The 111882-nt window shown below is 39.7% G+C and overlaps 4 protein-coding genes, 11 non-coding genes and 1 pseudogene across 23 annotated transcripts; 12 read left to right on the top strand and 4 right to left on the bottom strand.

Annotated features, from left to right (window-relative positions):
- Positions 1–10475: 10475 nt before the first annotated feature.
- SERPINC1 (serpin family C member 1) lies at positions 10476–38551 on the top strand. Of its 2 annotated transcripts, none has more exons than XM_065936082.1 (7): positions 10476–10772; positions 12724–13093; positions 13664–13879; positions 14813–14950; positions 17016–17406; positions 18336–18400; positions 37933–38551. In XM_065936082.1, the coding sequence occupies exons 1-7, from the start codon at positions 10732–10734 to the stop codon at positions 38101–38103; spliced, it is 1392 nt and encodes a 463-aa protein (XP_065792154.1). In that variant the 5' UTR covers positions 10476–10731; the 3' UTR covers positions 38104–38551. The 2 variants fall into 2 exon arrangements, with proteins under 2 accessions (XP_065792154.1, XP_065792153.1); XM_065936081.1 differs by lacking the exon at positions 37933–38551 and adding an exon at positions 21042–21555 and having other exon boundaries at positions 10479–10772.
- A 47-nt stretch (positions 38552–38598) lies between these two features.
- ZBTB37 (zinc finger and BTB domain containing 37) lies at positions 38599–49892 on the bottom strand. Of its 2 annotated transcripts, none has more exons than XM_065936080.1 (4): positions 49874–49892; positions 47149–48105; positions 45309–45408; positions 38599–39088 (listed from the first exon to the last, which is right to left on the bottom strand). In XM_065936080.1, the coding sequence occupies exons 2-4, from the start codon at positions 48069–48071 to the stop codon at positions 38600–38602; spliced, it is 1512 nt and encodes a 503-aa protein (XP_065792152.1). In that variant the 5' UTR covers positions 48072–48105; positions 49874–49892; the 3' UTR covers position 38599. The 2 variants fall into 2 exon arrangements, with proteins under 2 accessions (XP_065792152.1, XP_065792151.1); XM_065936079.1 differs by lacking the exon at positions 49874–49892 and adding an exon at positions 49145–49677.
- Positions 49893–50542: 650 nt separating this feature from the next.
- On the top strand, positions 50543–50622 carry LOC136170120 (small nucleolar RNA SNORD74). The gene has a single exon (XR_010663564.1). It is a non-coding gene; the product is annotated as a small nucleolar RNA SNORD74 (small nucleolar RNA).
- A 352-nt stretch (positions 50623–50974) lies between these two features.
- LOC136170158 (small nucleolar RNA SNORD75) lies at positions 50975–51037 on the top strand. Its single transcript, XR_010663599.1, has one exon. It is a non-coding gene; the product is annotated as a small nucleolar RNA SNORD75 (small nucleolar RNA).
- A 159-nt stretch (positions 51038–51196) lies between these two features.
- On the top strand, positions 51197–51278 carry LOC136170094 (small nucleolar RNA SNORD24). Its single transcript, XR_010663540.1, has one exon. It is a non-coding gene; the product is annotated as a small nucleolar RNA SNORD24 (small nucleolar RNA).
- Positions 51279–51561: 283 nt separating this feature from the next.
- On the top strand, positions 51562–51630 carry LOC136170155 (small nucleolar RNA SNORD77). Its single transcript, XR_010663596.1, has one exon. It is a non-coding gene; the product is annotated as a small nucleolar RNA SNORD77 (small nucleolar RNA).
- A 268-nt stretch (positions 51631–51898) lies between these two features.
- Positions 51899–51959, top strand: LOC136170121 (small nucleolar RNA SNORD44). Its single transcript, XR_010663565.1, has one exon. It is a non-coding gene; the product is annotated as a small nucleolar RNA SNORD44 (small nucleolar RNA).
- A 248-nt stretch (positions 51960–52207) lies between these two features.
- On the top strand, positions 52208–52272 carry LOC136170157 (small nucleolar RNA SNORD78). Its single transcript, XR_010663598.1, has one exon. It is a non-coding gene; the product is annotated as a small nucleolar RNA SNORD78 (small nucleolar RNA).
- A 240-nt stretch (positions 52273–52512) lies between these two features.
- Positions 52513–52593, top strand: LOC136170112 (small nucleolar RNA SNORD79). Its single transcript, XR_010663557.1, has one exon. It is a non-coding gene; the product is annotated as a small nucleolar RNA SNORD79 (small nucleolar RNA).
- Positions 52594–52754: 161 nt separating this feature from the next.
- On the top strand, positions 52755–52835 carry LOC136170122 (small nucleolar RNA snR60/Z15/Z230/Z193/J17). The gene has a single exon (XR_010663566.1). It is a non-coding gene; the product is annotated as a small nucleolar RNA snR60/Z15/Z230/Z193/J17 (small nucleolar RNA).
- Positions 52836–53505: 670 nt separating this feature from the next.
- On the top strand, positions 53506–53582 carry LOC136170116 (small nucleolar RNA SNORD47). The gene has a single exon (XR_010663560.1). It is a non-coding gene; the product is annotated as a small nucleolar RNA SNORD47 (small nucleolar RNA).
- A 132-nt stretch (positions 53583–53714) lies between these two features.
- On the top strand, positions 53715–53791 carry LOC136170109 (small nucleolar RNA SNORD81). The gene has a single exon (XR_010663554.1). It is a non-coding gene; the product is annotated as a small nucleolar RNA SNORD81 (small nucleolar RNA).
- Positions 53792–54623: 832 nt separating this feature from the next.
- DARS2 (aspartyl-tRNA synthetase 2, mitochondrial) lies at positions 54624–82081 on the bottom strand. Of its 7 annotated transcripts, XM_065936072.1 has the most exons (18): positions 81994–82076; positions 81387–81547; positions 80648–80747; positions 79327–79393; positions 77545–77646; positions 77063–77158; positions 75368–75491; positions 74553–74599; positions 73408–73514; positions 72543–72612; positions 71417–71596; positions 70327–70434; positions 67391–67453; positions 64529–64681; positions 60749–60967; positions 60434–60544; positions 58465–58540; positions 54624–57574 (listed from the first exon to the last, which is right to left on the bottom strand). In XM_065936072.1, the coding sequence occupies exons 2-18, from the start codon at positions 81505–81507 to the stop codon at positions 57360–57362; spliced, it is 1959 nt and encodes a 652-aa protein (XP_065792144.1). In that variant the 5' UTR covers positions 81508–81547; positions 81994–82076; the 3' UTR covers positions 54624–57359. The 7 variants fall into 7 exon arrangements, with proteins under 7 accessions (XP_065792144.1, XP_065792143.1, XP_065792147.1 ...); XM_065936071.1 differs by having other exon boundaries at positions 81387–82081; XM_065936075.1 differs by lacking the exon at positions 81387–81547 and having other exon boundaries at positions 80363–80747; positions 81994–82078.
- A 313-nt stretch (positions 82082–82394) lies between these two features.
- CENPL (centromere protein L) lies at positions 82395–106855 on the top strand. The gene is made up of 5 exons (XM_065936070.1): positions 82395–82853; positions 96205–96381; positions 100768–101019; positions 104420–104962; positions 106217–106855. The coding sequence occupies exons 2-5, from the start codon at positions 96208–96210 to the stop codon at positions 106286–106288; spliced, it is 1041 nt and encodes a 346-aa protein (XP_065792142.1). The 5' UTR covers positions 82395–82853; positions 96205–96207; the 3' UTR covers positions 106289–106855.
- LOC136168705 (small ribosomal subunit protein uS10-like) lies at positions 97993–98865 on the bottom strand (annotated as a pseudogene).
- Positions 106856–110440: 3585 nt separating the features above from the next.
- On the bottom strand, positions 110441–110547 carry LOC136170029 (U6 spliceosomal RNA). Its single transcript, XR_010663489.1, has one exon. It is a non-coding gene; the product is annotated as a U6 spliceosomal RNA (small nuclear RNA).
- Positions 110548–111882: the final 1335 nt, after the last annotated feature.

The raw sequence follows: 111882 nt of genomic DNA, 5'->3' as shown, positions 1-111882 counted from the left end.
TTTGTCTTTCTTACTCACTTTTCCTAATTGTCCTGCAATCCCCACCAATTAATCAGTCCTGACATTTAGAGAATTTTTAGAGACTACTGTAAAATATACCCTCTTCAAGAACTCAGTGGCTTAAAGAAAAAAGCGGGGGAGGGGACTCCTTTAGATTAAAAGGAACTTAAGAGATACAAAAGTCACATGCACTGTGTGGACTTTGGATCCTAATTTCAACAAACCAAACATTCGAGGATTTATATATATATATATAGTTAGGGGAATTTGTCTTACACATTGAATATTAGAAAAAACAAAGGAATAACATTTTGTTCAGGGTGACAATAGCACATTGTTATAGAATAAAATGTCCATATTTTTAGAAGACACATAACTGACAGTGGGTAGAGTTTCCTTTAAAATAACTAAATATTTTTAAAAGAAAAATACTGATATTACCAGTGAACAAACGTCACGCCTTCTACTATCAGTTAACATTAGGTTTCCATTGGTACCATTTCGGACCTCAAGAGAAGTGGCCACAGTCAAAAAAAAAAAAAAAAAAAAAAAAAACAGCTCAGGCGGTATGAGGGATGTTAACTATTGCCTAAAATAAAATTGAGAATGGGAATTCCAAAACCAGACCTACTGTCTTAACCACTTACCCAGGCCCACCCTGCTTACAAGCAACAGGTTACTTTCTGATCCTTTACAGTGAGACTCATTGATGAATAAGAGTTTGTGTCTTTGTGTGTATTAGCATTTCAGTCCCAGTAACCAGCTAGTCTTCATGATCAATTTGTAAACTCCTCTGCTTTCCAACATGGTAGCTCAGTTAGTTAATGGCTTGCCACCCTTTCTGGGACCAGCTAGCACATGAGAAGTAAACTTGCAACTACTCACTGAATAGTTACTACAGTATTTACTAAAGTAATTTACTGAGTACACCCCATATGGCACAATACTATAGAGAACAAAGAATATTCTCTGCCCTCAAGGAGCTCAAACTCCAGCTATAGAACTGGACGTGTACATTTGTGGATAGGTAACAATCATCTACAGAACACCACAGACAGAATTACCAAAGGATCATTGTTGTGTTAGTGGGCTCAGTCATGCCCAGCTCTTTGCGACTCCATGGACTACAGCCCAGCAGGCTCCACTGTCCATGGGATTCTCCAGGCAAGAATACTGGAGTGGCTTGCCATTTCCTTCTGCACCCAAAAGATTATTCATCCACAATTATCTTCAGAAGAAAAGAGCAAGGAGCTGTGAGAATATACGCACGGAAGATTTAACCTTGCCTGGCTGAACAGCAAAAGCTTTCCTGAGACAGTGGCCTTGAAGGTAAGAAATGGCTTGGGGCAGGGTAGGGTTTTCTGGGGGGTGGGGGAGATAAGGAGACTCCTATTCAGAGAAAAAAAGATGTGTGAATTCCACAAAGAAAGACTGTTACGGAAACTGAAAGAAGGTCATTGAAGTGAGAGAGTAAGGTGGCTTCAGATGCAGAGCCAGGTCACAAAGCTGGGCTTTATTCTGAAAGTAAAAGTTGTCCAAGGAAGGGTCGTAAGTTGAGAAACTAAAGCGATCAGATTTGTACCTCTTTGGTCATGTTTATTGAATAGGCTCTGTGTCAGCCTGCTTCTCAGTCCTAAGGTGAATGCAGTTCACCTGGGGCTCTGGTTAAACTGCAGCTCCTGTTTCAACAGGTCTGGAGTTGGTCTGAGACTGTCTAACAGGCTCCCAGGTGATGCTGGTGCTGTCTGTCCAAAAACCAACCCCAAAGACCACACTTTGGAGTAGTGGGGTTAGGCAATTTTAGAAGCAGAGGGATCCAGTTTATGCCTATTTTAGTGAAATGAATAACATGTGAGGCATAATGAGCACAACTCGGAGACCACTTAAAGACAAAAGTAAGGCTGGAGAAGCATGGTAACTCAGCAGTTTTTACATTTCAGGAGCTGGTCCCGAAAGGCACAGAAGTGTTTGTATGGTGAACAGAGCAGAAGTTCTTAAGCCTGGGAGCACACAGTATATGGCCTGGAACAGAACTTAAAGGAGTTGGGGATATAGAAAAGTTAGGTTGAGGGCAGGTTGGGAAGCTTTATGTACCCCTTCTGAGTTGTTGTGATTTTTTTTCCCTTAGCAATTAAACACTAGTAAAGATTTTCAACCTGAGAGTGATGTGATGATTGTGATTTGAAGTGGAACAGGGCCTAAGGCATGGCTTCCGTGGTGGCTCAGTGGTGAAGAATCTTACCTGCAATGCAGGAGACTCAGATTTGATCCCTGAATCAGGAAGATCCCGAGTGGAATGACAGTTCACTCCAGTATTCTTGCCTGGGAAATCCCATGGACAGAAGAGCCTGGTGGGCTACAGGCCATGGGGTCACAGAGTAGGACACAGCTAAGTGACTAAACAACAACAAAGGGCAGAGAGCTCAGTTACAAATCTGTTGCAATAGACTTAGAAGAAATGATGAAGGCTTGCAGCAGGACAAAGAAAATGAAAAGGAGGGGAGGAATTTCTGAAACAGTATTTAGGCCATACTTGAGAACAGCACAAGTATGATTGGCATTTCTAAACACCCAATGGGTGCCACCAAAGTCAGCCGCTTCCCGTAATTCCCTTGACCAAGTGCATAGCCTGATCCAATATTTATTATCAGGTTAAAGGGGAAAAAAATTACGGTATCAAAGCCCTTAAAAAATTCAATTTTAAGGAAAAGGTACAGTGACCTTAGTTTGTCATCCTCTTGTTATCCTCTCAAGTCCAAAAATGTTCAGGCTATTAGGATCTAAAGCATTCCTTCTAATTTTCCTCAGTCCCTATGCTTACCATTATTATCTAACTGGACATTTTGTTAACCTGACAACAAGCTAGACAACTGGATGAACTCCTGGCCTTAGGCCATGATGCAGGCTGCCTCTCCGGAATGGACTGGCCCATTTCTCTCTGAGCAGCTGGAGGGTTTTGTATCCAGCACCATTCCCTGGTAAGCTGAACCTGTGAAGCCACATGAGATGTGGTTCCTAGAACTTGTTTCTGTTCAAAGTTAGAAGCCTGCGCCCGTACAGTATCTGTTGATTTTTAGCACTGGCTGTTTGGGAAGGACCTGAAACCAACCATGTCTTGATGGGATAAAAGCTGCCAAGCTTAAAAAAAAAAAAAAAAAACTGCCAAGCTTCATTTATTACTACCCCCTCATTTCCTCCTCCACCCTCTAGACGACTTAAATTTGCTAAAGCAGCCCTTGGCAGAAGTAGGTAAAAGACACCAGTCACACAATTGACCTGTACTTGTCAAAACATACACTCTTGACTTCAGCTTTACTGCGAGTTTCTGCCTGTTGCTGCTTGGTCTGTCCAACCCACCCTGTCTCTCTCCAGGGGACTTTCTCCCACTACCTCTAACCTCTGCCTCTGCTGTCTTCTCAATTTCTCTTTTACCACCTACAAGTTCCTGAACTAAGCAATGAACTTTGACCCCATGCAAAGCTCTCTTGCTCAGCCTTGCAAGAGGTGTTTCTATTCATACAAGGTGTCAATGATAAGTAATCTTTTTTACTTAATAATTTTAACCTTCCATTTGGGAGAAATTTAAAGTACTTCCTTCTTAATAAGTCAGCCAAACTACTCTGAACCTGGGTTTCTTCAAACACAAATATTTATTGAGTACCTGGTACATTCGAGACCCAGTGGCATGTGCACTGGACATGTTCAATAAGTATTTGTTTTTATTTGATTTCCATGAAACTGAAACTGAACTTTCTCACATTTGCGAGAATTTGGACAAATACCAGTGAGATGCTTTGAGATTAGCTGCCAAATGATAATGCAGGATTTAGTTTGATAAACTTTCTTTCACCTTAACTACTAGATGGCTACTACACCCTAATTACTAGATCGTCGTAGCCATCTAGGAAACTAGAAACCCAAGAGAGTTGGAGACAACTCTGTTTTTGTGTGTGTGTGTGTTTGTGTGCTAGATGTTTTGCCGAATTTCTGTGGAAGAGTTAAACTTTGAGTTACTCAGTAACCACAGCAGGAGCTCGGTTCTACTGTTTATTCTCTGCCAAGGTCTCCAAAGAAAAGAACAGAAAGAAAAGTCCAGGATATGAGGTAATGGCGAGGACCAGCTCGATTTCCTGCTCACAGGAGTTACTACTGAGACCAGAGGCAGGGCTAGGGAAAGAGGAGTTTTATATTTTATTACCGGCCTTGAAGGAAGCATTAAAGAGAGGACGATTGAATGCTACATTCTTTCCTCTCCACAGCTCCTCAAACCCACCCCTAACACAGCACGGAGCATAGCAAGGGCCTCTGAGCTCCTTCCAACCTTGTTTTTGCTCAGCATAGAAGTAGTGCTGATTTTTATCTAATAAAAGTTCCGAAAGTCTACCTCCACTTCCAGAAGCGGATAGACGTTTCCATGAAGACTTTGATTTTAAGGTACACAATTATCAAAACACCTCACAGGGCTTTCCTGGTGGCTCAGTGGTAAATAATTGGCCTGCCAATGCAGGAGACAAGGGATCGATCTCTGATACGGGAAGATCTCACATGCCACAAAGCAACTAAGCCCATGTGCCACAACTACTGAGCCTGTGCTCTAGAGCCCACGTGCCGCACCTACTGAAGCCAGTATACCTCAAAGCCCCGGCTTCACCGCAAGAAAAGCCACCACAATGAGAAACCCACACATTGCAACTAGAGAGTAGCCCCTGCTCATCACAAGTAGAGGAAGCCTGCAGGCAGCAATGAAGACCCAGCACAGCCAAAAATAAATAAATACAGTTATTCAAAAAAACACTTTACAGAATACTAATGACTCTCTGTGTGTGTGTGTGTGTGTGTGTGTGTGTGTGTAGACAGAGACAGAGACCCAAATGAGTGTGTGTGTGTGTGTGTGTGTGTGTGTGTGTGTGTGTGTGTGTGTGTAGACAGAGACAGAGACCCAAATGAGTTCACCCAACATACCAGCTGCTTTTTCCTTTCCTCATCAAACCAGTCTAAGATGTACCAAGAGGAAAGGGAGTTGGGGTCATCAAAATCTTCACAATGAAAGCCAAGGGGAGTTGTGTGCAAGAGAATTAAAGATTGGGCTGGTAGTAAAAGACTCCAAAGGACTGCCTGGGAAAATCACGTTTGGAATGTGCCTCAAAGACAAACGTGGTCTGATAAAATTTGGGTAGACAAGGGAAATGGTGGTAGCCCCTAAGTTTGCTTCTGGGCCCTGGATTTTGAGGGACTCCTGGACAAACTTGATAGAGACTACTCAGGAGGGGCTTCCCTTGTGGTTCAGACGGTAAAGAATCTGCCTGCAATACAGGTTCCATCCCTGTATTGTATGGTTCATCCCAGGGGTCAGAAAGCTCCCCTGAAAAAGGGAATGGCATCCCACTCCAGTATTCTTGCCTGGGAAATTCCATGGACAGAGGAGCCTGAAGGGCTACAGTCCATAGGGTTGCAGAGTCAGACACGACTGAGTGACTACATAGTAACTTAAACTCTGCCTCAAGAAAAACAACTGGACACTAAGTTTTAACCTGGGAAAACAGACATTTTCTTTTTGTGTGTGTGTGAAATTTTTATTTGATTCTAGGTAACTTTGGTTTGTTTGGTTTTTTTTTTTTTGACAGGGACCTTTTAAATAAAATTAATTTAGATATTTATTGGCTTTGCTGGGTCTTCATTGCTGCTCAGGCTTTTCTCTAGTTGTGGAGAGCGGGAGCTACTCTCTGGTTGTGGTGCAGAAGCTTCTCATTGCTGGGGCTTCTCTTGTTGTGGAGCATGGGCCCTAGGCAGTGGGACTTCAGTAGTTGTGGTTCTCACGCTCTAGGGCACCGGCTCAGTAGTTGTGGCACACGCGCTCTGTTGCTCCAAGGCATGTGGGATCCTGCAGGATCAGGGATCGACCCTGTGTCTCCTACAATGGCAGGTGGATTCCTATCCACTGCCGCCAGGGAAGTCCCTGGACATTTTCGTGATAGCCATCCTGTAGGAGCCCAAGACCTGTGAGACAGGCAGACGAGGGTTTGAATCTCTGCTTTGCCAGCTTTGTGATTTGGGGGAAGTCTTTAACCCTTGTAAATAGCAGTTGCTTTGTCTGTGCATAATATATTCCTGGTAGAGCTGACAAGAGAATTGTAGAAGCAAATGCTTATAAAACTCTCAGCATAGACCCTGGTGTGTAGTAAATGGCACCTATTATTATTATCTCGAAGATTTAAAGATTTTGACCTAAGCTACTGTGAAGCAATGGTTAAAATTCTAGACAATGAAATATGATACAGGCATTAGAAATTATCTTCCCAGGCAGAGCACACCTAAACACCTCTGTTCCACCTGCAGACACTGACTTGGCTACTCTCATTCTTTCCTCCTGGCACCAGCCAGGGGCCCAAGCTGCTTCCAGTTTCTCTTTGGTGCTGCCACCACTTTCATGTCATGCCCTTATACTCCTGTCTCCCCAGGCCTCTGTGGAATACAACACCGACGCCCTTGTTGCTCACAAAGTCCATGCCGTCTTGACTAAATGATACGCTGACATGTTCAAAAATAGAAAATTAAGAAGGTTCATATTGACAAATCTCACTCCCACCCTTGTCTCTCGACACCTACCCCATCACCCCCAACTTGTGATATGAAAGGTAGCACACTCCAAGCCCTGCCCTGCAGTGCTTGCTTCTTTCTGCTTAGTGGTCCTAGAAACCCTCCCACATCCGCACATAAAACAGAGCCTCATTCCTTTTGGCAGTGGCCTAGTTTTCCATTGTGGGGATGTATGTCGGTTTAACTAGTCTACTATAGGTGGAAATTGTTTCTAACCTTGTGCTATTGCAAATCAAGTTATAACTGGCAACCTTACTTATACCCATGCAGATATATCTGTAGAATACACTTCCTGAAGTGGAATTTCCAGCTCAAAGGGTAAACTCATTTGTAATGTTCGTATTGCCAAATTTTCTTTCAAAGGGTTATAGTAGTCTGCATTCCCACCAGCAATGAGTGAAAGGGCATTTTCCTCACACCCTAGCAAGAGAGCGTGTTGTCTCACTTTAGTTGATATCTGAATTCTAATGGTTTCAGTGATAATTCTTTTTAGGGAATCAGATGGGAACTAGGAAAAATGCATTAAAAGTCTTACAGAAGAACCACTGAGGAATGCTAAAATTAGCACGTGACAGTTTGATGAAAAATAATGTATGATGTTCTCAAGGTATCTTCTTAGAGGATACTTACTTAATAAAAAGGGAAATGTTATAATTTTACAGTCCTGATCTTATTTAACTAAGTGATCAAAACTAACATCAATTATCCCAATTAATTGGATAAATTGATACCTCGTGCCTCCTGATATGATGCACTGAGAATGACGCGATATTATTTCTTTAGTATTCCTACCAAAAATAAAAGTGTAACTTGAATCAAATCCTGAAGAAACCTCAGATATACTCAAATTGAAAGACATTCTTCAAAAATAACTGGCCTGTACTCTTTTAAAAATTCCATAGTCATGAAAGACAAAGAAAAGAGAGCATCTGTTCCAAACTAGAGGAGACCAAAGAAACATGACAATTAATTGCAGTGTGTGACCCTGGACCTGGAAGTGGTGGTGGTGGGGCGGAGACTTTCAGGACCTGAAAATTAATGTTTCCCAAAGTGTGATCCTGGGAGTTCCCCCATGCAAAGCTTTCAGTGTATACATGAAGTTAAAATTATTTTATGTATGTATTATTTAAATAATTATGTTTAAATGTAATTTAGCAAGACTAAAAAGAGATCTTAAGACCCAAAATTTTGAGAACCACTTGCTATAAAGAATATAGAATATTAGTGGGACATTTGGCAAATTTAGAATAAGATTTATGGATTTGAAAATGGTACTATATTACTGTCAATCTTGTGTCTTTTATACTGTGACATTATAAAGAGATGTTCTTGTTTTTAGGAACCTCACTCTGCATAAGGGTAAAAAGGCATTTATATCTGCAAGTTATTTTAAAACAATACAGAAAATATAATATAGAGATGGGGAGTCAGAGAGAGTGAGGAAGAGAGGGGTATGAGAAACAACAGAAAGCAAATGTAAGATGAGAACAGTGTGAAAATTTGGGAAATCTGGGTAAAGGATGTACAAGAATATTTTGTATTACTTTTGCAACTTTTTTGTTACTTTAGAATTATTTTAAAATAAAAAGACTTTGTATCTTAGTCTTGAAAATTTCTTACACTATATTATCACCTCCTGATCTTCCCCTCTCCTGCCCAGCTTTAGTCAGATGACCAGTAGCATTGATGGGCATGTTTATCATCATGTCTGGGGTCTACTGTGAAGCAAGGAGCTCCTGGAGAGCAAAGTCATCTTCATAGCCCCAGGCCCAGCACCAACCATACCTGGTACCTATAGGCATTTATTAAACACATGTTAATTAAGTGAGCATATGACTCAATGAATGAATGAACATATTAAACCCAGTTGCTGATGTATAGTTCTTCACTATCTGCATCCTCATCTCTTTTCCCACAGATGTTCTCTAGACCTCTTTCATCCCTTGTGCTCCATCTCTTTGTCTGCCTTCCTCCAAGGCACAAGTCTGACAACTTCTACAAGCTGGAACAATAGGTCTGAACCACATATTCTACCTCAGGATGTGTGGTATCTCCTGTTTCTTCTTTGTGGAAAGCTCTTCCTGAAAGTACTATGTGGTTCCTCGCCTCCCCCCCCGCCCCCCCACCTTCATTCTGGTTCCTTAATGTCAGTTCATTAGGGAGGGCTTTCCTACCACCCATTCTATAACAATAATGTCCCTATCTCTTCATCACTTTCTACTCCCTTGCCCTGTTGTACTTTCCTCTGTAACCCTTATTAACACCTAACATGGGCTTCCCTGGTAGCTCAGATGGTAAAGAATCTGCCAGCAATGTGGGAGACCTGGGTTTGATCCCTGGGTTGGGAAGATCCCCTGGAGGAGGGCATGGCAACCCAATCCATATTCTTTCCTGGAGAATTCCCATGGACAGAGGAGCCACAGTCAATGGGGTTGCAAAGAGTCAGACATGACTGAGCAACTAAGCACATACAACATGTTACAGGTTTTATATTACTTTTATTTTATTTTATTTAGCTGGGCAGGGTCTTTGTTGCAGCATGCTAAATCTTTAGTTGCGGCATGTGGGATCTAGTTCCCTGACCAGGGATTGAACCCAGGCCCCCTGCATTGGAAGCACGGAGTCTTAGCCGCTGGAAGGGAAGTCCCAGGTTTATTTTTTATATGTTGGTTCTTTATGTGATCACCGCATGTCTTCCTGACTGGAGCTCCAAGCCTCGACAACAGTGCCTGCTGTCTAGGTAGTGCTCCTATGTTTGCTGAACACAAGTGGTTGAATAGGAGACTTTCCAATTGCCTTTAATCTGGAGTGACAAGAGGCTCTGACCATTCTGGGACTTTTTAGGACTGTTCCTTGTAACCATTTACACCATACACAGAGGCCTTCATACTGTCCAGGGTCTAAATCAGCCAAGAACTTAGACACAGGGATTTCCCCAGTCTTCTAGGGAATAGACTCTGCCTTCCAATGCAGGGGGTGCAAGTTCAATCCTGGGTCCTGAACTAAGATCACATGCCACAGGGTGTGACCAAAAAAGTTAAAAAATAAATTAGACCCAACTTCAGTCTAGGTAGAGGTTTCTCCTGTCTAATGAATAGAGAACTCTTTAGAATGCCTATGAAAGTAAAATTAACAATATACATAAATATAATTCATTCTGTTTGCTTTTTAGAAGTATTTCAGCAGTTGCAAGCTTGTTTTTCACTTGTCCCACACTGTCTCCTAATCCCCCAAAAGAATTTTTCCAAGTATTCCTCACCCAGCTCCTCCACTTTAAGAAATGTCTGTGTTGGCACCCTGAGGCCCCTGCTATTGTGTCCCTCTCAACCACTTCAAGACTGACTGGGGAATGAGGCCATTTTACACAAAGGTGTAACCTGTCTGGGTCAGACACATGGTCTCTCAGAGGCCTGAAGGTAGCGCCTGTTTCAAAATATTTCTCTTCTCTCCCCTCTGATTAGATAACATCAGCTCTCTTTTATTCTGGTCTCCTTAAAAAGCTATGAGAAAGAGGGCATTCCACTGAGAGGTAGAAAGCTAGAATTTTCTGGACATTCAACTTGGCTATATACTGGGCTTCCCTGGTGGCTCAGATAGTAAAGAATCTGCCTCCAGTGCTGGAGACCTGGGTTCAATCCCCGGGTCAGGAAGATCCCCTGGAGAAAGGAATGGCAACCAGTATTCTTGGGACTTCCCTGGTGGCTCATACAGTAATACGATTTTATTTATATAGAATATGTACTATTTTCTACTTCCTGGTTTGGTTAACCAGGGGAAAAAAATTCCCACAGACAGAGTTCTCATCTGTCACGTATTTTCTGATGAAGTTTTGTGAACATGTCCTCCTTTTCCTTTTCTATAAAGATGAAGAGAGTAAGAAATGTGGACCTCTTTCTCTGGACCTGACTGAACTTTAAAACTTCTCTACTAATTAACCAACACTGGGCTCCACACTTTGCTTAACCCTGGGAGCTGGTCATCAGCCTTTGACCTCAGGCCTCCCCTCCTCACCAGTTCCATCCCCCACCCTAGCCTCTGGAACCCCAGTCAGATGTAGAGGAAAGAACCAGTCCAGAGGGATTGCCTCAGACCACACTATCGCCACTCGCTCAGACCTGTGGAAGGTTAGCGGCCATGATTTCCAATGGGATAGGAACCGTCACCACTGGAAAAAGGTAAGAGGAGTGGGCTTTCCCTCTGCATGCTCTCACTGGGTTTCCTGACCTCTGAGGGACTCTCCAGGATGACCTCAACACCTTCAAGAAGACCTGGCCCTCTCTCCCTGGTAGTTATAATCAGACTCGTTTGGAAGACAACGTCCTGAGTACCCTCCCTCCGGCTCAGTTCTTAGGATAAGGCCTTTCCCTAAGCCACACCTTGGATTCCCAGCCCAAGAAACAAGGGGAATGTCTTCCCTCAGAAGAGACGCTGCTCCGCCACAGTCCTCACAGCAGCCCAGGAGACACTCCAAGGGGAAGCGCTGGGCCTGCCATATATCTGGAAAGAGGGAGAATGTAATGCATGAGGACCTCCTAACTCGCTTTTTGCTCCTCCTTCCACCCATTCCGCCCTGCCCCCCGCTTTTCCGTCACAACCCCTACTCCCTCCCAAGGTCCCAGTGACCTTTGACAAAGGACCACGTCCCTTAACATCATACACATTCCTTCCTTGATCTGGTTTGTTTTTTTTTTTTACAGGAAGCTAAAAGTGAGGCTCTAGCTTGATCACCTTGGTTTTTCTTTGTGCTTAACAGAGCTCCCAGGGCCCCCTCAGCCTCCACTTGTATTTCTGAAGGTAGCTGAGGGACAATGTGGGAAACAGAGACAAGCCAGCTGGGGAGATGAATGGCAAGTCTCTCTCTGCTTCCTCACCCTGTCTTCCGCAGCTCCCTCAGCACCTCCGCTCTCCCACGCAGTGCCTCTGTTCTTAAAAAGACTTCAGGGTTGACTTCAGATCATGCAAGAAACCAAGTACCGCTCAGCTGCCCCCAGCTTCCAGCCAGCCCCACACTTGCCCAGAAGATCACTCTGGCGAGTCGTTTCTACACTACCCGCATGTCTTGTCTTTTTCTGCTGGGGGAAGATTGTGAAGAGTCAGTACCCATGTACAGACTCCCTTCTGTAGGCCTAGGGCCCCAAGTCAACCAGAGGAAGCGTCTGGCCCCTCATGTCTTATCTATAAAACCACTATAATAGAGTTTATCACTTTGTTTACTTAATTGGGTGTCCCAATTTTTCTAATTTGTCATTTTCATGATATCTTTTTTTTTAATATCTTTTTTTTTTTAAGTGAGACTAGTATTATTTACTTTAGTGAACACACTTTGGAAGTTACTAAAATTTCCGGGCATCAGAACAGAAAACAGAATGCGTAGAATCCAGGGTCTGACTATTGAGAAGGGAGAGAGGGAGAAATCCTGGATGGCTCCCAGGTCTCTAGATTGGATGACAGGGTATCTGAAGGTCCCATTTGCTGAGCTGGGGGACATAGAAGGAGAAGCAGGTGTATGGGTGAGAGACACAAGTTCAGTTTACTTGTATTTCACTAAGGGATCAATAGGACATCTAGGTGGAATTGTCCAGCAAACAACTGGTCTAGAACTCAGTGGAAAGATTAGGACTGGAGCTAGAGATTTCAGAGTTTTCAGCACATAGATTGTAGTTTTGCCCAGGCATTCCTTCTTAGCCATCTGGTGTTGCTGTCAATCAAAGTCTTCCCAGTCCTTTAACCTCCAGGTTAAAATCCCTTCCCTAAATAGCGTCTGTTAATGACTCCTCCAATTGACCTAAGTTTTCACTGGGCACTAAAATTCCCCACCTTTTTTCATCTGTGCATGGTCCAGTTCACCAGTTCGAAGCTTCGCATTCTTTATTTCTTCCAGCATGAGGCCTTGAGCACGCAAGACTTCTAATAACATCGTTACTCCAACAGTTGGCTCTAATTTCAACAGGACTATGTCCAGGGTAAGGAGTCCAGGATTGAACTTGTCCTGGGCCCTTGTACTTTTCAAAGGTGTTGGCCCCACAGCGTGGGCTGGTAGTCTATGATCTACTAGGGTAATCTGTGGTGGACAGTGGGGAGGGGATTTCTCAGCCTAGCTTAACTCAGCTTTCTGTCCCCCTATAGGAGCATATGTCTTCTCCCTTTGCTGCTTATTGGCTTCTGGGGCTATGTGACCTGTCATCGGAAACCTGTGGAGGACATCTGCACAGCCAAGCCTCGGGACATTCCTGTGAATCCCATGTGTATTTACCGTTCCCCAGAGAAGAAGGCAACTGAGGGCGAGGGCTCAGGGCAGAAGATCCCCGGGGCCACCAACCGGCGGGTCTGGGAACTGTCCAAGGCCAATTCCCACTTTGCCACTGTCTTCTATCAGCATCTGGCAGACTCCAAGAATAACAATGACAACATTTTCCTGTCACCCCTGAGTATCTCCACAGCTTTTGCTATGACCAAGCTGGGTGCCTGTGACAACACACTCAAGCAGTTGATGGAGGTACAACTCAAAGCCCTTCTGAGTATTCCCGGCTCTTTGTGTTTCTTTTTCTCTCTCTTCTTCCTACCTTTTTTTTTTTTAAAGAACATATTATTTATTTATTTATTTATGGCTGTGCTGGGTCTTTGTTGCTGCATGGGTTTTTCTCTAGTTGCCCAGAGAGGGTGATACTCTTCCATTGTCATGCTCGGGTTTCTCGTTGTGGTGACTTCTCTTGTTGCAGAGCGTGGGCTCTAGCACTCGCAGGCTTCAGTGTTTGCAGCGCACAGGCTTCGTTGTTGTGGTGCATGGGCTTAGCTAACCCATGGGATTTGGAGTCTTCCTAGACCAGGGATCAAACACATGTCCTCTGCATTAGTGGACAGATTCTTAACCACTAGACCAGCAGGGAAGCCCCTCTTTCTTCTTTTTCCCATTTATTCCTTTAGAAAGTGTGAGTTGCATGTTTATGCTGTGCCAGGCACTGTGCTTGATGACTATTGGTCAGGGGCTGACTGGCATGATGCTCACTGACCATGTGAGCCAAGCTGCCCCACCAGACCCACCACTGTTTTCTTTTGGCTTCTACAGGTTTTTAAGTTTGATACCATCTCTGAGAAGACCTCTGATCAGATCCACTTTTTCTTTGCCAAACTGAACTGCCGACTCTATCGAAAAGCCAATAAATCCTCTGAGTTGGTATCAGCCAACCGTCTTTTTGGAGACAAATCCATCACATTCAATGAGACCTACCAGGACATCAGTGAGGTGGTATATGGGGCCAAGCTCCAGCCCCTGGACTTCAAGGTGAGCCCCAGATGTCATCCCAGACCTCAGAGTTCTTCCTCTCCACTCAGAAGTTAAAGAGACAAGGAAGCAGGATCCTAATGAACACTGCTATGCTAGTTGAAGGCAGGAAGAGGTGTTTTAAGTCAGAGCCCCTGAGATATGTATTCTTATTGGAAACCTGAGAAATCAGTGCTATCTATGGATTGCAGCAGTTTCTCTGAAAAAGTTATAAAAATCCTGCAACAGTGGTATTCAGAACATAGTCACTAGTTCACACAACAGAGCAAGCGTAGGCCTACTTCTACAGCATGACAGGGAATGACCTAGGAAACTTTGGGTTTTTGAAGTAAATTCTTAATGTCTCATATTATTACTATCTTGAAAGTTTGTTAAATGTTGAAAGCTTTATAACTATTTTCAAATCTTTTCAGTAAACAGACTTACTTAAAAAGTTAAAAAAAAAAAAGTCCTGCAACAAAGAAGTCTACTGATTTTATTTTTATTTTTACTGATTTTATTCAAAAGGTATTTCTCAAACTTTCTGGATCACATGGGCATCTCTCCTGTGCCCCTTGCACCTCCTGCATCAATCCTTAGCTTCCCAGAGGGCACATCTCATGAATACTCATAAGAGTTCAGATTTCCAAAGTCAAAGAAGATAATATTTTGTTTTCTTTTTCCAGACAGTTTTTCTCTTCTTCTGTTTCTTTATTTCTTCCTCTTTTTCTTTCCTTTCTTTCTCTTTCTTCTGTTAATATTTATTAACTCTATGGAAGATCCACAACAGTATGCTGGATATGTGTGGTTTCTCCAATCTGGGTTAGAGTGATTGGTTTAACAAAATGGTGGGAAAGAGTGGAGGGATGATGGACAAAATAAAATTCTGCATGGGGAGATGGAGAAGCCGATTGAATAGCACAGTTGGGTAGGTTTGTTTCCTGTTCTCCTCAGGGAAATGCAGAGCAGTCCAGATTGACTATCAACCAATGGATATCCAATAAGACTGAAGGGCGTATCACTGATGTCATCCCCCCGCAAGGCATCAATGAGTTCACTGTCCTGGTGCTAGTCAACACCATTTACTTCAAGGTACTCAAAAATGGCACTGGAGGGAGGCTCAAGAGGGAGGGAACATATGTATATCTATGGCTGATGCATGTTGATGTATGGCAGAAGCTAACACAATATTGTAAAGCAATTATCCTCCAATTAAAAATAAATATATTTTTAAAAAATAAATGCGAAAAAATAAAATGACCCTGGAGAGACCTCAGGGATGACATATTTTCCTCCAACTCATTCTCCTTCATATCATTGGGCATGTGTAGGTAGATCATTTTGAGAAATAGTACATGCATGGTCTGGGGATAAATACAAATTTGCTGAGTCTAGAGTCATGTCTAGGGCTGTGGTTGCTGGACTGAGGTCCAAAGGGGGCCTGGTAATGTCTGGGCCCGAGGCAGAGTATACACATTCATAGACCAGCATGTTCAGCAGCAAGGTGTGCATGATAATAAATTCTCATAAGTATATGATGATTTCTTCTGTCCAATTAGCTTCATTTTGAAATCTGAAACAAAATGACAACGTCTGTAGACAATCCTCAACGATGAGGTTTTCTCTGTCACCTAGAGCAGCTTCTGCAGCATCTCAAAATTCCTCTTGCCTGAAGCTTCTGAACCTCCTGGTACCAGAATAACCGTAAATTTTACAGAGGCCTTGTGATATCATGCAGATGGCTTTGTCTTTCTCAGAGAGTCAAGTTCTGAAGATTGTTCCAACTGGATTACATTTAGGAAAAAGGATGAGGGGAGAGAGTACTGGGAATAGACAGACCACTGATAACTCAGGAGGCCCACCAGCTTAACGCAGGTTAAATTGTGCCCTCCCGGGTCATGCTCTAGATGTGTTCTCCCCAACTGGGCCTGGAGGGTTAGCCCATCACTGCTGTTGCCAATTGCTTAGTTGCTTGGGGGTTCCCTCATGCCAAAAATGCAGTAGGTTGCATTTCTACAATGTGTACTGACTGCCCTTTGCAGTTTATGGAACACTTTGCCTCCTGATTCTCATGACATCTCAAATGAGAACTTGAGCTGCTCAGACAGATTACTTAGTTTAAATTCTGACTCTTCCATTTCTGCTGCAAACTTGAACGAGTTACTGAAGACCCTTCTGTGTCCCAGTTTCTGCATCTATAAAGTGGTAACAAGGTTACATCTGCCTCACAGGGTTACTGAGGGGATTAAGTCAATGCATACAAAATGCCTGGAGCGGTGACTGGCACACAATAAGCATCCTACAAATATTAGGGATAACCTGCTGCTAATTTTACAAGCGGAGAACCACCACTCAGAGTTAAGTGACTTGTCCCTAAATCAAAGAGTCAGAAGACTACCGAGGAATGCTAACTACAACTTGGAAATGTCAAAGCAGTATCTTGTATCCCTTCCTTCTTTGAACAGGAAGTTGGCCAGGCCTCACTCTCTGCCTGGCAGGACTCCCAGATGACCCCCTGGGGTTACTACCTTTGTCTGGCTTTATTCATCAGGGACAGAGCCCAGCATTTTGGAGGATGGTCTTTGAGAAAGAGGCCGGTGGGAGGCAGAAGGCATAAGGCAATTAGATTTAAACTCCAGGAGAGACTTGCCAAGAGGCCAGTAGGTTATTCTTGTTTTTATTTTTTTCTTGTTATAAAAGCAAATAGTCATTGCTGAAAATCTAGGAAATACAGAAAATTCACTGAAAAAAAAACCCACACATGATTCTGTCACTCTGACACAGTCAGTGTTAAAAGTCTTTTTATGCACATCCCTTGAGGTCTTTGTTCTTAAAAATTGCACTTCCCATAATCTTCCCTGGTGGCTCAGATGGTAAAGTGTCTGCAATGCGGGAGACCCGGGTTCAGTCCCTGAATTGGGAAGATCCCCTGGAGAAGGAAATGGCAATCCACTCTAGTACTTTTGCCTGAAAAATTCCATGGCTGGAGGAGTCTGGTAGGCTACAGACCATGGGGTTACAAAGAGTCGCATACAACTGAGCGACTTTACTTTTTTAATGTAATAAAATATTGTGACTGTTTTTCATGTCAGCATTCTCCTACAGATGTTTCTGGTCTTCTTGCTTTGTGATTCTCCCCCCTGGTGTCTTCCTCCAGGGCCTGTGGAAGTCAAAGTTCAGCCCCGAGAACACAAAGGAGGAACTGTTCTACAAGGCCGATGGTGAGTCATGTTCAGTACCCATGATGTACCAGGAAGGCAAGTTCCACTATCGGAGAGTGGCAGAAGGCACCCAGGTGCTCGAGTTGCCCTTCAAGGGTGATGACATCACCATGGTCCTCATCCTGCCCAAGCCGGAGAAGACCCTGGCCAAGGTGGAACAGGAACTCACCCCAGACATGCTGCAGGAGTGGCTGGATGAGCTGGCAGAGACACTGCTGGTGGTCCACATGCCCCGCTTCCGCATCGAGGACAGCTTCAGCGTGAAGGAGCGGCTGGAAGACATGGGCCTTGAAGACCTGTTCAGTCCTGAGAAGTCCAGGCTCCCAGGTGAGGGCAGGAAGGGCTTTCCTCCTCTCCTGCCCTCAGAGTTGTCTGACCAAAGGTGGAAGAGACGGGGAAGGAGTAGACAAGAGGGAGTCAGGACACCTGGATTCTAATCCCAGTCCTACTGCCAACTTAGGGGAATCCCTTCCCTCTCAGGGGATCAGTTCTCTCCTGTGTACGAGAGGAAGCTGGCTCTTGGGTCTCCATGGGCCCAGCTGGCACTGGAACCTTTGGAGTCTGTAACTGATAGAAGAGGTGGGACGAGGTAGAGAGGAACTTGAAAACCACCAGAGAGTCCAGAGCAAAGAGACAGACGGGATTAAGAGCCAAGGACATCCGACTCCCACCAAAGAGGTGTCGCTGACATTTAATAGCCCTTCCTGAATTCTAAAGGGCTTCTGTGTTTTCTAAGGTCACATGGACAGACGCAGTTAAGCCTTCCCAGTTTTGATACTCTAATGATAGTGTTAAGTTGGTTTGGTTTTTCCAACACACCATTCTTGAAAACTATGCACTAAAACATCTCATTTTTAAAAAGAAGTTTACAAGATTAGTTAAGTGGATTCACCTGTAATGGGCTGTCTTTAAACTAGGTCTCAGAACCACACCCTTTTTTCAAGGTGTTGTCACCCTGAAGGAAAGACATTGCTACTAGATGGAGTGAGCGTTTCTTTAAGAACAGAGTCCTCAGCCTCAACCCCCAACCCCCCATGAGCTAAAGCACCAGATTAACTTCACAGGAACCAGGTTGAATAAACCCAAAGTATTTTATTATTTTTAACATGTATGTATTTTGAAGGTATCATTAGGAGAGGGTCCAGGATTTCTATTTTTCTAAAAGTCCCAAAAGACCTCTTAATCCAAACTGAATTCCTCTCTGTGGATTGAAGCCAAGTTTCCCTCATTTCACAGATCCTTCTCTGATCTTCTAGGTATTGTTGCAGAAGGTCGGAACGACCTCTATGTCTCAGATGCATTCCACAAGGCATTTCTTGAGGTAAGTATACCTCTCTCCGCTCTCTCTTCTTATGCTTGCTTTTTTGTTACCATGCTGCTTTATTATTCAATATATCAGTATCTCCTATGATGAGTAACTCTGGAGTCATTCCTTCATTGACTCTTCCGGTGTAGACAGCAGATGTTTGAACAGTAGGTGACAACTGTGATAAAAGGCATATTTCCAGTGTCCCAGGTCTATAGTGCTCTCCTCTACAACATAACTCTGACTTGACGTCCTCATGGTCTAATTGTTCCACCCTCCATCCGCTACCTCTCCCGGGAACACAGACACTAAGGTGAAGGTGATACCAGAAAAGCAGCCAGCAAAGGCATTCAAAGGAGAACCAGGAGAGGATGAGCTCATGAAAACCCAGGAAGGAGTTTTAAGAAAATGGAAAGCATCTAGTAAGTAGACTGAAAAGTGACTGTAGGTGACTTTTGCCTAAGGCATTTGGACAATGTAGTGGGGGCACATCCTAATGGTAATGACTGAAGAGCAAATGGAAAGTAAGAAAGGAGAGCTGGTGAATGTAGACCATCATTGTAGCGTCCTACAATGTGTTCCAGAAAACTAGAACTCTAGACTACACTGCAGATAATAAAAAGTTAGGTGTCAAATAAATGTATATCCTCTTCTAGGGAAATTAACAGAGAATCAATGCACATTGGAGTGTTGATGTCTGAGCAGTTCCACAGTGAGGAAAATGGTTCAATATTGCTTAACCCAGTGCTGCCCCAACTAAGAGGCCCATGGAAACGTTTACTGGAGTAAGAGCTGTGTAAAGCCTCTAGAACTTCTGGCTCTTAAAACAAATACTAAACTATGGACCAATACCGTTAGTTGCCTAGAGAGCTTGACTCAGGGTCTGAGCATCTGTATATTTACAAAGCTCCTCATTCTGATGTGCATGCAGGTTTGGGAACCACTTATGTAGACTATTCTGGGGGGGACCCAGGCTGTGAGGGAAATGAGATAGGACAATGTTAGAGGTCATAAAATTTAGGAATCTCAAAGAGAAGATTGTGGTCAAAGAGAAAGATTTCAGAGCATGGTGCTAGTAAATATAGTCGTAGAGTCCAAGCTCAGTGGGGAATATGTCATTAGGAGGAAAGTGGAAGGATCAAGGGACAGGAAAAAGCCAGGGTAATTGTAATGGGAGTGAGGAAATGTGATAGTTGGAAAAAAACAGAAGGTTATAGTCTGAGAGGATAATGTAATTATAATTTCAAAGGTCGAGATGTTCTGAGAGAGGGCAAGTTCAAAGTGCAGCCATGGGCTGGTTTGCTGAAGTGAAGGCAATGCTCATTGGGTTCAGTGAGACGAAAGAAATGGAAGTTTAGAGTGGGTCTCCTACCAAGATATTTTAATTGTCTAGGTCATACGATAGCAGGAGTTAGGTTAGACAGGCAATGGGCTAGGCAATAAAATCCTCAGTGTGGGACTATATTCTGTAGAGCAATAGAGACCTGTAGGACCAAAGCAAGAGTAGAAAGATATATATCTTAAAAGATACTGAGGTCAGAACAGGGGATTTTATATGAATACTGGATTAATGATTTTGGAAGTGAAAACAACACTGAAGCCATATTGATTATAGAAGAAATAACATTTAGATGGCAAGAGAAGATGAGTCCTCAGGATTTTAACTATGACTGAGGGTCTTCTTCCACAGACCTCAAATGGAAGTGGTCAACTCAGACCTCCACGAGGGCCTTGAGTTACGATCAAGAAGCAGCAAAAGTTCTGTTTCATTTTGTCTACCTGAGCCCACTAAACAACGATGCGAGGTTCCTCCATGGCTCTTGGGAACCCTATACACAAGGACCCTAATTGATTGTCAGTCTCCTGAGAAGCCACTGAAAACCGGAATCTGATTTGAGTAAAAGGGCCCTGGTCTTACAAAAGCTCGTCTGCTCTTAGTGCTGAAATGATCGTGAATTAGATAGCATGTGTAGAAAGGAGAAGGAAAAATCATCAACCAGGTTCTCTCAAAGCTCAAGGATCTGAAATGCTTTCCTTAGAAGCGGGGACAGAGTTTTAGTGACATTCTAGGTGTCCAAGCAAAATTTCTTAAGGAATCTGCCATCTCCCGCCAGATCTGTGGCAGTTCTACTTATCAGTAAGTTCCAACACCATCCTTTCAATCTATTGCTCTGGGAAATATTCATCTCATTCAGCTAGAGAATCCTCCTCTTTTCACAGGCCCTAGCTCCTGAATGGCTGTTTACAGTAGTTCTATCTAGGATCTTGATGGTCCAAAGTGGAACTACCTCAACTATGGTGCTCTAATTTTGAGTCAAGTCTTTTAGTACAGAGTTCAGTATCATGTACAATGTTGCCAGCCAGAAATGTGACATCCTTGTGTACATCCAAATTTCTGGTTCAGAGAGTATCTGAATGGACCCTGGCACTTACTTTCAGCACAAGGCTTGGATGAATACAAGTCTTACATCAGTATTCAGTGGATGAAAGAAAGACTAAAAGTAAGGTTCTAGAGGGGATCTGATCTAACTCGTATCCTTTCAACTAGAAAATAAATGGCATTTTTGAGGAATTGCTGTGTCCATGGATGGTGTACCTGCTTGTAATGAGCTGCAGAGTAGCTAACGTGGCAGTTTGCTTCCCATTTGACCTGCAGGTAAATGAGGAAGGCAGTGAAGCCGCAGCAAGTACCGTCATTAGCATCACTGGTCGTTCGCTGAACTCGAACAGGGTGACCTTCAAGGCCAACAGGCCCTTCCTGGTTCTCATCAGGGAAGTTGCTCTGAACACTATTATATTCATGGGCAGAGTAGCCAACCCTTGTGTTAATTAAAATGTTATCCTTTGTACTTCTTCCTATTTTGGTGTGTGAATACAAGTAAAAATAAATAAAACTATTCCCTTATCTGACAATTATGAATGGACTTTGCCATGTGAAATGAAGGCAAGGAAAGGAGAAATGGATCGAGATGCTGCTGGGCGCTTGGTGTAATGGCGCTTTCAACTCTTCTCTACGGGTGAACACATCTAGGTCAGGAAAGTGAAGGAGGGAGGTATGTTACTACTTCATCTTGAAAGGCAGTAGGCATGTTGAGAGGGCAGGGGGAGCTTGAAATCTAGATAATCCCTTTATACTAAAAAAAAATTCCCAAAGTTTAAAGAGACTTAATCTCTGTAATACAGAAGAGACAGAGATGCAAATCTGAATATTAAATCATTTAATTCTCAAACCACTCACATGCATAATGTTCTTTTACACAGTGTTAAAATAAAGAGGAAAATGTATTTTTATACAAACAGAATTTCAAGTATACATTAATAGACTTTTCAAATTACTAACCAAGTTGCTAAGATTTCATTCACATTGTTCTTAAAGCTGTTCAACGAGAAAGCTTTTGCTAAACTGCTTTAAATATGTTTATATAAACCCATATATCTTCACTCTTTCTCTGAATCTCCCTCCCCCAACCCCAGTCTCTGCCCACCCTCCTGCCCTCCCCCCTCCCCCGACACAACAGGGCTCCTGGGGCTCTAGGAGACATGCAACCCCACCAAGAACTATTGGCTTGTCATCAGGGGAAGGACAGAATCTACAGGAGGAGAGACTTGAGAACACCTGTCAAATTAAGGGAGAGAACGAATCTAATATTTAGAAATGACACAAATCAGGATCGTATTTTATAGCCTGTGTGACTCACTTGGCCTTTTCATTAAAAAAAAAAAAAAAGTCTTAGCCTCCCACAAAATCACCCTCAAGTTTCTGATAATTTGGTAGCTGAGAAAATAATATTGGGGATATCCCCCAGTGAAACATCTCAAATTAGGGTAGGCATTTTGAACTTTTCCATTTGGTTGTTTCTTTTGCCCTTTGGCTGGGGGTGGGGGCAGTTTAAAAATGGTTGACTTGTGTGTTTACATTAAGGAATTTGGTTAATTTCACAGGGTCTGCAGAGGGTTCTCCCTCCTCAACTCTCCTCCTGAAGTAATCTGGCTTCGGGGCCAGGAACAGCCACTCTCCTTAGGAATTAAAGTGCATTTTTTTTCAGTAAAAGTGGGGGTAGGGTGAGGTGTGGTTTACACTTAAGTGATAATGATTAAAAGAGGGTGGGGTGAAAATCCTACTCCTATATATAGGTATCTATAGTTAAGGGCATAATAAAAACAGATATTCTCTAAGGAAATAAGATGTACAAACCCAGTCCAGCACCCTCAGGGGCGTCAGAGTGCTAGCCTTGGCTCACTGACTGTTCTGAGACATCTTTATGGAGTAATCATTGCAGACAAAAGACACAAACCTCAAGTGTTAGTTTTTTCAAAGGGAAAAAAAAACAGGTTCTTCTAGTTAAAAACTCTTATCTCATTCCCTTTCAGGGATAATAACATTTTAGAAACTGATTGTCGGTTTTAATATGAATCCTTGATTAACAAGTTGTGAAAAAAAATGTTAGATAACTTTGTTGCTTAGAAATATTATGCTATCCTTAGAAACTGAGGATGAGGAGGCATAGTTGGTCCTTGCTATGAATAAATATCATCTGAGGGGAAGCTAAAATGTTCCTGTCATCTCTTTGATAGCTACCACCAAAATCTTACTTTTCCTTTAAATGCTTTACTATTTCTTGGGGTGGGGGGCAAACCCAAGAATTTCCCAAGAGAAGTATATGCTACATTATTAGCTGTATGAAGAAGTGATGAGAAGGGGGAAATCGTCCTGGATTCTGGCCTCTGAGTCCAGTGTGATCTGCTTTTCACAGTGACCAGTGGGAAGGCACAGTGCCAGGGACGGGAAGATGGGAGACAGCTGTCACCCATCGTGTGAGCACCATTGAGAACAGCTGGACAGACGTCTTTGAGACTACGTCCATCTGAAGGAGACCACATTTCGGCTACATTGACTTTTCTATCTTTGAACCCTCTGTCTTCTCTTCTCAGACACAGAGCGTGAGTGGGTCCCACCTGAAATGATGAGAAGCCAGGAAATCTAAGTGGCTTGCTGGAGCCTATCAGTTCCTCAACCAGGGAGTGCGCCCCAGCCCTCAGCAGGGAAAGCTTGAAGCCCTAACCATTGGGTGGCCAGGGAATTCCCTAAGTGCTCCTTCAATGTACTTCTCCCTTTATTCACTTGTGCTGAGAAGCCAAAAATTGAGAGTTCTGATGTTAAGATTTCTTAAAGGAGAAGCCAGTGGTTCCTGACTCATGTGGCAGATCTATTTAAGTTCTGCCATTATATTGCAAAACAATGCAATAGGCTACGACAGTGAACACAGACCATAAAGGATGAGAAGTTAACATACTGAGCCTTTTTTTTTTGCCTATTGTTTGGGTATGTTTTTCTTTTGAGTAAGGGAATGGGGCAGGGTGGAGAAACTGCAGTCAGACCAGTTTCTGTTTAGCTCTTTCAGAAAGGATTTCTTAAGAGGTTTAAGAGGAATCAGCAAGCCAATCAGTAGGATAGAAGAATTTGGCTGAATTCAGTCCTGACAGAGAATTCCTGATAGGGAATTTGTTTCATTAGTTGTGTAAAATATAGTACAAGTTTATATATATATATATATACTTTACCATTACTTCCCCCTTCTCCTCTACTCTCCTTCCCCTAAATCTTAAAATCCAGTGCGATGTGATCTGCATAAAGTTCAACAACATTTCACAGTACTCTACAAGGTTTCTCAGTATGAGAACCCTAATGGGCTACTCTCTGGATGCAGACAAGTCTCAAAGGCTACTGCTTTTCTATTCCACCCAACGTAAGGAAGCCTTCTCAGATCTTCTAAGGCATAGGAGGCATTTCTGACACTGCAGCATATACATGCTAAGCAAATAAGTCAGGCCTAAATGTTATTTTAATGAAATGTCAGAGTCTGATGCTAATTCAGTCCTCTGCACTTAGAATCTTTCCTTCCACCCACTTGTTTCTTCTCAAACACACAACCTATTTGAGATTTAAATCACTGATTATTTGCAGGCAGCATAGGAATGAAAGTTTCCACAGTGCCAGCAGTCTCTCAGATGAGACCGTCATGTTTGAACTTGCTCTTAAACACAAATTTCCTTCATGAATTAGAAATCACTTGGCAATTTATTAGTTTGAATGGCGGCTCTCACTTTTTAAAGGATAATCAAATAGTCCTGCTCTCCCCATTACCACACTGAGGTTGCCAGCGGTAGGTATTTTACACCTGGGTGGGTGAATGAATCAACGATATGAAAACTTGTTTGGGAATTACTGGGTTAAGTCTTTGACATCCTGGAACAAAGCTGCTAAAAGGATTCATTTCACATTTCATATAAAACTCAGAAATATTTACGCCTTAGCTAGTGCATTTAATTCACAAAAGAGCATGGAAAAGCAAAAGTCACTGTACATTGAAATCCCACTTAGAAGACAGGCTAAGGGACAAATAATCAACTACATGACCATCACACCAGGAAGGACCCTTCTATATCTTCATTAACTTTAACAAGGCTACCTGATTATTTTACAAATAAAAATCACCCTAGGTGGCTTAGGCCTGGCTCTTTTAATAAGTTCAAGTGCTCTATTTTAGCTAGCAGAGTTCTAAAAATCTCCACTTAAATCACATGTGAAAGGGAAAGCGGATTCTAGGGAGCAGACTCAGATAATGTCTTTTGCTGACTTGTTCAGGCTTTGGTACAGAGAGGAAAGTGGGTGCATGGCAACAGCTCTCTACTGAATGACTCTGAGGACAAATGGATGGTCCAGTTTACCACCTGAGCCTTGGCCCACGCTAAGTTTTAAACTCCAAGCCATGCCTGTGATACTGATAAAGGTACCTATGACAAAAGACAACCGGGTGAAGGTTCTGCTGCCACAGACCATTCCAGACTACCTAGAAAATGATTCTCAACCTTGGCTGCCCATTAAAATCACCTGAGGAGCTTTTAAAGCCACCCCCCACTCCCCCCACCGCCCCACCCTGACACCAGACGGACTTTTGTAAAAGCCCCAGGTGATTCTAATGTGCAGCCAAAGTTGAGAACTACTTGTCGAGGTCAACTAGCTCTGTAGTATTTTAACAGAAAGCATTCAAGTCACTGTTCACCCAAGCCAGATAGAAGATAAGACTCTATGCTTCCTCCCAGATTCATAGATTGATTCAACATGCCTCCAAGAAATGACCTAGGCATCTCTCACTTTTTTTGTTTTGCATTTCAATAAATCACTTTGGCTGTAAAACAGACTGCATGGCTGACAGTATATTATTGACTTAGGTAAGACTGCACCTTAAGTATGTGTTTGTAGCAAAACAGCTGGGGACAGCTCTAGGCCAAGACTGGGCACAAATAAAAGATAAGCCAGAAGGAAGAATTTTCCTAAGCAGGAGTTAATTCCTGAGTCTAGGTTTTTAGTAGCATGGCTTATAGGCTGACAATTATTCTATAGTTAGAAAAAAGATAGCTGTGGTGAATAGATTCACATGATTTTAGTATCTCATCTCCTTACAGAATTCATACTGTTACACAGATGAAGGTTACTATTAGACGACTAATACATCAGTCGTCACCAATGAGTACTGCTTATTGAATTTGGAATTTCACACCGTCAGTACTGTCACTTGCCCTATCCAGTCAACAGGAAAGTAAACACTTAATCAGTTAGTACCTAAAACATGGATGTGAAACTCTCAAAAGTCTGCAAATGGATCACTCTCTCGTTTTCACACTCCTAACCAGCGCGAGTCCCTGTTTGGACATCACAACCAGCCTTTGGACATCTAACCAGGGCCTTTGGATGAAAAGGTGGAAAGCATTCCGGGATATTTCTGAAAGGCCCAAAAGTCCTTTCTCAACTGTAACAAATGTTCAAAAGCTAGGTAACCTGATTTGGCTCAGTGGACTAGTGTGCCCCCAGGAGCAAATCAGCTGAATGCTCCAACTGCATTTAAAGATTAGGTGGTCTGCCTAGTGGCATTTACTACCGAAACTGAATTTCCTGACACCCACAATAGGCCATCCTAACTATTATAACATTCTTGGCATTATAAAGAGAAGAATTTCAGAGTGTCTAAAAGCAAAATAGGTCATCCAACCATCCAGGTCATGCAAAACTGCATGTCAAGATACTGGCAGAAGGCTCAACATCAGGAAAATATGGTTGATATTCCAGTCCCCAAAATGGGCTGCAAATGGCAATTAAAAAATAAAAAAAAGCTCAGGATTCAAACAAAATTTTCACATCATTAAAAGGAATTGAGTGCATCTTTAAAAAACAGCAGAAAAACTCCACTTCCAAGGGCTACTCTTGCCAAACAGAGGCCAGTGGATAAAAGCACTAAACCCAAGTGTTCTGACACTGATTTGGGCAACAAAACCAAACATTTACAAGTGAAGATGACATTGAGAAGTGAGATACTGTGGCCTCTCTATTTCGGGTCTGGCTTTCCTGTGCTTGCTACAGAAAGCTACACTGTCTGCAGCCAAGTGCTCAGAGGTAGAGGAGCTAAAGCGAGTACAAAAGAGAATGAGGTGGACAGTGGCTGAGGAATCCAGCCTCCTGCGTAAAGAGCTACAGGGCAAACTTGGAATATTCTGTCTTTAATGGGAGGTAGAATTTTCTACACTAACTTATCTGCCTTCATCAGACATCTTTTTCTCACACACATGCATAAAATCACAAACATATAGCGGGCAATTTATAATGATATTGCAACTTGCAGTGACTGCACACCTATTCCAACAGATATTTTCAACCTAAATTTTATATTAACCCCCAGCTTTTCTCTGGTAGATTCAAGCCAAATTTGTTCTTTTGAGAGCCCTCCTTTTGCCAGGCTTCTAAACATACATTTCACTTTAACGCCTACATCTTTTGTCGCTAAAGAACAGCTGCGCTAAGTGGGTGCAAAGTGTTATAACATCTTTATAAATACAAAGTGCGAGAAATAATTTTCTTAGCCAAAATACAAACAAAGCAACTAAAAGCTCTCATAGCCTACTATGCCAAGAAATTGATTTTTATAATCAATGATACAGCTAACAAAATGCTTCTAAAGCTACCAAGGTTATAGTGGATGAGTAAATATATTTATAAACATACATTTATGAAAAAAAGATATTAAGAAAATAGCCAAACTTCCCACAAAAGTTATTTGCATGAACTATCTTTAGTATACCACTCTGTGTTCAATGCACATGCATATACAATTGAATTATATTAGTGTTATTTTTATTGGCCCACTTTTCCAAAAAGAAAAAAGGCTCCCTTTTCAAGTTACATGATTTAAAATAATTTTTGTAAAAATAGCAAATACCATATAAATTTTACATATCTTTGCTATCTGACTGATAGCCATTCTCGAAGTGGATTTCAGCCACACTCTTAGTGACCCCTGCTTTATCATCTTGGCTTCCAGAGGAAACACATTTTAAGCTTTGTTCCCTGTGTTGTAATTCTGTTTTTGCAACGGCTCTTTAAGAACCACTAGAGTTAGGATTCTGTTAATTTACAGGAAACTCAGTAGATCATCTTCAAATATGTCAAAAACATCTGCTTTAAGATGTGCTAAATGCAGAAATCTAAACCATAGGAATTTCTCAGGTAATTGTTATTAGCTTTAATGGTTTAGACTTACGATGCTGAAAAGAAAAAATAAGTATTTTGTCAATCTACAGGTTCCCTTTCTTCTTTGTCCTCTTTTTCAACTTGAGACCATAGTACAGTTGACCCTTGATCAACATAGGTTTGAACTGCATGAGTCCACTTATACCCAGGTTTTTTTCAATAGTAAATGCTACATTACTACACCTCCAGCAGTTGGTTGAATCCCTAGATACAGAGGAACCTCAGAAACAGAGGCCCAATTATTAAGATACAGGCAGATTTTCCACTTGCAGAGGGCTGCACCCTAACTCCCACATTGTTCAAGAGTCAACTGTATTTAGTTCTTGTGCAACCACCAGATGATTTCAAATTTAAGAGTCAGAGAATCTAGAGGAGGGCCCAAAGGGCTATAAGACACCGAACGAGAGGCATCTTCATAGATTATCAAAGATTTTTCAAGTAACCAGTATTTTTGCTATGAGCTTCTTTGCTGCAAACATTTTTGCACCATGACTATTTGGCCATTAAGACAATTTTGCCACAAAAGATAAAATAACTGGATAACAGTTTTTGCTTTGATAGTTTGGTCTTGACAGGCGTGTCTCCCAGTTAGTGACATTACTGATGGTTTTACTGAACTGACGGATAATGATGACTGGCCCCATGAGTTGGTTTCTTATTTTGAAACAAACTACACTGGAGGATAAACAGGCCAAAAGTCTCAAAGGTGCAGAGCTGAACCCACATTTCCTATACAACTATGGAAAGTATGAACAGGCATATGACAAGATGCCAAGAACAAACAATAGTGCAGAGGCTTTCACGATGTGATACAAAGCATGGTTACGAATATGCATCCTGGTTATTTGGAAACTGACACCTCTCTCAATGAAGGAAGAAGTTTAAGAAAAAAGAAAATGCACAATGCTGATGAGGAGATGATCAAAATACTCAATACTAAGAATGAAAGACCTGGAAGACAACTGCTTAGGTACAACACACAAAATATGAAAATCAGTTATTTGTGCAGAATTGCCATGAACTACACACATTTTAGATGTATTCAAATATTTTGTAATTTGCTTTCAAGTTTTTTAAAAAAAACTGTCATTCATTTATCATGTTTCATTATGTCCTCTTTAATATCCCTCTTTTATTTTTTACTATTTTATCTTTTATGGGAAAATTGCCTTGCAGTGAATTAGTAATTAAGGTGAAAATGCCTGCAGCAGAGATGTCTATGGCGAAGATGCTTAGAGCAAAAGTACCTAGAATCAATTTTTCATTCCCTGGGAATATATTTTCAAAGGTTTTCTCTGTTATAATGGGCAGACTTTGAGGTACAGCAGAGTGGAAAATGTTAAGGCTCACTGATTTTTATTCATCAAAATTTGCCCCAATCATTGTATGATAAAAATCTAATTAATACGGATGCCTAAATGACTCAAACATTCCATACCTGGTTATTCAACCACAAATGCCAAAGTCCTTTTTTCCTGTCCCAGGATCTTCTAGAGTCCTAAATTAATTTAAAGTTTTCAGCCCTGAGTACCCCTTTTATTTCCTGTATTTGTAATTCCTGAGGCCTGACCGGAGAACAGAGATCCCTTCAACTATATGATCTAATTAGGATAGACCAACAAGAAGCCCTCACAACTAACTCTCCAAGAAACCACTGCAGATAGAATGGATAGATAACACCAAACCTTTCTTCTCTTAGAAAGATGATTTGGGGATGATCATTTTTCCAACAGAATTTATTCTTTGCCCTTATTTCTTCTGAAAGCAATAAAAGTCCTTTTATAAGCCAGCAGGAGGTAAAGCATCCTAAACTTGACAAATCTAACCCCAAATCATAACACTTAAATGATCTGTCATTTCAGTCAACAGAAGCCAGTAGCAACTGATAATTTTAGAGGATTAACAACTATAAAATGGAGCAACAGAGTTTCCAAAATGGAAGGTAATATAAATGGAATGAACCTCTTCTCCAGCACAAATTTGTGCCGGAGGTGGCAGTAAAGATAGGTAGGGGGCTTCCCCTGTGGCTCAGTGGTAAAAAATCTGCCTGCCAGTGCAGGAGACACAGGAGATGAGGGTTCGATCCCTGGGTCCGGAAGATCCCCTGGAGGAGGAAATGGCAACCCACTCGTTATTCTGGCCTGGAGAATCCCTATGGACAGAGGAGCCTGGTGGGCTACAGTCCAAAGGGTTGTTGCGAAGAGTTGGACATAACTGAGAGACTGAGCACAGAACAAAGATGTAGTATATGTAGGCAAAATTTTCAATTATGTCAAAAATATAATCCATCTAGCCACTTAACAGAAACTCCTGTTGAAACAGATTTAGCAGCCATTTGAATTTTCCACACCACAGGAGTTTTTGCCTATTTGAAAATGAACTACAGCTGACATCTCTAATAAACCAAGGTCTGTAACAGCAAGGTTTTTACTCCCTCTGTAGATTACTTCTGGTTTAGAATTGACAGTTACTGTTGCTTCACAGGAAAAAAAAAAAAAAAAAAAGAAAGGCAAATGCAACAATTTGGAACGTGCACAAAAGAAAACATGGAAATTTTGCTGTAAGTGAAACTTGGGGGTGGGAAGCTAATGAAATCTGTTCCAGGTATTTGTTTCATTCTCCTTCTAACTTCTTCTAACCCATGGCTTGTAGAAGAAATGGTTTCTTATGGCACAAACAACTGACCTAAATGAACACACAAGTTAAAAGACAAATCCAAAACACCTACTGCTGCCTGTAACAGATTAAAGATGGTCTCAAATCCTTGACACATCTTCCATCAAATGGTAAGGTATCTCCTCTCCCTTCAAATCTGGGCTGACCAGTGACTTCTCTGACCAATGGTGTGTGGTGATGACTCTTATGAAAGCTCTGGGCCTGGCCTTGAAGAGGACTTGGGAGGCCTGAGCTGCCATCTCCTAAATTTGACTACTCTGATGGAGAGATCAGATGGAGGGTCCCAAGGCTCCAGAGACGGGGAGGAGGCCTGCTGGGCCTAGTTTTCCAGTCCTCTCTACCAAGGTGTCAGGACGGTGAGCTCACCTTGGACACCCTGACCAGTCCAACCACCTGCTGAATACCATCAGATGACCTGAATCATCACCACAGGGAACATGAAACTGCCTAGACAAGCCTTTCCCGAATTTCTGATTCACAACATTATGAAATATATAAAGCAGTTGCTGTTTTAGGTCACTGAGATTTTAGAGAGTTCATTACATAGCAACAGGTAACTGGAATGCTATCTTTCAATTTCTGCCTTGGTAGTAGTAACTCAAGCAGTTGTTCACAATTAGAACCACCCAAAGGGGGACTCCTCTAAATTGGTGGGCAGTATTTCCAGAAAACGTTCACCATTCAACATCTGCTCGAAAACATCTGCATTATCTCTTGGAGAAACCTTCCAATCACTTATTCCTGAATTAAAAGTTCCCTAAAAGCAGTGCTGTTATTGGCTATGGTATATTCTAGTTCACTACAACTCTGTTAAGTAAACAGAGTTAACCTGATGTACTGGAGATAGTCTGGGCTTTGGAATCAGATTGGTAAATACTGGCTCTGCAATTTATCGATCATGTAATCTTAGGCTCAACAGTTTCCTCATCTATAAAATATGGTATAATTATACCTGTTAAAGGCCAACACAGTCCATTAAGAGTGTCAAGTCTAGTGAAAGACTGTCTAGATCAACCTCTCTGGGTCTCAGTTTCTTTTTTTTTTTTGGTTTCTTTTTAAAGTGAGGATAGTAACAGCATCTACTCTAATGTGTTTATCATAAGGAGTAGCAGAGTTAATTAATGTGAGGCACATAAAACTGTGCTTAACACATAGTTAACATTCAAAGTCAGTAATTTTTAGCTACTTCTGTTACTACCTCAGAGAATTATTTTGAGAATTAACTGCAGTTATGTCTCTAAAGCACTTAGTGTGGTTAATTCCGTCCCCTTCTTTTTGACCCTCAGGGCTTTTAAACACGGATACCAGCCTCTAACCAAGTGGGTTTAATACTCTCAAGTACAGGAAGCCACATCTAAACTATGTATAAAATCAGTTTTGCTATACAAATTCCAAGCACACTGTCTGGTACCAAAAATTAGTTAATGGAACGAAAATGTACTTAATAGAACAGATTCTCCTCTTGCTACCTGCCATATAAGTGATTTCACAAGATAGGAAACATTTCCCCATGAGATACATACTTTGACTTCCAGCACTATGGATTAATTCAGATTCTAAGATTCACAGTATATAAAATTGTGCTGTTGGTCATATGAGATGCTGAACAAATATCTTAAGTGGGTGGTGAATTCTAGTTTCCTTAACAGGACTTACTGAGTCAACATAAAAAAGCAAGCATTAGAAAAGTGGTTTCCCCCCCTTAACTGCTTAACTAAGCTTTGCGTTTAAAGCTTCCACTATTTGAGCTAATGGACCTTTCTTAATTACTTTACGATGAGAGGTATTTATTATACAGATCACGGGGAAGATGTAAGATAAGAAATGTATTTATATGTGAACCCTCCGTGAACATAATGCATGCTTCTGGCAATGCTTGCCTTCTAAGTCACTGCTGTTTTTCACAATTGAGGGAAAAGACAGTCCGCCTACACAAAACCAGACAGTCTGTACAGATATCTTGCAGGTTTTGATTTCACTGTTCCTATCAACAATTACATCTTTTGGAATGTAATTAAGTCAGGTTTGAAAGTATGAAACTATCCAACTCTGGTTTGTCCTGAGCAAGAAAAGTTACTTAATGCAAAATAAAAAGACTGGTCCTAGGAAAAGCACCACTTAATAAGAAGAGTGAAAAACAGAAAGACACGAGAAAGCAAAGGAGGCGAAACCACATTAAGACTAATAGTTATCAAAGAAATCATAATGCTTGGCAAACTCCATTACTTTCAACAGATTCTTATTTAAATGACATCTTTTACCAAGACCTCAAATAGAGGTATATGCAAATGATTCACTGGACTACCTAAATACAATTTCTTTCCCAAGTCCTATACCCTAGATTAACTGGAATCCCAAATTAACCAGGAAAACAGCACTCTAAAATCTCAAGAACTCATTATTAATACAAGTGCTCCAAGACAAAGCAGATCTGACCTATGCAAATATTCTGGAACCTTCTAGATGAAGGTTATCTATTATTCGGAGGGTATAACATATAAAACCTAATTTCCAACTTAGAAAAAGGCAACCTTAAGAATAAAATGTATAGTGAAGAGGTGCTGTATATGCATGCGGTCAGGTCACTCATCCAAACTTTACATGTGTTGGTAGAAATCACAACAAAGTAAGACTCAAACTCACTGCACTGTATGACCGTGGCCTAGAACTCTTTGCCCAGATAAGTTTAACTCAGAGGTCCATGCACTGTTTACAGATGGGGAGCCTTTATACTTTCCTCTTCCAAGGAATTATGTTTATTATCATTCTAACATTTTCCATTTACTTTTCCACATCTGGCATAAATAAACTAATTGAACAGTAAGAATGAACATTCACAAAGCAAATATATAATGTCCCAATATATACTGAGAATTACAAACAATAACAGAAATTGGGAGATAGTTCTAAAAAGAACTTTAAGTCTTCACATGTTTTAAGTTATAAAATATTCTTTTCTTTTTTTTTAAAAAGGAAGATTTTGGCTTTTTACTACTCCATATAGAACAGAGTGAGTTTACTTGAGTAAATTAAAATGAAGATTTATAATAAAGAAATGGGTAGTTTCTAATCTAGAAAAACAGTACTTTGGATAGGAATCAAACCCCTTATTCTTAAGAGAAATTAATTTTAATACTAGTGGGAATAAATCCATTCTTGCCATCATCATGTTAACTTAGAGAAATGGCAAAATTTATTTATAAAAACATTAGTTCTCTTCCCCAGTATTTTCTCTAAACATGGTATTCATTTAACCGTATGTTATCATTTATGGGAATTATTATTTTTTTATGGGAATTATTTTTAAAAATTACTTTCTTAAATCTGTAATTACCATCCTCAACTTAATCTACCTTAAGTAAGTAAGTAAAGTCGCTCAGTCATGTCCAACTCTTTGCGACCCCATGAACTGCAGCCTACCAGGCTCCTCTGTCCATGGGATTTTCCAAGCAAGAATACTGGAGTGGGTTGCCATCTACCTTAAAGGCAAGGACAAATCATAAGGCCTGCTCTAAATGCTCTAATGCAATGGGATTCAAGAAGGAGCATAAATGAGACAAGGATCTAGAAAAAGATGGCAACCTCTTTCAAGAAACTGATGCATACATGGCAGTACAAACTTAAAACCTCAATCAACCTGTTATAAAGGCAAAATGACAAGAGTGACAAATTGAGGGGGATGGTGTAATTCTTTCGAATCTATTAATAATTCTGGACTTGGCAACCTTTTCTGTCAAGAGCCAGACAGCAGGCCATGCTGTCTCTGTCAACTTTGCAATGACTGTACAAAGTAGTCATAATACCTAAATGAATAGGTGTGGCTCTCTTCCACTACCATTTTCTTTATACATAAAGGTGACCTCAGGATTTGGCTTGGGGACTGTGGTTTGCTGAATCTTGATCTAATTTCTAAATCCTAGAGATATACTTTGCCCCCTTAGGGCATCCTCTCAAATGGAGGGATTTACCTGACTTAATTGCTACTTGTTCTTTTTCTAAATCTCAGCAATCAAAATACTGAATGAATGAATACACAGATAAGGACAACATCTGAGGAAGAGAAAAAACAAAACAAAAAAATCCACATGCCTGTTACAGCTGAAAAAATAAAAACTTCCAAGATTCCAACTCCTCCCTGATTAAATGCCTTTCCACTATGACTAAGACTTTTTATCTTTGTTCAAATTTAATTTCCTTTCTATTGCTCATTGCTTTCATTTCTTTAAATTAGATATTCTAGTCAAACAAAATGTTGTTTTTACCAGTTAAAATAAAATTAGTGTTAAGAAACAGTTAAACCTTTTAAAAGTTATTTCCTGACCAAAGACTATTCAGCTATTAAGGATGAAGTTCACTATTTCACTCTTCTATCAAACCAGTTCCAATCAAGGTCAGATTTCAACTATGAAGTTAGTAGGAAAATGGTTTATTTCTATTGTCATGCCATCTTTGGAAAACCCTGTTTCAATGATATAGAGGGAACTGGAAACACTAAAAAAATACCAAAAACTTCCCTTAACTGCTATCTCCCTTGTTTTCCAATCTTTATCCTTCAGGAACTAATTTATTCTTACGTATTCAAGACTAGCTTTGACCCTCTGGTATAACAAATAACTAGGGGGTAGTTTGCAACTCACAGAAACTCAACTCTTCAGAGGTAAACACGGTTCTGAGTAAAGAGAGAACAAGTCACTAGAAAGAGCCTTCTGCCTGAAGAGCAGTATTACTTTTCATGCCAATGCCGTATTTTAAACTGGTATCAGAATTCTGAGAGAGGAAATAAAAGGTACCTTTTAGAGTGAAAGTAGATAATGTCATCTCTTGTCTTCTGCTGAGAATAGTAGGTAGCTCCTTTGCTATTAAGGGCCACTCAACAAATGAAAACAGTCCCAGTGTTTGCTATTTCACGGCATTAGAGTATTTAATGATGATTTAGATCTCACTGCTAATGCTGTTCCCTTCACAAGGTGACATGTGCAAGTTAAAATTTGGTAATGAGTTTTCAGCATTAGCTAAAGTCCATTCAGTATATCCTTAAGAGAGGTATCCTCTGTGCACATACCTATAGAGTTATTCATTAATGTAGATAGAATGCTACTAACTCCTACGTCCCTACAAGGATGTTAGCTAAGAACTAGGACAATGTCACAGTGAACCTGGATAAGAATCTTGGATAGTTATTTAGAATAATAATATCTCTTCTAACTAAAATGGAGAAATTGTTTTCAGAAACTTAAATCTGTTTAAAAGTTAGGCTGGTTTGAGTTTTCATGAATTTCAGGGCTCTGCACTAGGCCAATTAAGAGGAGAGAACCAGCAGACATGATTGTGCTGAAGTGGTCCTAGATGACCGAGAAACACTCTACTCACAGTATAGATACAGCAAAAACCTGTTAGCAGTGAATAAAAAAGGAGGGGATAACCCATCACACCCTCACAGTATTTCCACATCTATCAAACAGTCCCTAGTTCACTTAAAATGTCTGTTACTCACCCTGGATGGAGTACTGACAAATGCTGCAGAAGTTCCTCTTCACAGAAATGACTGCACCTCACTTTTACAATTTGGTAATAGTTTTAAAAGCTCTTATTTTCTCATATAACATCTAAAAAACTAACAAAGCAATACAGAACTTTCCAGCATACTTCTTCTCAAAAGTAGGATGGACTTACATTTTTTTGGTAGGCTTAAACAGTCCTTCTAAAGCAGCATATTCTGTACCTCTCACCTCCCTGCCTATTTAGTAATGGCAGAATCTGTCCACCGAAAACCTTGACTGCCAGCTGAAATGCTTCTTTAAAGATTTCAGTCTAATTTCAGCTCCACTTTTTCCATGCCACAGAGCACAGTTGCTCCCTAAGACGGCCTAAGGTGGCAGTTTTCACCCTATCATGCTGTTGCCCAACTAATGAGAATGCCACAGTCTGTTTTCTAAAGACAAAATATGGCTTCAACATGACTTTTAAGGGTAGGCGCTAATCGAATAGTAGTAGCATCATTACATTCCTGTTAAAAGATGCATTCTGTTTTTCCAGAAGAGAAAAAGAACCATTCACTAGTGATATGGTACAGCTGTATGTATATGTACAGGTCTCAGATTGCTTAAGAGTTACCCTCTGCATTCTAATTTCTGATCATCAAAGCAAGGCCATTCTTTCCTACCCACTTTTCCACATAACCAAAGCATTCTCAGGAAGGGGGCGCACCACTAATGTTCTCATGAATGGCTCACCACCAGTGCAGGCATGATCAAACCCTCTCCCAAATCTCTTTTACAATCATCTATGCCCCTGTACCAAAACAATTTCTTAAACCACTACGTATTTAAATACTCTCTAAGAAATCAATGATCAATTACAAGAAGCCAGAGAGTTTTCTCCTTTCTATTTGCACTGTAACTTGTAAGCATCTACTTGCCTGCATCCCTTAATGATCCTCCTTCATTCTCTGCATGCAAGACAGGGCATCTGAAGCTCTAAGTTTGGTAAATTCTTTCTGACTCTCGGTGGGTGCTGGATTAAGAATCTCAGAAATACTCAGAATTACCAAAAAGGTCCCTTGAAGTTTCAAAAATCTTAGGAATGATTAAGTAACCAAACCTGATTAAAATCGATCCCCTTGATCAATTTATTGCAACATGATTGTGCATGATGTTTTCTGATAAATGCCCTGTAGTGTATTATTAAAAAGCAAAGCTCTTGGAGTCACCAGCAATTTGCTAACGGTTGGTTTATGAATTACTAGGTCTGCAGACGCAAGACATGGATTAGTGAGGTTCTTCTATTGGACTGAAAATATAAACTATCACATATGCAGGAGGAAATGGAACCGTGGTTGCAGTAAGAACCATAGTATTGAATTTCTACAACCACAATATTGCAGAAAAAATGTTTAAAACGTCATATAAAAGTTATCAAATATGGAGACCTGTGAATTTAAAAATAGAATCCAGGCTCATTTCACTGTAAAGTGACATTTTTGATGTATAATATTGCTGTTATGTGAAACTAGGAGCCAAAGAGACTAGATGAAACTTTGGTAGTCAGCCTTACACGTTTATCCATCTGGACTAGAGCCATTTCTTAACACCCGAAGATATGCAAGCATTATGGCTTACAAACACTGATCGGGAAGTTGCAGTACAGCTGGCTCTGTGTTATTTGATATTCAGTAACTGCCAAACAAAAACACTTCCTTCCCTTGCTCCCTTCTTCCTTGACACAACACTCAAGCCCCCAAAGGCAGGAATACCTATTGTAAACACATCGCTGCTCATTTCACTTGCAGGTGCCTAAAGTGCTTCAGATGATGCTGCCCATTAGAATACTGCTCCAAGATGGCCGCTTACGTGAAACAATCAGGCAAAGTATCCGGTGTCCTGCCTGGGCAAAGATTAAGTCTAACCTTTCAAAACAAAAAGAACTACCAGGATTCTTTGTTTTTTCCCTTGAAATATGAAACTGCAAGTTCTGGCAGGGAAGGAAGAAGAGAAACTCCCCCTTATCATCACCATCACGATGGCTTCCTTCTCTTTCGTGGCTGGCTGGGTCAGATGACCAGGCTCCTGCTTTGTGTTTTATACCTGGGCGATGACAGCCACCAGGGTGATATGGACCAAAGTACAGTGTTCAAACATGACTGGTAGAGAAATGGTCATTTATCACTGTTTTGTTAAAAAAACTTTTATAAAGTTAACAAACCAAGGCTGTTGATCCCTGAATTAGAAAGTTGATTTGCTTGATTATTTTCCAAGTGTGAGGTGGGAAGAAAGAGGGGAAGAGCCTCTAGTAGTGCTTTTGTGTATGTTGCTGATGCTCTAGTTTTGCAACATCTTGGGAGCATCTTCTGATCTGGTGATGTGGCATTTCGTGAATCTAAGTACCAGTCCATGGCCCTGATGCTGGTTACTTATGGCCCAAAGGGGAAGAGGGTCTGCCCCCTACCCCTCGCTGTTTCAATCTGGTCCAGTAGTGGACACAGAGCCCTGGGCAGTTTCCCCAGAAGCAACTGTCTCTTCTTGTGAAGGTGATTCTTCCTCGGCTTGTCCCCGAGATGTGACAGTCGTTTCAGGGGAGATGCTGTGAGGCCCCTCCAGGGGTATACAGCCAGGGTGGTTTTTGCGAAAGTGCTGATTCAAGATGGCCTGAAAGGGGAAACTTTTGCCACAAACATGACAGTGAAAAGGCTTGTTGCCTGTGTGCTTGCGGATGTGGTATTCCAGCTGATCTTTCCGGGTATATTTCTTGCCACACATGCGGCAGACAAACGGTGTGATCCCCATGTGCAGGCGCATATGGCGGTCCAGGCTCCCCTTCTGGTTGAAAGATTTGGCACAGTAGATGCAAGTGAGACGGGGGTTGTACCGGAACCACCGCTCAGATACTTCCTGCTCTCGGAGATACTCCACATAGCCACTTACTCCCATCATTGCTGACTCTTCTACCTGTACCAGGTGAGGACAACAAGCAAGTGAGACTATTTAAGGATATACAGTAAAGGACATCAAATCGTTTTTTACTTTTGTCTCTATGCTAAATGATTTTTAGCAGAGATCCAAACAGTGAATTAATTACTACCCAAAAGTAAAGATTTTAAGATAGGAATTTTTTAGAACATTGAGGCCACTCTACTCTATTACCATAAAAGAACAGGACAAACGAGTTACTTTCTGGCTGAAAAACCTCACACTTATTAACCTCCTGCTAAATTTTTAAGTTATGGTCATAGGAGAATCTAAGCCCACTCATAACATCCATTTGGACTCTAATTTGCAATCAGAATCTAGACAACCTGGTAGGTACTTTTGGCAGTGTTGGTCCAATAGAACTTTCTGTGATGATGGAACTATCTGATAATCTGCACCATCTAATATAGTTGTCATCACACACATGTGGCTACTGAGCATGTGTAATATGCTAGCGTGACTGAGGAACTGAATTTTTCATTTTAATTGCTTTCAATTAATTAAAATTTAAATAGCCACATGACATGGCTAATGGCTACTGTATCTGAGTACAGAATACACTATGGCAAATACATTATAAATCATATTTTTGGCATTATCATTAATACCAAAATTTAACCCAGCAGTAACTAGCTTTATAAAAATGTATGTAACTTGTAGGTGACAACGTTCCTTTTTATCCCAAAATATTTTAGTACCGCATCAACATATTTTTTTTCTAAAGACTGATCAACATTTAAGTGACCTCAGAGAAAATTAGCAAAAGAATTGGGAAACTAGACTGAGATATGAATTTACTAACTTAGTTATTCCTTCCTATAACCTCTTCACAATTTGATATCCAGTAAGTATTTACCAACTGGCTCTTGTCTCCCAAATACAATGACAGGTGCTACAGAGAAAGAAGTACAAGACCTGATTTCTGATTTTGTCTTCTGAACAGAAAGATAAAAGTGAACAAAAAACAGACAAAACAAAGAGAAGTAGGGGGAATACATATTCCTAATGATACTGCTAATTCACTCCAATCTCTCTTAATTTACAAAGTATCTCCCTACTAAGTTACATTTCTTGCATTGTGAAATAGAATTACTTAAGACATTCAAAACAAGCAATTACTGTAAAAGCATTAAAACTCTGCTGGTGCTACTTAGATAACTAAGCCTTTACGTTATTGAAAAATAAATGCTTTCCTTTTCTGATTTAATTTTAAATCTCATCTATTTACTAATGGCTCGCTGGGTCTTCACTGCTGTGTGCAGGCTTTTCCTAGTTGTGGCGAGCAGCGGCTGCCCTTCGTTGTGGTGTACGGGCTCTAGGCATATGGGCTTCAGTAGCTGTGGCACACAGCCTTAGTCTCTCCATGGCACGTGGGGTCTTCAGGGAACAGGGACTGAACCCACGTCCACTGCATTGGCAGGCAGATTCTTAACTAATGGACCACTAGGGAAGTCCGTAATTTTTTTTTTAATTGAAGAGGAAATATATATAGTTTAAAACTTACTCAGTTTTAGACACAACAGTATATTGAATCCTCATCACCCAACAATTTCAACCCATGAACAATACTGTTTTTTCTTTACCTTCACCTATTTGTCTTTTTCACATTATTTTTTGAAGAAAATCTCAGGCATAATTTCATGTGTAAATATTCTAGTATGTATTTTTAAGAGATGAGGATTCTTTTTCTCTTAATGTAATTAAAATACCACTATCACACCTAAACCCCCCCCCAGTAATTCCTTAATATCAATTAAGTAAAATCTTAATTTTGTTTTACCTAATCTGAACATAATCTAAATAGTGAAAGTATTTAATATATGAAATAAACAAGCCTTCCTCCTGTCTGAAAGCTAGAAGGGAGAGGGAATACTGAATTCTTTTGAATGAATAATTGAAAAATCTTGCATTTATAAATGCTTTGCATTAAAAATTCTGTATTAAAATATCCCTATTCATAAATTTCTGATTTATTTATCCTGCTTACTTCTGAAGTCATTGTGTGTGTGTATATACATAACACATGTTTTATGTATAATGTTTTGAACAAAAAATATATACATATACACAAATATATATAAGCATTTAAAGTATGTAGGAGGAAAACACATATATCCAGCAGAGGGAGAGTACCAATGCAAAGAGGAGAATATGTAAAAGCTGACTCTGGATTAACTGGAGAAAGTTGAATCTACCAACTAATCTTACACCCTTTTCTTGACTTCTAAAAGTGCATTTTATATCCTTTCACATTTGTTAGCCAATAGTGTTCTTCAGTATTTCCAACAGAAGAGAAGCAGTTTTCAGCAGGTTTGGGAAGCAGTATGTAAAGAAAAGCAAGGACTGGTAAGGCTTTAGATGATTTTGATTTATTTCATATAACATTTCTGCTCTAATTCACTGGATAATCAAAACTGAACTCACATAAAGAATGAGGGATTATCCCACTAAAAGGTCCTGGATGAGCACTGACAAAGCACAGAATAACTTCTCTGAGGCTTAGTTTCCTCATCCATAAAATAATAAAATAAAAAAGTTAGCATATGTTTTGCCAATTCTATTGTATTCTTGTGAGAATCAAATGTGATAACAGTATACCTTGAGATATCCCTGAAGGCCTCTGGTTATACTTAACAGCAATTTAAGGGAGCTGGAACCTGGGTTTAAATCTGGGAACTTCCCTGGTGGTACAGTGGATAAGACTCGATGCTTCCAGTGCAGGGGACCCGGGTTCGATTCCTGGTCAGTGAACTAAGATCCCACATCCTGCAACTAAGCCTGCATGCTTCAACTACTGGTCCTGCACGCTCCAGAGCCACCGCACCACAGTGAGAGAACCATGCACCACAACGAAAACCCAGCGCAACCCCCACCCCCCAAAAAAGGTACAAGCAAACAACAAATCTGCATCCTACTTATTATTTGATTTTGAACGACTTATTTAACTACTCTGTGCATCAGCCTCTCCATTTGTAAAATGAATATAATAACAGCATCTACCTTCAGCAGATGCTATGAGCACTGAATGAATTAATACATTAAAGCACTTAGCATATGTTAGCTATTATTAAACAATGTTAGCTATTATTAAACATTACAAAAATTCCTAATACTATTCATAATCTTGAGGGTACCAATTCCCTAAAAAAAAGAAAAAAAGGCTTAACTTTAAGGAAAATAGTGTCATAGGAGTACTGTCCACAAAAAGAAAGTAAATTTATTCTGGTTATCTATCATGAACCACAATCAGAAAACTCACACACTAGGATCAATTTCATCTAAAAATTACTGCAATAAAGTTGCAATAAAAGAGAAAATAAATGAGCATAAAATGTATACTGGTCTTTGTCATAGGCAATAATGCATCTTTGGTAGTTTTTATTCCTCTGAACTCTAAAAAGAAGAAAGGACAAATATGGCTGCCACATGGTTGTCTCTATCAAAAAGAGGTGAATCAGACTTCCCTGGTGGCCCAGTGGTTAAGAATCTGCATGCCAACGCATGGGACACAGGTTTGATCCTGGTCTGGGAAGATTCCACATGCCTTGGAGCAACTAAGCCCTCAAGCGACACCTAGTGAGACCCCAGGCTACAACTACTGAAGCCTGAGCGCCCCAGAGGGCGCAATGAGAGGGGCAATGAGAGGGCCAAGCACAGCAACTAGCGAGTAGCCTGTGCTTGTCGCAACTAGAGAAAGACCACACACAATAATGAAGACCCAGTGCAGCCATAAATAAATTAATAAAAAGTGGATCATTTCACTTTTCCCACTTGGCAATTCCCTAGTAGACTGTAAACTCTTTACACACAGGGACAATCCTACATTGCTGAATATGTTAGAACCTGACAGTCCCTGATATGTAGCTGGTGTTCAAGAACTGTTTTCTAAATGAATTATTCCATACAATGAACAAATTCCATATAAATGGATGCTTTCCATAGTTTCTAAAATAAATACCAGTCTAGATTCTTGACAAAGGCTTCACAGCTGTCCATAATCCAAATCTTCAGTTACTGATCAGAGACTCAAAGAACTGATAGGAATTCAAAAATCATCTGATTAGTTCTTAATTTTATTTAATGATCTCTAAAACTGAGGACTTAATTTAGTAGCTGTCTCTTTATTGGGCCCCTACTCAGTAATTTTAGCTACTCAGAACTACTTAGAGGTAAAACAACTCCCATTTAGTGGCACCTGATAAGACGACATGAGATACTAAGATCAGAAAATGTGGGCTCTGCTATCAAGGAGATTTCAATTTAGGAGACAAATTAATGTAAATCAGAAAAGAATCATTTATATGAGTCAGTAGAGAATTAGGAAAAAATTATACAGTACCACATGTAAATGCTATAGGGTTTAAGAAGGGGAGATTAAAGGGAATAGTTAGGACAGATGGAACTAGGAGTCCAGCCTTGCGTGGACCCAGATGCCTGAGGGAGTATTCCTGACTCAAGAGGCAGAGACAGAAGTCTGATGTGGTTCTGAGGCACAGAGTCTTGTCTGTTTGGGATGGTTAATGCTGATAAATGGTAGGAAAAGCCAGGTTTGACAGATTATAAATAACTTAGAAAATCAGACCAAGTATTTAACCTTCCTGTGGTAGAAAAAGGAAAAAGCCGTAGAATGTTTAGAATAAAGGAGTGACCTTAGTTTTTTCTAGTCAAATCACTCTTATAATCAAGAAGCTCTTCAAGCCTGTTAAAATTTGTTCTTACTATAATGTAAGTCATGTCCTGTTTTGGTTCTCTATGGTGAGAAAACAGTAACTGGTGAGTAGACGCACCATAGTAAACTTTCATGCATGTTAAGGCATATATTAAACTCATCTCTTAATTACAGACAATACTGCTTACCTTCTATTTCTTTACAGCCTGTACCTTCTGTTTCAGTCTGGTAAACACCCTTGTAGAATTTCAAAGTTTTATTCCTATCCTATTCACATATGGAATAAATTATCTCTTTCTAATTACTTTAAAAACCACACTTAAACTCTCCTGAATAACACTTCCCTTAAGTGGATATTGATTCCTATAACTGCATTTTAAGCACTCCTATTCCCACAACACCATTACTTAAGTCAATATAGTCTCTCTTTTTTTTTTTTAAGTCTATGTAGTCTTATCTGTATGTGCTTTGTGTATTTGTTAGTCTTATGCCCACATTAAATTGTAAGGTCTGTCTCACTGCTGTATTTGTTTTTACAATAGTTTTGGTCACATAATCATCACATTCTATTGGAGAGATGAGGAGAAAAAGAGCCCTAATAATATGAGTAAATTTACTTTTCCTTCAAGTTCTTAAACACTTTTTCTCACACCTTACGAAGACTAAAAAATTCTTTTAATGGTTACGATTCCTTTTCTGGTACCAAACAGCATGATAATATACATATAGATACAGTTGATAACAATGTCTTGCTGCTGTTACTACACTATATACATAATAAACATCCAATGGTTTAGATAAAAAATAAAAAAGATACTATCAGTATTGTGCAGAAGATAAAAAATTAGCTATGCAATCTTAATCTACCAGTGTTTCCTTTTAAAGGGCCACAGTGTTTGTAATTTATTGTGTTCTACTTGTTGAGTTCACCAACTTTTTAAAAACCAATCTTCAATGATAGACACCTGTGAGAAAATATAAACAAAAATACCAACTAACTATACTTATACTATTTGCTAAGGAGTCACAAATTAAAGACATCATTTCTACCCTTTCTAAAACATTTTAGTCTAACAAGACATTTAGGAAGAAAATAAATGAAAGGATACAAACATACTAAAAAGCAAGCAGGATATAAAAATGCATAAGCAATTTGTTAACAAATACACAATACATATAAACTAGTAAATATGTAGTCTTATAACCACATATGTACAAAATCAAACTTTCTCCATCCCAGGTCCTAAATTACCTGCATGAAGTTTTCAGAGGTTATTTTTATTACTCTTAGGCTACACACTGGCTCCTATAATCAGGAAAGAGTTCCACAATCTTATCCTTTTCTACTTCCCAAACTCTGCTGACACCAAAAGTGCATTTCCTGCATGCTCACAAGCAAAAATAAAGAGAAAAGTAATCAAATGCAGCATTTATTTAACAAGACATCTTTCCTCTCTTATTCATTATATTATGTTCACACAAGGTAGCAACTTCTTCAATCACCACAGCAATCTCAAATCTACTACATACCTGGGAAGTGGGTTGCTTAGGTTCGTCCATTCTCCCAGGAGACTCACTTCTGGCTCTGTGTCTCTCCGTCAAGGGAACAACACTGCCAGAGGGGCTAAATCTGTTGGAAGAGGAGCACAAAGGGGACTAACAGGAAAGTAGTGTCGAGGAGCTTAAAAACTGGTGACGTCTGCCTCCTTTATAGTCTACGAAGGGGGAACAAATTGAACAACAGACTTCTAAGAAGTCCTTTCATGGAGTCAGTATAGAATCATGAATACAGTAAGAAGGCTTCTCAGGTGGCGTCAGTGGTAAAGAACCTGCCTGCCAACGCAGGAGACATAAGATACACAGGTTTGATCCCTAGGTCAGGAAGACCCCTGCAGGAGGGCATGGCAACCCACTCCAGTATTCTTGCCTGGAGAATCCCATGGACAGAGGAGCCTGGCGGGCTACAGTCCAGGGGGTCATACACAGTTGGACATGACTGAAACGACTTAGCACACCAGCATGAAATAAGAACAGTTTGCCCTACTAAATTTTTAACAAATAAAAAATGACATAGCTGATAGACCATATGATCTGGTGAAGCTAAGGCTAAACATAAGCTTCTATCCTTATGTTAAGTACTAGAAGACCAAAAAGGAATAAATTAAAACTAGGTCCTTTGTTTCTTCTATGTAAACTTTAGGTTTTTGGTTAATCCTTTCCCCAAGTCCCATGATAATCTGCTATATATTTCAGGCTGTTGATATAGACTGTGAAGATCAAAAACCTTTGCTTTTAAAGCTATTTAGTTTCTGATACAGTTCTAATAGGGGAACAACAATGCTAATACAGGTGACAGTAAGTATTAGGCTCAAGAATATTTTAACTATTAAGGACAGAAGAAGGAAAATACTAAACCAAGACCAACTGAAGTAGATACAGTATATACTCTCTAAATTTTGTTTTGCTTTTTGTTTTTTTTTTCTTTTCCTTTTTTTACTCTCTGAATTTATGACACATTTATCTCTCAAGACCAGATGTGAACCAAAGGAATATCTTCTTTAGTTACCATTGTTAATTCACTCAATTTTAAACTTTTAAGAAAAGAAAAGAATATTACCAATCTAAGTTGGTAGTACTTCTCTCTTTAAGACTTTTTCAACTTAGGTTAAAATTATTGTTACTTCCCCCCAAAAGAATATTCTAACAATGGCAATGTATTAGAAAGAGAAAAATAGGGCATAGGGCATAGTAGCACTGGTGAAAAAAAGAAACTCTCAGGTTTACGGTAGCAGCTGTCATCATTGAAAGAAAACGGAAGAGATATAGTCAAATGACAAGTGAAAAAAAGGAATGAAAAACACTCAAAAAGCTTTTCTTTGGAATTACTGTGATTATGCTAAAAAGAACCATCACTGCTAGTACCATACTTCCTCAAATCTCGTACAAGGGGAGGCAAAGAAAGGTAAACTGCTACAAAGGAAAGTGAAACTCCCAGAGGCCACCTACCTGTGTGAGAACCTACCAAGAAAGGGCAATGCTGTCAGATTCACAGTTGATGATCAGCTCTCTTCCTGGAATTCCGAAGAGGCCCTGGCAATTACTGATCCTAGTGTGACTGCAGATGCTACTCTGATTCATGAAGTGTCTAACTTTACCATAGTTCTCACAACACTGTGAACACTTCAGAACTAGGAGCTTCCTGCTTTAAAAAAATTAGAATGCAAGTCTTTTGGCACACTTTCAGTTTCCCCAACATAAACTTATTTTGATGAAGAACATCAAGTAAGGAAGATGCTCTTTGTGTCACAGAGGGCCTGCTTTAGCTATGTCTACACAGTAAGCCACTAGATGGGCAAACAAAACAACTTACCTGTCAATCTCACTGCTTGTTGGCCTAGCCACCTTGGCTCCTGAAGATCCTAAAGTATAATTTTCCTGTCCTACAGAACCATGGCCTGTGGTGTCAATCACCATGGCCGTGACTTCCTCTGCACTACTCCCATCTTCTCCGGAAGGCTGATTCTCAGGCCCAAGCCACTCCTCTAGATTTTCCGTTTTGATGTGTACTGCTCCCAGGACTCTAACTTCATCGTCACTCCGGGCGCCTCGGTCTGCTACCCCTGTCTCCACGTACCACTGTCCTGCTCGGTTGATCCGAAGAATGGGTTCCCGGCTCTCTACATCAGAACTCTGTTCAATTATCTGCGGGCTGGTGGACTCCTCGGGAGGACTGAGCTCCCGGATATCCAGGACAGCACTCACCTGACCTCGCCGGTTTCCCTTGGGGGTATTATGTCGGGGGCTGAGGGAGCGGTTTAGATTTGGTGTAACTCTGTGAGACTCCGGAGGTCCCTCTGCATGCTTGGTCCTCGTTTGACTTAATTCGGCTTCAACCTCAGCCACGTTAATTTTGAAATGAATGCCCTCCAGGATCTGGGTACATTTGTCTATAATATGCTGCATCTGCAGAAAACTGGCAGCGGTCAGGTAGCTGATGATATCCGCCAGCTGCAGGCATATCCGCCCCGTGTAACAGAAAGAAAGGAGCTGTTCAAAAACAGTCGGGTTCTTGATGACTGAAATGGAGACAGTACTCATCTCATTCAAGGACATATGATCCCGGAAGTAGGGGGAGCTGGCAGCCAGGACCACCTTGTGAGCCCGAAAAGCTTGTCCTTGCACGTTGACCACGATGTCACAGAGACGGCCCTGCATGCGCAGCTGGTTCAAATGGCTCAGGACAGAGTTGCTGAAGTCAGGGATCTCCAGCTGTATGTTCCCACTTTTCTCCATGGTCGTGCCTGAGGGTGTAAGCAGGCATTCAACCCTGCTGCGAGAAAACCGAACCCTCATCAGTAATTATAACCACTCCTTTGCAATTCAAACCTATTTAAAAATATTATTCAGTGAAATTTCTAAATCTCCAAGTAGACAAAGATACCTTCCTTATGTTTAAATATGGAAAAGAAATATCAACAGGTTGAGTAGGTTAGGTTTCAAAGCAAGATGCCATTACAACTAAAAAGATTGTTTAGAAAAAAAAATTGTTAGACTTCTAAAAATTCAAGTTATGCCCATACTTTCCTTATTAACAAGCTATGTAACATCAAAACTGAAGTTCAACAGTATAGAGGGGATAAAAGAAAACCAGTGCGACAATTTTTATTTTCTAAATGTTGATCATAAGGTATTTGCACACAATATAATGAAACAGCTTTCTGAATAAATTTAATTATACACAGGTGGGCGATCAAATACCCCGCTGAACATTTTACTACTTGCTGCATGAATTAACGTTTATTATTTTACAAAGTGACCAATATCCCACATAAGCCATTATATCTAAGCTGAAGAGTCAGAGCCCACACAAAAAGACTTTGGGTTTAGCACTTGGAGGCCAACTTTAGGTTAGGAAAAACTCCAAGTTTTGTCAGGACGAAAATGCAGATTACTTGAAGAAGTTCACCCTCAGGATTAGGAAAGGGTAGATAAAGCTGCCTCTATCTAAATCCAAAGTTGGAATTTTTAGGGTGGTAATGATACTTTGATTCTATAGTTTAGTTGCCCAAAGCTGGTGAAAAACAGCATTTACCAAGTATAGTCAATAATTTTACTTTAAAAGATTTTTAGAACAACATCTGAACCAATAAGCCTGTAACTGCATCCAATAATCTTCACCAGTTGAGAGTAGTTTGTATAAATCCCATTAGAAAGACACTGACTTGAGCACACATAGTTACCTAAGATCTGAAAGTTCAGTAAGTTATTCTGACAAGCTCACAGTATTGCCCGAAATTACAACACACTTATCAGTAAATAGGGAAGTGTATACACTGCGTTCAAGAACCAACTTTAGCCAATCTGACCTTTTTCCAAAGCGTTTTTGTTTGTTTTGAGACTTTTAATCCAATAAGAGCCTCTGTCGATGCCATCATGAATTCAGATGTTTATTTTGGAGCCTACACCAGCGCCTTTTTTTGTTTGTTCTTTCCGGCAATTCCCCAGTGAGGAGGAAGCCCCTGGAGTAAGGTCTTTTTCTACCGTCGGCACTGGAGGGGTGAGAGCTGCAAGAGGGAGAATCGGGAACGGCATGGGGTTGGCCACTCCGGTACTCAAGTGGCTTTAGCCCGCATTGGGAAGCGTGGGGAACGGAGAACAGGCAGAGGGGCGTAATGTCACTGAGGAGCGGGGGCGGAGAGAAGAGGAAGGCGAGCGGATCGGGAGCGAGCAATCAGGTGAGGGTAGAGGACCGGGAAGGGGGCGGCGCCCCGGGACCCGGTCCAGGCGGCAAGCGTAAGCAGGCGGGGAGCTGCCCAGAGGTGGGTGTGTGTATCTGGGTGTGTCGGGCTGCCGTGGGGGAGGGGGCCGCCCATCCCGGGGTCCTGAGGGAGGGGCCCGCGAGGGGGCGGGTCCCACAGCTCGACGCGGCCCGGGGCCAAGAGGGTGGAAGGTCTCCGGGTTCCTTGAGGTGGGGTGGAGGGAAGTGGCTGAGCGCCCCAGGGGTAGGCTGCGGTGGAGACCGGGCGAGGCGGCCCCAGTGCAGGGCAGCGGGACTACCGTGTGGGGCCCGAGCCCAGTCAAGGAGCAGCACCTACCTCCGGGGGTGGAAATGGGCCGGAATGGGCCGGAACACCGTCCCGGAAGTGAAACCCCCCACCCCCTCCCCCGGAGCGGGCGACGTGCCGGAAGGAAATCACTCACCCTTATAACCGCCCCCCCTTCCCCCTCCCCCAGCGCTTTCCGTCCCTCGCGCCCCCTCCCCTTTCTTCCCCTCCTCCTCAGTCTGTAGGAGGGCGGGAACCCTGCATCACGTGGGCAACTGTATCCCCGCCCACAACGGTGAGGTGGGGCGGGGCCGAGGGCGGGGCCGAGGGGCGGGCTTGGAGGACGGGACGGGGCTGCGGCTAGAAGAGGAGGAAACTGAGACCGAGGGGGAGGAGCTGAAGCCGTCTCTGGAGGGGAGTGTGCGTCATGACGTCATGGCGCAGAATAGTTATATACAGGCGCCTGTGCGCCATCTCGGTCTTTTGTGGCTGCGAGCCGGCTGTTCTTTTGATTTCTGATGCTGAGTAAGTACTTAGCCTGATCCCTCCAGCTCTTAGCAGTTTGGGTATGCTTGAGTTGGCTGGTATGCCTAGGCCACTTGCACGCCATCGCAGGACTCTCAAGATGAGATGGTGGAGGATTGCGAGTTGAGTGCGGGGACGATCTAGTTTATACTCTTTGGGTTATAGGGCCTAACTGCGGAGAAAACCGCAGCTGGTTTGCTCTGCCTCTGATGAAGCCTGTGTTGGTAGGGACATCTGAGAGTGTTGATGAATGCCAACGGCTCTGATGGCGGCGCAACCCGACTCACCGAGTTGGTCTTTGTTAATGACCTGGGAATGAACCTTCCTCGGCCTCCTGTTCTCGGGAAGGCCACGTGGTTCTTTAAATGGCGGCGTTTCGCATTGCACCAATTTTGTCATTGCTTATCCTTAATTGTGTGTTGTTCTCATGCACTAATGGGTGGGTAAACGATTTGTGTACATATGTAAGTGACGTAATCTTAAAGCAGAATATATTTCTAAAATTTCTCACCTTTTCGTAGGAACCGCTGCAGGCATGACTCCAGTGTGGATTTTGATGGCTTCTGGTGGGCAGGTAAGAAACTGCTGAATACAGTGGGAAGCGTCGAATCTTAGATGTGGTCTTTAAGCCTGTGATGGTTTACAGAGTAGTGGACAGAAGGGATTTCTGAGAATTTCTATTCTGAGGCTTAAATACTTGAGACAATGATTAGGTTAGCACCATAGTATATTTCATTGGATACTCTTTTTTTGTTTTCTAGTTGTGTACCAGAAGGATGACAGCTACTGCTGGGGTGAGTTACTGAAATTCCCTCACAAGGGAAGGTTAGGTTCAAAGTCCACTGAATGTGCCACAATGATGACAGTTTATTTGCTACTCTTGACTATGAGGATGACGAGAATTATTACCACCATTATTCTAACTGAGGCACACGAAGTGGCTGTTCGGAGAACACAGAGATTGCACCTTCCTTGACGTGAAACTTTTCTTCCCAGGTCTTGCTCAAGCTTGCTGTACCTATGAGCAGACAGGTGAGAAACCATTTTTTATAATCCATATTTACCTACTACTATGAATTTTTTAAAAAAGGGACTAGTGAGTGCCAGGCGGATACTGGTGATTATATTAGGAACTTACCCCCTCCCTTCTTTTCAAATGTTAATCTCTGCATTCTTTTATTATAATGATTACTAGGGGGAATCTGAAGAAACAGATACTGTGATGGTTGCATAGTTCAACAGATAGGAATCATGAAAGAGAAACCGTTTTATCTGATGTATCTGAGTTAGTAAAACTTGCTGGTATTAGATGTAAACTACTACTACTAATCTAGTTTCTCTTTGTTTGTAGCCATTAAGCAGACTTGGCTGGAAGTTGAAGAGGTAAGTAAAATTTCCAGTGAACTAAACTGGGCAAACACGACAGAATGCCACTAATGACTTTTTAGGGTTGCCTTCTAATGCATGGGAAGCAATCCTACCTTGAAATGTTTGAAAAGTGTACTGAAAGCATTAAATAAAAGCCAGTTCCTTATCCTGTCTTAAAAATGGCCTGTATGATGATAAGCAGATGCTGACTGAATATGAAGGTCTTAATTAGCTCTATCTGATTTCAGGCATTTTTTAAATTTGTGGGGAGAAAATTTATCTTTGGCTATTAGAAAACCACTCTTTTATTTCTTAGGTGAACTTGAATCCTTAACCTGTCAAAAACAGTTGGCCTGACTTTTTGGTGAGTACTAATGTCAAAAACATTGTTACAAAGACTGCTGATGAAGTTGAATGCTTAACTACCAAGCTAATCTGCCTGGTTTGTAAGTGCATGTTTGAGCATGCTATGAAAAGGATGAAACAGGGTTTTTGTAATGATGTTGAGCAAATGTCTGACCTGAAATTAGCATGTTGACAAGTCTAACACTGAAGGACCCTTTGACAAAATACTTGAGAATTTAACAGTAAGATTGACATTTTAATGAAAAGGTCTTTTTCCTTACAGATGATGGCTACATGATTTTTTCTATGGATGACTTCTTTGGGGTAAGACACGAAAACACTGCTGGCATTTGGGCTTACATTGTTTCTGAAATGTGCTGGTCCAAGTAGTTGACCTTTGATGGTGTTTTCTGATGTTGGACAGATCAATGTTACCTAATTACTAAGCAAGGTACTGTTAGTGATGATTTTTATAATAAAACAGATGGGAATCTCTCTGAAAAAGAATGAAGTTTTTAAAAACTGAAACAGTACCTTGAATCACTATAGTATTTTGAAATCTGTTACTACTTATTAAAAGTAATTTATTTTCTGCAGGTGTGAAGATAGGTATTGACTACAATGCAAGGAATGAGGAGTTCTAACCAAAGGTACTGAAGTCTCAAGTTTGGCTTTTGTGTTTTGTGATTTAAAGCCGATACAATGATGAAAACATAGTTCAGCAGACTAACAGTGATGAGCAAACACTGTCTTTCGCTCCTATCTGATGTATCTGGCTGCAGCAATTCTGTTTTATACCCTTGAAAGTGGAAATTAGTCAATTAGTCCTTGTCTCACTGAAATGTTCAGGATCTGGATAAGTATAATGTAAATATCCTATACAGTTAATTTCAGGATTAGGAATTAATATTTTGATAATAGACTAAAACTGAGGAAATTTCCATGTCATAACTGTAGACAACACCGGAATGAGTTACTCAGCTGATGTTTTAGAGCAGTTCAGGTTCACAGCAAAATGGAACAGCAGCTGCCTATATAGCATCCTCATCTCACTGTCAACATCTAGCATGAGATTGGCACTTAAGATTCTGAGTCTAGGGCTACAGTCCATGTGATCACAGTCGGACACAACTGAGCGCGCATACCACATATTGACTTACATTGGAGTTCAGTCATGTTGTATATTCTGGGTTTTTCCAAATGTATCATGAGAAAGATCCACCTTGCCCAGAACAGACTCACTGACCTAGAATTTTTTGAAAAATGTTAAAATGGGAGAAAGGGCAGATTGTTAAATGAATATTTTAATGGCATCATAATGTATATAATTTTACAATGACATGTTGTAAATGAAAGTCTTTATTCATTTTCAATCAGGCAGATGTTCTGTTGTCCTGAAGATTCAAGGTAAGTTATTTTCTGGTATTTTTGATGAGTTATAAGGTAACCAGTGATGTGATGATTCTGCCAAATGAATAGAATGATATCAACCATAAAACCGTTCCATTTTGATTCTGAGGTTACTTTAGCAACAAGTATCACATTTTTCTTTTCCTTTACTGTGATTTAACATATGACCATGTCTTTTCAGGGCATTTATGATACCAGTCAGACATAACAGGTAAGCCTCGAAAATAACTATACTGCTTTGTTTAAGAATATGTGATGATCTCAGCCCAACTTGAACTCTCTCACTGATAACTTGATGATGTTCAAAGATCTGATATTCTGTGTATCCCAAATGGCATTAGAATTGAAACATGGAAAGGGGACTAAAAGTGGCTTCTCTGTTCTTGCAGGCAGCCAGATGGATGCATGTGGGATAGAAGAGCAAACAACTATTAATTGGCTGCTGCTCTGCACAGCCTGTGGGATCCTAGCTTCCTGACAAGGGATCAAACCTGTGGCTGCTGCAGTGGAGGCTCAGCCCTAACCATTGGACAACCAGGAAATTCTCCAGCTTTCTGCTGTAATAAAGGTTTATAAATCATTCTGAAGTATGCTCATTTCAGTTTCATAAGGTGTAGGAAAATGGGGCACTGGTAATCAAGAAGATCGCATGGCATGTTTTTTGAGATCTTTAAGGTAAATACTACAGTTGTAACATCCTTCTTTTTAGAAAATGGATACTGGTTTTGCAGATTTTGGGGGTGTGGTTCAAGTTAATGAGAAAAGTAACTAGGCAGTGAGTTGCTAATTCCTAAATTACCAAGGAAACCATTAGTTCTGCCAACATCCAAAAGTGTTCAGTTCAGTCGTGCCTGACTGCGACTCCATGAATTGCAGCACGCCAAGCCTCCCTATCCATTACCAACCCATGTCCATTGAGTTGGTGATGCCACCCAACCATCTCGCCCTCTGTCGTCCCCTTCTCTTCTGCCCCCCATCCCTCCCAACATCAGGGTCTTTTTCCAATGAGTCAATTTTTCGCATGAGGTGGCCAAAGTACTGGAGTTTCAGCTTTAGCATCAGTCCTTCCAATGACACCCAGTGTAAGTACCTGCTAATCAAATTTAAGCTTTCTAATTTGGCACTCTTAGGTGTGTAACAACATTGAGTTGGGGTTTAAGTCTTGGTTGCTTGCCAAAACATTTAACTTCCCAATAGCTGAAAAGGTAAAAAATTCAGTTAATATTAAGAAAGCTTAGCAGTTTGGGATTTATTCCTGTAAAAGGTTGACATTTTTTTGGCCGCATTGGTTGATCACTGGTCGTTCACCCAGGGATCAAACCTGGACCAGGAGGTGAACCTGAGTATCCTGTATTACATGCAGATTCATTACTGGCTGAGCCACAAGGGAAGCCTCAAGTCTCATTACCTAGCACTATACACACTCAGATTCAGTCCTGGAGTTGGGAAGATAACCTTGGAGAAAGGAATGGCAACCAGCTCCAGTATTTCCAGGCGGGCTGTGGTCCATGGGGTCACAAAGTTGGGCAGGACTAAGTGCATATAGTATTACAGTAGGCCCTACATGGATTTTGAAACATTTTGAACATGTTTATTTCTTGGAATATTCTAGACCATAACAGTTTGAATTAGCCTTAAGACCTTTCTGGGCATAAGGATATTCAAAATGCAGTAAACAGTACATTGTAAAGCAATTATCCAATGTCCAGAAGGATCTTCCCTTGTGGCTGAGACAGTAAAGAATGCCTCTGCAATTGGGAGATAAGGGTTTGATCTCTGGGTTGGGAAAATCCCCTGGAGAAGGGAATGGTAACCCCCTCCAGTATTCTTGGAGAATACCCACGGACAGGAGTTTGGCAGACCATGCTTGACAGTTCATGGGGTCAGACATGCCTGAGGGAATAGGGAAAGCATGGTTATAACAAGTTCAACTTGCTCAGTCCCAACTCTTTCTGACCCCATGGATTGTAATATGCCATGCTCCTCCATCCATGGGATTTTCCAAGCAAGAGTGGATTTCCTTATCTATGATGAGCTCTAAGGTACTGAGAAAAACCCCTCAGCAAACAGGGTATTTGGGGCCAAGTTACTGAAATCTTGTTTACAGTTTACAATTGGCTTGTGAGCTTCAAAACCCTGGTTATTTCCAACTTATGATCTCTGGATTTCAGCACAAGCCTCTTTTTGCTCTGACAGGACTGAATAACTGATAGCAACATGGCATTGTATGAACTGGGGACCTGGGGTGTGGTGTCTAGGCTACAATAATTTGGATTTAGGGAGTCATTTGTAACTCATTTTCAGGACAGAAAGACCTTGTCAGAATTAGGCTCTAAACAGTGAATTGTAAGTTACATTTAGAAAGTAGGTATTGTACTTGTGGTATAAATGAATGTAAAGATGCATTTTCTTAATAAAGGGCATCTATAAATTACACTGAGAAAGGGTAGACAGAGCTGGACACCTTTCTCATAAGAACTGCCAGCAAGGATCTTTCTGCTGGCATCCACAAATGGGAAAAGATTGGGTTAAGGGACAAACTAGGGAAAAGCTCCATCTAAAAGACCCTGATGCTAAAGGTGGGAGGAGAAGAGGATGACAAAGGATGACATTAACATGAGTTTGAGCAAATTCCGGGAGCTGATGGACAGGGAAGACTGGTGTGCTGCAGTCCATGGGGTTGCAGAGGTGGACACAACTGAGTGACTGAACTGAACAGCATCATGAAGGACATGTACACTCCTCACAGCCTACTGAACATATTAGACCTGGACAGATGATTACAGTATCACACCGCTTATGGCAATGTGAGAAAAGTAGACTGGAATGTAAGAATGTGGTGGTATTTATAAGTTGTAAATCAAAAGAATGTCAAGGCAAAAGTGAAGATAAAGTAGAAAAGAACAGTCAAGACCTTATTCCCATTATATGTCTTTATTTGTGACAACAGAATGTGTAAAAAAATGAATAAATTCCAGTGTTCACTTTTCTACATTTGAGGTTGGTTTAAGGTTAATATTTTCAGTTATAATTGAGGAAAATTTATTCAGGGATTCATGATTATTTTAAAAAATAGAAATATAAACAATAATGATTAGTGAGATTACTGTTTTCCTTTTTACCACAGATATCAGTTTTTAACCTAAAATTATAAAATACATAGTATTTTAGCATAAAATACCAGTATTCTGTTTCCAGATGGATAATATTTAAGTAATGCCTGAAAGGTTTACAGAGCATTTTTACTCACGTTATCTTCCACATCTATTTATCTCCTAGGATTCTGACAAGAGGGATTCAGGGCAAGTACTGTTTATATTTCGTATATACAGAAAGGGAGGCCAAGAGAGATTTACACAGCTTGTGGGGTAAAGCACTGATTAACACTTTGTGACCTTTATTTCAGTGACTTTTTTGCTTTGTCATGTTGCTTCTCACTATATTACATTGATAGTATAAATGTCATTATCCAGGTTATTTTATAGGATTCTCTTGGTGAAGCTGGTTGCATTGACCCCTCCATCAACTGACCAGTCTAATGGGGCAAGAATTTTTCCACATTTTTACATGTGGTTTGACTACTTCTGTCCTAAGAGAACAGTCTACTACCTGAGTATAAAAAATGTGATTAGAAAACACTATGTCATTATGTTACTCCAACAAAGAGCCATCTTTCACACGTTTCCAAGTAAAAAGAAACTTCAAAAAAGTTCTAGATAATACTAGTAATGCACGTTATCATGAAAACTGGATGCCTTTTATCTGTTTCTTCATTGAGGTGAAAGAATGTAGCCTGGATTTCTTCCATCTAAAAACTTGAAGTCAGATCTGTGGTTGAACTCCAGATCTGATTTTAGCCTTGGGGAAACAAGGGACAAAATTCAATAGCTCAACTTTCTGAACGGCATGGATGATTTGATGAGCTCTTTTCTGTTTCTGCATCTGTTGGCCAGGAGACCTGGATGTGATAGGGCTTCAGTTCCTCAGGAGGGATAGAATCTGGGGCATTGCTCATGAGGTCATGCCCCCGGAAGGATTTGGGGAAGGCTATGACATCTCTGATGCTTGGTGCTCCAGTGACAAGGCACATCAGTCTGTCTAACCCTGTAAAATATAAAGTTGATAATTAACAGAACATAATCTAAGGTTGAGAGTGACTTAGTTTTTCTATAAAGGTTGTACAAAACTTAAATAAGAGCCTTTAATAAGTTGCAGCTAATCATAGTTCCCTGGCCTTTTAAGGGAACTTTTGTTTGAGAGGTTCTTTTCTATTTCATTCTAGAAAAGTGCTCAGGACTAATATTCACATGCTACTGGGATCAATAGTCACAGCAATTAGTGAGACCTTAGCAAGTGCTCACTGAAGCTGAACAAAATTAGGTACTGTGCATGGGACGCCAGTCCCTGTTGTTGAGGGCCTACAATCCAGGTAAGCTTCCTAGAACCTCTCACACTCTTCTTATTTGAAAAAACTAGCAATGTGAGAAACCAGGGCCATCAGAAAGGCACTGGCATATTCCTGATTTCACATAAGCTGAATACTGTGGAGCAGTACTTTTCATACTCCTATGAACGTGTCTGAGCCTCCAGGGAAGTGAGCAATATTGACTTAAGACTGTCTAGTTTTATTCTATTAAAAAAACATTTTCAAATGCAAATTATCAGTTAAGTTTTATCTTTATAACTGGTTAAATATATTTTAAATAACATATCATCAGGGAATCACCTGGTGGTCTAGTGTTAGGACTCCACGCTCTCATTGCTCAGACCGGGTTCAATCCCTGGTCTGGGAACTAAGATCCCACAAGCCACACAGCGTGGGCAAAAAAATATCAAAATGAAAAACACCAAATTCTTCAGAACTCTTGGGCTCACCTCATACCCTCTTTACTCCTCCACTTCCCCAAGCCCACCCTTCCTCATAAGCTGAGAGCCCAAATTTGACACTTAGGCAATGGACTGAAACAAGGCTTGAGAAAGGACAGATTGTTTACCTAAAGCAATTCCTCCATGAGGGGGCGCCCCATAATCTAAAGCCTGGAGCAGATGGGAGAGCAATTTCACATCTTCCTGAAATTCAAAAGATAATTTAAATACATACTGAGGGCCCCTATGTGCCACGATAATACAATTAGTTGCTTAAAAAAAAAAAAGAAATATGAAAAAAGGGAAAATAAAAGTTGAATTAAAAAAGTACTTTTAGAAGCCTACAGTTTAGCAAGAGAATATGACAAGTCAGGGGTACTACATCATGCAGAGAAATACCTGGGGCTCAGTAAATGCAGCTATTATGCTGATAATACAGACAGTAACACCAATTAAGGACACAAGATATGGCCTCAGGAAAAGAAGGTAAGAAGGAGGACCTGGTCCTGTCACATGGGCTAAGAGGCGAGGTTATCAGGAGGGCAACAGTGCAGATGCTGCCAGAAGATAGCTTGTGGGCCAACAACAGGCTGCTGGATCTGATGACCATGGGCAAGATAACTTTTATAGGCAATGCCTATGGAAATGTTGCAAGTGTGTCTGAAATGGTTCCCTAACCAGACGATAGATCACAATCAAGTGGGGGAGACTTTAAGGAACGAACGCCCCAGTCTCACATCTAGAGCTTTTTTATTTTAATTGGTCTGCTGAGAAAAAGAGTGTTTTCTAGTTTTGTTTTTAATGCTTTACAGTTGATTCTGTTCTAATGTGCAGAAGGGCTGAGAGGCACTGGTGTGTATGAAGAGAAGTTCAAGCAATGTATTCTCACTGACATTTTGAGAAGCTTGAAAGGAATGAAGAAAAAAAGAAGCTGGGAAACTGGTGGTTAGGGGTTTTGACTTAAGAGGAGAAAAGTTAAGGGAGTTTGTAACGTTTTTAAAGCTAGACTGTTCCGAGTTCTCCAATCCTGGTCTCAGAAATAAAGTTCCTCAATCCCAAATAACCTACCCCACAAAGTGATCTTTTAGGATCAGACTCTCTTGGACCTCCTGGACCAAAGATTTCCAAGGATTTCTTGGGCCTCCTGAAATCCATCCTAGCCTCCTGAAGAGTCATCAACAAACCACAGATTCTTAGGCTTGTATCTACATAGACTCTTCTGAAAATTCTGATTAACCCACTCTCTGTCATTATCATTAAAATCTACCCCACCTCTAATACTAAGTGACATAAAATTCTTTCAAACCGCTCTCCTTTTCTCTAGAAGTATCAATATTTTCAGGACTTCCCTGGTGGTCCAGTGGTTAAGATTCTGTACTTCCACTGTAGGGAGCATGGGTTCGATCCCTGGTTGCCGAACTAAGATCTTGCATGCCCTGTGGTGTGGCCAAAACTGCACCCCCCACGCCCCCAAACAACACAGTTTTCAGCCACTTCAGATTGCATCTACTTTGGAGCGATGCAGTGATTCGGAGGTTAGGAGCTTGGGTTCAAGAGCAACCCTGCCTGGTCCTGAGTCCTGGCGCTGCTTGTTTCTGTGCTATGTGACTTTGGGCCAGGTTCATTAATCTGTTTATCTTTAAAATGAGTAGAATAAGGGTTTTAATTTAAAAAGTAAGTGTGAGGGAACTACCCTGGTGGTCCAATGGTTAAGAATTTGCCTTGTAACACAGAGCATGTGGGTTCAATCTCGGGTTGGGGAGTTAAGGTCCCATATGCTGCTGAGCAGCTGAGCCCTTCACCATAGCTACTGAGCTGTAACTATAGAGCCCACAGCTAAGATCTGACACAAAAGAAATAAATAACTGTGAGGATTAAATGTGTCCCTGCATATAAGGTGCTTAAGCAGTGCCTGACATATAGTAGTCACTAAAAAATACCCATTATTTTCATTTATTTTTCAAAGTCTAACACCAAAGGTAGAGAAATAAACTGACACTCTTCTGTAGCTACTGAATCCTCTATTCATAACAAATTTCAACAAAACAGACAAATATTAGGGTTTTAAAAAAAGGCCAGGTTAGAAGATGATGTTACCTTTAGTACTGTGGCCAGGACATAATGCTGAAGCTCTGAATTATGAATTCGGATAGAACCACCTCCTATCTCATTGCCGTTTAAAACCAAGTCATAGTGTTGGCTACGGACCTAGAAGATTCAAAGAGCCTTTGGGTTAGAGAAAAATCTCTAGTTTTCTCTTCTGTAGGTTGAAGGCACTGTAGCTTCTTAGGGACAATGGCTCAAATCTGACAGTTTCTTCTGGGGCTTCTGGAACTGGGTCAGACCACGAAACCTGAAGTTCTCTGCCTTGTTTCCATATTTCCTTTTAATTTGGAAGTATAGATATCATACCTTGTGGGGCTCAGTGTAAAGAAGGTGAATGTCACTCGGATGGGGAGCAGTAAACGGGTGGTGGGCTGACTCCAGCTCTTGGGGATTTTCCTCCTTGGGAAGGAAGAGGGGGAAATCCACCACCCAAAGGAAGGAGAACAGAGCTGGGTCACGAAGCACCACTCCTCTTGCTTCTAGAAGGTCAGCACACTCCAGTCGTAATTTTCCCATCAAAGAGCACTGCAAACAAGATACAAACGTTAACTGCTGTGATAGAGCAGGCAGCAAATGACACATGTGGATTCTAAAGCCAGGCCTTACTGAGAAGTGAATGTCTGACTCTTTGCAACTCCACAGCCTATTCAGTCCATGAAATTCTCCAGGCCTGAATACTGGAATGGGTATCCCTTCCCTTCTCCAGGGGATCTTGCCAACCCAGGGATCAAATCCAGGTCTCCCGCATTGCAGGCGGATTCTTTACCAGCTGAGCCACAAGGGAAGCCTAAGAATACTGGAGTGGGTAGCCTTTCCCTTCTCCAGGGCATCTTCCTGACCCAGGTATCGAACCAGGGTCTCCTGCATTGCAGGCAGATTCTTTACCAATTGAGCTATCCAATTTACAGATGAGACACTCTCTGCCTCTCAGGAGAGAAGGATCTGAGGATGATCTGACTGCGACATTGCTGAGGATGATGGTCACACTCAGCAGACTCGGCGAGTATCTGCTAACACAGTGACTTGAGAACACAGGTACCAGAGCTTGATTAACATGGGTCTGTATCTCAGTTTGGCTACTGACTAACTCCTCTGCACCTTTTTCCATAGTAAAATGGAGATAAAATATCTAATCTAAAGACTATTGCGACGATCAAGTCAGACAAGCTCTGTATTATGAACCAGCCATTATGATGAGTATTTCCTTACTGTTCCTGAAGGATTGTGGGGAGCAGCTGATCAGAGGCTGGTATACACTTAACATTCAATAAATGTTGGCCATTATTAGGGAGGCAGTATGGGTTAGAGGTTACATTAAGAGTGTGACTTCTGGAACCAGGCTTTGTGGGTTAGAAGTCAGGGTCCTCCACCTCCTAGCTGTGTGAGTGTGAACAAATTCTTAACCTCTGTGCCTCAATTTTCTTGTGCAGTCGCTTAGTCATGTCCAACTCTTGCGACCCCATGGACTGTAGCCAGCCAGGCTCCTCTGTCCATGGGATTCTCCAGGCAAAAATACTGGAGTAGTGTATACCTATGACTGATTCATGTTGATGTTTGGCAGAAAACAACAAAATTCTGTAAAGCAATTATCCTCCATTTAAAAAAAAAAAGAATACTGGAGTAGGTTGCCATTTATTTCTCCACTCAAAGTTTACTTTTTTCTTTTTTTTTCCTGCACAACATATGTACTTCCCTAGCTAGGGATCAAATCCATGGCCCCTGCAGTGGAAGCACAGAGTCTTAACCAATTAGACTGCTGGAGAAGTCCAAGTTTTCTTACTTTTAAAATGGTAACAGTATCAGCACTTCTCTCAATAGGGCTGGCATGAGGATTAACTGAGTTAATATACACTAAGTACTTTGAACAGTGCTAGGCAAGCAGAGCGAGCTAACTGTGATAAGTGCTAACTATGACAGGCAGGGCACTCCTGAGAAAGAGCAGTTAGAATAGGAGCCAATATGCCTGCACACTCACACAGGTGCCACTCTGTAGCCTATTCTGTCTGACACTTAGATACCCACACAGGGCACCCGCACTGTGACATATTCAGAATGCTAATAGTATTCCTCATATCAGGTTTCCAGTGTTCTCCCGAGGAAGTCCCAGAGCAATACCTTCCTGAGAGGAGAACATGAGCAGTTTTCAGTTCATATCAGGGAAAAGTTTAATAGCCAAATGAATCTGCGGCAGGATTTTTTTTTTTTTTTGCAGCAGGATTTTTAATACAAAATCCCAAATTCTTTTTTAAGAAATGCATTGATACATTGTAAAACAATCATCAATCAATTAAAGTAAGTATTAAAAAAAAAAGAAATGCACTAACAATAAAATTTGTAATTAACTGGTGAATCCCCAGGCAAATTTAACAGTGCTGGCTCATGGCTGGTATTCAAAAATAATGTTCATAAATGAATTAATTTAAAGAGTGACTATAGTTTCAAAAAAGTTGTAATTAAATAGCTTTCTTCACTCTTATTGCAGGGAAAGGCAAGGGCAGTAGATTAACGTAGGCTTGTAGCTGAACTCTGAAACTATTCCTTTGGAAGAAATGATGATAAATAAGCAAAGTACAAATATAAATTAGTAGAATAAACTGAACTCTGAAACTATTCCTTTGGAAGAAATAATGATAAATAAGCACAGTACAAATATAAATTAGTAGAATAAACTTGATAAAGTACAAATTAGGCACTATAAAGATATACTATAGTGCAGGGATGACTTTTTATCATGTTCGACATTTACTGTATATTTAGTATATTTTCTTTCTCTTTTTTTTGACTGTGCACTGTGGCGTCTGGGATCTTAGTTGTCCAACCAGGGGCTGAAACTGGTTCCCACGGGGTGGAAGCACAAAGTCCTAATCATGGGACCACCAGAGAATTCCCTACATTCCTGAAAATTTCTTTTTAAGTATTTCTTTTTATTTTTTGGCTGCTCAGGACATGGGATATTAGTTCCTCGATGAGGGACTGAACCCATACCCCCTACATGCACAGAGTCTTAATCACTAGACCATCATGGAAGTCCCCCCACCACAGCATATTTTCAATATTCATGTTTGAGTTTTATATCACCCTTTGTATATTTTACAAAGACGGCACAATACAGTCCACAGCGTCACAGCGCTGGACACAACTGAAGTGACTTCGCATGCACACACAAACCACACTTTGTATATTTTACAGTGATCTCTAAAGTTAAATCCACTGTTCATACATCTGAAGAATGGTGTTTTAGCCAGTGTGTGGCAGCGTGTACCACCTCCCAGTTGCTGCTCCTGAGGAAAAAGGATTCTGTCTCAACTAAATAGGACCAGGAGTGTCTGCCAGCCCAGCAGCTCTCCTGCAGTCTGATCCGTCCCTCCACATTTTCAGGAATGCATTCTGTACAAAAGTTTGGGACTACCAACTTTTCTTAATCTGCTAAACTTCAAAAAGGAAAATTTTTTTCACAGTTATACAACGAGTAGCCACTACCTAAGTGGCTTTCCTAATCAGAGCGAGATCTAATCTGTGTGAGCAATGCCAATGGAGGCTGGTAGCTGAGGCAAAAACTGCAGTTTTTACACAATGCATTTTATAATGGCAAAAGACATTTATTAATATAAAATCTGGACTTCTCTGTTGGCGCACTGGATAAGAACCCACTTGCCAATGCAGGGGACACATGGAACTTTATCAAAAAGACCAGAATCCTGGTCTGGGAAGATTCCACATGCCATGGAGCAACTAAGCCTGGGCACAACAGCTACTGAGCCTGAGCTCTACAGACTGCGAGCAGCAAGAACCAAGCCTGAGCGCTGCAATTACTGAAGACTGCACGCCACAATTCTACTCTCCACAACAAGACAGCCCTGTGCAATGAGAAGCCCCTGCTTGCCACAAGTAGAGAAAAGCCCATCCAGCAATGAAGACCCAGTGCAGCCAAAAATATAAATTACAAAATACATATATATAAAACCATGCAGAGCAGCTCCATTTTATGAAAGTACCGGTCCATTTCAAATATGTACTACACACATAGGAGAAGAGAGGCATCATTCAACACCAACAGCACAGAAGCCTGGAGGAAATTTTTCTTACTGCTCTCTTGTGCTCTCCGGCAGTGAGCAGGACCACATCCTCCTCTTGGGTCTCCAACAGTTTGACAAGTCCCAAGCCTTGCTCCTCCATTATAAACTTAGCAACCGGAGAATTCCAGTTTTCATTGGTTTTCAGGAATATAGGTAAGACTTCCTGTGATAAAGAAAAAGACTTAACAGTTTTTAAAAAGCAGAGGTGATTTATTTTTCCTGTAGTACAAAGATTTCTTGTCTCCAAAAGAAAAAGAACCGACATGAGATTATCTCTATTTCCTCCCTGATACTAAAGGGCTCTAAAAAGTAATCTCACAAAAATGAAAAACACACACACACACACAAAAAAAAAGGGAAAGAAGGGTGGGAAGGGATGCCAGCAAGTAAGAGATTTCTGAAAATTTTTGGCAGGTTGCATGTGAGTGAAATAGGAATGACCAAAGAAGCAAGATGAAGGAAACCCTAGCCTAGAGAACAGTGGAACAGCTTCAGCACAAGAAGGGATTGATACGCCCCAACACGTGGATACACCCCTACCTTCACCCCATACAAGGAAAAGCTCATTTCTGTCCCCTGCCTACCCCTGTCCCCATCCTCCAGTGAACAAACAATTAAGGGAAACTGTTGTTTGTTCTTGCTCCCCTCTGTTGCAGCAGGGACCCCAGTAAAGCCTTGCCTGAATTTTTTTTTTTTAAAAAAAGAAGGAACTGATCTCACCCTGCAAAATTCTGAGGCACAGGGCCCCCGGGAAACAGCCATCCATCTTGCTGCTCACTCGAAAGTAAACCTAACCATTTACAAAGGGCCCTTTAAACAGCTTTTGATATAGCTCATTCTTAAATATGTATAATTAATAATCACTACACACTGAATAAGCTATAGCATTAAAAAAAAAAAAAGACCCCTAGAGGAAAGAGATAATTTAGGGACCAAAAAAATGCGAATCTTCAAAGGTATGAAAAAAGATACTTTATCAATAAAAGCAGAATAAAATGCAAAGAAGCAAGCAAGTGCTAGTAGGATATAAAAATATGACTACTTAAATTTCAATAGGAGAGCTGAAGAAATCTTCCCGAAAGAATAAAAAAGACAAAATGATGGAAAGGACATGAAAACAAAAGAGACATGCAAGTTACAAAAAGAGGTCCAATACATAAGTAAAGATGAAAGAAATTAAGCTTCACATTTAAAAGGCCCCTCAATGTGCAACACATGCAATGTTACTTCCATGTCTTGGTTATTGTAAATAAAGCTGCTATGATCACTGGGGTGCATGTATCTTTTCAAACTAGAGTTTTCCTCTTTTCTAGATATATGCCAGGAGTGTGACTGCTAGATCAAATAGTTAACTCTATTTTTAGTTTTTTAAGGAACCTCCGTACTGTTCTACATATTGGCTGCATCAATTTACATTCCCACCAACAGTGTAGGAGAGCTCCCTTTTCTTCATATCCTCTCTGGCTTTTATTATTTACATAGACTTTCTGATGATGGTCATTCTGACTGGTCTGAGGTGATACCTCATTGTAGTTTTGGTCTGCATTTCTCTAATAATTGATCATCTGTATGTCTTCTTTGGAGAAATGTCTACTTAGGTCTTCTGCCCAGTTTTTGATTGGGTTCTTTGGTTTTTTGATATTCAGTTGTATGAGCTGTTTGTAAATTTGGAAATTATGCTCTCGGTGGTCATATCATTTGCAAATATTTTCTCCCAGTCCATAGGTTTTCTTTTTGTTCTGTTTATGATTTCCTTTACTGAGCTAAAACTTGTAAATGTGGCTAGGTCCCATTTGCTTGTTTTTGTTTTTATTTCTTTTGCCTTCGGAGGCTGATCCAACAAAGAATTGCTACAATTTATGTCAGAGAAAGTTTTGCCTATGTTCTCTTCTAGGAGTTTAAAGGTGTCATGTCTTATATTTTAAACATTCAAGCCATTTTGAGTGTACTTTTGTTTATGGTGTGACAGTATGTTCGAAGTGTGTTTTTACATGTGGCTGTCCAGCTTTCCCAATACCACTTGCTATAGAGACTGGGTAGTCCATTTTCAATCCACGAATACAGCATTTATACAGTGATGATCAGTGAATATATAATTCTGTATTCTCCTTTTCTTACAGATCATTATAACCTGAACATTTCCCCTATATTACAAACTTCAAAAAGGAACTTTAATATTTATATCTTTAATTCTTCCTTAATTTATTAAACCACTCCCATGTGATTTCATTTTATTCCTGTAAATAATATTGTGTGTAAGTGTCCTCATATCCAAGATCCTTTCTTTAAAATATAGAAAATTACAGACTCAAAGAGCATGACTATTTTTAAAGTTATTGATTCCAAAATTGAGGCAATTCACACTTCCAGTGACAGTGTAAGAATGCCCATTCCCCCCACCCCCCAAAAAAGAATGCCCATTCCCTGCTTCTTTTCCTCCAGATTTTAATGTTACCATTCACTAAGCCAAGAACACAAAGTATATCTAAGGACAGGTATATTCAGAATTTTAAAAAGGGTATGGGAAGAATAATGAATATTGGCTTTCTTTCACACTAACCATGCTTCATTTAACCCTTGGGCACATTAAACCTTGGGCTTTATTTAATCATCCCAACTGCATTAAAGTACTATTATTTATTTTTAAAAGGCTGTGGTTGAAATTTGCATTCTGATTAACAGTAAATTCAACTAAGTTGGAGTCTTGGAGTTATACCCACGGGTAAGATTAACTTTAAAAAGAAAAAGAAGAAAAGTAGAAGATTGATCTGAAATAACAAACCTCTCAAAACTATTGATAGCATAAGAGCACCAGCAATTAATAGTTAAAAATATTGAATCCCTAAAAGAAAGAAAAAAACCTGCTCCTTACCTCATTAAAATGGTCAGTTGCAAATTTTCTAATGGACTCAATGTCCTTCCTTTTCAAGTATTTCTGATGAAAGAAAAAGTAAATTCATCAATAGGACAGCTTCACAAACATGTCTATGAAATGGGAAAGAAATATATTTTGTGTCTTTCAATTATAAGATTCAATAAAGATGTAATTTCTATTGTCAAATGATAAAATTTTAAGGCTTATTTCAGGGTGTATTCTTTCTAATTATGCAGGTCTCAATGGAAACAGCTGTGAATGTATTCCATAGAAGACTGTGCATACATAATATGTTCAAAATGTATCTTTACAACTGAATTCTGAAAGATCAACAAAATCAATAAGGCTTGGAATTTGATTATTTCAGGTCACTTAAAATTCTTTACATCTTATTTCTTTAAATTATCCCAATGTGTTTCTAAGTGAGACACTATGGCTACCATCATCACTAATATTCATGGAGCTCAGGTACAGGAGACATAAAGAGGTGAAAACATGGCTCATGACCCTGAAGTCTACATGCAGTTCATGACCCTTCTAATCTACCTGGGAAAGAATGGATATACTCAAATTGGGATAAATAATATCAAGAAATATATGTTATACTGAGCTTAGCTGAACACATTCACTATATCTGGACTAGAGTATGGGCACCAAATTACTTCCCACTGAACATATGAAGTGAATAACAGGTAATGGGACTGAATTCTTACACCCATTTTAAATATACTAACTGAGTAGTCTTTCAAAACAGTCATCCTATTCAAAATACATTTGGAACTCTTCTTCCTAAATTATTTCCAAAGCAGATGTGCTAACTACAGAAAAAAGACATGTCCCATTACTAAAGAGCCCATGCTTACCCAACCCAACCATCCTACTCTCATTTCCATTCCTTTGGCTTTTTATAGCTCCATCTCCTTTCTCTCTCCCTGTTATTAATACAATAGACCCTAGAGCCTCAGAAAACCTGACCCAACAAGCAATGGCTAGGCTGGAACTGATACAGGACTGGGAGCCTTTGGACAAACTGAGACTGGAAACAGAAAAATAATCCCAAAGGAAGCACAGGAGAACTTCACAGCATTAAAAAGAAAAATAAAAGCGCTAGATCTTGAGTGTAAACTCAAATTCACAAGGTTTTATCATTCTCTCCTTATAGTTCTAGAGACCCTCAGTTCAGTCACTCAGTTGTGTCCGACTCTTTGCAACCCCATGGACTACAGCACGCCAGGCCTCCCTGTCTATCACCAATCCCCGGAGTCTACCCAAACTCATGCCCATTGAGTCGGTGATACCATCCAACCATCTCATCCTCTGTCATCCCCTTCTCCTCCTGCCCTCAATCTTTCCGAGCATCAGGGTCTTTTCAAATGAGTCAGCTCTTTGGATCAGGTGGCCAAAGTATTGGAATTTCAGCTTCAACATCAGTCCTTCCAGTGAACACCAGGACTGATCTCCTTTAGGATGGACTGGTTGGATCTCCTTGCAGTCCAAGGGACTCTCAAGAGTCTTCTCCAACACCACAGTTCAAAAGCATCAATTCTTCTGAGCTCAAGTTTTCTTTATAGTCCAACTCTCACATCCATACATGATTACTGGAAAAACCATAGCCTTGACTAGATGGATCTTTGTTGGCAAAGTAATGTCTCTGCTTTTGAATATGCTATCTAGGTTGGTCATAACTTTCATACCAAGGAGTAAGCGTCTTTTAATTTCATGGCTACAGTCACCATCTGCAGTGACTTTGGAGTCCCCCAAAAATAAAGTCAGCCACTGTTTCCCCATCTATTTGCCATGAAGTGATGGGACCGGATGCCATGATTTTAGTTTTCTGAATGTTGAGCTTTAAGCCAATTTTTTCACTCTGCTCTTCCTCTTTCATCAAGAGGCTCTTTAGTTCTTCTTCACTTTCTGCCATAAGGGTGGTGTCATCTGCACATCTGAGGTTATTGATATTTCTCCTGGCAATCTTGATTCTAGCTTGTGCTTCATCCAGCCCAGTGATTCTCATGATGTACTCTGCATATGAGTTAAATAAGCAGGGTGACAATACACAGCCTTGACGTACTCCTTTTCCTATTTGGAACCAGTCTGTTGTTCCATGTCTAGTTCTAACTGTTGCTTCCTGACCTGCATACAGATTTCTTAAGAGGCAGGTCAGGTGGTCTGGTATTCCCATCTCTTGAAGAATTTCCCACAACTTATTGTGATCCACACAGTCAAAGGCTTTGGCATGGTCAATAAAGCAGAAATAGATGTTTTTCTCAAACTCTCTTGCTTTTTTGATGATCCAGTGGATGTTGGCAATTTGATTTCTGGTTCCTCTGCCTTTTCTAAAACCAGCTTGAACATATGGAAGTTCATGGTTCATGTATTGCTGAAGCCTGGCATGGAGAATTTTGAGCATTACTTTACTAGAGTGTGAGATGAGTGCAATTGTGCGGTAGTTTGAGCATTCTTTGGCATTGCCTTTCTTTGGGATTGGAATGAAAACTGACTTTTCCTCTCCTGTGGCCACTGCTGAGTTTTCCAAATTTGCTGGCATATTGAGTGCAGCACATTCACAGCATCATCTTTTAGGATCTGAAATAGTTCAACTGGAATTTCATCATCTCCACTAGCTTTGTTCGTAGTGATGCTTCCTAAGGCCCACTTGCCTTCACATTCCAGGATGTCTGGCTCTAGGTGAGTGATCATACCATCATGATTATCTGGGTCGTGAAGATCTTTTTTGTACAATTCTGTGTATTCTTGCCACCTCTTCTTAATATCTTCTGCTTCTAGAGACACTATTAGACTCTACATGACAAATTACATTTTTTTTTAATTTAAAGAGAACATTTCTCTCTGAAGCCTAAATGTGCCAATATTGAACATATTTACTTCCCAAATACACATTCTAGAGAAGACATAGAATTGGCTCCACTTACTGCTCCTTTATGGATACATATGGCTTTGACAGTCCCTTGGGGTTTACTAAGGGCATCTTGGAGAAATCCAACTTCTGTGTTTCTGAACATGTCACTGATATCTACAATCTGGAAAATAGAAGAAAATAAGGTAACTAAACGTGAGGTCGTTTTTATCACAAAACCTTTTACAAACAAGAGTTTAAAGAGGAGAGTAGATCTTAACATTTACAGAGCACATTCATCGAGTGTTTACTGTAGGTTGGGCATCATAACAATGTTAAGGTACTAATGTATTAGTTCATTTCATCTGTACAACAAGAGTATGAGGTAGGCCCTCTTATTATCCTCATTTAATAAAGAAGAAACCAAGGCACAAAGAAATGACTTGCCCAAGATAACACAGAAAGTAAGTAGCAGAGCCAGCATTTTACTTAGGCAGCCTAACTTAAGAAGAACCACCATTTCACATTACAAAAGAAACAAGGAGTGGTTATCCTGGCTGCTGTAAGCAGGTAGGTAAAACTTTCTCTGTGTTACATTTTTTTCATTATAAGAATTAAGCGCTGCCTATTTGTGGACCAGGCAGAATTCAGTTTCTAAGGAATCTACATTGAGAACTGAGATAAATGTCATCAGCATTACAGCAATGAAGAGCTGTTGCTCTCTAAGAGAAAATAAAAAGAGATTTCCTAAGGGAAACTGCTCTGTGAATAAACATTTCCCATGTTTGACCTCTTTATAGACCAGAGAATAAATAACCCTTAATGCCTTCCAAGTGCCATTTTAGCTTAAGAAAAATTCGAGAGGAAAGAGTATGTTTTTTTTCTTTCAAGTTGCCATTCATATCCATATAACTAATAACCTGTCAGTAGTAAAACACGGCAAGAACCTTGCTCTTGAAAATGGATCTTGGAACACAGTAGATAGAGAAAAGGTATTGTAATGCACTATTCTTCTCTCTTGCTGTAGCTGGGTAACAACAAAGGTAACAAGCTAAGGGAACAGCAAAAAATATAACAGTGTAACTGGTTGTAAAGGTTAAAGTGGTTCAAAATTGACTACAGGACCATTTTGGGGGCAGAGTCCTGGGAAAAGTGAAGAAAAGTACCTTCATCCCAAAGCGAGTGTCAGGTTTATCAGTTCCATAGCTGGCCAATGCCTCAGCAAAAGGCATAGAAGGAAAAGGGACCACCACGGGATCTTTGTCACTGGGCCACGAATACTGGAGCAAGCCCTCAATTAGACTCTGGATGCCTGTCTGGTCTACAAAGGACATCTCTATGTCAATCTGAAACCAAAACAACATATGGAAACTAACTTAAAGAGCCATCATATTCATATGGACATACACAGTTATGTATTTCTCATTTCAAATTACCATTGGATTCTGTTCTTAATATGTGGGGGAGCAGGTTAAATATTGTAGTGTGTGCTAATGCTCTACATACATCAAACTGTTAGTTCCCACAACTATCTCAAGGCTGAAGGCTCAGACAGGCTAAGTGACTTCTGAGTGTGTGCAGTTAAACTGTATTTGATCTTAATGTCTGTCCATCTCTCGATCTTATGGTTTTTGTGCTTCACCTACACTGGTTAATATGATATCACATAGAAACTAAATCATAATAGCTTTGTTCACACTGACTAGATCTGCTTACAGATTAAATATCAACACAAAAAATTGTTGGTTTTAGTGCACAAGAGATTTTTTTAAAGAACTTTATCATATCATGGTCATTGAAACACTTTAGGTATCTGTCCTTCCTTAATTTATGACCATATTCTTTTTTTATTTTTTATTTATTTATTTTTGACTTTTGTCTTTTTTTTCCCCTTTATTTTTACTAGTTGGAGGCTAATTACTTTACAATGTTGTAGTGGTTTTTGCCATACACTGACATGAATCAGCCGTGGATTTACATGTGTTCCCCATCCTGAACCCTCCTCCCACCTCCCTCCCCATCCCAGTTTATGACCATATTCTTTTTTTAAATTTATTTTTTAATTGAAGGATAATTGCTTTATAGAATTTTGTTGTTTTCTGCCAAACATCAACATGAGACCATATTCTTTGTAAATGGATCAAAAATTAAATAATTAATGCCTTAACTACAGGTTGGTTTAGTTAAATATCTGATAGATAAAATGCAATGAGAAGAAAGTATAATTTCTGTCCACATTCCTGGGTGTAGCAAGGCTGAATCAATAAGAGATGAATGAATATAACTAAGTACCTGAGTAAATTCGGGCTGTCTGTCTGGTCTCGAACCTTCATCTCGATAACATCGGGCAACCTGAAAATATCTACAATTGGAAGATAGCATTAATTCAGTCAGGATTCTAGAAACACACACACACTTTCCCCTAATAGTTCCTGGCAATGCAGGCTATGAAATAATAATACTAAAACAACATAAGAAACTGTAAAATTCTTAATGATGTGCTAACCTAATCAGACATATGGTTGACCCATGAGAAGTTAACTGCTCTACATATTGTTTTAAAAATATACAATGGCACTTTTGGATGTTCATATATTAGACTGACACAGGACAGCCCATGCTTCTTTATACATACTCTTTTGCATCAGCCAAACTGAAATACCCACTGCTCCATGAATATACTTGAGCCTTCCTGGGCTATGCTGTTCCAACTTTCATTTTCACCTGCCGAAATGCAGCTCTGTCCCAGAAGGCCTAGATCACAAAGTTTTTAATGATATTCCCCAAAACAATATAATTTCCAACTACTTAATGCAACCAGTTTGCAACTCTCTGCATACTTATTTTTGGTTTATGTCACACTTGGTCTTATTATCCTGTTTTGTCTTACTAGATTCATCAGCTCGAGAGCAAAACCTATTCTTTTTTGTTTTTAACCGCTTGCCCTATCTATTAGCATAGAGCTTTGTATATGGTGGACACCTAATAAATCTTTACATAGTAACCACACTTTTTTAGGGTATTTTACAAGTATTTTCCAAACTTTCATACATTTTTGAACCTTCTTTTAAAAGATTAGACAATTTTGTATTTCCTTTTCCCTCTTTCCCCTCTCTTTTCCTTTTTTCTGGCCACTGCTAGCATAAAGCACGCTCACCTGTCTAGACCACCAACCATCAGAAGCTGCTTAAACTGTTGAGGACTCTGAGGGAGAGAATAAAACTTCCCAGGTTCCCTGGATGGTATTACAAACTCTTTTGCACCCTTTGAATGAGAGAGAGGGAGTGCAGAAATATTATTAAAAAAAATATCCAAAAATAAATAAATAAATAAATAAAAAACATATCCAACAACTGGTAGTAGTCAAAACTTCAGTTCCTCAATGAAATTAACTAAAGGGCAAAGTTCCCACAATGACAGTTCATTTCTTACTCATCCTTCAGTCCCCAAAAGGTTTACACATAGTAGGCTTTAAATAGTATTTGTACATATTAAGTATAATATTTGTACATATTAAGTATACTTAATATTATGCTTGTTGAAATGAATGCCCAATTCTGTTACTAGTTAAAAGGTTTTTTCCCCCTAAATCTGGAATTCTGTTTATTTGTTTATTGTTTTTGGCTGTGCTGGGTCTCTGTTGCTATGCAGTGGTTTTCTCTAGTTTCAGCAAGCAGGAGCTATTCCCCAGCTGTGGTGTGCAGACTTCTCATTGCAGCGGCTTCTCTAATTGCAGAGCATGGGCTCAGAGAGCACGGGCTTCAGTAGGTGTGTTGCGTGGGCTCAGCAGTTGCGGGGCACACGGGCTTAGTTGTTCCGCGGCACGTAGAGTCTTTCTGGACCAGTGATAGAATCCGTGTCCCAGCACTGGCAGGCCGATTCTTAACCACTGGACCAGCAGGGAAGTCCAACTAAAAGGATTTTGTGCATCAGATCCTATGCAAGTAATTCTTAATTGCTTTTCTAAATTTAAACTATAATTTTATAAGTCCATGGATTGTATAAATATCAGTGTATGGAAATGTCAGTTCTTAATGAACAAATGATTTAGTTTTAAAGAACCAATTCATTATTGATTGGTAGCTATAAACCTCAATGGAAAGAAAATGATATAGGATTAAAAGATTCTGACTAAAAGTACTAACCCATATTTTTTTCCCAACTCTAAAAATACCTAGTTAATGTGACCATCCTAAGGCAGTAAAATAAAAGAAATTAAACTAAGGGAATATAAAAGCAAAGTGGTCTAGTTTCATAACTAACAGGACATTATTAGTAGGTTGACTTAAGGAATATACATACCCCTGGAGTCCTCTTAAATAATGTTGGTGTTTCTACATCTACAAAACCTAAAAGAGAGAAATGTCAGAATTTAATAAATGGGAATTTACCAAATATGAATTTACCAAGTACAGTCCAACAAATCTGAGGCTACCATTTAATTAGGAATTTTGACTGTAATAAGTTACCAAGCACATTAATGCTGGTTTCTACCAGTTCAAGAGGGAAGCTGAAGACTTTAATAAAATTCTATCCTGTTCATCAAGTTTGTACTCCTGTCCTGAAATAATTCTGTTGATGGATTCTTGTGTATTGAACTGTTCTGGATTTCCTCCTGTTCTGCTAGCATAGCAAATATAACACAAATATAGTAGAAAAAAGTTCAGGGCTGATTGAAGAGTATAGTTTCATTCACATGACATTTCTTCTTCTTTTTTCTTTTATTTATTTTTTCTTTTTTTTCTTAAATTTTATTTAATTGGCTGCCTCAGGTTTTAGTTTGGGCATGTGGGATCTAGTTCCCTGACCAGGGATCAAACCTAGGCCCACTGCTTTGGGAGTGCAGTCTTAACACTGAATCACCAGGCAAGTCCCTCATGTGACATTTCTGAGCTCCCAATAAATGATGTACAAGCAAGAGAAACAAGAAAACTTACAGGTAGCAACCAAAGGGCTGGTCCACCTTCAATGTGATGGGGAACACACTGTTGATTTACACAGGCACTGTCACCTTGAAAAGTCTATGTTTATGACTCAGTAGGGAACTAAATTATGCTTTATGTTACTAAATTATGCTCTATGATAAAACACATGGAAATTACTGTTTCTTTCCTTACCATGTAGATTACAGAGATATTCCCGCATTTTCATGACCATCTGGGATCTCAGTCGCAGATTATACTGCATTTGGACACTGCGCAAATCTAAGTAGCGGTACTGCAAACGAAGAGCCTCTGTTTTCTAAACAAATGGAAAGATTTTCATGTTTAAATATGCTTCAAATATTAAAATATTTCAAATATGTTTCAAACATTAAAAAGATATTAACTTTAGACACAGACTGAATTTTCAAAAACTTTAGCTCTATCTTTAGCTTCTAACAGTTGTATATACACCAGCATCCTTAATTCCCACAATTTCTAGGCTTGTTACTAGTACAGATTTTACATTTTTCAGGGAACCACTCTTCACTGACTGAAATTTGTCTACTTTTCTAAACTTGTATCCATTCATTTTTTTCCCCCTCTTTTTCTTTTTTGACCATACCATGTGGCTTATGAAACCTCAGTTCCCCAACCAGGGATTGAACCTGGGCCATGGCAGTGAAAGGATTCTGGAATCCTAACCACTAGGTCACTGGGAACTCTCTATCCATTCATTTTTAAGCCTGGAGTTTGATCTTGAAAAAACAGAAAAAGTAAAGATTTCAAAGATTATTAAAAAATAAACAGCAGAGCCAAAAACAGCCACAACTTTATCACCTGAACGGGAGAAGTGTAAGAAATACAAGGGAGCAGAGGATGACGCTACAACTGTACTAGCAGGAACATAATGAGGAGGCCTGCTTATTTTTTAAGATGATAAATCTTTGCCTCCCTCTTGTGCTGACAACTTTTTTAAAAAAAGTCCTTTCCCCAGAATAGGTTAATTCTTTGACACTAAAATAGAAATAGAAGAACTATCTGCCACTTCTCTTTTTAAGAGCTCACAGCTGGGGGAAAACTGTACATTTCCTTTTTCCCCCCTAACAAGGTCACTTCTGTAATTATATTGCTTTTTCTAATTAAAATATTAAGTACTGGGAACTCAAATGTAAGACAAAGTGGCCATGCAATTAATTTAAAAATGTTTTATAGGTTAGTTTACAAATTAGGTATTATACAGGTAACTATAGATTATTTGTGACAATTGTAGATAATTGTCACAAAGCTGAAAATTAGCTGGGCTTACATATTCGGGGCTGTCTAGCTTTCTCAAAGAATATCCTAAATTAAAGTAATCGTATTTGTACGATTTATAAACATTTTATCACTGTTAGAGGCTTAAACTTAATATGTGCATTGTCAGAGGCTTAAACTCAATATATGCTATTTGCCATTCAATGGTAGACATAAATTTCCTTTCAAAATATAAAACCATAGCAACAAAAAAACTTGAACAAAATGACACCTAAGTCTTAAAGACAACCATGTTTCCAACGGTCTGAAAACACATTCTAGCTTAATGAAATGTTGATATTTAAGAACAGTTTACCAGGAAATTGTAAAACTAGAATAATAATACATGACATAGCTATAATAGAATGCTTAATTTCGTAGAAAAGCTTTTTCTTAAAACTCCAAAAACACTTTGCTGGGGGTACTCTTTCTACCCCCTTCTGATGTCTATGTCAGAAGCTTTCTCTATCTCCTTTATACTTTAATAAAACTCTACTGCACACAAAAAAACAAAAAACAAACAAAAAAAATACCACTTTGCTGGTTACCAACATTTTCTAGACACTCTATTTTATTAGTAACAGAGGATGGCACCTTCATAAAGTCCTTAATTTCAAAGGGCAGCTTCTTGCAGGAATTCAGAAGTTTAGCTGTCTTAACTTTGATTTCAATCTCACCTGTTGGCATTTTCTTAAAGAGAGAGAGAAAAGACCTGTTTTAAAAACCATTCAATCAATCATGTACACAATGAATATTTATGAAACGCAAGCATTTATTTACATATGTAAAACGCAGGGGGTGCTAATTGTGCATAGTCTAAAACATAAATGTCTGTGTATGACTCTGACGTTCTTATGCATCTTTGTGACTGATGAGCTCATTAACAAATGTCTTAACATGCATATTTATTTAGGTGTTTATGTTCGCAGTGACGATTTTTAAATCTGTAGGTTCATCTGTAGAACCTGCAGAGCTTTAGTGCTAGATATCTAATAGATACACAGTCTTTGTTGCCTGAATGTGTTGATAGTGCAAATGTACACAGGTAAAATTTAAATAATTTCTAAATTACTAACTGGATTCTCTTGTCCTGGAGGTCGGGAAATTACTGTCCCAGACACTTGCACCACAGATTCCATGGGGGCTTCACATAAAATCTTCTTCACCGAAGCAGCAGACTACAGAGTAAGAGGGAAAAACAGTTCCAACAAACACGTGAACTTAAAGAACTCTGCAGCAACTGTAGATTATGGCTTAGAAAAATGTTAATACTCATAGCTTAATTACTGTAAATACCAGGGCTGCCGTTAATGACTTTATTAATTTGGTTAAAAAAAAAGTTTGGTAAATTGAATCCCCATTTTGACACCATATAAACGAACATGTAAAACTATTAGTTAAGAATTAAATTTTTTTTTCCTTAAGAGAAAGTAAGAAGAATGATTAATGCAAACAAGCCCCACATACTTTAAAGGCAACTGTCTCCAGGGTTAAACTTAGGGACAGTTAAATCCAGGAGCAATGAAAGACTTCTCCTAGGTTAGCTATGCTCATCTCCGATACCTGAAAGATAACCCATGACTCTTTACTAATTCAAACATTAACAGCTGAGTAAATCTTATTTTTCTCAGGCATATAAACATTTGTAAATATTACCACAGTAGAAACCAATTGGCCAAGAAGCATGGCGAGAATTCTTTATCTAATTTTAATGGCAATTATTTTTGGAGCAGGTAGTACCTTTACATGGCTCAAATTCAAAGGGTACAAACAGATCTACAGTGAAAAGTCTCTCTCTTATCTTTTCCCTCCACCCCTTAATTCCCCTCCTGAGTGATACTCAACGTTATGCGTCCTTTCAGGGACATTTTGTCATATACACACACACACACACACACCCTTTTTAGTACAGATAATATCACTCTACATGCTCTTCTGTATCCTGTTTTCATATCTAACAATACAATTTTGATTTTTTCCCATATTAGTATATAAAGAGCTTCTTCCAGCTTTTCCTTGCTGTGAGGATGTACATTAATTTTTATACCAGTCCTTTATTGAGGAACATCTAAGTTATTCCCAACTTTCCTTCAATTAAAAACAATTCAGCAGTGAACAATCTGGTATTATATTTGTGTCATTTTGCATCTATGTTAGTCTGTCTGTAAGATAACTTTAAGATAACTGGAACTGGAATGAGTGGTTCAAAGAATATATGCATTTATGGTTTTGATATTCCCAAATTGCCCTCCACAGTACTAGTGCCAATTTGCACTCCCTCCAGGAATATATGAGCATTTATTTTCCCAAACACTGTGTGTTGTCAATCTAATGCATCAAAAATAACAATTCTGTATAATTTTTTTTTTTTTTGGCCATGCTGCATGACTTGCAGGGTTTCAGTTTTTCAACCTTGGGCCATGGCAGTGAAGGCCTGGAATCCTAACCACTAGGCTACCAGGGAATCCCCCAATTCTGTGCAATTTAATTCACATTTTTCTGTCCATGAGTGAAGTTGGCACATTTTCATATGTCTACAGACATATAAAAAACCAGCCATTTATATTATATCTTCTTTTCTATAAATTTTATGTTCACATTCTGCATTCATATTTCTACTGGATCACTGGTCTTAAAAAAATGTTTTTATTGATTTGTAGTACCCTTTTAGATATTAGAGAAATTAGTCCTTTGTCTGTAACATGAATTGTACATATTTTTTCCCAGTTTGTCATCAGTCTTAATGCTGCTTATAGTAGTTTTAACAATAATCTCAAGCACACTGATCCAACATGCTTTGTTTATTCTAACCACAGCATCAAAGAAACTTTCAGATAACAGGAGGACCCTTCTATTACCTCATCCTGGGGAATGACAACTTGAACAAGTCCATGGAAATCTCTTAGGACCAGGAAGATATTTTGCCTGATTAATGAAGAAAAGGAACATATTAGGATAAAATCTCTGAGACCAAAATTTAAGCAGGCAAAACAAATTAAACAAAAAACCCATGCAATTTCTCACGTTCTTTTTTTATAATAAATACTGTGCTTCATAGCTATCTATATTCATGCAATTATCTACATAGTTTATTAAGGAAAAAACACTTTTTTCATTTGCAATATCAATTTTTATTAGCTATATGTACAGCTTACTAATACTATCCAGATGACTTATTAATAAAAAAGCAGATTTTTAAAATTTTATTAGCTTAAGTCTCTATGAGAAAATTTAACTAAATTTGGAAACTTTCTACATATTAAAATCCAAAAGTAATATTTTAGGATATTAGAGACATCTGACTGGTCATTTTTTAAAATGCAGCAATATAAAATCTTACCTTTTTCTAAATATAAGACTCAATGGACATGTGTTTAAGCAAACCCTGGGAAACAGTGAAAGACAAGGAAGTCTGGTGTGTTGCAGTCCATGGGGTAGACTTAGCAACTGAACACCACCACCACCAAGTATGAGATGCAATCTAAAATTTTCTAAAAGAGGTCTGATACTAACTTAAACCTCTACAAACCATCAAAAGGTCCCCAAATCCCAATATTTTAGCATTCAACCTACATTTCTCACATTGTTTTTAATACCAAGAAGAGGTACAGAAAAGCCTCCTCAGATTTTCATTTCAGGAGATAGAAGTCACCAAATGTATGGGTCAAATATCCACCCAATGGGGACATATTTTTAGGAAAGTCACACAATCTATGTGTTTTGCAGCTCTTCATTGTGAATTAATGTGTTATTCACATATGTTCTAGAAATATAGAGCCAAACAACAAAAAAATGGACTCAACATCAAGGAATCATTGATCATATTTTCAGGCTTTTCTCTACCTAAATTTAGAATAAAATATGCTTTTTATGCTATGAAGCTTATCAGCTTACCCAATTACTGGTCCTAGGAACTCTTCAATATTAGTAAATCTAGGGACATTTCTGTCCTCTGGTGGATCACACTTCATTATTATAATCTTCAACAGATGTTACTGGTACTTACTGAGTGACACTATTTGAGTCTTTCAAAACAAAACAAAACTGAAAACTCAATGACTTCTGAGAATCCTGTAAGAGTTGCAAAGTTTTTATTCTTCTGAAGGTTAAAAATTAATAAAGGTTTGAAATTGCCTTGGGAAAACCATCATCATGTGTTCTTACACCACTTGCCTCTACCTTCGGAACTGAATCCATCCACACAAGGTGACTTCTTGGCCTAAGTGAGAAGAACGCAACTCTCCACACGTGTTCGTCCGGGCAACAAAGCTACTGAGTTCTTTAAAAAAGAGGGGGGAAAAGGCAAGATTAAAAATATATCATTTGCAAATTTCTGAGAATAGACTCTCAAATCATACCACCTTCGGTATTTCATGTCAATGGATAAAATCTAAAGTTGAAGAAGGTAATCAATCATTATTAAAATTGCCTGCAAATGTGTCAAAATCCAAGTGACTAACTCAATGTAAAATTTTGCCTGGTCTTAAGACTATAAATATTTTTGATCACTCAGCGTTTTCACTGATCCGTTCTTAATAGTGCACACTCTTCCTCAAATGAAGTAAAAGTCCCGGAAATTAAAGAAGTTTGTTGGTGCAGTAACTGGTTTTAGTATAAGAATCTAGAGTGAAAGAGTTACTTGTACACTAAAAAACCCTGTTCAAAGTATTCTTAAGTATGCAAGAATATTTTAGGCTTCTTATTTAGGCATCAATTAAATGAATAGACTATTCATGCGGTTACTCTACTGGTGTTTTTAAACTCCAGGGGAAAAAATAAAAAAGGAAGAGGGTGAATAATGTGCTTCTACACATAAAGCTAGCCAGTCAAGACTTGAGGGGAAATGGAATAAAGCACTCTGGCTGCAGAGAACAAGAGGCAGTGTTGTTCAGAGGACAAAGCTTCATCCTGCATTCACCTGGAATTCTCCTCTGTGAACTAAGTACCAGCCTTCGGGAGGCAGAACTCCAGATCAATTGGGTGGTCCTTCTGGTGGGTGTGGATAATCCCCTGCACAGTCGACTAAACCAACAGAACATGTTGGAGCCGCAGGATGGTAAGACGCTCAGGAATCTCACGCTGCAGGTGTTGGATGGTGGTCAAAAGTCAGTTTAGGCACTATAACAAATCCCTTAAAACGCCAGGAGTTCCCACTGTCTTCAATATTGAAGCCCTTGTCCGCTGAACATTCAAATGCTCGTGTAGGTAAACTAGATAAATCTGCAAAGTCTTTGGGGCCTTTGGGGAAGGTGAGTAGGGTAAAGATCTTTTAATACCCTTTCCCCCTTCTCAATGCATCCGTTTGCACTTCTATTAACAAAGGTAGGCCAGAAGCGACGAGCGAATGACTCCATACAGCAGCGCAAGGAGGGACACCACGACCGTGCAGAGGCAGCTAGGGGCCGGTCAGCAGGTACACGCCCTGCCCGTCTTTGCACGCTTTCCTGAAGGTTCCCGCGGGCAGAACCAGAAAATAGGAAAGAAATCAGCCCCGCATTTCAAACCTCCCAAACCTGTCGGCCGACCTCTAGTCTTCAGAAGGAGGAAGGCAAGCGAATCCACAATGTTTCTAGGGCCTGAAACCACGCACACATGCAGCTGGGCGCCAAGCACTCCTTAGGCCACCCCGCGACGAACCAAAATTACGGTAGAAGGAGTCAACCAATCAGAGCGCGGGGGAGGGGGAAGGGTGTCGTCGCAGCCATCTTTACTACGGGAGGAAATTTGAAGGAGTGCTTAACGCTGGTAGAAAAGGGAGGAAAATGACGACAGTGAGAGTAGGGAAATAGACGGTAGCAGTTAGATCGTTCCCATGCCCTCAGTTAAAATGGCGACCGCAGTTGCTTCATTAGCTTCACAGACTTGGAATCGGCGCCGCGGAGACGTCCTGCGTCCGCCCGCAGAGCGAGTCGGGAAACGATTTTAAACGGAGGAGGCGGCGGAACGCCAAGTTGCCGCTTGTCAAAGGCGGGATTTCCGAGCTGATGTTGGCCCCTGAGGGCTCAAGAGCCGAGGGGCGAGGTGGGACACATTGTCCCTTGCCCTTTCCCTCCGCGGGCTGAAGCAAACTCCTTATGAGCGAGGGTCGCGGAGCTGGTGGTTGAGGCAGCGGATATATCCCTTCCGGCTTGAAGTGCCGAGCTGGCCTGGCGTCCTTGGGAGCGGAGGTCTTCTTGCTGGGCCCGTTTGCGTCGGTCTTCAAGCGTCTTGTGGTGGAGGGAGAGGGAATTTGGGAGGGCCAGGGGTTCCTCTGGACTTTCTCTTTGCTGTCATTTTGGCGGCTTTTTTACTTCGAGGGATTTCAGTTTCGATGTAGTTTTGGATCCCGGCTTGAAGAATGATTCGTGAAGGGAATGGGTGACAGCGTCGTCACAGCATTTTATTGGTAAGATGCTTTGTTATTGGTTCAGCCATAGCAGTAAACTCTGTTTTGCCCTGTCGTGTGGTCGTTACCCTTACAATACTTGGCTGCTCAAGTGCATCCTCTGCAAAACCTTTCTTCACCCCCTTCTCCTACCAGTTACACATGCATGAAACATTTTGCATCCAACCTTAGAGGACTGTTAGATTTTGGAAAGACCGTTTGTTCATGGATCTTGGGGTAAGAACTAAAGCAGTAAAGAGTGAACCCGAATAGGGTCAGATACTATGATCAGATAAGGTAGTGCCTTGAAGCCCAGACAGAGAGTTCTGACTCCATTTATTTAGATGTGTGGGAATTGTTACAGTATCTCAAGCAAGGTAATAACAAGGTAAAAGAGGTGTCTGTGGAAAAACTAGTCTTGGGTTGGGGAAAAGATTGGGTTGGGGAAGGGGGCTTGGGTTGGGAATAAGTGGCTAAAATTAAGAATGGAAGTGAAGGTGATTTGAGAGGGCTAATAAGTATATTTTTAAGAAATATGTCAGAATTTGATGGTAATTTGGATGTAAAACTTGACTGAAGAGTAAAAGATGACTAAGGTGTATTTTAATGGGCAGGGAGAAAAATGAGAAGGAAGAATTGGAACTGTTACTGAGAAACAGGGTAGTTGGAGAGGAAAGAGTGGTCCTGGAATAATGTTTAGCTTTGACCTTAATGAGTTCGAGGACACAGAAGTTCAGTGTTTTACAGGAAATTGGAAATGCAGGTGCAGAGGTATGGGACCAGAGGAGTCACATATTGAATGAATGTTTCCTTATGGAAAACAAGTGATTTCAGAGTTTGGGGAGACACCAGTTGTTGCAACTGGAGGAAGCAAAGGAGTCAGCAAATGAATCAGAAGAAACTGTAAGAAACAAGGAGGAGAAATAGTTGAGTGTTTGAAAAGAACAAGATAGCAGAAAGTTTAGAGGAATAAGGATGAGCAAACTTGATGACCCAGTGATTGTCCATGATTTTCACAAAAACATTGTTGACAGTCTTCAAAGGGCAGTGGTAATCTTCAAATTGCAGTGTCTTTATAGTGATAGATACATAAGAGATTGCTGAAGATATCTAGTAAAATATTTATTAGTAAATGGAGGCAATAGTTGTATACCACAATTCCAGGAAATTGGTCTCAAAAGGAATGAGATGAATAGGTTTTAAACAAAAAATTTTTAGTGTTAGGAAGATGAGAATATGCTCAGCAGTGGAAGAAAAATATCCTGTGGAATAGAGATAAGAGATGATAGAGGTTTGAAATAAACATGGAAGATTGTGCCTAAGGGGAATGTGAAGGAATATGGAGATTGAGAATATCAGTTGATGGACTGACTTTAGAAAGCAAGTAAAAGGACCTCTCTCCTTATAGTTGGAAGAATATTAGGACAGTAAAATATTGAATCAAGATATATTTTTAATCTCTTTAATTATCAAACAGGGCAAAAATACTCATTGTTGAGTATGGAATGAGAAAATAAAATAGATATAAATCATTTTCTGATCTTTAATGCATGGATTGGGCTATTTCACATTACTGTAGTATTAAATGCTCAAGGGAAATGTTTTCTCAAAACCAATCCTTTAAGCTAGTAGTCTTTCTCTCCCTTTTGTTGTTGTTCAGTTGCTAAGTGGTGTCTGCCTCTGCCACCCCATGGGCTACAGCATGCCAGGCTCCTCTGCCCTTCAGTGTCTCCTGGAGTTTGCTCAGATTCATGTCTGTTGTGTCAGTGATGCTATCTAACCATCTCATCCTCTGCCACGCCCTTCTGCTTTAGCCTTCAATCTTTCCCAGCATTGGGGTCTTTTCTGTTGAGTTGGCTCTTTGAATCAGGTAGCCAAAATATTGGAACTTCAGCTTCAGTATCAGTCCTTCCAATGAATATTCAAGGTTGATTTGCTTTAGGGTTGACCCTTTTGATCTCCCTGCCGTCCAAGGGACTCTCAAAGTCTTCTCCAGCACCACAGTTCGAAATTCTTTGGCGCTCAACCTTCTTTATGGTCCAACTCTCGCATCTGTACATTACTACTGAAAAAAGCATAGCTTTCACTAAACAGACTTTTGTTGGCCAAGTGATGTCTCTGCTTTTTAATACACTGTCTAGGTGTAATACACTTAGTCCAAAGAGTATCTTTTAATTTCATGTTTGCAGTCACGGTCTGCAATGGTTTTGGAGTCCAAGAAATCTGTCACTGCTTTCACTTTTTACCCTTCTATTTGCCATGAAATGATGGGACCAGATACCATGATCTTAGTTTTTTGGATGTTGAGTTTTAAGCCAGCTTTTTTCACTCTGCTCTTTCACCCTCATTAAGAGACTTTTTAGTTCCCTTTCACTTTTTGCCATTAGAGTGGTATCATCTCCATATCTGAGATTGTTGATATTTCTCCAGGTAATCTTGATTCCAGCTTGGGATTCATCCAGCCTGGCATTTCCCATGATGTACTCTGCATAGACTTTAAATAAGCAGGGTGACAATATACAGCCTTGTACTTCTTTCCCAATTCTGAACCCGTCCTTTGTTCCATGTCTTATTCTAATTGTTGCTTCTTGACCCACATACAGGTTTCTCAGGAGACAGGTAAGGTGGTCTTGTGTTCCCATCTTTTTAAGAATTTTCCACAGTTTGTTTTGATCCACACAAAGGCTTTAGCGTAGTCAGTGATACAGAAGTAGATGTTTTTATGGAATGCCCTTGCTTTCTCTGTGATCCAGTGAATGTTGGCAATTTGATCTCTTGTTCCTCTGCCTTCATGTACTGTTGAAACCTAGCTCGAAGGATTTTGACATCATCTTACTAGCATGTGAAATGAGTGCAATTGTATGGTAGTTTGAACATTGTTTGGCCTTGCCCTTCTTTAGGACTGGAATGAGAACTGACCTTTTCCAGTCCTGTGGCCACTGCTGAGTTTTCCAGATTTGTTGACCTATTGAGTATAGCACTGTAAAAGCATCATTTTTAAGGATTTGAAATAGCTCAGCTGGAATTCCATCACCTCTTCTTGCTTTGTTTGCAGTAATGCTTCCTAAGGCCCACATCACTTCACACTCCAGGGTGTCTGGCTCTAGGTGAGTGAGTGACCACACCGTTGCAGTTATCCGGGATCATTAAGACCTTTTTTGTATAGTTCTTCTGTATTTTCTTGCCATCACCGCTTAATCTCTTCTGCTTCTGTTAGGTCCCTGCTGTTTCTGTCCTTTATCATGCCCATCCTTATGTGAAACGTTCTGTTGGTATCTCCAGTTTTCTCTCACCTAGATAGACTTTAATTTTTTTTGGAATTTATAGCATTTCTGTTTTAAGAGGAGTCAAATTTAGTTGGGCTTATTTTGTCTTGAAATTGATGCCTACTGAAAAGTGGAGTGAAACAACGAGGTAAGAGCACCCACTCTGGTGTTAAGACTGTCTGCATTTAAATTCTGGCTTTTGCATCTTTTTTTTTTTAATTTTTTATTTTATTTTATTAGTTGGAGGCCAATTACTTCACAAAATTTCAGTGGGTTTTGTCATACATTAACACGAATCAGCCATAGAGTTACACGTATTCCCCATCCCGATCACCCCTCCCACCCCCCCCTCCACCCGATTCCTCTGGGTCCTCCCAGTGCACCAGGCCCGAGCACTCGTCTCATGCATCTCACCCGGGCTAGTGATCTGTTTCACCATAGATAATATACATGCTGTTCTTTTGAAACATCCCACCCTCACCTTCTCCCACAGAGTTCAAAAGTCTGTTCTATACTTCTGTGTCTCTTTTTCTGTTTTGCATATTGGGTTATCATTACCATCTTTCTAAATCCCATATATATGTGTTAGTATGCTGTAATGTTCTTTATCTTTCTGGCTTACTTCACTCTGTATAATGGGCTCCAGTTTCATCCATCTCATTAGAACTGATTCAAATGAATTCTTTTTAACTGCTGAGTAATATTCCATGGTGTATATGTACCACAGCTTCCTTATCCATTCATCTGCTGATGGGCATCTAGGTTGCTTCCATGTCCTGGCTATTATAAACAGTGCTGCGATGAACATTGGGGTACACGTGTCTCTTTCAGATCTGGTTTCTTCGGTGTGTATGCCCAGAAGTGGTATTGCTGGGTCATATGGCAGTTCTATTTCCAGTTTTTTAAGAAATCTCCACACTGTTTTCCATAGTGGCTGTACTAGTTTGCATTCCCACCAACAGTGTAAGAGGGTTCCCTTTTCTCCACACCCTCTCCAGCATTTATTGCTTGTAGACTTTTGGATAGCAGCCATCCTGACTGGCGTGAAATGGTACCTCATTGTGGTTTTGATTTGCATTTCTCTAATAATGAGTGATGTTGAGCATCTTTTCATGTGTGTGTTACCCATCTGTATGTCTTCTTTGGAGAAATGTCTGTTCAGTTCTTTGGCCCATTTTTTGATTGGGTCATTTATTTTTCTGGAATTGAGCTTCAGGAGTTGCTTGTATATTTTTGAGATTAATCCTTTGTCTGTTTCTTCATTTGCTATTATTTTCTCCCAATCTGAGGGCTGTCTTTTCACCTTACTTATAGTTTCCTTTGTTGTGCAGAAGCTTTTAAGTTTCATTAGGTCCCATTTGTTTAGTTTTGCTTTTATTTCCAATATTCTGGGAGGTGGGTCATAGAGGACCCCACTGAGATTTATGTCGGAGAGTGTTTTGCCTATGTTCTCCTCTAGGAGTTTTATAGTTTCTGGTCTTACATTTAGATCTTTAATCCATTTTGAGTTTATTTTTGTGTATGGTGTTAGAAAGTGTTCTAGTTTCATTCTTTTACAAGTGGTTGACCAGTTTTCCCAGCACCACTTGTTAAAGAGGTTGTCTTTTTTCCATTGTATATCCTTGCCTCCTTTGTCAAAGATAAGGTGTCCATAGGTTCGTGGATTTATCTCTGGGCTTTCTATTCTGTTCCATTGATCTATATTTCTGTCTTTGTGCCAGTACCATACTGTCTTGATGACTGTGGCTTTGTAGTAGAGTTTGAAGTCAGGCAGGTTGATTCCTCCAGTTCCATTCTTCTTTCTCAAGATTACTTTGGCTATTCGAGGTTTTTTGTATTTCCATACAAATTGTGAAATTATTTGTTCTAGTTCTGTGAAAAATACCGTTGGTGGCTTGATAGGGATTGCATTGAATCTATAGATTGCTTTGGGTAGAATAGCCATTTTGACAATATTGATTCTTCCAATCCATGAACACGGTATGTTTTTCCATCTGTTTGTGTCCTCTTTGATTTCTTTCATCAGTGTTTTATAGTTTTCTATGTACAGGTCTTTTGTTTCTTTAGGTAGGTATACTCCTAAGTATTTTATTCTTTTTGTTGCAATGGTGAATGGTATTGTTTCCTTAATTTCTCTTTCTGTTTTTTCATTGTTAGTATATAGGAATGCAAGGGATTTCTGTGTGTTAATTTTATATCCTGCAACTTTACTATATTCATTGATTAGCTCTAGTAATTTTCTGGAAGAGTCTTTAGGGTTTTCTATGTAGAGGATCATGTCATCTGCAAACAGCGAGAGTTTCACTTCTTCTTTTCCTATCTGGATTCTTTTTACTTCTTTTTCAGCTCTGATTGCTGTGGCCAAAACTTCCAAGACTATGTTGAATAGTAGTGGTGAGAGTGGGCACCCTTGTCTTGTTCCTGATTTCAGGGGAAATGCTTTCAATTTTTCACCATTGAGGGTGATGTTTGCTGTGGGTTTGTCATATATAGCTTTTATTATGTTGAGGTATGTTCCCTCTATTCCTGCTTTCTGGAGAGTTTTAATCATAAATGAGTGTTGAATTTTGTCAAAGGCTTTCTCTGCATCTATTGAGATAATCATATGGTTTTTATCTTTCAATTTGTTAATGTGGTGTATTACATTGATTGACTTGCGGATATTAAAGAATCCTTGCATTCCTGGGATAAAGCCCACTTGGTCATGGTGTATGATTTTTTTAATATGTTGTTGGATTCTGTTTGCTAGAATTTTGTTAAGGATTTTTGCATCTATGTTCATCAGTGATATTGGCCTGTAGTTTTTTTTTTGTGGCATCTTTGTCTGGTTTTGGAATTAGGGTGATGGTGGCCTCATAGAATGAGTTTGGAAGTTTACCTTCTTCTGCAATTTTCTGGAAGAGTTTGAGTAAGATAGGTGTTAGCTCTTCTCTAAATTTTTGGTAGAATTCAGCTGTGAAGCCATCTGGTCCTGGGCTTTTGTTTCCTGGAAGATTTTTGATTACAGTTTCGATTTCCTTGCTTGTGATGGTTCTGTTAAGATCTTCTATTTCTTCCTGGTTCAGTTTTGGAAAGTTATACTTTTCTAAGAATTTGTCCATTTCATCCAAGTTGTCCATTTTATTGGCATAGAGCTGTTGGTAGTAGTCTCTTATGATCCTTTGTATTTCAGTGTTGTCTGTTGTGATCTCACCCTTTTCATTTCTTATTTTGTTAATTTGGTTCTTCTCTCTTTGTTTCTTAATGAGTCTTGCTAATGGTTTGTCAATTTTGTTTATTTTTTCAAAAAACCAGCTTTTAGCTTTGTTGATTTTTGCTATGGTCTCTTTAGTTTCTTTTGCATTTATTTCTGCCCTAATTTTTAAGATTTCTTTTCTTCTGCTGACTCTGGAATTCTTCATTTCTTCCTTCTCTAATTGCTTTAGGTGTAAAGTTAGGTTATTTATTTGGCTTTTTTCTTGTTTCTTGATGTAAGCCTGTAATGCTATGAATCTTCCCCTTAGCACTGCTTTTACAGTGTCGCATAAGTTTTGGGTTGTTGTGTTTTCGTTTTCATTCATTTCTATACATATTTTGATTTTTGATTTCTTCTATGATTTGTTGGTTATTCAGAAGCATGTTATTTAGCCTCCATATGTTTGAATTTTTAACAATTTTTTTCCTGTAATTGAGATCTAATCTTACTGCACTGTGGTCAGAAAAGATGACTGGAATGATTTCAACTTTTCTGAATTTTCCAAGACCAGATTTATGGCCCAGGATGTGATCTATTCTGGAGAAGGTTCCGTGTGCACTTGAGAAAAAGGTGAAATTGATCGTTTTGGGGTGAAATGTCCTATAGATATCAATTAGGTCTAGCTGGTCCATTGTATCATTTAAGGTTTGTGTTTCCTTGTTGATTTTCTGTTTAGTTGATCTATCCATAGTTGTGAGTGGGGTATTAAAGTCTCCCACTATTATTGTGTTACTATTAATTTCCTCTTTCATACTCATTAGCGTTTGCCGTACATATTGCGGTGCTCCTATGTTGGGTGCGTATATATTTATAATTGTTATATCTTCTTCTTGGATTGATCCTTTGATCATTATGTAGTGTCCTTCTTTGTCTCTTTTCACATCCTTTATTTGAAAGTCTATTTTATCTGATATGAGTATTGCGACTCCTGCTTTCTTTTGGTCTCCGTTTGCGTGAAATATTTTTTTCCAGCCCTTCACTTTTAGTCTGTATGTGTCTCTGGTTTTGAGGTGGGTCTCTTGTAGACAGCATATATAGGGGTCTTGTTTTTGTATCCATTCAGCCAATCTTTGTCTTTTGGTTGGGGCATTCAACCCATTTACATTTAAGGTAATTATTGATAGGTGTGGTCCCGTTGCCATTTACTTTGTTGTTTTGGGTTCACGTTTATACAACCTTTCTGCATTTCCTGTCTAGAGAAGATCCTTTAGCATTTGTTGAAGAGCTGGTTTGGTGGTGCTGAATTCTCTCAGCTTTTGCTTGTCTGTAAAGCTTTTGAATTCTCCTTCATATCTGAATGAGATCCTTGCTGGGTACAGTAATCTAGGTTGTAGATTATTCTCTTTCATTACTTTCATTATGTCCTGCCATTCCCTTCTGGCCTGGAGGGTTTCTATTGATAGATCAGCTGTTATCCTTATGGGAATCCCTTTGTGTGTTATTTGTTGTTTCTCCCTTGCTGCTTTTAGTATTTGTTCTTTGTGTTTGATCTTTGTTAATTTGATTAATATGTGTCTTGGAGTGTTTCGCCTTGGGTTTATCCTGTTTGGGACTCTCTGGGTTTCTTGGACTTGGGTGGCTATTTCCTTCCCCATTTTAGGGAAGTTTTCAGCTATTATCTCCTCGAGTATTTTCTCATGGCCTTTCTTTTTGTCTTCTTCTTCTGGGACTCCTATGATTCGAATGTTGGGGCGTTTCACATTGTCCCAGAGGTCCCTGAGGTTGTCCTCATTTCTTTTGATCCTTTTTTCTTTTTTCCTCTCTGCTTCATTTATTTCCACCATTCTATCTTCTACCTCACTTATCCTATCTTCTGTCTCCGTTATTCTACTCTTGGTTCCCTCCAGAGTGTTTTTGATCTCATTCATTGCATTATTCACTTTTAATTCACTCTCTTTTATTTCTTCTAGGTCTTTATTAAACATTTCTTGCATCTTTTCAATCTTTGTCTCCAGGCTATTTATCTGTAACTCCATTTTGTTTTCAAGATTTTGGATCATTTTTATTATCATTATTCTAAATTCTTTTTCAGAGAGATTCCCTATCTCCTCCTCTTTTGTTTGACTTGGTGGGCACTTGTCATGTTCCTTTACCTGTTGGGTATTTCTCTGCCTTTTCATCTTGTTTAGATTGCTGTGTCTGGAATGGGCTTTCTGTATTTTGGAGGTCTGTGGTTCCTTTTTATTGTGGAGTTTTTACCCGGTGGGTGGGGTTGGACTGTTGGCTTGTCAAGGTTTCCTGGTTAGGGAAGTTTGTGTCAGTGTTCTGGAGCGTGGAACTTGATTTCTTCTCTTTGAAGAGCAATGGAGTGCCCGGTAATGAGTTTTGATATGGGTCTATGTGTTGGGTGTGACTTTGGGCAGTCTGTATGTTGACTTTCAGGGCTATGTTCCTGTGTTGCTGGGGAGTTTGCGTGGTATGTCTTGCTCTATAACTTGTTGGCTCTTGGGTGGTGGTTGGTTTCAGTGTAGGTATGGAGGCTTTTGGACAGTCTCTTATTACTTAAAGTTCCATGTAGTCAGGAGTTTTCTGGTGTTTTCAGGTTTTGGGCTTAAATCTCCTGCCTCCGGATTTCAGTTTTATTCTTCCTGTAGTCTCAGGACTTCTCCAACTATACAGCACTGATAATAAAACTTCTAGGTTAATGGCGAAAAGATTCTCCCCCGTTAGGGACTCCCAGAGAGGTTCACAGAGTTACATGAAGAAGAGGACAGGGAGGAGGAAAATAGAGATGAGCAGGAGGAGAAAAAGGGGGACTCAAGAGGAGAGAGACAGATCTACGCAGTCGTCTGTTCCTAGAGTGTTCTCCGTAGCCCAGACACCCATAATGATTCACAGAATTGGATTGGGAAGAGAAGGGGAAAGGAGGAAATAGAGGTGTTCTGAGGTAGAAAACAGAGAGTCAAGATTGGGAGAGAATAGTCAACACACTCCTGATTAAAAATGGAAACTGAATATTGGATTCTTAAATGTTCACAGTTTATATCATATACTGAAGAACAAAAATTAAAAATCTAAAGTAGAGGTTAGACTCTTAAAAATATTATATTAAAAACAAAAACAAAAACGCCTCCCAAAAAATTTTAGAAATATATATGAGGTTCAGTTTAAAAATAGGGCTTCTCTTCTTTTTTTCCCTTTCCTCTTTGTAAGGTTATAGTGTATTGAAAATGAATAATTAAGGAGCAGTAGAGGAGTACTATAGGACTTTAAAAGAAATAAGAGAAAAAGAAAAATAGAAAATAGAAGAGAAGAAGGAAGAAAAAAAAAAGAGAAAAAAAAAAAAGAGGGAAAAAAAAATTTTCCCTAACTAAAAAAATCGTAAGAATTTATAAAAATGAAAGTTAAGGAGTAATGGGGCAGTAATAGGGAATTTTAAAGGAAAATAAAAGAGAAAAAATAAAAAAGAAAAAATAAAATAAAAAAATCTTTTTTTTTTTTTCTTCCTTACTTTAAAAAAAAAAAAAAGTAAAAAATATATCTAGGAATTTCTCTGGAGCTGTTGCGGTCAGTGCGGGTTCGGCTCGGTTTCAGATAGCTCCTCGTTCCAGCTTACACTTCTTGATATCTACAGGCCCCTTGTGGTGTGGTCAGTGTTTCCTACAGGGATTTTAATCTGTTGCACCGGTCCCTTCTGAAGGGGTACCCTTTGTTTATTTGGCTTTTGTTTGCTGGTCTCTTCAGGGCCTCGTTTCCGCCCTGACTTAGGAGGGCGGAGGTGGACTCTTATTCAGGTAGCTAGTTCCCTCGAGCTGTAGGGTGGGGCTGGCGCTGAGGGGCGGGGCCGGCGCTGCTCAGGCTCCGGCTGCTCTATATGGAGCACGCACTGCGCGCGATTCCAGCCCTCGGGTGTTCCGCCAAAGGTCGGAACGGAAAGCTGCGCCTGCTCCCTGTGCCCTCCCCGTCAGAGCGGCCCAGGCAGCCAGGGGCTTGACGCTTGATGGGCGCACTCTCCCCGGGTGCGCACGCCCAGTCCCTTCCGCGGTCCCAGTCTCAGATTCCGCCGGCGCCAGTCCGGTGCGTGCACCTTCTGCCCTCCGCGTCCCCAGCACCAGTCCCAGCCCGCGTCGGTCGGGTGCCTGCGCCCTGTGTCTCGCCGCGACCCTCCCGGCGGATGTCTACCATCCAGAATTTCGGTCCCTTTGTTCTGTGAACAGCCGGCAGTGTGTTCAGGCCGGTTAATTTTCTCTCTCTTTTGCTCTCCCACAGTTCAAGCTGGGAACTCACAGAAGCTCCCTCCGATTGTCCTCAGGGTGCTCAGGCCCGGCCCCTGCCCTAAGTAATGCCGCCCGCTCCTCTCCGTTCAGCCCCCACTTGCTGGTGGCGGATTCGGGCGTCTGGGGTACTTTTCTGTTGGGAGTTGCTTTTAGGCTCGTAATCTGTGGGTTTTATTTATTGTTTCTCTCCCAATCAGGTTGCCCTCCGAGATTCAAACACTTCCCCCAGGCCCGCCAGTGCGGGGGTTTCCCGGTGTCTGGGAACGTCCTCTATTAAGACCCTTCCCGGGATGGATCTCTGTCCTTAGCTCTTTTGTCTCACTATTTATCTTTTATATTTTGTCCTACCTCCTTTCGAAGACAATGGGCTGCTTTTCTGGGCGCCTGGTGACCTCAGCTAGCGATCAGAAGTTGTTTTGTGAAGTTTGCTCTGTGTTCAGTTATTCTTTTGATGTATTTCTAGGAGAGAAAGTGGTCTCCCCGTCCTACTTCTCCGCCATCTTGGTCCCCCCCCCCACCCCACTTTTGCATCTTTAACTGCATGACTTTGGGAAGTTACTTTGTAACTTTAGGAAGTTAGAAAGTTAATTTCTTTGTCTTTCCGTCTGTCAGCTGGGAATATAATAACTCACCTCATAGGATTGTTAAAGCATTTAGAAAAGTACCTGGCACATGATGAATACTCAATAAATGTTAGCAGTTATTCCAAATAACAAATTTGAAAAAGAAAACATTCTCTGTAAGTGATATTGATTAAATTCCCCTTTGAATAGAAAATTCTGTACGAATTTAAAGCTAGACTGCTTTACAGTAACTGCTATTTAAATTGTATATGATCTTGCTCTGGGCATTATCTGGGCTTTGAGAACTATGTATTTAATTTATGTATGGAGTTTTGTGCAAGATAATAGAGTGTGTCATACTTTGACCTGATGAAATTTAAATATAGTAATAAAAACTTGTGAAAAAAATTTTAAAAGGGTAACCATGCCAATTGTAGTTTAATTGCTTAGAGTCCGACTCTTGTGGCCCCATGGACTGTAGGACCCCAGGCTCCATGGGATTATCCAGGCAAGAATACTGGCATAGGGTGCTGGGCCCTCCTTCATGGGATTTTCCTGACCCTCATGTCTTACATTAGTAGGTGGATTCTTCTTTACCACTAGCCACCGGGGAAGTGCAACTGTGCCAGTACTTGGGAATAATTTTTATAACTTTTAAATCATAACTCCTTTCAATTTCGGGGTTCTGTGAAATACTTCGTTTCAATTAAACCAATACTTCCTTAACAAAGAGTATTCAGCATTATAGTAGGGAAATTATACAAGAGAAATACAAAGAGCACAGTTTCAAAGTAGTTTAGTCTTACCGGGAAAAGAGGAAATGCACACCAAAAAAATAATACAAGGAAGTAAATGAATTTGGGCCAAAATTAGTGGTATAGACTAGGTGATCAAAGAGAGCTATATGGGCTGGTTTAGTTGCCAAGTCGTGTCTGACTCACTGTGACCCCAAGGACTGTAGCCCACCTGGCTTCTCTGTCCACAGGATTTCCCAGGAAAGAGTACTGGAGTGGGTTGCCATTTCCTTGTCCAAGGGATCTTCCTGATCCAGGGATCGAGCCTGTATCTCCTGCATTGGCAAGTGGATTCTTGACCACTGAGCCCCTGGGACCGGGCTGGTGTATTATTAATCTCAAAGACTTTGCAGAACATTCTAGAGGGATTTTGTTAGACTCATCTAGAGGGCTTTGAGCCTTTTTCAAAATATTTACCCCTGAGACCTCCTTCTATACACACATGTACACTGCTTCCAGGAATGAGCCACTGATACAGACACAGACAGAAGTGTGTAGCATAGGTCTTCTGGGGGAAAAATGGTTAATAAAACCATGCTATTTGAAAGGGGATTAAATTCAAACATAGTCTTAATGGAGATGGAATGGAAAAAGAACACCTGAGATAGGGAATATAGTTGATAGGCAGACACATGAAGATGAGAATGTGATTATGTCTAGGAGAAGGGTAAGAACAAGCTGAATTATGAAATAAAGAGTACCCAGCAGAAGAGGAGAATTTTTCTTACTACTGTAAAGTGTTTGTACAGGTGACTAATAATAAAGTGTCGTTTCTTTTTGCTTGTTTTGTTTTTTATTTTTTCATTATTTTAAAAGTGCCATTTCTGAAAAATGGATTGCCCTCAGATATGGAATGCTCAATTGTGGTAATAAGACCTGGTTAAGGAAGTAGCTTTGGGATTGAATGGGGAAACTGAGGAAGAAAAAAATGCAAAAGAATATGCTTAATGACTGTATGCTAAAAAGTAGAAGTGGGAGACTACTTAAACAAATTTAAATTAACTTAGAAAATTGACAGGAATTTGAAAATGGACCAGTTAGCTTTTAGAAGGAGGAGAATGGGAGGAGTTGAATTTAGTTTTGAACATACTGTGTTTGAGGTATCAGTAAGATGTTCATGAAGATAGCCTGTTAGCCAATGAGAAATACAGGACTTGGTTAAAAAGCCACACTTGAGGCAGAGAGAGGGAGGGAGAGAGAAAGAATTCCTTTACAGTAGGGAGAAGAATCAGTGAAACTACGAACATGAATTAACTTCTTAGTGTTTGGAATTCTGGTTTTATTTCTTTTTATGCAGACCATGGATTCTTATGATACACCGGAATTGACTCCTAGACAAGATGCTTCCTCAAGGCTTAAAGATTTCTTTATAGGCGCCACTCCTCTGCAGAAACGATTAGAATCAGTCAGGAAGCAGACTTCCTTTATCCCAACTCCGCAGCGAAGGAAAATCCCCCAGGGTTCACAACTGCAGGTATGTTTTTTGTGTTCCTTCGTGTTACCAGTAACTGAGAATGTCTGTGAACAAAATATTTAAATTTTTGTTACTATTTATTATATATATATTATAAATATTTGTTACTGAAAGATACTTTTTGTGTCTTCTTACTACCTCAAGTAGTAAATGAGAAATGGTTAAAACAATTATTTGTGCTGTCAGTGCCATATGTTTTTTAACTTCCTTTAATTTGGAATGTTTCCACAATATTTCTCTTTTATGACACCTGACAGTTTTGAAGAATATGTTTCCTCCTCTTCCTTTTTTAAATAGAATGTCCCTCATTGTCTATTGGGTACTGGAGTGGGTTGCCAGGCCCTCCTTCAGGGGATCTTCCCAACCAGGGATGGAATCCAGGTCTCCCACATTGTAAACGGATTCTTTACCGTCTGCGCCACCTGGGAAGCAATACAAAATGAGGAACATTGTATTTGTCTGATGTTTTCTCAAGATTAGACTGAAGTTATGTATTGCTCACTGGAATATTATATAGGTGCTGTTGTGTCCTTTTTAGGGGAGTAACACCTGATAGCACATAGGTGATGTTAATTTTGATCACACTGTTAGAAAATGTTGCCCCCAAATTACTGTTTTATCCCCCTGCAACTAATAAGCAGTCTGTGGGTAGATACTTTAAGATAATACATATATCTTGTGCCTTGTCAAAATTTCACCTTAAACTTAACATCCCTTATCCATTGATGTTTTTTGCTTGATTCTATTTTTAAAAATTATTTATCTTAGTTTTTATTTATGTTTTAGTTTTTTCAGTCTTACTGGTTATCTTTTTAAAATTAGCGTTTATTGGAGTATAAATTGGAGTATATAGTTGCTTTATAGCATTGTGTTAGTTCCTGTTGTACAGCAAAGTGAATCAGCTATATATATACATATGTCCCCTCTTTTTTGGATTTCCTTCCCATTTAGGTCTCTACAGAGCATTGAGTAGAGTTGCCTAATTCCATCTTTATCATGTTGGTTGCAAAATAATGGTTTTCCATCTCTATTTGCTCCGTATTTTCCAGCTAGCTTTTGGTATTTTATTTTAGGCCATTCTCATTTCTATTCCATTTATTTATCCATTTATCAGTATGGATTCATTAAATCTTGTTTGTTTATCATTTTAAATTTATTTTTTTATTGGGGTATAATTGCTTTACACTGTTGTTAGTTTCTGCCGTACAACAAAGTGAATCAGCTATATGTGTGTGTATATGTATCTCCACTTCCTCTTAGGCCTCTCCCCACCCCAGCCCACCCCTCTCGGTCACCACAGAGCACTGAGCTGAGCTCCCTGTGCTACTCTGTAGGCTCCCACGAGGTGTCTCTTTTGTACACGGTAGTGCACGTATGCAGTCCCAGTCTCCCAGTTCATCCCAGCTGCCCCTCCCCGCCATGTCCACATGTCCTTTCCCTATGTCTGCATCTCTACTCCTGCCCTGCATATAGCATCTGTACCGTTTTTCTAGATTCCACATACCTTCATTAGTATACGATATTTATTTTTTTCCCTCTGATTTACTTCAGTCTGTATGACAGACGCTAGGTCCATCCATGCCTCTACAGATGACCTGATTTCATTCTTTTTTATGGCTGAATAGTATTCCATTGTATATACGTACTACATCTTTATTCATTTGTCAGTGGACATTTAGGTTGCTTCCATGTCCTGACTGTTGTAAACTGTGCTGCAGTGAACTTTGGGTCTTTTTGAATTATGGTTTTCTCAGGATATATGCCCAGGAATGGGATTGCTGGGTCATATGGTAGTTCTGTTTTTAGTTTTTTTAAGGACTCTCCATACTGTTCTGCATAGTGGTTGTATGAATTTACATTCCCACCAGTAGTGCAAGAGGGTTCCCTTTTGTCCACAGCCTCTCTAGCTTTTATTTATTTATTTTTAACAATTGATTATCAGTTTATTAAAAAGTTTGATTTAGGCATCAGCAGTGGTGCCTTCCACCTCAACTCTTGGCTCAATACTGACGGAAGTGATCTTCTTGACAATCTCACAGGGACTGTGCAGGTCAGTGAGTTGCTTGTGGATCCTCGTCTGGAATTGATCCCAAGTCTTAGAACCTTCACCACAAGGAGTTTTCCTTGTAGTTATTCTCAGAGTCTTGGTAGGCATCCGAAGAGGTCCTTTCACTTTGAGATTCTTTTCCTTCATGCCTCTGATCAGGTAGGCACATTCCTTCTCTAGAGACTTCGGCTTCGACTGGTGAGGGTAATCCTAATCCAGTGAATGGCCACCTCTGGCTCCACAGGAATCTTGCTGGTGCCTTTAAAGGCCGTGGCTGTGGTGCAGCTTCCTGACGGACTTGTTCGTCCACAAGAGCAAACAGTGGTGAATCATGAGCAGGGGCAGGTGGCAAGGGCTCTGCTGCAGTGGCAACCATGTCTTCCTCAGAGTCTCCATTGGATGACGACTATTCTGACCAGTGTGAGGTGATACCTCATTGTAGTTTTGTTCTGCATTTCTCTAATAATTAGTGATACTGAACATCTTTTCATGTGTCTCTTGGCCATCTGTATATCTTCTTTGGAGAAATGTCTATTTAGGTCTTCTGCCCATTTTTGATTGGGTGGTTTTTTTATTTTAATATTGAGCTTCATGAGCTGTTTGTATATTTGGAGATTAATCCCATGTCAGTTGCTTTGTTTGCAAATATTTTCTCCTGAGGGTTGTCTTTTCATCTCATTTATGGTTGTCTTTGCTGTCCAAAAGCTTTTTAAGTTTAATTAGGTCCCATTTGTTTATTTTTGTTTTTATTTTAATTATTCCAGGAGGTGGATCAAAAAAGATCTTGATGTGATTTATGTCAGAGAGTTCTTGCTGTGTTTTCCCCTTTGTGATTGGTCTTACATTTAGGTCTTTAGTCCATTTTGAGTTTATTTTTGTGTGTGGTGTTAGGGAGTATTCTGATTTCATTCTTATGAATTCCTGTTTTTGTTTTGTTATTTTAATTTTTCTAATTCCTTACTAAATTATTTTGGTGTTTATATTGTCCCAGATTTGTCTAGTGGCAATATGCTGTTTTGATCATTCATTAAAAACCCTAAATCTTGTATATAACGTTCATAATTTATAATTTTATTGAAGCATGAAATAAAGCCCTAGTGAATACAAGTTTGATGGATGCTTCTGAGTCAGTTAGCAAGAAGTCTGACCAATCAGTCACCCACACCTTCCTTATAACTTTGTTTTCTTTTCTCTGTTGTAGGTCTAGTATCTTTTGGGATATGGGAAAGTTTTTGCTTCTTTATGAAAACTTCCTTAAAAATTCCTAGTCCTGGTAATGAAAGTGATAGCTTTTAACCAGAAAACAGAGATTGTATATAAATTCAAGAATGGAATGTCTGGTTCAGTGTTTCCTTTTCTCTATGTGATACAGATAATTTTGCCAAATCTTTTTTTTGGTTGCACCAGTGGACTTGTGGGATCATAGTTCCCTAACCAGAGGTTGAACCTGGGCCCCTTCAGTGAGAGCACCAAGTCCTAACCACTGGACTGCGAGGGAATCTCCCCCCAACCTTTTTTGCCCCAAATCTTTTGATAGTAATAAGAAAAAAGGTTTATAACTTTTCTGTGAATACTTCAGTCAGGACAAATATTTTTCTCAAGTGGACATCGGTGTTGAAAATTCTAAAAGAGAGGTAGAACTGTGAGACTATATCAGGAATTATGGATTCTATAGAAAATTTCAATCCAGGATAAAACTAGGAGCTTATATGGGGGTGTATGTGAAGACCCTCAACAATGCCACAAGGCCAGTACAAATGAACTATTTTGTTTTTGATGGTACCTGTGATTCCAAAAATATAGACAAGTACATAATGTCAGATAATGCTGTGGGAAGAAAAAAAAAGACATGTTAAGGAGATATAGAGTGACACAGTTGGAATGGATGCAGGTGCTGCTTTGGATAGGGTGCCCTCTTGAGTGACATTCGGGCAGAGACCTGAAGAAAGGAAAGGACCACGTCCTGTAAACACTCTGGGAAGAACATCAAGAAGAAAAGGCACAGCAGATGCAAAAGTCTGTTCAAAGAGCTTCAAAGAGTCCTACAAACTCAATTTGACTGGAATGCGAAGATCAGGTACCCAGTAATAGATCTGTATTAAATACTTAAAATACTGTGGTAAGCTTTTAGTTTCCAAATTCTTTTTTTTTGTTTTTAATTTTATTTATCTATCTATGACTGCACTAGCACAGGAGCTTGGTTGCTCTGAGGCGCGTGGAATCTTCCCGGACTGAACTGGTGTCCGCTGTATTGCAAGCAGATTCTCAGCTGCTGGGCCACCAGGGAATCCCCTAATGTTTCCTTATTCTCTGACTTCTTTTGTCTTGATTTTTTTCAGGAAGATGTTGATCCTCAGAAGTTTGCATTCCTTCTGCATAAACAATGGACTTTATATAGTTTAACTCCCCTATATAAATTCTCCTATACTAATTTCAAAGAGTACTCTAAACTTCTGAATGCATTTATTGCTGCTGAAAAGCAGAAAGGACTTGCTGTGGAAGTGGGAGATGACTTCAACATCAAAGTGATTTTCTCTACTCTCATGGGAGTGAAAGGAACACAAAGAGATCCTGAAGCATTTCTTGTCCAGGTATATCGTGAAAGCCATACGTGCTTCCTAGGAGAAAAGAATGTGCATTGTTTTGGTTTAGAAATTGTACTATATTCTTACTGTTTTTAAAATTCTCAAGTGTGTGATTTATAACCTATGTTATATCTTGTTTGATCAAATTATAACAATTAGATTTTTCCTTTTTCAATATAACCATGTTTCTTTTAAGAAAACTTAAATATTTAAGTACAAACAAAGTTAAAATCCACAGGATAACATTTTGGTGTACATCTATTTGGCAGTAGACAATCTGAATAGACCTAGGCCTAGTAAAGAAATGGAGTCAATAATTAATAACCTTCCAAAACAGAAAGCAACAGGTCTGGATGGGTTCACTGGTGAATTCCACTCAACATTTAGAGACGAGGTTATACCAGTTTCCTACAAACTTTTTCAGAGGCTAGAAGCAGAGGTAACACTTCCTAAGGGGAAGGTCAGTATTACCCTAATACCAAAACTAGGCAAAGATATTGTAAGAAAACTGCAGACTCAATCATGAACCTAGATACGTCTGTTTGGCTATTTGTATCTATTGAAATCGTGATCATATTGTCTGCACTTTTGCAATATGATTATGGCCTTTGTTTTAAACTAGTAATCTGCACTGTAACTAGTTAACTCATGTTATTTTGAGTAACTAAATGTAAATTTTGCATTTTTATAAATTTATCTGTATATTTCTATGGTTTTTACTGGGATTAAAATCCTAGAAGTAGATATATCATACCAGATTACTCTTAGAAATGTAACATTTTACTTTCCTTCCTATATGTGGTGTATAAAAGTAGTATGACTATCCTTTGTTTTATTAAGAAACCAGATTTATTATTTATGCCTGCTACTTCTGTTTCTGCTGAATTAACTCATTTTAGTCATTGGTAAGTTCTGAAACAGTTGAAATTTTGTTTGTTCGATTAGGGGTCAACAAACTATGACCTGAAGCCCAGATATAGCCTGCTGCTTGGCTTTGTAAGTTATGTTTTCTTGAAATAGATCCCCTTTCATTTGTTTCCGTAGTCTATGGCTGCTTTTGTGTTAAAACAGCAGAGTTGAGTAGTTGCTACAGAGACCATATGGCTTGCAAAGCCTAAAGTATTTACTTTCTATCTGACCCTCTACAGAAAAGGTTTGCTGACCCCTGGTATAGATTATGGTATTGGCAAGGATTTCAGGATTATTGGGATTAGGTACAGGTGCTTATAACAGAAAGTCTAAATAACAGTGAATTAAAGATGATAGAAGTTTAGTTATCTTGCAAAAAAGTGTCCAGAGGCAAGCTTTTCAAGGCTGATAAATGCTTCATGAAATTATTAATAATCTAAGCTCCTTCTGTCTTCTCTATCATCCTTGGTACATGGCTTCCATGCTTATGGTCTCACTGTAATCTAACTTGGCTCCTGGAGTTCTAAATATTATATGTAAGTTCAAGGCAAGGAGGAGGAGGAGGATGGGAAGGGCAGATGGGTTGCCTGCCACTGAGTAAATTTTGAATGAGACTTGCTGAGAGCCAACAGTAACTTCTCTTTACATCTCAGTTGGAAGGGAGACTAGAAATTGTTTTTAGTAGGTACTTTGCCAGCCCAAGTAAAATCTCTGTATTATTGTGGAAGGAAAAATAGATACTGGGTAGATAATTAGCAGTCTCTGTCAAGTAAAGCAGTTGATGCCTTAAGGAGTTACATGGTTTGCATGTCATCAAGCAAGCAAATATTCTTGTGAGAAATAGAAATGACCTCTTGAATTCCTCTGTAGTATCCTAATAGTTTTCAAATTAAGTCTGTTTCTTGTCAGAGTTATAGGACTTTTAGATTATGAAAATATGATAGACATACTATATCTGGGCTTTAAAGTATTTGAAAGTCTTATAACTTTTAGAACAAGGAGGAGAATGGTCAAAGTAATTGACCATGATTGTCTCTAAAGGGATATAATATAGGGCTGTGATCTTCACCTTGTCCTGGTTGAGCTTCAATTAAAACTTCTATAACTATATGGAAGGTATGTTTGTTATATAATTTACAGATTTGACATTTGAGGGGTTAGTCAATCCACTGGAAAATACAATCAAGATTCTAGAAGATCTGAATGGATTGGCACAGTGGGTCAATTGAAAGAGATTAAAATTTTAATAGGTATACATTTATTGCCTTAGTATGAGTTGTAGGGGGTGGGGGATTTACTTATTAACAACAAAAATGAGTATGTAGGGCTAATTTATGTAGCGTTTTCAACTAAAAACCAGAAAACTACTGCAATCTAAGGTTATATTAGTAGGAATATAATACAGGTTAAAGGTGGTAACAGTTCTGTAATCAGACGTTTTTGAAGTATTTACGTTCACTTAACGAATGACTCCTGTGCCAAAGGTTTTCAGAGAAGTGTGTCCAAATAGTGTGAGCACTTGAACGTATGTCATAGGAAGAATGGTTGAAGAAACTGGAGATATTGACCTTTGCAGCATATGAAAGAGACCATCAAATATTTGCAGGGCTTTTTCTGTAGAAGAGAGATTAGATCAGATTTGATCTACATGCATGTAAGGAAAAAAGTAGGCCCAGTGGTTGGAAACTATGGGGCCTAACACACAAAAGAGCATTTTAAGTGTATAGACAGAGCTGCCTTAGGAAATAGTGACATCTTTCCCAGTGGAATAATTCCAGCACATTGGAATTTTTACTTTTACTTTTTCAGTCCCTTTTTTTCAGGCCTTTTACTTTTCAGTCCCTTCTCAGGTTGAGATTTTTTTTTTCGGGATACTGTTCCTGATTATACTGTTTTTTTCGGGATACTGTTCCTTATTGGTATTCCTTATTTTGCATTTGGTTGCACCAAGATCTTGCAATATACCTTGTCCTAATCAGAGTATTAGGAAAAAGACCAATTAACTTGAAAATAAACCCTAATAATGATTAGGGAGACAATTCTCTGTGTGGTTTTTGGCAGGTAATATTAATTCAACATATCTTCTTATTTTTAAATGTACTATACTAATTAATGATGAGAAGATGTAATTTAGGAGTCAATGTACTTTTGTTTTTTAGTTCATTTATTTATTTTTGGCTACGTTACTGTACGAGAATCTTTGTTGCTTATGAGGGCTTTCTCTAGTTTTGGTGAGTTGGGGTTATTCTCTATTTGGCAGTGTGAGGGCTTTTTATTTTGTGGCTTCTCTTGTTGCAGAGCATGGACTCCAGGGCACAGGTCCAGTGGTTGTGGCTCGTGGGATTAGTTGCCCCAAGGCATGTGAAACCTACCCTGGCCAAGGATCCAACCCCTGTCCTGTGCATTGGCAGGCGGATTCTTAACCACTGGACCACCAGGGAAGTCCAGAATAAATGTACTTTTGAATTTAATGAACCTGTTTGACTTTCCTTCATAGATTTTGTCAAAATCTCAATTGCCATCTGAGCACAAAGAAGAGAAAGTGTTGTGGACTGGTTGGTTCTGCTGTGTATTTGGAGACAGTCTTCTGGAGACTGTTTCAGAAGATTTCACCTGTCTACCCTTATTCCTTGCAAATGGTGCAGAGACTAATACAGCTGTAATTGGAACCTGGTTTCAGAAAACTTTTGACTGTTACTTCCGTCCCTTAGCAATCAATGCATTTAATCTTTCCTGGATGGCTGCTATGTGGACTGCATGCAAAATGGACCATTATATGGCCACTACTGAATTACTTTGGTCTGTACCCTGTCGCCCTCATAGTCTGGACATTTCTTATGCCATACATCCGGAAGATGCAAAAGCTTTATGGGACAGTGTTCACAAAACACCTGGGGAAGTTACCCAGGAGGAAGTTGACTTGTTCATGGACTGCCTGTATTCACATTTCCATAGGCATTTCAGAATTCATTTATCAGCCACGAGATTGGTTCGTGTTTCAACATCTGTAGCTTCAGCACATACTGATGGAAAAATAAAGGTTAGTTTGAACTAAAATCTAGTTATTTTCCTTATTTCTGCATAGTTTTCAGAATGCATAGCAATTATATTTTCCATGTTGAAGAAATACTTTGGAATACTCAGAATTCAATTTAATGAAGTCCTTATATATTTTTAAATTTTACTTCCATATGCTCACATTCTATTAATAAGTATATTTTCAAACTGTTTTATATAGTGTGTTCGTATCCCATCTGTGAATATGAGGGTGGCCCTGTTTAATCTGGACTATTCTAAGAACCTCTCTTAATGATGTAAGACAGTAATTGTGGTTCCTAGGTTCAAATATTGCCATGATAATAGCTAACATTTGTCAAGCACGAACTGTGCCAAGCATTATTAAGCATTTTTATACATATTGTCCCATTTAGTTTTCATAACAACCTGCTTGCATAGGTTGTAAAGAGGAAATTGTGGCACAGAGGATAAGTAGGCTCCCTAAGGATCACACAGCTGATAAGTGGAGTTGAAATTTAAACCCACGCATCTGACTCAAAGGCTTATATACTTTTAACTGGAATACTGTACTGCCTCTCAGAAGTTTGAAATTAATGTGTTAACTAAGTTTCTGCTCTGATTTGTTTCTACAAGACATTTTTGGCGTTGTGTATACCTTTGAGAAGTGATAAAGAGCCTTTACCTAGTGGTAAAGAGCCTGCCAGTATAGGAGACATAAGAGACGTGGGTTCAATCTCTAGGTCAGAAATATCCGCTGGAGGAGGACATGGCAACCCACTCTAGTGTTCTTGCCTGGAAAACCCCATGGACAGAGGAACCTGGAGGACTACAGTGCATTGGGTTGCAAAGAGTCGGACACGACTGAAGCAACTTAGACACACGTACATACCTTTGAGAAGGAAGCTATGAAACTCTTTCTAGAAAGTGGAGATATATAAGTCCAAGGGGTTCATAGATACCCTTCCCCCACCCCCCCCTCTTTAAGCAGGTAGGTAGCTAATCAGTGGAAGCCAGGATAAATAAGAATCTTAATCTCATTCCTTCTGAGCACCACTGAGTAATAGTTGCAAATTTATTAAAGTCAGGCATCTTTATTAAGTAATCTGTTTGGCTTAGAGTTCTAACAACAGTTGTTTCCTATTCATAGCTTAGTTTATAGATACGGAATTTAAAATAAGCCTGGAATATTTATCAAATATCAACTACATTATTATAATTAATTGTATTTTAATTTAATTTTAATAAAATTTAATTTTAATTGTCTTTTTTCCCCCAGATTTTGTGTCCTAAATACCTTATTGGAGTGCTGGCGTATTTGACAGAACTGGCAATTTTTCAAATTGAGTGAGGTCTTATGGGGACTGTAAGTTGTGGATTAAATACCTTTTTCTCACAGACTGTCTGCTCAGTTGCTATGCTGAGAGGGACTACAGGAGAAATGGGTGTCTCTCCATCTGTTTTCCTCACAGTGCCTTGGAGTTACCCAGGTGAAAGCCAAGAAGGATCTAGAAGAACTAAGAAGGTGATAGTGGATGAACCACAGCCAGGTGACTGTGTAATAGTCACGATCGTCTGGGATTCTAGTCTCTATAGACTATGCGGAGTTGTTCATTTGTTGGCCATCTTCCTCACAAATATATGTTTATTATGTCAGACTTTTTAGGATTCAAATCAAATACCTCTAATACTGAATATTGCTGGTTTGCATCTTAAAACCTTTAATCCCTATTTTTAAGCATTTTAGACTTGTATTCAGAGAGATTTTCTGTCTTCTACAGACATTTTCCTAGCACCGTTTTGCTGTAGACAACTGGCAATCAATATCCTTTCCAAAGGAAACCAAAGTTGCTATCCTTTTTAAGCCACTAATATCCTGGTTTTAACTGTTTAATTCTTATTGCAATGTCAAATTAAATATTCAGTTTTAAAATGAAATCTTGTGTTTCTTTATCAGTGTCTTAATGACAAACCTTTATTTAATGTGCTAGGAATGGGAAGTTATAGGCTTTTTCTCTATTAAGGTTATAACAATGGCTATGTGGAATCATACAAATCAGAGAGTTGAAAGACAGCTTTGAGTTTCTTGAGGGCAGGGAAGGTTTTATGTAACTTTCATGTCCTTAGTTTTATTTTAGCACAGTGCTTACAAAATATCTGTAGATTAAGTGAATTAATTTTAGCCTACTCTTCCATTTTACAGATGAAAACTGCAAAATAATGCAACACAGACTTGCATAAGATGTTATGTCTAAAACTTCTTTTTACTCACTGAGCAGAGGAACATTTTGTTTAACTTAAGAAAAAATGTTTTTTAAAATCTTCTTGGAAAGAAAATAACTTTAATAGGCTGTGATTAAAAAACTAAGACTAACTTCTTGAATGGGGTATTGTTTCGCATATACTAGGAACAATAGAGGTAGTGGAACAAGCATGGGCTTTGGAGTCAGACATTCCCTGATTCAACTAATATTAAGCTCCTTTTCTGTACTTAGAATTGTATTGGATTATAAGAGATTTAGTAGTGAGGATAAAAAAAGCCCTGTCTTATGGAAATTATATTCAAGGAGAGGAAGGCAAAAAATAAATAATTTCAGGTACAGATAAATGCTATAAATAAAGCAGTGCAATAAGAAGAAGAGTGACTGGGATGGGGCCTATTTTATACACAGTTGTCAAACAATGTTTGTGAGGAGGTGACGTTTGAGCTGAGTCCTGAATGATGAGAGAGGACCAGCTGTATGAAGATCTGAGGAAGTGTGTGCTAGACAGGTGAAACCACAAGAGCAAAGGCCTTGAGAAAGGTAAGAGCTTGGCTTCTTTGAGGAATAAAGGAAGTTTGTGTGGTCGGAGCATGGGGAGGATGGGTGGAGTAGCATGAGATGAAACTAAAGAGATTGTGCAGCAGAGACTTACTTATGCCATGGTGTTATGTCTCCCAGTTTTCACCTGGGCATGCGGCTGCCCAGTATAAAGATGACATTTTCTAGCTTTTCTCAGGTAGGTATAGTCAAATGACCAAATTCTGATCTATGGCATAAAAATGCAAGTGTCATATAGATCTTCTAGGAGCTTAATACACAGGCATGCACCCCTTGCCCTTTTCTTATTTTTCTTCCAATATTGCTGTTTGGAATGCCTATAATGACTGGTTCTCTAGCTGCTTTTTTTAGGTCATTAGGGTGAGTGTCAGGTCTTAGGGATGGCAGAGTGTGGCCTGGAAGGAGTTTGTGCCCTGAGGACTTTTTTTTGGCTATACTTGGTCTTGGGCCTTCCCAGATGGCTCAGTGGTAAAGAATCTGCCTGTCAATGCAGGAGACATGAGTTTGATCTCTGGATCTGGAAGATCCCCTGGAGGAGAAAATGGCAACCCACTCCAGTATTCTTGCCTGGAAAATTCCATGGACAGAGGAACCTGGCAGGCTGCACTCCATGGGGTTGCAAAGAGTCAGAAATGACTGAGCACACATACACACATGCTGGGTCTTGGTTGAGATCTGTGGGCTCTTCATTGTAGCACACAAACTTTTCTAGTTGTGGTGAGGACTTCCCTACTTGTGGCATGCGGGCTTAGTTGCCCTGAGGTATGTAGGGTCTTAGTTTTCCAACCAGGGATCCCAGTCCCCTGCACTGGAAGGCAGATTCTTATTTATTCCACCAGGAAAGTCCCCCTGAGAACTTGAAGCTGAACCCCAGTGCCATTCTTGGATGGTCTTTCTCCAGACTTACGTATCAGAGATGTGAACTTCTGTCTTGTTTAAGCTCTTGTTACTTTGGTTCTCTTGCTCATAGTCCAAACCTAATTCTAAGTGATAGAGGAGGGATCCACATCATTTAAGTTTTTACTGGTACTGTGAAGAAACTGGATTTTATTCTAAATGCAATGGAGAGCCATTGACCTTTTAAGCAGAAGAGTTAATGTGACCCAATTTGTATCTTACAAGATTTTATAAGATATAATGGAGAAAGAGCTGTAGGAACGAAGAGTGGAAAAGGGGAAAAAGTTTGCTAGAAATGGTGCTGCCTCATGGGGAAGTTAGCAATATCTAGCAAAATTATGTGTGATTTACCCTTTGGCTAGCAATTCCACTTGTGGGATTCTGTCGCCAAAATTCACTAGCAAAAATACAAATTGAAGTGGGAATGAGGCTATTTATTACAACGGTGTATGTAATAGCAAGACTAAAAAAAAATCCAAATACTCATCAGAGAGGGATTGATTGAATAAAATTATTATATGTCTGCATAGTGAATTACTGCTATGTAGTTATAAAAGGGTTTGAGGAAGATAGCTAATATTGCCATGGAGTTATCTCTAGGATATAGTTATGTGAAAGAACAAGATGAGGACAGAGTGTATAGTATGCTTTTATGGAAAGAATGGGGTGGGGAATATGAATATGTGTGTGTATTTCCTTCCATTTTCAGAAACAATGGAAGGATAAACCAAAAACTAGTAAAAGTGATTGCTAGTGGGATGAGGGGAACCAACTGGGTAGAGAGGGGACAGGAATAAATTTAGAAGTTTTCTGAATATTCCTTGTTTATAGTTTGGAACCATCTAAGTGTTTTATATAATTACAAAACAAAATTAGATCAAAATGAAAAAAAATCCTTAAAACTTGAAAACGAACCTAACTATATGATGTTTAGGCCATAAACATACAAAGAATTAGTTTTAGTATCTCTGAATCCTTGTATTTTGACTATACATTGTGAGTGGGCTATATCCTAGGAAGAGATTTCTAGCAAAGGAGTCTTAAATTGCATTCAGTTACCTTATTAATAATATCAGTATTGTTATACCAGTATTCACAGGTGGCTCAGTAAAGAATCCACCTGCAATGCAGGTGACATGTGTTCAGTCCCTGGGTTGGCAAGATCCCCCGGAGAAGGAAATGGTAACCCTCTCCAGTATCCTTGCCCAGAAAATCCCATGGATGGAGGAGCCTGGAAGGCTACAATCCATGGGGTGACACAGTTGGACATAACTTAGCAACTAAACAACAACATTGTTATCACTGTTCATAATAAAATAAAATGTATGTAATTATAACAGTGTTAGAAACCAAGATTTTCAGTGTACCAGTGTATAATTTAACACAATTGTAAGATCAAGTTTAGTAGAAACTCTATAATGTTAAATTTGAATTGGAAATAACAGAACTCATTTATTTTTGTTTTTTTCATATAATTTAATTTTTTAATTTTTTATTTTTCCACTTATTTTTATTAGTTGGAGTCTAATTACTTTACAGTATTATAGTGGTTTTTGCCATACATTGACATGAATCAGCCGTGGATTTACATGTGTTCCCCATCCTGATCCCCCCTCCCGCCTCCCTCCCCATCCTATCCCTCTGGGTCATGCCAGTGCACCAGCCCCGAGCGCTTGTCTCATGCATCCAACCTGACCTGATGATCTGTTTCACCCTTGATAATATACATGTTTTGATACTGTTCTCTCAGATCATTCCACCCTTGCCTTCTCCCATAGAGTCCAAAAAATATGGAACGCTTCACGAATTTGCATGTCATCCTTGTGCAGGGGCCATGCTAATCTTCTCTGTATTGTTCCAATTTTTGTATATGTGCTGCCAAAGCGAGCACAGAACTCATTTATTTTTAAAGTGGAGAAGTTTTAAATTTTGATGAATCCCAATTTGTCAATTTCTTTTCCTTTTGTGTTTTGTGCTTTAGGTGTAGTATCTAAGAAATCATTGCTTAGTTCAAGGTCCCAAAGATTTATTCCTATGTTTTCTTATTCGAGTTTTATAACTTTGGCTCTTAAATTTAGATCTATAATATATTTTGAGTTTTTATGTATGGTGTGTGGTAAGCATTCAAATTAATCATTTTGCATATGAATATTCATTTGTTCCAGTACCATTTACTGAAAAGACTATTGTTTTCCTATTGAATTGTCTGTTACCTTTCCTTAAAAATCAATTGGCCATAAATGTTTGAGTTTATTTCCGGAGTCTCAAACTTATTTCATTGATCTAAATAATCCCTATGCCAGTACCACACTGTCTTGATTACTGTAGCTTTGTAGTCTGTTGAAATCAAGGTGAGTCTTCTAGCTTTGTGCTTTTTCCAAGATTGTGTCGGTTCTTGTTTTTTTACATTGTCATAAGAATTTTAGGATCAGCTGGTCAATCACTGTAAAAAAGCTGGTATTTTGATAGTAATAGCTTTGAATCTGTAGATTAATTTAAACAGCATTGCCATCATAATGGTATTAAGTTTTCTAACCTATGAGCATGGGCTACCTTTCCATTCATTTAAATCTTTCAAGATTTTTTTTTCCCCAAGATTTTATTCTACAGTGTTTTATCATTTTCAGTGTCCAAGTATTGCACTTTTTTGTTAAATTTATTTCTAAATTGTTTCTTTGTGCTATTGAGAATGGAATTGTTTTCTTAATTTCAGTTTTGAATTGTTTGTTGTTAATGTGTAGAAATGTAATTGATTTAGTGTCTTGTTCTTGTATCCTGTGATCTTGCTGAACTTGTTTATTCTAGTAGTTTTTTCAGTGAATTTCCTCAGATTTTCTATATATGAGTATGTCTTTTGTGAATAATGACAGTTTTACTTCTTAATTTCAATCTGGATGCCTTTTAGTTCTTTTTCTTGCCAAATTGCTGTGGATAGAATTGCCAGCTCAATGGCAAATAGAAGTAATGAGAATGTACAGTCTTCTCTTTTTTAAAATTTACTTTTGGCTGCACTGGGTCTTTGTTCTGTGCGGGGCTTTGGCTGGCTGTGGAGAGCGGGGGCTACGCTCTAGCTGTGGGCAGGCTGCTCACTGCAGTGGAGGCCCTGGTTGCGGAGCACAGGCTCTGGGCTGCAGGTCTTAGTAGTTGCAGCTTAAGGGCTCTCGAGTGCGGGCTTCGTAGTTGTGCATGAGCTTAGCTGCTCTACAAACCTGAGCCTGTGTCACCT

This window comes from Muntiacus reevesi, chromosome 5 (assembly GCF_963930625.1).
Source record: "Muntiacus reevesi chromosome 5, mMunRee1.1, whole genome shotgun sequence".
NCBI lineage: Eukaryota > Metazoa > Chordata > Mammalia > Artiodactyla > Cervidae > Muntiacus > Muntiacus reevesi.
Note: the sequence above shows the minus strand (reverse complement) of the source record. Positions and strands in the feature narration are given on the sequence as shown.

Excerpts from the sequence above, each read along its gene's own strand:
- CENPL (XM_065936070.1), top strand. The coding sequence starts at position 96,208 with ATGGATTCTTATGATACACCGGAATTGACTCCTAGACAAGATGCTTCC. Across the intron at positions 96,382-100,767 it reads CCCAGGGTTCACAACTGCAG|GAAGATGTTGATCCTCAGAA; the intron begins GTATGTTTTTTG and ends GATTTTTTTCAG. Across the intron at positions 101,020-104,419 it reads CTGAAGCATTTCTTGTCCAG|ATTTTGTCAAAATCTCAATT; the intron begins GTATATCGTGAA and ends TTTCCTTCATAG.
- DARS2 (XM_065936071.1), bottom strand. The coding sequence starts at position 81,507 with ATGTTCTGTTGGTTTAGTCGACTGTGCAGGGGATTATCCACACCCACC. Across the intron at positions 71,597-72,542 it reads GACAGCCCGAATTTACTCAG|ATTGACATAGAGATGTCCTT; the intron begins GTACTTAGTTAT and ends TTTTGGTTTCAG. Across the intron at positions 60,545-60,748 it reads TTTACACTGAGCCCCACAAG|GTCCGTAGCCAACACTATGA; the intron begins GTATGATATCTA and ends TGAATCTTCTAG.
- SERPINC1 (XM_065936081.1), top strand. The coding sequence starts at position 10,732 with ATGATTTCCAATGGGATAGGAACCGTCACCACTGGAAAAAG. Across the intron at positions 13,880-14,812 it reads TCCAGCCCCTGGACTTCAAG|GGAAATGCAGAGCAGTCCAG; the intron begins GTGAGCCCCAGA and ends TGTTCTCCTCAG. Across the intron at positions 14,951-17,015 it reads TCAACACCATTTACTTCAAG|GGCCTGTGGAAGTCAAAGTT; the intron begins GTACTCAAAAAT and ends GTCTTCCTCCAG.
- ZBTB37 (XM_065936080.1), bottom strand. The coding sequence starts at position 48,071 with ATGGAGAAAAGTGGGAACATACAGCTGGAGATCCCTGACTTCAGCAAC. Across the intron at positions 45,409-47,148 it reads ACAAGCAGTGAGATTGACAG|ATTTAGCCCCTCTGGCAGTG; the intron begins GTAAGTTGTTTT and ends CTCTTCCAACAG. Across the intron at positions 39,089-45,308 it reads CTAAGCAACCCACTTCCCAG|GTAGAAGAGTCAGCAATGAT; the intron begins GTATGTAGTAGA and ends CACCTGGTACAG.